This window comes from Channa argus, chromosome 11, assembly GCF_033026475.1.
Source record: "Channa argus isolate prfri chromosome 11, Channa argus male v1.0, whole genome shotgun sequence".
Taxonomy (NCBI): Eukaryota; Metazoa; Chordata; class Actinopteri; order Anabantiformes; family Channidae; genus Channa; species Channa argus.
Window position 1 is genome coordinate 3185061 of NC_090207.1, and position 133293 is coordinate 3318353.

The 133293-nt window shown below is 42.6% G+C and overlaps 9 protein-coding genes and 1 long non-coding RNA gene across 12 annotated transcripts; 3 read left to right on the forward strand and 7 right to left on the reverse strand.

Moving 5' to 3' along the window:
- Positions 1 to 4001: 4001 nt before the first annotated feature.
- On the reverse strand, positions 4002 to 5117 carry LOC137136479 (uncharacterized). Its single transcript, XR_010915594.1, has 2 exons — positions 4838 to 5117; positions 4002 to 4757 (listed from the first exon to the last, which is right to left on the reverse strand). It is a non-coding gene; the product is annotated as an uncharacterized lncRNA (long non-coding RNA).
- Positions 5118 to 6599: 1482 nt separating this feature from the next.
- On the reverse strand, positions 6600 to 14058 carry ptrh1 (peptidyl-tRNA hydrolase 1 homolog). The gene is made up of 5 exons (XM_067521870.1): positions 13335 to 14058; positions 11538 to 11757; positions 10616 to 10715; positions 10313 to 10358; positions 6600 to 10105 (listed from the first exon to the last, which is right to left on the reverse strand). Exons 1-5 carry the CDS (start codon positions 13518 to 13520, stop codon positions 9839 to 9841), a joined length of 819 nt encoding a protein of 272 aa, XP_067377971.1. The 5' UTR covers positions 13521 to 14058; the 3' UTR covers positions 6600 to 9838.
- Positions 14059 to 15699: 1641 nt separating this feature from the next.
- Positions 15700 to 19017, reverse strand: LOC137136477 (natterin-3-like). 2 transcript variants are annotated; one of them, XM_067521869.1, is made up of 3 exons: positions 18872 to 19017; positions 17429 to 17543; positions 15700 to 16879 (listed from the first exon to the last, which is right to left on the reverse strand). In XM_067521869.1, exons 2-3 carry the CDS (start codon positions 17541 to 17543, stop codon positions 15786 to 15788), a joined length of 1209 nt encoding a protein of 402 aa, XP_067377970.1. In that variant the 5' UTR covers positions 18872 to 19017; the 3' UTR covers positions 15700 to 15785. The 2 variants fall into 2 exon arrangements, with proteins under 2 accessions (XP_067377970.1, XP_067377969.1); XM_067521868.1 differs by having other exon boundaries at positions 17417 to 17543.
- A 2260-nt stretch (positions 19018 to 21277) lies between these two features.
- On the reverse strand, positions 21278 to 23968 carry LOC137136806 (natterin-3-like). The gene is made up of 3 exons (XM_067522525.1): positions 23825 to 23968; positions 22988 to 23081; positions 21278 to 22506 (listed from the first exon to the last, which is right to left on the reverse strand). The coding sequence occupies exons 1-3, from the start codon at positions 23951 to 23953 to the stop codon at positions 21419 to 21421; spliced, it is 1311 nt and encodes a 436-aa protein (XP_067378626.1). The 5' UTR covers positions 23954 to 23968; the 3' UTR covers positions 21278 to 21418.
- Positions 23969 to 28360: 4392 nt separating this feature from the next.
- Positions 28361 to 30157, forward strand: LOC137136241 (natterin-3-like). The gene is made up of 3 exons (XM_067521429.1): positions 28361 to 28466; positions 28556 to 28646; positions 28929 to 30157. The coding sequence occupies exons 2-3, from the start codon at positions 28556 to 28558 to the stop codon at positions 29972 to 29974; spliced, it is 1137 nt and encodes a 378-aa protein (XP_067377530.1). The 5' UTR covers positions 28361 to 28466; the 3' UTR covers positions 29975 to 30157.
- A 2205-nt stretch (positions 30158 to 32362) lies between these two features.
- On the reverse strand, positions 32363 to 39979 carry LOC137136172 (natterin-3-like). The gene is made up of 2 exons (XM_067521306.1): positions 39871 to 39979; positions 32363 to 33879 (listed from the first exon to the last, which is right to left on the reverse strand). Exons 1-2 carry the CDS (start codon positions 39977 to 39979, stop codon positions 33065 to 33067), a joined length of 924 nt encoding a protein of 307 aa, XP_067377407.1. The 3' UTR covers positions 32363 to 33064.
- A 1783-nt stretch (positions 39980 to 41762) lies between these two features.
- On the reverse strand, positions 41763 to 45380 carry LOC137136738 (natterin-3-like). Of its 2 annotated transcripts, none has more exons than XM_067522407.1 (3): positions 45362 to 45380; positions 44377 to 44461; positions 41763 to 43214 (listed from the first exon to the last, which is right to left on the reverse strand). In XM_067522407.1, the coding sequence occupies exons 2-3, from the start codon at positions 44459 to 44461 to the stop codon at positions 42124 to 42126; spliced, it is 1176 nt and encodes a 391-aa protein (XP_067378508.1). In that variant the 5' UTR covers positions 45362 to 45380; the 3' UTR covers positions 41763 to 42123. The 2 variants fall into 2 exon arrangements, with proteins under 2 accessions (XP_067378508.1, XP_067378507.1); XM_067522406.1 differs by lacking the exon at positions 45362 to 45380 and adding an exon at positions 45079 to 45220.
- Positions 45381 to 46340: 960 nt separating this feature from the next.
- Positions 46341 to 61618, forward strand: sncaip (synuclein, alpha interacting protein). The gene is made up of 12 exons (XM_067521913.1): positions 46341 to 46783; positions 49964 to 50051; positions 50565 to 50637; positions 50780 to 51336; positions 51866 to 52034; positions 52108 to 52382; positions 52655 to 52834; positions 53375 to 53488; positions 54437 to 54562; positions 54869 to 55038; positions 55465 to 55542; positions 56207 to 61618. The coding sequence occupies exons 2-12, from the start codon at positions 49995 to 49997 to the stop codon at positions 57201 to 57203; spliced, it is 2796 nt and encodes a 931-aa protein (XP_067378014.1). The 5' UTR covers positions 46341 to 46783; positions 49964 to 49994; the 3' UTR covers positions 57204 to 61618.
- A 7656-nt stretch (positions 61619 to 69274) lies between these two features.
- Positions 69275 to 74379, reverse strand: rnf214 (ring finger protein 214). Its single transcript, XM_067520767.1, has 6 exons — positions 73386 to 74379; positions 72382 to 72611; positions 72171 to 72304; positions 71841 to 72069; positions 71072 to 71281; positions 69275 to 70430 (listed from the first exon to the last, which is right to left on the reverse strand). The coding sequence occupies exons 1-6, from the start codon at positions 73477 to 73479 to the stop codon at positions 69579 to 69581; spliced, it is 1749 nt and encodes a 582-aa protein (XP_067376868.1). The 5' UTR covers positions 73480 to 74379; the 3' UTR covers positions 69275 to 69578.
- An 11-nt stretch (positions 74380 to 74390) lies between these two features.
- Positions 74391 to 97749, forward strand: snx2 (sorting nexin 2). Its single transcript, XM_067520768.1, has 15 exons — positions 74391 to 74608; positions 81662 to 81761; positions 82317 to 82477; positions 82934 to 83006; positions 83684 to 83727; positions 84448 to 84589; positions 84690 to 84768; positions 86146 to 86221; positions 89916 to 90029; positions 90169 to 90262; positions 90859 to 91064; positions 91214 to 91357; positions 95330 to 95410; positions 95549 to 95620; positions 96131 to 97749. The coding sequence occupies exons 1-15, from the start codon at positions 74510 to 74512 to the stop codon at positions 96179 to 96181; spliced, it is 1536 nt and encodes a 511-aa protein (XP_067376869.1). The 5' UTR covers positions 74391 to 74509; the 3' UTR covers positions 96182 to 97749.
- The last annotated feature ends 35544 nt before the right edge of the window (positions 97750 to 133293 follow it).

A 133293-nucleotide genomic window follows, 5' to 3' on the forward strand; every position in this document is an offset into this window, starting at 1 on the left:
GTTTGTCCTGATCACTTTTTGTCTGTTTCTTTGTGTAAAAGAGAAAGAAACGCGAAAAAATGTTGAGCAAAGAGTTGGACTCCAAACTGAGATGAATCGATTTCTTTTAAACTTTCTGAACATTTTCTTAACAACAGAGTCACATTCATTATTTTTATTAAGCCACTTCCCCACAAATGTAATGGATTTTTTTTTATTAAATTTACCAAATTTCCTTAATTATTATTTTGTTTTGTAGTTTTTTTTTCTCACCGATTAAAAAGCAAACGCATCTTTTGATTTTATCCTGATATGATATGAGGCCTGCTGGAGCACACGAACGTTTCGCTGTGATTATTCGTTTCGTTCCCAAGCTTCAAGCTGCTAAACGTTCACTTTTAACGTAATTCTAAAGAATAAATGACATGTGGATCATGCGTGAGATGAGACACATTGGAAAAAAACAAAACAGCAGATTAAAACACCGAACAACAACAACAACAAAAAAAAGATGTGATGCTTCTCATTAATTCTTTATTCTTCACCAACAGTGGAGTCAGTACAAACGAATTCTGTCTTCATTGCCTTGTAATGGCATCTTTTATCAAAAGGATAAAGGGCTTGGAAAAGGTCACGGTTTGTTAAACAAAATTAAAATGATACATTCCTGAAGAATTATGCAAATGATAATCCCCCAAAAACGGCAACAAAAGGCGGCAACAAAAGCTCAGCAGTGGAGCGACAATAAACCTGCTCTGCGAGGTTTGCAGCAGGAGAAAAGGGGGAAGCCGAGGAGCTGGGCCTGTGGGACAAGTCTCCCTTTAATGTCCCAGCTCGTGAACGACTGCTTTATTTTGATTATTGCTATTATTATTTGGTGGCCTCCTCCTCCTCCTCCTCCTCCTCCTCCTCCTCGTGATCATCCAAATCTGCAAAACACTTCTTTGCAGAAACTTTTTTTCCGCTTTAGCTCAACAACAAAATGAGCCCTTTTATTAAAGTTAATTAAAATAGAACACACACCCTTAGATTACGGTGCACGGAGCTGAGTTTGCCCTGTGAAGGCCCAGGAACACACGCACTGAACAGCCAAAGAAGCGCTGGAAAGGACACAGGAGTCAGTGAACTCAATCATGCAAAGAAGAAAACGCTCCAGTTCGAAGTGCAGGAGCGTCCAGCAACAGATGTCCAGGCACAATTCTCGGGTTGGGTTTGAAATTTCACAAGAATTGCGTTTGGACAATCAGCAGCTGGAGCTCAGAGGACACAAATAACCCGAGCGTAAAACCCGCGGGATCAATGTTTTGCGCTTAAAAAAGCGGATGTTCGCACCTTCTCCATCTGAAGCTCCACATCGGCCATATTATCCAATTACAGCCGCCAATTAGCGCCTCTGCAATTTACCGGCATCACACACAGACAGTAACTCTGAGTTCACACGAGCACGAGCGGAGAGAAAAGGACGAATCCCGCAGATTTCAGATTTCAAACTCCTCTCCGCCATATCTGCACCTGTTAAGACGCGTCTCTCTCCTCTGTCCTTCCTTCTTCCCTTCATGTAGTTTAAATGAAAAAAAAAAGGCTCCAAAAGCACGAAACTACCACGTACAGCTCTTTGCAGCTGCACAGATTGTCCTAGAACCTAAAGGGGAATAAAGATGCGCACAGGTTGCACGATGCACCTGCTCCTGCGCGTGTAGCTCCAGCAGACAAACTGGGCTCGTTACTCCACGAAACAGGCTGCTGATGGAGACCGAGAGGCGGGCGGAGACGCTCGATGCTCCCCAGGATGATCGCAGGAAGGACGTAGTGCGAGGGGGACGCTTAGACCACCAACACCCCCATCACCAGCAGCAGGGCTCCGTGTGTCGCTCCTCCTCCTCCTCCTCATCCTCCTCCTCTGCCGGCCGAGCGGAGGGGGCTTTTTCTGGGGATCCTCCAACAATAAGCCCCGGTGCGTCCGTGTCACCGAGAGAGAGCTCCGGACTGGGGCCGGTCCGCTCTTGGTACTGAGATTTGAATAAACACACACACACACACACACACACACACCGCGGGTGTTGATGATAAATGCCCATTGTGCCCAGAGGAGGAGAAGAAGAAGAAGAAGTAATGAATCTGCACAGAGAGAGAGACACACACAGAGACAGAGAGAGAGAGAGAGAGAGCAGCTGCAAACCTTAAAGACACAACAGTCTAATTTTCTTCTCTGTCCCGCCTGTCCCTGTCCCCCTGATATCACCTCCGACATCAGCTCTGTGTTGTCCTCCCACACAGAAAACACCACAGGAGACGAGCTCCTCTTCGCTGCAGCCCACAGGACAGTGGAGGCAAGAAACACAGTGATGCCAAGTGCAACTCTGTGCATCGAATTCATCACATGTTGAATGTGTCGGATTATTTTCCTCAGCTCCAGCAACAGCAAGACATAATTCAGTTGTAGCTTCAAGTTCTTTCTTTCTAGGAAATGGTTCAAATTAGACCTTGAAAAAATGTTTGAAAGTGAAATGGGAAAATTGAAACTTAATTTTAAACAGACAATTATTTGCATCATTCACATCACAAGTTCATGCGAAATGATCAAAAGTTTCCAGAAGCAACAATTAGCTCAACAACGACTTCATCTTATTTATTGTTGTCTGTCCAGAATAATATATATATAACTATATATATATATATAACTATATATATATATATATATATATAACTATATATATATAACTATATATATATAACTATATATATATATATATATATATATATATATATATATATATATATATATATATATATTTAGTTTAAATCCTTTTAAAAAAAATCAATACAACTCTTCAGAAAAATCTGATTTATTTCTGAAAACTGAGGAAAAACACAGATCATCAAGAAGTAAACAAAACTTAATGAATTTTAATCTGCAATTTAAGTTAATATTAATTTTCTTTTTGCATATTTAAAAATGTCATTATGCTGTAAAATGATTTGCTGTCTCTCATTTACATTTTGGGCGATTTTCAGATGCTGGGCTCACAGCTGCCTCCAGGCTTTGTGCAGCTGCTGGACACTCAAGAGGTGAAACAACCAGGACATTTAATATTTCATAAACTGTTTCACAGCATCTATGCAACACATTCAGAAGATAGAATGGAAGAAAACATAAACCAAAAAAAACAAACAAACAAACTCAAACAACGTTTTTTAAGCTAAATAAATGATAAAACTAAAACACACTGACTCCAGTTAACAATAATTTCTCTGAACAAATAAAAACAAAAAAATATTTTCAGCATAAAATAATTTGAAAAAAGAACCCACAGGTTTGTCAGATTGCCGAGAACAGCACCTCTTCAGCAGAGACTTGAAGACCTGAGACCCATAACGTGTGAAAATAAGGTTTTCTGACTCGGATCTGTTCGTCTGGAGCAGAACCTCCTGCACGTGGTCGGCCCGTTAAAGCAGATCGCCTGAGTAAATGTTGGGAGGAAAATCCATGAGCTGTAATAAATTAATACATTTCACTGCCACAAATGTCCCATTGGTCTCTGTGAAAACCCGTCTGCACAAAGAAGCGTAAGAACCTGACTGGCCTCCGTTCAGCTCGTTCAACACGATGATGGAGACAGACAGGACCGGAATGGAGAAGCCGTGTCTCATTTTATAGGCTGAATCCTTCAAAGGTTGTATTTGGAGACAAGTGTGGACACGACATTGTCCCATGCTAAAAAAAAAGAAGAAACAAACAGAGAAACAAGAGAAACTAAAACTGCAGGGTTTGTTTTTAAGCCACCAGCTCACACGCTCAGCTGACCAGAGCATCTCATTTCCGTTCGGCCTTTACGACCCATGTGGTCTACAGAGACTGTGGCGAACCTAGAACGGAGCCACAGACCTTTGCACCCAACTGTACGCCAACAGCTCTCAGCACCCGAGTCCTCAACATCTTAGTCATCCTCCGTCCGCCGTCTGCAGGGTGGAATGACAAAAAAAAGCTTCTTCGTAATGAAGGACACGTGCTTCAGGCATCATCACGTAAAATATTTTTTATGAATATATTAGATGAATTATCCCAAACTTTAGTCAGGCATTGCCCCAAAAAGCTGCATTTTAACAATTTCTTTAAGTACATATGAAGTTGTGGAACATTTCCATCTTTTACAACGTTTATTGAACAATCGGAGGCAGGCGGCAGATTCTGGTTTCATACAACCATTGTGGGCCACTGAGCTGAAGACTTGTGCTTGGAATCTTTGGCTGTGTGGTGATGAAAGAGTTCAGGTAGGCAGGTGTTGGTGAGTTGACCAATCAGCTGGGCAGCTACAGGAAGCCAGCGCAGAGATGTGGGGATTGCTGTGACGTCAAACCCCAAACGTGCTGCTGCATTTTGGATCATCTGAAGGCTTTTGGATGTGTTGCTGGGAGTTTGTCAATAGAAACATGACCCGTGCCTGAACGAGGAGTTGGGCTACAAGTTCAGAAAGGTAGATCGGTGAATCTGAAGGAGATGTGGCCGGTAAAGCTCAGTTGCTCGTCAGTGACGACTCTCAGACTCCCGGCAAACTGAGGATCCTAAGTTGATGCTGGTACTGGGTTGTAATGAAGGTCTGGCTGGGAAGACTGGGACTTCAATCTTAGAGTTGGAGATGTCATGTGTTCATCTTTTTCACATTCGGGGGCGACTGTGGTGCAGGAAGGTGGAGGTGGTTGTCCACCAATCTCACAGGGGTTGGTTCAATTCCCGGCTCCTCCGGTCACATATCCTTGAGCAAGACACTGTGTGAACGCTGTGTAAGTGCAGAACATTTACATCAATATATGGACAATAAGTCTGAAAAAACTTTGTAAATGCTTATGATCCTCTAACCTGCAGGTTTGAGCGCGTTAACCTCGTCAGCTGCAGGTTAGAGCGTCATGCTTGCAGTTTGTGTCAGTTCTCCCACGTGAAGGCTTAAGACGTACAGTAACGTCACGTGCACATCACTCCAACTCCGACCACACCGCTGTTCGTTGCCAACAAGGAACCGTATCAGTTTTTACAAGTTATCGCACTGGTTCAAATTGAGGAATGACGTTTTCATTTTCAAATCATGGACGCAGTTAATATCTTTATTAGCCCAAAACCTCCATGTTGCACAGGACCAAACCTTCAGTTCACTGTCAAGTTGAACGTAATCAGTGAGACAAATTACCCAGCAGGCTTTGCCTTCAGGGCGGTGGTCGACCCTTCCTTCCGCTCTCATCAGCACCGCCCTGCTCTGTGCGGCGGGGCAACGTTTCCGTTGCTGGGAACGTCTTTGCACGTCGGAGGCTCATTTGCCTCTTAAAGGTCCCCGCTGGTGCCTTTTCACGGACCTGTAAGAATAATTTAGTGCAGGAGGCCCGAGATGACTGGAGATTATGGCGATGAAAGGGGAAAAGGACGCGTTATTAATGCTGGCTCATCGGAAAGGCCTGAATGAGAGAAGGATCCCTAATGGGCCTGGACTCACTGTAACACCGGGCTCTGCCATGGGAAACCAGGACCACAAGGAAAAACCACACAAGCCTCACGAAAGAGGACAGAGCAGTGATGATGAAGAACACTATGGGTCCCTGCTGGAACATTAGAGTAATTCATGAAGAGATCAAAGACATTGAGGTCACCGTCATCATGAGTCCCCGCAGAATATTCTAGAAGCATTTAAAGGATAAAACTATTGTGGAGATACAGTATGTCGATATCACATCCTTTCTTAAGATAATGTTGCCATAAAGAAACAGATTTCACGGCAATTGTTTATTGTTTGCTTGTAAATGTATATAAAAACACACTATCACACCTTGAGAAATAACGTAAAACCATCATTTGAAGATGTGGTCATCACGAGAAGAGGTTCATGCTCCTGACCTGCAGATCCGGTATCAGGGCAACAAAGCAGTAACAAACACATTTGTACAAAAAAAAAGAATGAAAGTTGATTCAAGTTGACGTCACACGTGTCCAACGCCTCACAATATTTTAATCAATTTTTTAAGACGCTGCCACATTGTTTCCCATCTGAGCGGAGCAAAACCTGCCCCACAATGTACTACACTACAAGTACAAGTACTGCTGCACATTATTTTATTATTATTAAATATATTATTCATTAGTCAAGATAAAGAACTAAGTATGATCCCTGAAATGTAAAGTACAAAAGTAAAGTTACTCCACTAAGAAAACAATGTTTTGCTGATGTTGTTGATGATACGTTGGCATTTATCTGCTGATTATGTTTTAAACCTGAGAATCTGCATCTGTAACGTAACTAGTAACTAAAACCCTTAAATATATACAGGACGCAAAAAGTACCACATGTCCCTCTGAATTATAGCAAAACATTATAGTAAAACAGAGGTGTACACAAACTAAACTCTCATGTAAAAGTACAAGCACTTAACCCTAAAAGTACTCTATTACAAGTAGGAATACAACTTGTGCTTGTCAATTCTTTGCTCAAGTTAAAGTACTAAGTACACGCTTGAAAACGTATAAAAAGATAAATACGTCACTAAGATGGCAAAGTATTTTAAACTCTATTACATAGGGAATTTCAAATACTAAGTACACGTTCTTAAACAGCTAAGACAAGTCAAATACTCCACTAAGATGATAAAGTACTTTGAATACTATTACATTTAAGGCTGTTGATAAGATAAATGTGCAAATATATGAAAGCAATAAATAAAATCCAATTATTATTTACAACAATCATAATCTATAAAAAGTAACTCATAACTAAAGCTGTCAAATCCATGTAGTGGAGTATAATGTTTTGCTCTCAAATGCAGTAGATAAAAAGTAGCATTACACAGAAATACTCAGTTACCATTTGCACATTCCAAGGCCTTTTTACGGGGATCAGTTCTACATGTGGGAGGTGAAGTTTTCCACTGCAGATAAGATTAAAGGGCTGTTTTCCACGGAGCTCACGTCCTTTCTGTCACAGTGCTGGTTCGGAACCTCAGAGAGCAACAATACACAACATCGACTGATTAAAGTGTGCAGTTAATAGTGGAGGATGCACATCAATAAATCACCACGTTCCACTGCACTTAGTCGACTCTGTTCATTGTTGCATAACTGAACAAAATACGCAAGTTTAATTTCTGGTCCTCAACACGTATCCTGAAGATAATTTATCCTGTTAACCACACACTGGATGTGACTCCCATCCAGTGTGGATAAGCTGAGAGCACGAGAAAGTTTAAGAAAACACAGAGCTTGACAAGATGTTGAAAAGAAACCAAATATGAACTAACTTCCGAAACACGATGACAGTGGATGTTTTACAAACGTATCATAACTTGAATTAAAGAGCGGCACTGCATGATACAACTATGCACCAGCATCAAAACACCAAATGAGGAAATATCATGGGCAAGAAATGTGGTCTGTCTTTGCTTTCTAGCTTTGTAAGAATTACCCAGTCTCACGCTTGTGATTTATGTACAAAAGCATTTAGCTTAGCTTAGCATAAAGATGTTACAGGGGGGACATGGCCAGCGTTGCCTAGTCCAAAGGTAAAACACGACGGCCCCTTAAAAACATATCAAAAGTTGAGAAATGTGAAATGGACAAATCCAGTTTTTTTAAGTTGAGTTGCTTGTTGCAGGGGCAGGGTGCAAAAAGTTAAACCCAAAGGTTGGAAGTAGCAAAGATAACTTGTTAAGCTCAGGGTTAAGTGAGTGGAAACCAGTCTCCCAAATACTGCGATCCAATGCCAGCACTTCACTCGAGTCACAACTCGACAACAAGTCTGTCCGTAATGTTAAAGAGGATCCACATTTTCAGAATTCTTCTTTTATGGAGCAAGAATGTCAGAACCCATCCAATCAATGTTAAGACTCTAAATATAATTCTTTAATGTAAAAGGCACATCATCCAAAAAAAACAAAAAAAAAAACAAACAGAATCTGTGCACTGGTTGCTAATCTATGAAGCAGATGTTGACATATGTCACAGAGTACGTGAAACCTGTGCAGAGGACCAACAGTCACAAGAATGGATTTTCTATAGAACTTGTAAGGATCAGTAGAAATCCGTCGGAAGACTTTTCACTCAAACACCAGTGGCAGCTTCATGGTGGCTCTAGAGCTAAAGCCCAGACTAACATTCAAAAAACATAATAATAAACAAAATCATGTATAATTTCACCTTAGCAGAGCAGGAACGTGTGTGTGCTTTATATCAGCATGTTGGTGCAGCACTTCTTCTTGTTCACAAGACGCCCCATCGGGCTGCTGTCCAGTTATGCCTGGCTGTAGAGCAACGGGGGACGAGGTTGGGGGGGGGGGTCTCATTCCTGAATATATTTAGGGTCTCTTCTAAAGGCCTGAGTGTCCGGCCTCACTGCTGACCTCTGACCCCTGCAGAAGAAAATTTACTGAAGCTGCTGCCAAAGCTGACCAGCGTGGAGGGTCTGGGAAAGTGGCCTGATGGAGGCGAAAGGAGGCTCAACGGGGTCACAGCAGAGAAAGCACGGTGTGGGAGGGGGTGGGGGTCACAGTTTTCTTTGAGCCCCCCCCCCCCCTCCCTCCTTCTCCTCATGTCCACAAGTGTGTCCCTGCAGCTATTGTGACTGTGAGCTACAGCAGGACAGAAGGCCTCAAACAAACCAGCTCCAAACAATGATTGGCCCCTTTTGTTTCTCGCCTTCCTTTCTTCTGCAGCTCTCCATCGCAATCTACTGGCCTCCTTTGTATTGATTCTCCTCATTCAGCTGCCTCTTTCCGCTGTTTTATATGCTCTTTTCTGGCTTTTTTTGTCCAGCTACCCCCACCTCCCTCCTCCCTGCTCAGCTCCCTTCTCTGGCATTCTCCGCAGTGTGAGAACCCTTGACTGGATGCAACTCATTAAAGACACCTAATTGATGAAGAGTGTAATTAGTGTGACAATCGGAAGAGGGTATCAATATGTTTTTAGACGCGAGGGTAAAGAGGAGCCTGTGAGGAGCAGCGTGTGTTTGGGCATCATCAGCACAAGCAGCATCGCTTTCGCTTTCTGACACAAAAGAGAAATTGAGCTGGAAGAAGAGATTTTCGTTTTCTTAACTCGTTAGAGCTGAATCACTCGTCAGAAAACTCGTTAGTCTATTGACTTAACACACACACACACACACACACACACACACACACAGGTTAACAAAAGCTGTTCTTTTACTACTAAATACCACTCTAGAGCTCATAAATTCATAAAAACACACCCAGACAGCCTCTTACATGATCCTGATCAAAATAAATAAACGAATAAAGACATTTCCAAGCTCTTCTATTGTACTGTACGAGCTGTACTGCAAAGTACTAAATGCATTTGGCTAAAACATATTTAAACATCTAAATTATTTTCTATCATTTATGAAGTGGATATTGAGGTCCAGCTGTTGTGAGAAACACAAAAAGACATTCATTTTGGATCAGATTGGTTTTTTTAGCTGTACATAGTGACAGGAACGCAGCCCAGTCGGCCCCTGGTAATGTTTCTTATTACCACGTCTTCTAACTCTTGTGAATATTGGGATTTGTCTTCTTTCACATAAATAGCTGTATTGATTTTGAAGTTTCACTTCACTGGACTGTGGGTGAAGAAACGTCACTCTCTACATAAACTGTTTTTTTAATACGTTTCTGCTGCTGTCCTTTGTGTACTGCTTCTCTTAATGATCTCATGTCGGCTACTGTTGCGTTACATTGAGTCTTTTCGCGCAGCCTCACAGGTTGGTTGAGTTTGGCTTCATTTAATTCAGACCCGAGAATAAAACGGTCTTAATGACAAATATTCTCCTCTTGTGTTTTATCTTCGGTTGATGCAGTTGTGTGTTTCGTTGCTTAGCTCAGAAACCGAGTTTCAGCCGTCAGCAGCAGCAGAGTCCTGAGCTGGAGGTGCGGAGCAATCCCTCTCCTTCCTCTTCTGTGCTGCTCGTCTGCCCCCCACTGGTGAGGTGGGGGACTGCGAGTCCTGGTGGGAGAGCTGGGAGAGGAGGAGGTCCACACTCTGGACCAGAACTGAGGTCAGGATCTTCTGTTCCTCGGAGGTGAACCGGCCCAAAACATGACGCTCCACTGATGTTTTCCCGGCCGGCCTGCCGATCCCGACCCGGAGTCGGGGCATCACCTGCAGGAGGAATGAGAGGACAGAAGATGATCCTGATGTTTACACGCATCTTCTATGTTCGGTCTGTCAATTATCTATTTGTCTATTTCATTTTTTTCAAAGCTTAAAGCTTAATGACTCCAAATTACTTCCAAATAGTACAGAAAGGCTTCAAAGTCACAGTGTAATGAACAGTTCCTGTATGTTGTTCCGTTACTTGACACTTACATCCGTCTGCAGACAGTCGACACAGGAGCGCACTCCGTTATGTCCTCTGTGAAGAATGATAAGTTTATTGAAGGTTGGTTTTCATTGTCAGTGAAACGTTTTAAAAACAGGTGGAGTTTTGTTTTCAGTTCAGTCTTTTATTTTCTTTAATCGTAAATGTTTAGTCTGGCACCACCACTGACATGTGTTATGTACTGAACATAAACAGCATAAAGTTTTATTGCAGTTATTTTTATTTAAGCATTTCCATGACACATTGAAAGTCTTCAGACTGCAGTATGGATCATGCTGAGTGAAACTGACCTGGCACTTCCTCCATGTTTGACAGCGATTTTCCCCAGAGGTTTGTCCAGGTCATCGTGGACTAGCAGGATGTCTTCAGACTTGATGCCATATTTTCCAGCTGGTAAAGAAGACAAACACACACACATACAATTTTTTAATTTTTATATTGTGACCCTTCCTGACGTACCCCTCCCCAATTTGTACCGGGCTTGGACCGGCACTGCACAGACTGGGGAGGGGAATGGGCTGTTAGGGGTTCAGTGTCTTCCCCAGAAACACTTCAACACACACACACACACACACATAGACTGTATTTGATGTGTGTGTGTATGTATACAGTGTGTATGTGTGTATATATATATATATATATATATATATATATATATATATATATATATATATATATATATAGGATTTGTGTCCTCAAATGCAAATAATATTAACTGCATTTGTGTGAACTCTAAAATATTAAACAGTGCCTTTAGAGATTCATAGAGAAACAGCAAATGTGTACATTTGAGCAGCTGTGACCAGTCAACACCAGACAGTTTTTAGCTCCATAACTACCTAAATGATTAAATTATTATGTAAATAGTTGCAGATTTTCTGTAGACTGCTGCAACAAAGGAAACACTTCTGTATTCCGTATTTTATTTTATCAACGTCCTAATTCATTTACTGTGACCAGCTTTGGTTAGGACTGAATTTCTGTTTAATTATTAATCTGATAGAAGCTATTCATCAAATGGCAAACAAAGAGACTGAAAGCGAAAGAGGAGTAAGAAAATAAAAGACAAACAATCGCTGACAAACGCCCAGGAAGGGATGTAAAGTCAAAAATAAGTCAAATCAAACTGAGTTTCAGGATGTTTACACGTTTTTACACATTTTTCACAAGACAAACACCGTGAGGTTATCAGGAGTCAAACAGTGACCTCACCTGCTTTGGCCACTGACACTCCATTGATGTTCATTAGCAGCTTGGGACGAAGCAGCACCACATGTGTGTGCTGGACCTCTGACACAATGACCTCACCAGACACGTGCTTGTCTCCGCGCCAACGGTCAGCCACACCAAGCCGGGCAGCAAGCGCCCCGAGCACGGCCATGCCAACACTGTGTCTAGTGGCCTCCATCCCCGGATTACCCAGCCCCACCACCTGACACAAAAGCACACACATGTTAATGACCATCGCTTCTATAATGGAGCATTTCCTGTTGTCTTGTTGCAGCGGGTGATATGTCACCGTCCATTCATACTTAACCAATCAAGTTGGTTTTAAAATATAAAGTGTGTACTGGATTATTGGGTTTAAGTATAAAATACCAGATATCAACATGGAGGCTGATACAGCGTCGTAGGCTTTTTAGATTCAGGCTTGATTCATATGCAATGAGTTGATAGTTTTATGCTTAATAATACATTTGTATAACTTTGTATAACTGTATTATCACATTTTGGGTTATTGGTACAACTAAGTGGCACTGAAGAAGCTTAAGATGTTGAGGTTCTCTTTGGGAGAGACAAGGATGGACAGGATCAGGAATGAGGACATCAGAGGGACAGCTCATGTTAGATGTGTTGGAGATAAAGTCAGAGAGGCCAGACTGAGGTGGTTTGGACATGTTCAGAGGAGAAACTGTGAATATATCGGTAGAAGGATGCTGAGGTTGGAGCTGCCAGGCAGGAGGTCTAGAGGAAGACCAAAGAGGAGATTTATGGATGTAGTGAGAGAGGACATGAAGTTAGTTGGTGTGAGTGAAGAGGATGCAGAGGACAGAGTTAGATGGAGGCACATGATTCGCTGTGGCGACTCCTGCAAGGGAACAGCTGAAAGGAAAAGAAGAAGAAGAAGAAGAAGAAGAAGAGTGGCCCACACTAAACTCTAACAAAGCAAACAAGTTAATGCAGTTTGTCCTCTAATAAGAGCATTCTGAGAAGTCCAGAGAGCTTTATGTCAGCTAAGTGATGCCGACACAAACACAAAACACATTCAGCGGCTGCCTTGCACTGATGGTACTGATCCACTGGCAGCAGCAACATCTCTGTTAACTCAAATACTATGGACTACATTGTATTACACTTAGGCTGTTTGGCTGCTTTCACACTGCAAACATTGTGTTCTGTCTCTACAAACTGTGAAAAGCTCTTTTACATCGTGGTTGTCAGCTTACCCAATACATTAAAGGTGACAAATGAATGCCACACCATTCATTCTAGTATCACAACAAATACAAACATATATTGTCGTATAATTACAATGTCTACTTTTTTCCCCGTCAGTCTTTAGTGTGGTTTAAACCTTGGACACACTGGGACTGATCATGACTAAATTAGTCAGTGCAATTACATCACTAATCTGGAAAACTGAATTCTATTCACAAATCTCCAAATTTAATGTAGATTTGTTCAGTCATAGTTAATTATACATTTTCTGAAAATTCACTTTGTTTATTTACACAAACTAACACCAATCTAATTGACCATTATGTCGAAGTCAAAAGTGTCTCGGATTATTACTTTTTAGTGAAATTATGGGATGGCTACCTTGGCTAAAAAAGCAAAACGATTCTAAATATTTAGTTTTTCCAATGGCGCCTGGGTCTGTTGCGTCAATGCTGCAACAGATGTTTATTAGGGCTTAATAACCTTGAAGTAAACGTTAGTAACCAAATTTAAACAACAGTCCATCAAGTGACAAGTCGCAGGTGATGTGGGGGTTTTTTTTCCACTTGCCAGTTTTCGTCGAGCTTGACTGTGTATTTCTGCTTCAGTGCCCATCACCGGTGCAAACTGCTCACTCAGCAAAACTCGGTTCACGATTCTTGTCACGAGTCGTCGCATTGTGACGAGGTTCAGCAGCTTTTTAAAAAAGCGCGACAAACAACGGCAGAAATTGCTTAACACGGGGACTTTGTTCATTCGGCCTCATAAATACACGCTCTGCTTCAGGCAGTAGGTCGAATTTCAGGCGTTTTCGGAACCACAGAGCAGATTTCGCTATGAGAAACTCTGCACGCTGAATCTGTCAGTGGGCGGATTTCTGAATGGGATTCAACGTGGCCGGACTGAGGCCTCAGCCACGTGTGTATCTGTATTTACCGGTAGTTTATCGCCTGCGGTGTAGAACAAAATTAACTTCTAAACGGACCTTTGAGTCCTAAAACTGTTAGCTCGCTACTGTTAGCAGAACAACAACGACACGCTAACCGAGAATAACAACACACACAGCCCGGGAACACCGGAAGCGACGAAGCTAAGAAATCACGTGGACCCAAACGCCGCTTCCCGGCAGTTTCTGAACTGTCCTCCTACTCCCACGAGCTGACTTTAGCTAGTCCTCCCGTCCTGCCTCTGTCTCTGAGCCAACGACAGCAAAAACCGGACCACGTTTCCCGGCCTGTGAGGCCACAGCACCACCTAGCGCGGAGACTGGGGAATGACGTTTATTACGACACACACACACACACACACACACACAACAGGCAACATGTCTGTTTTACAGGGACCGGAAAACACATCTTTGATCACTGAGTATTTTCACACTTTGAACATCAACAAGTGGGTTTAATATTAATATGCTGCTGTCTGTATAACCTAATACAGATAGATAGATCGATCGATCGCAGGGAGGTCTTGTATATAGATACATTTTTGCACATAATAATACAGTATATATACAAACACTATTAATACACTGTACACTGTGTAGTATCATACTGTGGATGTAGTAGTTATGTTGTGATGAAGTAGTGAACATCTGAATCATCATTTTCTTGGGCCTTAAATGACAAAAGTAGAGAACAAAACCAAATATGTATTTAAAGGTCAGACACATTCTGGTATAAAGATATAAAGTCTGTGTCGGTAGCTTGTAAAATGTGCACAGATTGCAAGTTTAAATGTTAAAGTGGACAAATATCTGTTTAATAAGACACTTTAAAAGAGTGACTGGAATGCACACGTGACCGTGTTTGATACGTTGTCATAGCATGAGTTTAAACTTCAGTTACTCAAGCACGAAAGTCCATACAACTATTTTACTTGAATTAGTCCAATAGAGAATCTTTGCAATTCCACTAGTTTGAAAAGACTTTCAGTGGATTGAATGAACATTGGTGAGTTGTCCCATTAGTTCTATGTTTGACCTTAGTGTTCCTTGTCTTTCTAATTGTTGTTACTGTTGTTATTGGTTTACGGTTTGCACTGTGTTTTATTTGTTACAAGTAGATGTAATTAATCTTCAGCTTTAAAGTGGTTCGATTATTTTGTTATTTCACTGTGAATTGGATCTAAAGTTTTTGTCTGCCCCTCTTTAGTGTATCATTTTAAGAACCAGTAGGAATTGGATTTTGATGTGATTGATAGAACTGCCAGTTCTAACCATGCCACTACGACTTCCATCTAAACCTGAAGGCGTCTTTCTTTATACCAGTAGTAATTAGACTAATAATCAACACAGATAAGCGGTCGTTGTGTGTGATGGAAAATCAAGTATGGTTGAATTATTGCATTTTACTCTTAGCATTTTACTTAGTTATACTGACAACTTGAACACAGTGTGCTTTTGAAGGATGTTTAAAATGTTGTTCAATCCTTGTCTCATATCCATGTTTTGTCTTGAAGTGTTTGCAGAACTGCTCCAAGGTCAGTTAGACCATCCTACACTGGCTCTGACCCGGAGTCACTCCATGCTCACATGTGCTTATCAAAGTGCTGAAAAGGGAAAAGGTTTCCATAAAGGGCTGGGAGCAGTAACCGGAGGGTGGAGAATGTTCTGCCCAGCAACAGAAGGTTAGAAAACTAATGTGTGATGTATGAAGTAGAACTGCATAGGATGGAGACTCGAAACTCTGTTGATGTTCTTCTGTCTTGCAAGATAATAAAACCCTAAAAGACGTCCTGGCTTCTTTACTGATTACACTTGAGGTGTCTAAGACCAGACATTTTCATTTTTGCCTTGACATTGTGTTAGTTCTATTCTATTTTGTGTAAAGAATGTAGTTTTAGATGTGGACAAGTACTAAGCTCATGTTAAATTCACGGGTTGAGTAAATGACAGTAACCGGACCCCCATGTAAAAGAAGACAAAAGACAAAAGTCTTTGTAAATGTATTTTATTCGTTAAACAGATTTTTTTTAAACATTTCTACAGTTTGACTTTGAATTTGGCCCTGAGCAGACTACTCATGGGTCGTGAGGTGGGGAGCAGGGGACGGCATCAGTCACTGGCTGACATCTCTCCACCACAGCGTTTATCTCGCCAACGTTTACACCGTCATAGGTGCCTGTGATGTACGTCCAGCGTGTCTCTCCGTTGCCATTGGTCCTGCTCAGTCTGCCTGTGAAGGGGATGTCGGCCTCCATCTTTCTACCTTCCATCCTCACGGAGCAGGAGTGGTTGGGTGGGACCAGAAGCTCCACGGACACGAAGTGACCGATGGACTCCACCGTCTTGGTTCCCTCTGAGAAGGTCACCGTCTGCTCCTTGGTGAAGTCTACATTCCCCGGGCCGAGGATGGGTACTTTGGCCTTCATGGTGGAGACAGAACCATTGCGGGTCTCCCTGCCTATGTCCCAGTTCTTCTCCACCGTGCTGGTCTTCTCCAGCTTCACGGTCTTCTGCACATCTTTGCATTCCAGGTTGGTGACCTTGGCGAGCTGCAGGGCCTCGGGGGGATGGTGGAACAGCTTCATCTCATCGATGGCATACTCGACGTGAGAGATGTGCTGGCTGTAGCTGTCTCTGTTGATAGCCAGGACCTGGTATGTCTTGTACCAGTACTCCTTGCCCTCCCACGGAAGGAAGAAGGCTTCGTGACGCGTCACTACTTTGCCAAGACCATACTTGTTTTTCCCCACGTAGATGTCTGAGTTGGGGCAGGTTTTGATGGCGTATTGAGGCGCCGACCCATACGAACCTTCAACCCACTCCAGAAATTCAAAGTGGTCCACGTTGACCAAGACATCAAACTTGGAGGATGCATACTCCTTGTCAGCATAAGGGTACAGACAGAAGTTCCCCTTGCTGGGAGTGTAGAAACCAGCCTCGCAGTTGACCTTGCACACATAGTCTGTGCGTTCCGCATAGCCATTGAAGATTGCGACGGCGCCGTCTGGGAGAGAGCCGTTCCACGTCACCCACTTCAGGTTGACGTATTCACCAAACATGGGGAGGGAGTCGGAGCTGGTCTCGGTTTTTGGGATGTCTCTAATTGCAGGAGGGTTGATGGCTTCTCGCGGAGGGAGGATGTCTTCCAGGGAGGGGTTCAGCACCAGCTCTACATGACAAGACAGAAAGAAAGTGGCATCAGGATTTTAGTAGAATGTTCCCCTCGCTCCTTAAAGGAGGCTTTCACTGATTTTGAACTTGCTTCTTTTGGAAAACATTTTTGCTTTTTTATCTCATCTTGTTGCTCACACAGTGGAGGTTGTGATCATGGCCAAAATGCTTTTCAGAAGCTCACATGAATTACATCATTTGAAAGATGAAAACCTCCTCCAGGTGATGTCATCTGGAGGAGTTTTTCAGCTAGAACCCGAGAAATATTTTAAAATAGCGAGTTCAGAGGGAAGTTTAAATTGGTGAAGCCGCCCTTCAAAGACTTTAAATTTTGTAAATTTTGTACTGACATACTACTACCTAGTTTCTGAACTTACTTACATCTTGCTGTATATTTCTAATGAGGAAAGTACACTAAATGTCATGACAATAACTATTTTTGTAATTTATGGATTCTCTTTAAATACTAGACTCTTATTTTGAAATTAAACTCTCCTGTAGCGTGTGTGAGCAGATTGGACTGCAGCACTCTTACGGCGCGACTCACTGCTGGGTTTTTGTGGCCCGTTCTCCATCTGGGACACGTAGATCTGCGGGTCAGACTGCAGCGCTGGGCTGCAGAGCTGCAGCACTGCCAGGACAACAGCGACGCCGCACCTCATCTGCACACACACAGGGAAAAGACAAGAGGCACGTCAGCATCAGAGGCCTCACGGTGCATGAAGTGGATGAAGACCACAGTGAGGAAGTCCTGGGAAACTGCGCTGAAAAAAATCTGAGCAGAAACACAAACTGCTTTTGTGTTTTCGTGCTTGTTGCCGATTTAAGATGCAAACTGACGATGACTATGTTTAGTTCAACATGTTGTTAGGTACGAGAAAACTGCAAGAATGATCAGTGGATGTTATTATCGAGAGCCCTGGAACCGTCTGGTTCTCAAGTCACAGTTAATGATATTTGACGATATAGATGACTTTGAAATTGTTCAGATATGATATAAAGCGGAGGAAAACATTGCTACCAAAGAATATACAAAATAGAATTTATGAGAGAGAGAGATTAAGTTGTCATGACGTTAAAGGAGCCTTTATGTGTAAGAAACTCAAAGCCAAATCAAAACATGTCAGCATGTTAAAAAATAATGTGTTGAATAAGAACAAGACTGTAATAAAACATGAATTTGTATTTAGGGGGAACGAATTGTTCAATTGTTCAACAAATTGTCTGTTAGTTTGTTTGACTTTGCTTTCATTGCTTTATTGCTACTAGATACTATTTATTGCTTAATTTATGTAAATATATAAAGAGGATTAGGACGACAAATGTGTAGGTGATTACGAAAGGGTAGGGTCATAAATAAGCTTTGGCTTCAACCTGCTGCCTTCACGTCTCATTCGAGAGGATATTAAGTGACACATCGTAAAACACTGATAGTAAAATGTACAAAAGATGCAATGAAATGAAATAGAGCCCGTTGTTAGAAAAACAGTGAAGGTTAATAAACGTAAAGTTTATAGACGTCTATAGAGGTCACGTAACCCTCCAGTTTAAATGTTTTGTGTGCGGAGAAAATCAGTGAAGATTCTTTCAAGATCTGCAGATGAAATTCATAACCTTCGAGTTCACAGCTGAGATAAACAGTATAGTCCAGTTTGGGTTCAATGTGTCTGTTTTACTTTAGAAATATTAAAATTAAAAACCCCTTCAATCGCCAAAAAGCAAAAATCACAATTGCGGCGCCCCAAATGAGCTTCATGTGAGCGAATAAGAGGAAAGAAAATCAGCTGCAGGCTCAGTGCCAACACAGATGTATAATCAAAGCAGCAGAGTTATTACCTGCATACACCTGATCGGATTATTATTTCACCAACATGAAAACAATAAAACACACATTTAAAATGATTTCAAATGCAAACAGAAAATCAGATTCATTTATTATCGTGTAAATCAGTGTAAACAGAGAACTCAGGTGTACAGGAGCAGCTTTTACCTTGACGGGTTCCTGTGCAGTGACGCTGGCGGCGGCTCTGTGCTCTGAGCTTTAAGACCTCCCTGCAGACCTATTGCCCCCCCCCCAATAAATGGGAGCTCAGTTTCCTCTCCTGCTGCTGACTGTGAGTCTGTGAACTGGAAGAGCTGAAATTATATATTCACAAATATCATGGAGTTGAAAGCTTTGGCTTTTAAGATGTTAAAGTCTTATTGATTTCACTCCTTTTATCTTCAATTTGATTCATTTATTGTCATGTTTTCATTTGTTCCGTTTCCTTTTGTGGCCTCATTTAAAACAATGATTACTTTGCTTTCCAAAAATATTCAGCCTTGTTTAGTTATGTAAACCACTTAACCACTTTGCAAGTGTTGATAAGAATTTTGTATTTTTAAATTTTTTGAATTTTAATAATCTGCACCTGCAACACCCTGTTTTGTTCAAGTTAAACACTCATTCCCAGTAAGACCCGACCAGTACAACCAGTGTCCTCCGGTGCAGCAGCAGGTGCCTTGCTCAAGAGCACGAGCCGTCTCAACGTGGTCTGAAATCAATTCTTATTAATGTTTTCCGATTCAATTCACGTCAACTTTATTTATAAAGCACCAATTTACCACAAGAATCAACCCTATGAGTTTTGCATAACAAGATAAGATTATTAGTTTTTTGACATTATTAGTCATTTGACAGTGTTAATACAAAAGAGATAATATAGAGATAATAACACAAACAATCATGTTCACGATTACAAAAAAGAGAAAGCAGTTGAAATTAAGACACACGTTTTTTTACACATCGGCAGTGTTTCTGTCCTTTTCAGCGGAGTCTAGCATTGGTGGACTCCTGACCCTTATCGTTTTTACTGGTTTCCTGCCTGATCAGACGCAGCTACAGCTCAGATACCTACTGTAGGCTGGGATCATCATGCGGATTGAACATGTGGCCTACTTTGAGGAGTGTAAAACCAGATGCCGATAAACTTTGATGACGCTGCCTCCTCCTCTTACAGTGAATTTACTCTTTGACCAGACTGTTAAAAGTGCTTCATAAATAAATTGGCCCTGATTTAACATCTCATATCTAGTTGGTGATAGAGGCATGGCATGATGTTCAAAGTGCTGTGGAGGCTCCTGCACTGAAGACAAGATACGGCATGTTTAGATAAGCTGTGGCTGGGAACACAGTGATTAGATCTCAAATAGTGGGCTATTGATTAAGATGGGCCGTGTTGCGTAATGTCGCCTGCCGCCAAGATTGAACCAGAGAAGAAGCAGCTCAACGCGGACACAGCTCTATCAGTGAAAATCGCTGATGTCAGGAGCATCTGCGAGTGTCCTTGAGACACTAACTTATTATAAATTTATTTCTAAAAGTCTGAGTGAGGAGGCTGTGTGAAACATGGCTGAGTGAAGGTCTTTGTCTCAGCTGCTTGACTTTAGTGTTTTATTCAGAGCGTGTGGATGATTCAGACGTACAGTTTACAGGGAGCTGATGTTCTTCTCTCGGACCATCGCCGTTTCACACAGTGGAAGTAAATTAGGCCAGGGCTGTTTCAGAGTGTCACACGTTGACGCTGGGGTCAGAATTTGTTTCTTTATTAATTTACCACTGGAGCAATCTGAAGCGTGGAGGCGTGTCTGCAGCTGTTTGTGGCTGCATGAGAACTGCTGCGTTTGGAGCTAAATCATGCCAAAGAGCTCAGATGGTCACAAATACAAACGCTAACATGCTGACGACGGCATATTTCAGTCTGGTGACTTTCAACATTAGGATTTTTACAAAATATTCATGAGACCAGAGCAAACTATTAATGTATTTTCAAGTTACACTAGCCAACTTTGAAAAACTCTTCCTAAAATCTTTTTCTTCAGAACGGCTCTTTATTGTCGTTTCAGCCTTTTTCCTGGTTGGTATTCACATGTTTGTGTATGTGCATATGAATAAATGTATGTTTTGCATGGAAACACGAGCCTGTGAGCCATATGTTCTACAGTATGCATGTATTGTGTATTTATGCAATGTGCATCTATTATCCTGCATCTGCAAAGTGCTTTGTAAGCCTGGTTTAGAGAAGTGCTTGATAAATAAAGTTTTCGGAAATATATTTTAAAGCCTATAAATGATTGAGGGTGTGACTCTGTCACTCATGAGCACTTTTTACCGAAGTAAAAACACTCTCTGTATGCAGGACTTTCATAGTCTTGTTAGTTTTACCAATTAAAAAACATCAGTACTGTACTTCCTCCACCGCTGTTTATTGTATTGTTTATTGCATTTGTGGGGGTTTTAGAATTTTAGAGAAGCTGTTTCTAGGCCCTTACATTTTGATTTGTAGGTTTGATGTTTAGTGTGTATTGAGGATGTACCAGCATTGATGGTTAATGAAGAAAATGAAAGTGAAGAACGTGAAAGTACCATATGACTTTATTTTTAAACACCAGTTGACGCAAAAGACATTTTACATTTGTCAGTGACACATTATTTGTTTCCATATTCACAAACTCCTGATGTTTAAAAGGTATCATAAAGTGTTTTTCCATTAGTCTCTCAGGGACAAGGCTTGGCATCAACTACAGGTTCACAGCGATCCACCACAGCTCGGACTTCTCCAATCTGGATGCCGTCGTATGTCCCGGAGATGGACGTCCACTGGGTCTCTCCGTTGCGGTAGGTGCGGCTCAGGCGAGCCGTGTAAGGAATGTCGGCTTTGACTTTGCGTCCCTCCATACGGACTCTGCAGGAGTGGTTCGGTGGGACGGTCAGCTCGATGGACACCGAGTGGCCGATCGACTCCACCACAGTGGTTCCCCTGGAGAACTGCAGGGTCTTCTCACCGGTAAGCTCAATGCCGCCAGAGCCCACGAGAGGGATCTTGGCGGTGATGCTTCCTGTGATACCCAGCATGGTGCCTCGGCCAATGTTCCACGTTTTCTCGACATCTGTGGTCTTTGAGATTGTGACTGTCTTCACCACTGACTGGCATTCGTTGTTAGTGACCCCAGAGATGCGCATGGTCTCAGGAGGATACTGGAATATTTCGACCTCATTGATGCCGTACTTGACATCAGTGACATGCTGGCTGTAAACATCCCTGTTGATGGAGAGGACCTCGTACTTCTTGTACCAGTACTCGTCACCTTCCCAAGGCAAGAAGAAGGCTTCATGCTGAGGAACAACCTTTCCAAGACCGTACTTGTTCTTTCCAACGTAGATGCCAACACCTGGGCAGGTACGGACTGCATGTTGAGGCACAGAACCGTAGGAGCCTTCCTTCCACTCCAAGAACTCAAAGTTGTCTTTGTTGGCCAGGATCTCAAACTCAGAGGCATAGTACTCACGGTTTCCATATGGGTAGCGACAGTATGGGCCTAGGTCAGGGTTGTAGAAGCCAGCCTCACACTTAAACTTGCAGACATAGTCAGTGCGTTTAGTGTAACCGTTGTAGATGGAAACAGCACCGTTGGGCAGAGAGCCATTCCAGCTCAGCCACTCCAGGTTAACGTTATCACCGAACATGAAGGAGGTGGGCAGATCCTGCTGGTGCTCCAGGTCAGGGGGGGTCAGAGGACTTGACACCACTGCGTTACCAGTGGGTTCAGGGACCTGGTCCTCCAGCTCTGGGTTCAGTAAGGACACTGAGTAAAAGAGACCGACAAAAATATTACAAATTAAACATATCAAACTACTGTCCAAACTCCTCTCAATGCTGGACCATCCTTCCCACCCACTGCACTGCTGGCTGCACAGAGGAGCACTTGGAGAGCAGCTGTAACAAGGCAACAGCGTTTCCCTATGGGATCAATAAAGTTGTTTGAATCTTTGAATCTTGAATCTACACTTTTTCACTTTTCAGTACAATAATAAGGAATCAAACAAGAGACTCCTCAGGTAAAAAAAAGCAACATAGAAAACAAAAGTTCAATAGGATAATACGTTCACTCAAATACTTTCGAGGTAAATCATAAAATCAAAAAGACATTATGAAACAAATTTTCCAGAAAGTCTGACTGGAAGGAATCTGCAGCAGAATGAGGAGCTGGGCCAACATAGTTAACTACAGTATGTTTACTGTGTTACAGTAGAAAAAGAACAACATGGCAAGATGCCCAACCTCACCTGTCCGGAGCTGTGAGCTCTTCTTAATGATGTCCTGTAGACTGGCTGAGGACAGGGCCAGCAGACCCAGCAGCACCAACACTGACAGCTTCATCTGGAGATGATGCACAAAGTGATTATTATGTCCCTTTATGTCAACTCTTTGTTAAGACCTGGTCTCAACACATTTAAGTAAGAACACTTAAAAGCGTCTCCTCCATTTTATCCTGATCCAGGACCCGAAGGTTCTGCATTACAGTGGATTATTCCATCTTGTGGTCTGGGCCCAAATGGGCCTAAAACCGTTTGTGTAACTTAAAGTATGATCTGTGCCGTTTAGAATGATACAATCATCTACATCCACACAACAAATCACACATCAGTGTATTCCTGACATTTGACTTTATTTTTCTCATAATTTATATGTTTTCTTTATAAGTCTCCTTTTAATCTTTATTTTTCACACTAATTATGAGCCTGCACCACACTGTCTTTGACTTGTATGAGAGAAACAAACCTTTAAATACTTGCTATTGACGTGTTAACAATATCTCAAAGGAGGAGGAGGTGCTGTTTTTTTTTTCCCACAAACTGTTTTCCTGACAATAATCATTTATTATTGGTTTTATTTATTCATCAAATTTAAAATTCGGTTTGATTAGAGGAAGTCAGTAGCAAAGTCAGCGAGCATAAATAAAACTTAATTTCTGACTCTAACTGCAGCAGGAGACATTTGAGAAAGTCAAACGACCAAACCAAAAACATACTAGACACCAGAATAAAAAGATTTCCAAGATTTCTTCCACTTGAGCCCGAGTCCCATAAACTGAAGCTGATAAGAGACTGAACAGCACTCACCCTTACAGTCGCTCCCCACTGAGTCCTCCTCCTCTCACCTGAAGGTTTATATAGCTGCTTTGTGGCTGCATCATAAACCCGGCTGTGAACTTTCACTCTGTCTGGGATGTGACTTTGACCCGTAAACATAATGTTAAAAGCTAAGGACTCATGATTTTCATCCTTGTTCCCCTGTGTTTTTGTCACCAAGACACTTCCAATATTTAGCAATTGATCTCCTTTCGGTTTAATTCATAATTGTTCTACTTGTGAAGATGATTTGTCTATTTCTACAATTGTGTGTGTCATTTTACTTTTTTTAACTTGAGAGATACTTTTTTCTAAATAGGGTCACAATAAGTATATTTAAGAATCACAGGATCTGATTTTATGTTCAATTCAATTCATTCAATGCAACTTTATTTATATAGCTCCATTCATAACTACGTCAGCTCAAGGCAGTTTACAGAATAAAGTCAAGACTGTACAGATATGTAGAGAGAACCCAACAAATGCCCCTTGAGCAAGCTCTTGGCAAAGGTGGAGAGGAAAAACCCCTTAATGGAAGAAAACCTCCAGCACAACCTTTCCCTCGTGTTTTCGATCTTCCACAATCCACAATATTTGGGAAGAATTGTCACAGATGCACAAAACGTGCTAAATTGCTGCGGAGCTCCTCGTCTCTTCGTCTTTGGAACCCTTTGCTCCACCTCTGCCCACCAAGTAATCATGGATGTCACATCACATCATCCCACTGACTGACTGAGGATCCAAAACACCGGCTGTGTCATCTCCGACCGGCGGATCTGTAACATGTCAGACGCAGAGAGAATGACTACATTTGGACATCAGTGAACAACTGATGTGAATCCAAACAAGCAATGTTACTACTCGGCTTTCATGTCAGCAGTACTAATGCTGAGGCTGAATGGACAAAAATTCTCTCACCGTGTCCCTGCTGCTCTCTTGACCCATTCTAAAGGCAGCTCAGATAAATCCAGGATAAGATTCAGGATTATTAACACAAGAACCACCACAGACTGATAAGACTGGGACTTATCAGTGGGCTCTGTCCTCCAAACTATCAAACTGTATCAGTGACCTTCAGCGGATCAGCCACTCGCTGCTGTGATTGTCAAATGTCATGTGTCCTTCAAAATATCATCTGAGAGATCCTACACTGTTGATCGTGAGAAGTGCTCTATAACCTGAGCATCACGTGCCACCTGCTGAATATCACTGAATCACTGCAAATTCTAATTAGTTAACTGTGAAAAAATGCAGGTGGACCAGGAATTGTACTTTTTAATAACAGTGAAATACTAATTTGTTAGTACAAACAACAATTTCCTAATCTGCTTGAGTTTTATTGAACATAATCAGCAAACATTAGTTAACTGATGTGAATTTGCTGCATGTAGAGAAACTGAAATCGAACTGTGTTTAATTCAGCACAGCTGTCATTCGAGGAGAAGGGATCTGAATTCACTGCAGTATAAATACAGTATACTGTGTCCAAACTACATGATCTCGAATGTGATCTCCTCTCAGGTGCAGGGATTTTCGAACTATGTCAGGGGCTCAGGCGATGTTAGTGACAGGCATTAAAAACAGATTAGGAACAATTTCAGAACACACAATATGTTTAATTTCTCTCTCTCTCTCTCTCTCTCTCTCTCTCTCTCTCTCACACACACACACGCACACACACACACACACACACACACACACACACACACACACACACACACACACACACACACACACACACACACACACGGCACAGAGTAGAAACTGATCAGTGTTGGAGGTTGAATACTTCCCAATACTGATCACACACAGAGCACTGAAAGGTTTAAATATGTACTGTGTCTGTTATTAGATTGTTTTATGATTAAAACTCAGTCTGTTGTGCAGTGTTGTACGTAACGATCTGCCAGCGCCGCCTGCTGGATAAAGACGATGCTGCAGCTCAGGACTTACTGACAACTGATAGATAAATGTTTTCTTCTTTTAAAAGTTGATTTTCTCTAGTGTGTTGCTTCAATTTTTTTTATATAAATACAATAAGTGTTGGTGACTTTTCACAGCAAAAGTTTGAAAAATGTGTTCATTAAACTAAAAAAACTGAACATTTTAGTTTTCTGTTGAAGGCAAGAATCTTGGTACAGACATTCATTGTCTGTCATAATCAATTCGAATAATTTTGGTGATGTCAGGTTTGTACAATAGTGGACCCAGAAAGTGAGTGGAAGTATGAGTACAAATATAGGCTTTATTAGAGGTCACAACGAGAAAAGAGAAAACTGAAAAGTACTACTGACCAAGGACAGGAATAGCATGATGCTGAGAGGGTGAGCCAGCCAACTAATCTGAATACACAAGTACACATACACTAATTAAGTGAACTATATTAGTCTAGGTTGGATGAGGAAAATGAAAGGGAACGAAGAGTAGAAGACGTGACTGGTGTGGAGCAGGAAGTAGCAAAGATTAGTAAGAGTGAAGTGAGGAGGACGATGAAGAGGATGAAGAGTGGAAAGGCAGTTGGTCCTGATGACAAACCTGTGGAGGTATGGAAGTGTCTAGGAGAGGTGACAGTAGAGTTTCTGACTAGTTTGTTTAACAAGATCTTGGAGAGTGAGAGGATAGAGGAGAAGTGTACTGGTGCCCATTTTTAAGAACAAGGGAGATGAGCAGAGCTGTGGCAACTACAGAGGAATAAAGCTGATGAGCCAAACAATGAAGTTGTGGGAAAGAGTAGTGGAAGCTCGGCTAAGGGCAGAGGTGAACATTTGTGAGCAGCAATATGGTTTTGATGGACAGGATCAGGAATGAGGACATCAGAGGGACAGCTCATGTTAGATGTGTTGGAGATAAACTCAGAGAGGACAGATTGAGGTGGTTTGGACATGTTCAGAGGAGAAACTGTGAATATATTAGTAGAAGGATGCTGAGGTTGGAGCTGCCAGGCAGGAGGTCTAGAGGAAGAACAAAGGAGATTTCTGGATGTAGTGAGAGAGGACATGAAGTTAGTTGGTGTGAGAGAAAAGGATGCAGAGGACAGGGTTAGATGGAGGCACATGATTCGCTGTGGCGACACCTGAAAGGGAACAGCTGAAAGGCGAAGAACCATATAGGACAGGACTAGTAATCAAATAGGCTGCAAATAATCAAGAGACTAGAAATCAGAGGAAAAGTACCATAACTGACACAGGTAACAACTGTGAATACAAAAACCAAGGTAATTGGAAAAGATCAGGACAAATGAAAATAGAAATCAGAATGAGAACAGAAATACAGGATTAGCAAAACAAAAAGACAGACGAGTAGTAAACCAAGGAAAATAAGGTCTATACTGCAAAGGTAAAGAAAACACAACAAAAAAAATACAAGAGGACACAATCCAGCAGGGAACAGTGGCGAGAGCTGGGTTTAAATACACAGAGGCCCAGGTGAGAATAAGGACTAATGGTTTGTGTAAAGTGACCAAATGACCATAAACAGGAAGTGGGACTGAGGGACAGCACAACAAGAGTCCGGAAACAGGAAGTAATGCTGGGGTACCAAAGACAAAATGAACAAAAAGTTAATTCTGTTATGACAAGTGATCCCCCAACTTTCATTTCATCAGCTCAAGCTTTCAATGTGTCATTGGTTTGCAGTAAAACCAATACTGATCTCTACAACAATAGGTTTCACCAGAAAAGAACCAAAACGAAAGCAAAAGTCCGACTGAAACAAAAGCCGGCAGCTTTATCAGACACGTCTGTTGATAAATGGTTGCGCTGAACGGGCTTCTTCTGTGGCTGCTCTGTCCACCAAAGGCGGTGTCCTCTGGGTATTTATTCCCGTTACGTCCTGTGATTTCTGTGATAAGTTAACAATCAACAGTATTTATTTTAGCTGGCTAAATGCCATCATATATGACAGAGAAGAACGCCATGTGTTTGAGCAATCAAAACATTAAATTCAAGTTTGAAACGCAAAAAATATAGAAAAGACTAAAGGAACTCATAAAGCAGCCTACACAAAGTAAAACTATTAAATAAGAAATATTGCAGGTGAAAATCTGGTTTTTCGTATGGTTTAAAAAGTGTAAAAAAAAAAAAACCCATTGCATTTCAAAGAGAAATAAGTCCTCCAACCTTAACACCCATAAATGTTGTTTGTCTGTCCCATGTGACCCATGGGACCATTTGTTGATCCCACCACCACCTTTTTGCCACAGGTACCATCGTCCAAAGGCACCAAAATGGTGGCAGGTTTTTTAAACTTCTGGAAAACTGTGCAGTGTTCTGGTTTGGGGTTAGGCACTAAATAAACATGGTTATGTGCTGGTCCATCGCACATTGTTTCACACTGGACGTAAACTTCCTTGAGTTGGTGACCCGTCCATCCACCAGACATTAATACAAGATGCCTGATGAAGCGGGAAAAAAAGATAAGAGAGAAATCTTATCTTACCCAAAGAAAACCACCACTCTCACAATGTGTCAAGTCAAAGTGAAAGTTAACCTGCAGTGTTTGTCTCAATGACTCAGCTCCCGAATATAAATCTGCTGGAGACTGAATGTGCATCGACTGATGAAGACTGAGCAACTTTGACTTTCTGGGTTTTCATCTCAAAGTGTGAAGTAGTCGATTTGTCAATTTGTATCGAGTGAGTCACTGCAAACTTTTGTGCATTTATGTTTATTTTGTTCCATGTAGTCAGTTTTATAAAGTTTTTGCTCTGTGTTTTATGTCCAGATGAAGCTGTCACTGCTGTTGCCGTTGACCCTGTCGGCTCTGTCCTCAGTCAGTCTGCAGGGGGTCCAGAGCGACACACGGCAGGGAAATGGTAACCTCAACGTAGCTTTATGAATTTGGGGGACGGGTAAAACACTTTTAGGATACGATGATCGACATCATAATATATTGCACAGATCTTCACCCGTCAAAGCAGTTTTCAAACGTTATAGATGGGAAAAGAGTTTTGATCCTGACATTTTATTCCACATTTTCATCAAATGATGTGCGTTTAAACTCAGTTTTTGATCTAAAAGCTTTATTTAAAAGGTACAGAAATCCCTCAGCTTCTGTTATGTGTATTTGTCTTTTCCATTACTTTTTTTTTATCCAGCCTCCTTGAGGAACTCTCTCCCACTTCTGACTGTTGCTAAGCTAAGGGAGAGGAGGCAGGTCCAGTCGTCCACCTTTGTGTCTGACGGAGGCTCCACCCTGGAGTGGGTGACCTGGAACAACTCCCTCCCCAACGATGCTGTTTCCATTTACAACGCATACGTCGATCGCATCGATTACGTCTGCAAGCACACGTGTGCTGCTGGGTTCTACACCCCCAGCAAAGGTCCCTATTGCCACTATGTCACAGAAGGAAAAGCGTACAGTGGTTCCCCGTTCGAGATCCTGGTGAACAAAGACAACTTTGAGATGCTGGAGTGGAAGGAAGATTCGTACGGCTCGGTTCCCCCGAATTCAATCAGAACCTGCCCCGGGGAGAACGTATTTGTAGGCAAGAACAAATATGGACTCGGGAAGGTGTCTGCACCAGATAAGGCCTTCTACCTGCCCTGGGATGGTTCTGAGTACTGGTACAACTACTACCAGGTCCTGACCAATGATGAGGATATAAGCAGCCAGAAGATCTATGATGTTAAGTACAACACAGATGACTCCAGCATCTTCCACTTTCCACCTGAGGTCATGCGTGAAACAGCCATCAGTAACCATGAGTGCCGCTCGGTGTTGAAAAGAGACGAGCTCTCCAAGACGTATCAGGTGGAGCAGAGGTGGGACTTCACTTCTTCCATCGCACTTCGTGTGGAGACGAGCATCAGTGCCGAAATCCCCCTCATCAGCTCTGTCGGTATTCAGTTCAGCACTGAGGTGATGCTCCAGTTCACCCGGGGGAGCACGGTGCAGGACACCGTCACTGATTCCATGTCCGTGGAGTTCACCGCCCCGCCAAACCACTCCTGCGTGGTTAAGATGGTGCGCTACAAGTACAAAGTTAACATCCCGTTCACGGCGCGGCTCAGCCGCACCTACGCTGATGGAGAGGTCCGCTCGACGTCCATCGCGGGGACGTATGACAGCGTTCAGGTCGGAGAAGTCCAGGCTGTGGTGGACCGATGTCAAGCTCTAGACAACTCCAAAGCGTGCACATGAAATGTCTCGTGTGTGTGCTGGGTGTAGGGACGCATGTCCAGTTTTTGACCGTGTCTATTATTGCTGTTAAATGTGGACAAAAGATGAATCAGTGTAATGGATTTAATATGAATATAAACATGACTCCTGAAGATTTTGTACCTTAATGAATTATTCCATAATAAAATCGGTGTCGTTTGTTCATTCTTTGTTTCACTGTGTATTATGATGTAAGTGCAGATTTCGAGTTCAGCTCACTTTTAGATCTCAGACTAACACCTGGGTTCATTGTAAGACCGGGATTTGTGATGTTAAAACTGCATAAAGCATAAATGTTCCAGGTTAAAGACAATGAATGGACTTTTTAGGGATGACATCCTGTTTTGAAATTAAACATTTGCATAATCATACAGTTTGTCTCAGTGTCATACTGCAGTACATACCACTTGGATACATCATACTGAATACTGTATTGTGGAATATTTTATTATTATTAAATAAATAAATAAGTCCTCCAACCTTAACACCCATAGATGTTATTTGTCTGTCCCATGTGATCCATGGGACCATTTGTTGATCCCACCAGCACCTTTTTGCAACAGGCACCAACAAGGACGCTATATCGTCCAATGGCACCAAAATGGTGGCAGGTTTTTTAAGCTTCTGGAAAACTGTGCAGTGTTCTGGTTTGGGGTTAGGCACTAAATAAACATGGTTATGTGCTGGTTAAATGTTCACACTGGACGTAAAGTGAAAGTAAACCTGCAGTGTTTGTCCAATGACTCAGCTCCAGAATATAAATCTGCAGGAGACTGAATGTTTTTGACTGATGGACACTGTGATGTGAGCAACTTTGACTTTGTTTTCTGGGTTTTCATCTCAAAGTGTAAAGTAGTCGATTTGTCAGTTTGCATCACATAAACCTTTTCATTATATGTAATTTCATCATATTGTCCACAATCATCATTCAGACACTAAAACCGACACTGAATCTTATTTAGTCATAGTTGGTCACCTGGGTTGTTTGTTTGTGCCATAAACCTCCATGTTGTTCTCCAAAACCTATTTCGAAACTTAGCAACCAGACGCACTGATCCACTGAATAACAAAATGTGACTCTCATGATTAATTCATATCCTTTACTTGAACTGGTTTTACAAAACTAGTGACGCTGCATCAAAGCAACTCAATTTAAATCCAGCCTTTAATTTAACCCAGTACAAACCAACATTTTACTGTAATCACAATTTTTATTGCTTATTTATTAGCTGGATTAGGTTAGCTTTACTAGTAGAACACATGGATGACATATATAGTGCTACTGCACAACAAAGTGATCTTAAGGAACTTAACATCAGTCTTCGTTAGCAGGTTAATTAGATTCATGTCGCACACTGTGACTTTTAATAAACATGAAAACTTTGTAGCTTGGCTTTCATCCTAACATGCAACATGAGTTTTGGGACATATATAGCACAACAATAACACCACCTTGTGGTTTTAAGAAAATATTACATCTTTCTTTTTGAATAATATGATGAACTTATACATGCTGATGTATCATTATGTGCTAGCCACCTGTTTTAATCACAGCTCCATCTTTATCAACAGTGACCTTTGACCCTTAGTTTTTATTAGAACTCACTACAACTCAGAATTGTTTGTAAGCATTGTTTCATAAGTGGAGTCCTTTTACTTTGGTACTTAAATGAAATGTAAATCTGCTTAGTACTTTTACATAATAAAATTTTTAAATAGTACTTGCAGTGGAGAATGTTTTAGGTTTGCACTTTTACTTATGTATCTTTTTTATTTTTTTGTCTCTTTTCTGTTCGGGCTGACTGTATGTTAGCTAATGCTTTTAGATTACAGCCCACGACTTACAGAGTAAGTAGAGTGAACTTACTGTGTACTTGTTAGTAACAACAGTGTAACCCCACATTACCTAACAAAAGCATGATTTCTATTTATTTTTCAAAATCAATATCTAAATGCCTTTGTTACTTGTTATCCAGCCTTCAACTTAACACAGTACAAAGTAACATTTTACTGTAATCACATTTGTTGCTTAGTTGCTTTATTTTCAGTAGATACAACAAATGAGGGCTATAATTGAAAGTGGAGCCTCTTGAAATACATACTTTTACTATTTCACTAGCAAAAGTCATAAAGTGTTGCTCTGGGCCCCTAAACTACTTGTTTTATGCCGTAGCAAGCTGCTAAATGCAAATATTTCATAACTTTCACATGTTGCTTGGAAAAAACTGAAGACATATGTAATTCTATGTCTTCAGTTTTTTTATTTTGAAGCACATAAAATATAAAAGAAAATTTGTTTTTTTTAGAGAAAGCAACCTTTTTTTATTATAGGTATCAAACACACAACATCAGATACCACTGTGTGTCAGTTTTGTAGCACAAGCGTTTCCATCAGGTAAAGGTTCGCAGCGTTCCACAACAACCCTCACATCTCCAACTTGGACACTGTTGTATATCCCAGAGATGGACGTCCACGTGGTCTCTTTGTTGCTGTAGGTGCGGCTGAGCCGTGCTGTAAAAGGGACATTTGCTTTGTACTTGTACGCCACCATTTTCACAGTGCAGGAGTGGTTTGGTGGGACTGCGTACTGGACAGAATCAGAGTATGTGGTCTACTCAGTGTAAGTGGTCCCATTGCTGGACTGGTGGGTGACCTGTCCACTAAACTCAAATCCTATGGAGCCAATTTTGAGGGTTTCAGCGGTGATGCTAAACTTGACTCCTGCTGTACTCTGTGTGTTCTCTCCCGTAGTTGTCTTTGTCCTCCTCTGTCCCCCTCTCTCTGTCCCTTTCTGCAGGTGTCCCCCGGCTTTGAAGCTGTGTGTCTTCCAGCGTGCAGCTACTGGTCCTACCAATCTGCCCGATGTTTTGTTGTTGCTTTTTGTTGCTCTGTTCTTTTCTCTCTCCCCTTTCCACTCACCCCAACCGGTCGAGGCAGATGGCCGTCCACCCTGAGCCTGGTTCTGCTGGAGGTTTCTTCCGTTAAAGGGAGTTTTTCCTCTCCACTGTTGCCTATGGCTTGCTCCAGGGGGAATTGTTGGGTTCTCTTTATATATCTTTATAATCTTGACTTTATTCTGTAAAGTGCCCTGAGATGACTTTGTTGTGAATTGGCGCTATATAAATAAAGTTGAATTGAATTGAAAATTGAACTGTAAAGGAAAAGCTAGTGTCCCATCTTTGCTCCGTTCTAATTTCTTTTGTGAGGGTGGCTGTCCTTGTTACTTCTCTGCACTCATAGTTAATGAGCGAAGACGTTTTCACGATCTCTGGAGGATACTTAATGTTTTCAGCCCCGTCGATCTTGTACTTAACATCAGTAATTTGCTCACTGAATATATCTCGGTTAACCGTCAGGACCTGGTACGTCTTGTACCAATACTCTTTATCAACCCAAGGAAGGAAGAATGCCTCGTGCATAACTTGCATCTTCCCAAGACCATACTGGTTCTTTGCCACATATTTGTCTCTGTCGGAGCAGGTCTTGACTGAATATGGAGGCACTGATCCATAAGAGCCCTCCTTCCATTCCGTAAACTCAAAGTTGTCTTTGTTCACCAAGATGTCAAATTGGGAGTCAAGATGCTCCTTGTCTGCGTAGGGGTAATGGCAGTAATTACCCATGTAGGGGTTGTAGAAGCCGGCCTCACATTTGTATTTGCAGACAAAGTAATAGCGTTTAACATATCCATTGTAGATTGAGACGGCTCCATTGGGGAGAGAGCCAGTCCAGGTCTGCCATTCTAGTGTGAATTCATTTAAAGAGGGAGACAAACTTCTCTTGTTCCTGTTCTTTGGACCAGTCAAAAGGGCTTCATCTCTTTCTGTCCATTCGACACTGGTGATTTCAGGAACCCTGTGCCCTAGGCTTGGGTTCAGTACCTGGTCTGTAGTGAAGGAAGGAGAAGGACAAGTCAGACTGAAACAATTACTTTATTAACCAATGACTGGGTTAAAAAAAAGATGAGAGTGCTCTTCATACCCCATGTGAAGACCACCTAAAGGTCAGTGACATAGTGTTTAGGCAAATGTAATTGTCCAATTATTTACCACCTTACTAATTTTGGAACATATCCAATATTTGTCTTTGCTGGGAAAAAGGCATTTTGTGTGACGTTATTAATGATGACGTTTTTTAAAATCCTGGCTTTGCTTGTGTAGTTTTAGCGTAACAGCTCTGTCTATTATCATCCCTTAAATGCAGACCTGGTTTACCTGGTTCGGTGTTGTCCGTAGAGCTGCAAAGACTCGCTGAGGACAGAGTCAACAACAGCAACAGCAATAGCTTCATCTGTAGATATAACACAAATCTAAATCACTTTATGGGCTAAAACCAACCCTGAATTTAAATTTTCAATAAAAAAGTTAAGATTGAAGAGAGGCCATCCGCTAATTAGTTTGGTGGATTTAGTCCTGACATGTCTGTAGAGTAGTCCTCATTTATTTTTCCTGTATCACTCCTACAGATGGAACTGGAACTGTTAATTTGTCTTGAACTAATGTTGCTACCATTCTGAAAAAAAGTCTTACCTCGGCAAGTTGAGTGGAGATTCAGTGAGAACACTTCACAACTGATCTCTTTCTTCTATTTACATGAACATTTTATAGTATTTTCCCAGGACGTAATAGTGACTAGTAAATGTGTAATTATTTTAAGTAAGATTTTCTCCAATCAGCAGCAAATCGGTACATATATGGTTATAGCACAAAGCATGTTTGAAAAAGTGGGCGTCTTTAACTTCATGTCTTTGAGTGTCAGTGGGCATGAGGTGTTTGCGTGTGTGTGAGTGTCAGAAGTAATCTCTGATTAATTTATTCTACACAGGCAATAAGTAATAAATTCTTCCCAACTTCTACTCCTTTTAATGCACAACATGACAAAATGACCCACAATTATTTTCAATCAATTATTTTCATTGTTATTAACAATGCCATGTTGTTACATAGGAATTTAGGAACTTTAGGAAATTAATTTCTTTTGATTTTATTATGATGAACTTTAAATGTATGTATTTACCTTTATACCTTTTATATTTGCACACTTTGGGTTTTCACATTACACAGCTGATCTGGATTGCAATTATTTGTACCATGCAATGACACCATGTACAATCAGATTAAATAAGCACAGTGTGTTTGTCACTGTGGGTTGCTCGGGTCTGTCGTACTGAAAACACCAACTGATGACTTTTCATTTTCATTGGATCAAAGCTGATCTAAACTCAACCGTTTCAACATCCACTTGCATTCCTTTGTATTTTTCAGAACGAAGGGCCAGTTTGTTGCTGTACACTGCCTTGCAAAAGTATTCATACCCCCTTGAACCTTTTTACGTTTTGTCACATTACAACCAGACACGTAAATGTATTTTATTGGGATTTTTTGGGACAGACCAACACAAAGTAGCACATAATTGTGAAGTGAAAGAAAAATGATAAATGGTTATCAAAATGTTTTACAAATAAATATTGGGCTAAATTCTGCTGGAGGTTTATTATGTTAAACAGAGTTTTTCCTTCCTGCTCTGGTGGAATTGTATTCTTACTGCTTTATAGTCTTCTTCTTTTCCTTTCGGCTGCTCCCTTTCAGGGGTCGCCACAGCGAATCATGTGCCTCCATCTAACTCTATCCTCTGCATCCTCTTCACTCACACCAACTAACTTCATGTCCTCCCTCACTACATCCATAAATCTCCTCTTTGGTCTTCCAATAGACCTCCTGCCTGGCAGCTCCAACCTCAGCATCCTTCTACCGATATATTCACAGTTTCTCCTCTGAACATGTCCAAACCACCTCAATCTGGCCTCTCTGACTTTATCTCCAAAACATCTAACATGAGCTGTCCCTCTGATGTCCTCATTCCTGATCCTGTCCATCCTCGTCACTCCCAAAGAGAACCTCAACATCTTAAGCTCTGCTACCTCCAGCTCTGCCTCCTGTCTTTTCTTCAGTGCCACCGTCTCTAAGCCGAACAACATCTCTGGTCTCACCCCCGTCTTGAACATCTTTCCTTTCATTCTCGCTGATACTCTTTTATCACACAACACACCTGACACTTTTCTCCACCCGTTCCAACCTGCCTGCACTCGACTCTTCACCTCTTTTCCACACTCACCGTTGCTCTGAACCGTTGACCCTAAGTACTTAAAGTCCTGCACCTTCTTCACCTCTGCTCCCTGTAACCTCACCATTCCACCTGGGTCCCTCTCATTGACACACATGTATTCTGTCTTGCTGCGGCTAAGCTTCATTCCTCTGTTTTCCAGAGCAAACCTCCACCTCTCTAGATTTTCCTCCACCTGCTCCCTGCTCTCACTACAAATAACAATGTCATCTGCAAACATCATAGTCCAGGGAGATTGTTGTCTAACCTCATCTGTCAGTCTGTCCATCACCAGAGCAAACAAGAAGGGGCTCAAAGCCGATCCTTGATGCAGACCCACCTCCACCTTAAACTCCTCTGTCACACCTACAGCACACCTCACCACGGTCTTACAGCTCTCATAAATATCCTACACCACTCTAACATACTTCTCTGCCACTCCAGACGTCCTCATACAATACCACAGCTCCTCTCTCGGCACCCTGTCATACGCTTTTTCTAAATCTACGAAGACACAATGCAACTCCCTATGACCCTCTCTGTACTTCTCCATCAGCGTCCTCAAAGCAAATACTGCATCTGTTGTACTCTTTCTAGGCATGAAACCATATTGCTGCTCACAAATGTTCACCTCTGCCCTTAGCCGAGCTTCCACTACTCTTTCCCACAACTTCATTGTGTGACTCATCAGCTTTATTCCTCTGTAGTTGCCACAGCTCTGCACATCTCCCTTGTTCTTAAAAATTGGTACCAGTACACTTTTCCTCCATTCCTCTGGCATCCTCTCACTCTCCAAGATCTTGTTAAACAAACTAGTCAAAAACTCTACTGCCACCTCTCCTAGACACTTCCATACCTCCACAGGTATGTCATCAGGACCAACTGCCTTTCCGCTCTTCATCCTCTTCAATGTCCTCCTCACTTCACTCTTACTAATCTTTGCTACTTCCTGCTCCACACCAGTCACCTCTTCTACTCTTCGTTCCCTTTCATTTTCTCGTTCATCAACTCTTCAAAGTACTCCTTCCATCTTCCCATCACACTCCTGGCACCTGTCAATACATTTCCATCCTTATCTTTAATCACACTAACCTGCTGCACATCCTTTCTATCTCTATCTCTTTGTCTGGCCAACCTGTACAAATCCACCTCTCCCTCTTTAGTGTCCAACCTAGCATACAAGTCCTCATATGCTCTTTGTTTGGCCTTTGCCACCTCTATCTTCACCTTACGCTGTATCTCCCTGTACTCCTGTCTACTCTCTTCAGTCCTCTCAGTGTCCCACTTCTTCTTAGCTAACCTCTTTCTCTGTATACACTCCTGAACTTCCTCGTTCCACCACCAAGTCTCCTTGTCCGCTTTCCTCTTTCCAGATGACACACCGAGTACCCTCCTACCTGTCTCCCTGATCAAATTAGCTGTAGTAGTCCAGTCATCTGGAAGCACCTCCAAACCACCCAGAGTCTGTCTCAGCAAATCCCTGAAAACTAAACGACATTCTTCCTTTTTCAACTTCCACCACTTCGTCCTCTGCTCTGCCTTAGTCCTCCTTATCTTCCTCACCACCAGCATCATTTTACACACCACCATCCTGTGTTGTCTGGCTACACTCTCCCCTACCAATGCTTTACAGTCACTGATCTCTTTCAGATTACAACGTCTACACAAGATGTAGTCTACCTGAGTGCTTCTCCCTCCGCTCTTGTATGTCACCCTATGTTCCTGCCTCTTCTGAAAGAAAGTGTTTACTACAGCCATTTCCATCCTCTTTGCAAAGTCAACCACCATCTGACCTTCTGCGTTCCTGTCCTGAACAGCAAACCTGCCCATAACAGTCTCATCACCTCTGTTCCCTTCACCTACATGCCCATTGAAATCTGCACCAATGACAACTCTCTCACCTCTGGAGATGCTCTGCATCACTTCATCTAACTCACTCCAGAATTTCTCCTTCTCTTCTAACTCACCTCCTACCTGTGGGGCATAACCACTCACAACATTGAACATCACCCCTTCAACTTCCAGCTTCAGACTCATCAACCTGTCTGATACTCTTTTCACCTCTAGAACATTCCTCACAAAATCCTCTTTCAATATAACTCCTACTCCATTTCTCTTCCTATCTGACCCATGGTAAAACAACTTAAACCCTGCTCCTAAGCTTCTAGCCTTGCTGCCTTTCCACCTGGTCTCCTGGACACACAGTATGTCCACCTTCCTTCTCTGCATCATGTCGATCAACTCCCTAGCCTTCCCTGTCATAGTACCAACATTCAAAGTCCCTACTGTCAGTCCTACATTCTTAGCTTTCCTCTTCTCTCTCTGCCTACGAACACACCTTCCTCCTCTTCTTCTTCGTCTTCGACCAACAGTAGTCCAATTTCCACCGGTACCCTGTAGGTCAACAGCACCGGTGGCGGTCGTTGTTAACCCGGGCCCCGACCGATCCGGTATGGAAGTCTTTGTCACGATTCGCATGTTTGATTTGGCATGTGTTTTACGTCGGATGCCCTTCCTGCCACAACCCTCTGCATTTATCCAGACTTGGGACTGGCACAAGAAGACACTGGCTTGTGCCCCCTTGCGGTTGCATTCTTACTGCTTTATAGTCTATTATTGTAAATTCAAATGTTATTAGAAAATGGTCAGACAAAAGAGAATTATGAGGAAATACTAGTAAAATATCAGTTTCAATGCCATACGTAAGAACAAGAGCTAAGGTGTGATTAAACAGTGAGTGGGTTTATTCCTTCATTGAATCTAAAAATGAATTAAACGCAGTGTGAGGCAGTTACTGTCAGCATCTACATGAATTTTAAAGTCACCCACTATAATGACTTTATCTGTACTAAGCACTAAATCCGATCAAAAACTCTGAATAAGGGACTGGAGGACGGTACACGATAACAAATAATAGTGGTTTTTGAGTTTTCCAGTTTGGGTGTGAAAGGCTAAGAGTCAGGCTCTCAAATGAGTTATAACTATGTTTAGGTCTAGGGTTTATTTGTGAGCTAGAGCTACTTTATTTAACTTTTATTTTACCAGGAAAAACCTTCATTGACATCAAAAATCTATTTTCACGAGTGTCCAGTTCCCGACATACAATACAACAGTATTCAAACATTAAGTACAAAACTTTAAAACAAGAAAACCAGCCATTAATATATACGCTCAAATCCTAAAACTCCTAAGGGTCAGTGAGGCAATGCATCTGCATTCAGATGATGCGTCTGGAGCTCAGACCAAACTGGACGTTGAAGGTTTGGACTTTCTGACTAATCATCTTTAAACCTGTGCTGTGGAAAAAGACAAGTGACGAGACAAAGAGCATTTCTTATTATCTTTTATAGACGTGGTTAGAGAGACACTTCATCATACTGTCCCAGTTTTTAGCACATTCATTGGGCCCCCACCAGCATAAAACAACCGTGTATGTTTGATAACTGCATCCCAAAAGATGATTGTTCCAAGAAGGAAACCTGCTGCTTAGCTCCAGACATCTGCTCAGGGTGTTATTGGAGCTGCACATGATTTTATCCCAAACCTGCAGGAATAAACTGTTGCTGTAAATGCTGATTTGGATGATGGACTTTCAGAACATATATTGTAGTTTAGAGCAGGATGTGGGACATTCACACCGGCCGAACCCAGAATGGACGTCTCCAACATGTCCACCTTCATACAGTACATCCCAGAGATGGAGGTCCATGTGGGCACTACATTCGCTTAGGTGCATCTGAGGTCTGAGGACGTTTACCTTGTGCTTATGTCCCACTATGAAGGCTCTGCAGCTGTAGCTCAGGGGGAACAGTGAGCTCCACAGTCATGGAGTGGGTGTCGTTCTCTGTGCTGTCCTGTGCATGTCCTCCCGAGAACAGAAACATCGCCTCGGCATCACAATGCTTCCAGACACAATGCTGGGAACTCGTCCAGTGAAGGTCCTGGGGATGCAAGATGTGATGGGACCACTGACGGACCACCACTCAGAGTTGGTCATTATATTGCTACGCACATATTGGTTTATGTGGCAATAAACACATCCAACCCTGAGTTGGTGTTGATAATAAGATACAGTGTAATACCTTCAGTACATTTCAGAAAAGAAATGAAAATTTTCATCATGGGAGAAGATTTAGCTTTTAAAACTGATACATATGTGTTAAATATGACATAAGTCCATTTATTTGTTTGCTTAAACTTCACATCAGATCACATGTCAGTGTTAATTTTAAAAAGGAATAAAACACTCACTGTGAGTTAGTACCACAAAAAGCATCTCTCTATAAGTCACAAAGTCATATAGTTAGTTCTCATGGAGCCGCTTCATACCGGACAGAAAAAAAAGAATCTCCAGTTTTTTCTGGACTCTGACCAATCAACAGCACAAATTCACTAACTGCTGTAACAGTTTCTGACTAGTTTTCTTCCTGTTTATCAAGTTAACACTCACTTGGCTCTGAAGATGAACTTTAAACTGCAGACAAATATTTGCCAAAGTTATTCTTTGCTTGAGCTTTTTTTTCATCCATTTAGGAAACAGCAGTGGGGGGGACAGGTGCACTTCACTCAGTTAATTGGCCTCAAATTTGCACAACTGGTTCTTTTACACAAAAAGCTTGAGAGCTTGATTTTCATATTTGTACATTTTAACATGAATTAAGTTGGTTCAAAAGGTGGTTTCTTTGTAAAATCCCACACAGGTAAACTTATTTTCGTGGGCACATTATCACGTTGCCACGGTGCCACATTTTCTGTTCATACTAGTTCTATTTGTGTTCTCTATAACTCTATGTCCTTTTTGGACTTTTCACTCATATATAAATGTAAAAAGCCAGAGCATAGACTTTGTCATGTCTACAACATAACTAGGTATGTGGGTTTACACACGATTATGTTTTGTTTTTCTGAAGGAGAATGTTTTTTGTGAATTATAGAGATTTATTTCTTTATTAACTCATTCATTCCACCTTTTTATGTGGACGCTTCCACAAAGGGGTTGAGAGAATGTAAATGAGAGAAACCCTATGAATGTCTCATGTCAACAGAATTACAGTTGGTAAACACTGTAAACATGACGTCCGTCTGAAGAACAAGGTGGACATGAACTGGAGCAGATATGTAGTATAACATAAAAGGAAACCTGTCATATTATTTATGTACAATATATCTACATGACTTTGATAGTTTTGCTGACATGGATATTGTTTTTGCAGAGCACCTCAATCCGAATGACAGATGCTAATCAGTCAGCTAACCGCACAGCTGATGCAACATTTCTCTTTACTGTTATCATTGTGGTTGATAATTGTTAAAATATAAATAAAAAATGTATCATGTACAAGAATAACATCTTTTTTAGTTTAGAAATTAGTTGCTCACATTCCCACATGGGCGGGGCGCCTACTGACTTATGAGGTTACGAACGTCTGAAAAGCGAATAAAAACTGGATGTGCACATGTGAAACATTAAAAATAATATTTAACATAATTTCTAAGTTGAACCTTTACTGATGTTGCTGGACACACAGACACACACACACACACACACATTTTTAACATTTGTGTCAAAACATGGCTTCTGTTTCAAGTTTCAAGTCCAGTTATTAGGACACAGTTCTCTATTTACAACACAGATGCAGCAGATTGACAGTGAAATGAAAACAGCCATTGTGTTTTTTGGGACATAAATTTTAATTCATTCTTTGGCAGACATTTAAAATATTTGTTTCATCCAGAAGGGGTGTGTATTCAAATTTCACCCTTTATCAAAAATTTTAAAAACCAAAATAAGTAGCACTTGGTTAAAGCTACAGAATGCTTTTTTTAAAGTTTGCATTTGTCGGGCAGGGTTGGTTTGTAATTGAGGATTGTCTCTTAGCAGAGTCAAGCAGATGGTAGCTGAACACAAAGAAGTAGGGAGAGGGGTGACTGGGTGGGGCAGAGTGGCCTATTTGTGGGCAAGCAGCCTGAGAAATACTCTGAAATGTATATTTGTTGCAATTTGTCGTTTAGCATCCGATTACTTGTTTTACAATTTCACTTCAGGGCAAGGTTTGGCATTAGGTACAGGTGTACACCGGTCCACCTCGGAATGGACTTCTCCAAACTGGACACCTTTGTACATCCCAGAGATGGGGGTCCATGTGGTCACTCCGTTCCTGTAGGTGCGGCTGAGCCGTGCAGTGAAAGGAACGTTTATCTCAAACTTGTATCCCACCATACGGGCTCTACAGCTGTGGTTTGGTGGAACAGTAACCTCCACAGATGAAGAGAAGTTAAGTTCCTCTGTATTGGTATGTCCTCCTGAAAACTGGAATGATATCTCAGTGCTTATCTCAGTGTTTCCAGATGCGATTAAGGGGATTCCTCCAGAAAAGGTCGTTTTAACACCAATCGTGATGGAGCTGCTGATGTCCCACCTTTTCTCCACACTAATCGTCTTTGAGAGAGTAACTGTTTTCTGCACTGGATTGCACTCATTGTTGTTCATAACAGAGACGTGCATGTTCTCTGGAGGATGCGAGATGATTTCACCCAAATTTGTGTTGTACTTGACGTTGGAGATGTGCTCGCTCTGAACGTCCATATTTATGGTCAGGACCTGATAGTACTTGTAAAAATATTCTAACCCTGTCCAGGGGAGAAAGAAGGCCGCATGCCTAACATGCACCTTTCCAAGACCGTACTTGTTTTTTCCTACATAGATGTCACTAATACGACAGGTTTTTATGGCATTTAGAGGCACTGAACCATATGAACCATCCTTCCACTCCAGATTTTCAAAGGCATCTTCATTCACTAGAATATGGAAGGAGGAGGCTTGATATTCTTTGTCTGCATAGGGGTAATTGCAGTGAGAACCCATCTCAGGGTTGTAAAAACCTGCCTGGCAATTATATTGACAGACAAAGTCGACACGTTTGGCATATTCATTGTAAATCGAAACAGTTCCGTTGGGAAGAACCCCATTCCATTTCTGCCATTTCAGTTTGCCCTCATATGAAGATGAAGAAGGCTCAGCCTGTCTTTTCTGTTTAAACTTAGCAGGAGACAGAATACGTTGGTGTGTTATTGTTGGTCTTTCAGCTGTTTCCTCCAGATCTGGGTTCAGCAGGGGGACTAAAAGAAAAGGGGGAATTCTTAAAGAGTGTACAGACCCCAATCAATCATCACTTTTTACAGAGCGAAAAGATGAACAACAAAAATATTCAGCATCAAATGCAGATCAAAACTGTCACGATCTGGCCCGTTAGTTAATTTTCTGTCCTGGACTTTTATTTTGTAACCTTTTTTTTTTCTCCTTCTTCCTGTCCCGGTCCTTTTCACCAGCTTTACCTTTTGTTATCAGTCATTATTGGTTACACCTGTTCCTTTCACTATTTAGGTCCAGTTCTCCTCACAGTTCCCTGCCAGATCCTTGGGTCTCTTCCCGTGTACACAGCCTGACCTGTGTAGTCCTGTCTCCTTTAATTGGACTCATTTTCCCTACTTTCGTTATTTTTGTAGTGCTCATTTTGGTTCGTGCCTCATGTTTAATAACCTTGTTTCCGTGTGGCCCAGTGTGTATTGTTACCCCGTGTTTTACCTTGCACCCTCCTGTTAAGCGCATTCTTCATTTTTTATTTTTTTTTTAATTTCTTTGCAATAAACTGTTCATTAGTTTACTCGCTCTCACTGTCTCTTCACTTGGGTCCTCCTTAATACAAAGCTTGACAAAAACTTTGGCTTTGCTTTACTGTCAGTTTACTTTCAAATATACTATCTAGAAGTCTTCGTAATGTAATTACTGCATCTACCATATTTGCCTATTTCCTTTTGTTAAATTCACATTTAGAATTTTATACACAATAAATTTATTTGATGGTGGTTGAAAAAAAAAAATAGAATCTAAAATAGGTTCCCACCTCCCCATCACAGGAAATATCAACATTTTGTGGGCATTAACTTTTTGTGTCCCCATGGTTCTTTCACTGCTACAGGTATGGTTAGGTACTGTAGATTAGAACTTTGAACTTTTTTATGAAGATTTTAAAATTGCATGTTAGGTATCATCCTAAACAACCAAAACAAATATTGATACTTGTGTATGTACAGTGGAAACAGCCTGAGGTCAAAAAATAATAATAAATATGAAGCCAAATAAATTATGTCAACCATTCCCTTAAATAAAACATTGAATTAGTTCAAACCGACCAAAAGGATTATGGGAGGTTTAAGAGAAGCACAAATGATGGTTCTTCTGTTTACAGTGAAGTAACATTAAAGAAAAGTCACTTTATACCATGTTTGTGCTGGGAGCTGCTCTCCAGAACTTCCTGAAGACTGGCCGAAGACAGGACCAGCAGCAGCAACAAGGACAGCGTCATCTGGAGACGAAATACAAATAAAAACCATTACATGAAATCATTACATTTATATAATTAAGGGGCAGGAAAACAATCAACTAATCAAGCCACTGAGACAGATATGAGTTTTTATTGAACATCAACACCACAGGAAAACGTGTAAAAATTAAAATTTAGGGGAAAAGAAAAGTACCAGAAGGAGGGTACAGTGCCTCCTTCAGTTTGAGCATTATCCTCTGTTTAGATTGATGATTAAGAAATTAGGATGCGAAGATCCTCGTTAGTACCAAAGGCTGTGGAATATTTAAATAAAAAAACTTGATGCACGTAATCGTAATTTTTCTAAATCTAATTTCTCTAATCTAATTTTTCTAATCGTTTTCTTTTTCTTCACATGGTTTGATTATGACTAGATTTGTATTTAAGCAGCTCTTGACCTCATGTTTACATTTATATACATATAATTTTTTTTCTGGACTAAAACTTGCTCCAGATCGTATTAAAATCTGGTGACTTCTGAACGTAAACCAGGTCTTTGAACAGAGTTCAAAATCCACCCCTCTATTTAAGTTATTAGCATAGTCTGACCTGTTTACGGCTCCACAATTTTGATAAATATTTAAAAACTGAATACTCACTGTTAGTTGAGGCCACAAACAAAAGTACTGATTAACACAACGCTTGTCCACACAAATTAAATATGTGCTTCCATCTGGACTTTGACCAATCAATAGTACAACTTCACTAACTACCATTAGTTCGTGACTATGTTCAGGATTGTGGCCTTTTTCTGGTTCTGTCCACATCAAGCAATGTAACAGAGACGTGGCCCCGAACAAAAGCTTAACTGCAGATAAATACACATAAAAACAAGTTATTTTCTGCTTTGCGCAGTAACTGATGAAACCTGTGAACTCTTACCTTACGTCACTTTACCTTCTGGCTGGTTTTTCACTTGGGGAAAAGGCAGCGTAAAGAACAGGTGCACTCCAGTCTGGGGTTTATCAGGAAAACTTAGGTAGGTTTCCTGACATGAAAAAGAAACAAAAAACATTATTTCTTATACTTTATTATTTGTGGTTTACTTTCAATCATATTTGTAGATATTTAAAGCATTCAAATCCAGTCTACACCGAGCTTTTCAAATGGTGTGGCCACAAGGTGAGAGGCAGAAACATACTTTTCTCTCACACCAACTAACTTCATGTCCTCCCTCACTACATCCATAAATCTCCTCTTTGGTCTTCCTCTAGAACCGCTCTGAACCGTTGACCCTAAGTAATTAAAGTCCTGCACCTGGCTCCCTCTCATTGACACACATGTATTCTGTCTTGCTGCGGCTAAGCTTCATTCCTCTGTTTTCCAGAGCAGACCTCCACCTCTCTAGATTTTCCTCCACCTGCTCCCTGCTCTCACTACAAATCACAATGTCATCTGCAAACATTATAGTCCAAGGTGATTCCTGTCTAACCTCATCTGTCAGTCTGTCCATCACCAGAGCAAACAAGAAGGGGCTCAGAGCTGATCCTCCATCTGTACCTTCGGTACCAGAGTTATTGTACTTACTGAACGTATAATAATAATACATTTTGTTTAGCCTATGTTTTATAACTAGACCAGGTATTGGTTCAAAGCTATTTAAAATATCACAAAACACATAGAATTCAACTATTCAGTCACACAAATGTTCAAGTAAGAAATAAATAGTAGTTTGTATCGTAGTTTTTATTATAAGGAATAACGGACCGAGGTTACGGGTCCTTTTCAGAGATAATCAATTTACAGGAGTTCTCATCCGTTTAAAGAAATAGAACCGCTTAGAGTTGGAGACGCTTTAGAAATTAGTTTAATAAAAAAGTTAAATTGGCATAAGTACATACAATACATACTTATAAAAATGCAAACATTTAAATAAATGTTTGAGATGGTTGAGATGTTTTAAGACGTCTTCGTCTTCGGTAACTTGCCTGTCAGGTGTTGTAAGGAGTGGAGTTTGACTCCTCGTTTATTTTGGATCTTATTTATCTTATGTCATTTTGCAATAAGGAAGCATGGTGTATCTCTGCAAGGTAGTAAACTGTCTATAACGCAGTATATTCATAATTTAATAGCAAATCTGCAGTTGCCCTAAGAAGCGTGGTACTCGGAAACGTGATGAGAGTGAGCCCTCTTGTCACCGCTCCTCTCTGTGCTGCCCATATGTCAAAGTCTTTGTGCTTTTCAAGACTCGGAGGCGACAGAAGGAAAAAAACAGCTGGATCCAGAGATTCCAGCTAGCGGCTCGGCTATCTGTGGCAGCTCCTCGAAGCAGTTACACCTCCTCGTCCGTCTCACTTCGATAAGGTACCGTATCATAAAAGTGCCCGTTAACCGCTCCGCGTTCTCGGCTGTGGGCTTTGTGTTTTAAGCCGAGCTTCATCAGTTCTGGGCTAATTTTCCAACTGGCTGCCCGGCTAGTCGGTTAGCTTCCACATTAGCCTGTGTGGATGCTGATTAGCTTAGCTAGCTTAGCTGTAATTAATTAGCCTCCTGCTGTCAAACGAGCAGGTATCAGCGGCTTAAACGAGCTGTCGACAGGAGTGAGGAGAGGACAGATCCCCTAAACTCTCTCCACATTCCCTGTTGTTAGCTGGAAAACACCAGTAATGCAGCTTTTCTTCTTCCCCCTTTTTTTTTTTTTTTTTTTTTTTTTTTTTTTTTTTGAGCTCCTTCAGGTCTGTTTGCTACTAATTATGACTGGTAGCATCAAGCATTCGTTTTCAGTGAAAGAAGATCGAAGCAGAAGCCACATCCCTGTTGATTTGTCTTTCAGCGCTTTGCTGCAAAAAGTTATCATCTCAATATTTAATTAAATCGGCCATAATCGGTAGGTATTCAGCTAAATTCAGCTTTAGGTACCAACTTGGAACGAGATGCAGTGGTTTTCTTTTGCTTTCAGCAGCCTGTGGTTTGTTTTTCTGCTAGTGCTTCATCGCCAAATATGATATTTAACTTTATATTTATTTAATTTTGTTATTATGACATAAATTTGTACTAGATATTCAGTGAATTAACATTATTAGACATAGACTAAGATTCAACCCAGCGTTGGTAGAAATGTATCAGAATATATTTGCTCATGCAAAGACACTGTTTGTATGTTCTCAAAAAAAAAGAAAAAGAAAAATACACAGTTAAAGTTCATTAAGATCCTGTTGATCACAGTGACTCCAAAAGTGTGGTGTTAACACATCTGCCGTTTTTTCACTTGTGATGTTTTCTTAAATAATAATAATCACCCATTCTAAATTTGGTTGTGAAGAATATTTTCCGAGTTTACTTTGAAACAAAAAGCCTTTGTAACCACAGCATCTAGCTCTGTGGTTACTCTTTTTTTGATGCTAGCACCTTGACCTCGCAGGAAAAAGATGATTTTCTAAGGACACTGTATAGAGTCAGTAATCAAATCTCTTTCATATTCCTGCTGAAAACTCCCGTCCTTGTGTCTTGACTTTGCTCCAAAACAACTTTTCATCGCTCCTATTGTTTGTCTGCCTCGCTGCCTGGAAGGATTTGGGTTCGTCAGCTGTTCACGTAAACAGCGAGTGCAGGCAGACGTGCTTCTTTCCTTTTGATTCGGTCCTATTTTTGATGCTGGGCATTCAGGCCTAAACTGTTGTTATCAAGGATGTTAGACTCAACTGTTTCTCAAAGCTGCAATCAGAGGTTTTTATTTTGACCCGCTGAATTCTGTGGTCGCTCCCACACAGTCTGAAAACTGCTCTGCCTTTACACGAAGGCTTTCTGAACACCCTGTGCTCATACATGGGACTTGATTCATTTCTAAACACAATGAAATCTCTTAAAATGTATTTAATTTACAGAGAGGCCTAAAGGTCAGCTCGAAACATTCAATCGACGCATGACAATCTTGACTGTGACATCTGAAAATCTTAGTTGCTACTTTTAGAACTTCCCATCATCCTGCAGAGAAATTCTCCTTACTTAGATGTCTTTTACAAAGTCATTGATCTGCATCAACCCCTGACTCACACTGTTGAGGCAAAACTGTTTTAGTTAGAAATTTCAAACACAGAAGCAATTCCAAACCCTTTACACAGACAGTTACTTGGATTTGTGTGACCAGCAGCCCCCAAACCCAAGATATTCAGTTTATAATGATCTAAAATCACCTCTTCTTATAATGCACTCCAGTATGACTCCACACCCGCCTTTGACCTCTATAATACACACTTAGTAGAATTATCACCTTTCTGACAGTTGCAGGAATTCATGGCATTAAATTGCACAGCTGTGCTTAATGTTGTGGCTAATCAGTGTTTTATTTTAAAAATGCCACAATTTAGATAGTTCCAGTTTCAGTCTGATCAAGCTAAGCTTATCACACCTTAGTTCTTCAGAAATACAATGACTAAACACTATATTAGGTAGTAGTATGATTACAAAAAGGTCAGTTGTAAAATGGTAAATGCCTCAACACCAAAAAATTTTATTTGTCTAATTAAAGCAAAGATCTGTGAAATCATTTAAATCTGGTGATAGTTTTAATGAAGAAAAATAGGAACTGAGATGCAAAACCTGACGAGAAATCTGACGTCAACTTGCAGACACATTTCAATTTGGATCAAACAATATTGAGATTTGAGTTATAGCTTCTTTTACGGGTTTGAGTTTCCTTTGTTTAGTCTTGTAAAAAGGGGTCAGTGGGTTGAAAACGGCCCCTTTTTTTGGACCTGTAATGGTTCTTTGCCATTGTTATTTTATACACTAGATAGCTAAGCTATAAAGTCATCATCTCTAAAGAGTCCTGAGCTGCTTTTGATAACTTTAGGGGGGAGGGGGTTACCTTAATGTACCAGATTAAAAGATTAATATTGGACCATTCGTGTGATTTGATTACACTGGCATGATCGTGGATTAAAAGGCAAACTACAAGGATTATTTATAGAAATACTATACTCATTTTATAATAAAGAAAACTCGAACAGGCTTTGTGTCTCGTGCTCTGTGACAGTTTGTTCTGAGCTGAGGTTTTTGATCAGCAGGGTGAGTTCTTGCTCAGGTTTGCGTGCCACGTTTAAATGTTGTGAGTCATGCTGATGATTGGTCTGATTAGTCCTAATTATCCTGCAAGTTTGTTGCCTTTGATCAAAACAGCACAAGGATTTTGTGCAGTTGACAGTTTGAGCTTTTAACACTTTAAAACCTCCAGTAATTCCTGAGTATAATACATGTTTTACATTTACCTTTTTGTTGCTTGGTGAGCAGGAAAATCCAGCTTAAAATAGAAGTGACTGTGTTATTTCCACAGTTTCCTCTTTATTCACTGGTCAGCAATTTGTCATCTCATTTAAAAAAAGATTAAAAAAAAAAAAACAGAAAACTCTCTGACACCAGCTTTTAACATGTCTTTTCTCAGTTACTCTCAGTTGCTTCCTGCTATAAATATGTTTTCCCCCGTCTATTCTAAGAGTTATTTTTATGTATGATTTTACAGTATGACCTGTGGTTATCTGTCCGCAGCTGGTTGTGAGGCTGATGATGTGGTGTGAAGATGGAGGCTCCTGAATACCTGGACCTGGATGAGATCGACTTCTCTGATGATTCAGTGGTCAGTATTAAAAAAAGGGGGAAAAAAATAAAAAAGAAGTGAGAATTGTATTCACAGGATTTGGAGGATTTTGCTCGAATTTACTCACTGCTTCTGATAGCAACACAAAAGGAAAATCCAAAAAGTCACATACACTGTGCAGTTTATTAGGTACACACAGCTCCAATGAATTGTTGCAAGCACTGCAGTAAATAAAATACAATAAACCTCCCCAAAAGGTATATTGATATTGTTCATTTATTTCCGTATAATACAATACAGTTTAGCAGCATCACAAACCTTGATGAAGGGAGGGACTGAGAGAGCATTAGTTTGAGCTCTGTGTATAAACCTGGCATCTCTTTAATTACACAGCTGTAACCTACAGTGGCCTCACTGCTTCATGCTACAATCTGTGCTTAAAGCAATTAACTTTTCTCTAAAAATAACTGCTGGGCACAGCTGCAGAACTGCTGTGTACAATTTTCCAACCTCCCTCTCATTCTTTCTTTTTGTCTGTCCACCTCATCGCAGTATTCTGTGACGTCTCTGAAGAGCATCCCAGAGCTGTCCAGGAGGAGTGATGGCCAGGCCGAGGAGAGACCAGGTAACTCATATGAAAATGTAGCTTAGCTGAAATTTGTATTCTGGTTTCAGCTAAAACTAAAATAGAATAGTGTTTTTATTTTTTTTGGTAAGACTTGATGTCTTAACTATGCTGTTTATGTTTATCTGTCTTACTCATGCAGCTCCAGCCATCAACTGGAGTCGTGGGGTTTCCTCCCACAGCACTGGGGGAATCAAACCCACAGGGCTCGCTGAGGTCCACAGTAAATTCAGACCAGTGAAGAGAGTCTCCCCTCTCAAACACCAACCAGAAACCACTGACTGTGACTCTGACAGTAAAGTCCAGAGCCAGGGGCTGGGCTTAGGAGAGCCAGGGGATGGCAGTAAGGAAGACCTCAGCTCCGACAAACCAGCAAGTACCTCCAGCTCTGATGGGCTGGGAGAGAAAGCAAAAGGCCTGGGAAGTAGCGTTGGTCTTGTTGGAGGTAACAACCCTCAGGTTCTGCTTGGGGAGCTGGAGCACTATGATCTGGACATGGACGAGATCCTGGACGTGCCTTATATCAAGTCCAGTCAGCAAATGTCCACGCTGCCTCGCGTTCCCCATGACAAGCGCTCCGTGACAGGGAGCAACTTGGGTGGAGGCACCCTGGAGAGGAACCGGGGAGGAGGGCTAAAGAGCTCAGGATTATCCCACAATGAGCCTCTGAGCCTGGGCAGCACCAGTTCTCAGACGCAGGTACAAACTGACCACCTGTAAAACAAATTCTTTGATTTTTATTTCAGGATCCATTTACAAACTCCCTGGAGGAACATTGGCACACAATTTAATAAAAGTGGAAAGGGAAGACAAAAATACACCAGAATAGAGAACTCTCAACAACACTTAACACACACGTCCTTCTGCTAAAGATTGATCAATGCAGAAACCATAGTCCTGACTATACTTTAGAAATGCTGTGGACCTGAAGCAGGCAGTTTACACATTAACCACCACCAATGGGTGGAATTTGTCCTTTGAGGAGGAAAGGACTGAAATGTTGAAATTTCTGCTGTGATCGTTTTCCCTTGATTGCAAACCTTTTTCCAGTTTGCTTAACAAAAAAAAAACATCCTCATGATTTTCATTGTTTAAGTCTAACGCATTTCAACAGCTAATGTGTTTAACAGCAGTAACATTTAGTTTAATACTGACGTATTTAATCACCTGTAGTGTCGGGCTTTTATTTGAAAAGTCTACACAGTTGTCGCTCATGTGTTTCCTCCAGTACTGTGTTCTGTCTCCGGTGAAATGGTCAGACCTGAGGAAGTCAAAGTCAATGGATCCAGACCTCCATCACCTCCACCGCTCCCCAGCTGGAGGGGGTTACCAAACGGAGATGCTCTCCTCCGGGCACCTTAGTTGCTCTTCCTCCCTCTCTTCCTTCACTGATGCAGGTACGGTGTGAAGTCACCATTTTTTTTCTTCTCGCCTTGACATTGTATCAAATGTTTGAATATTGACTTCCAGACAAGCTGCTGTCAGCGCGTGTCTACCCAGACTCCCAGAGCCAGAGGCTGGGCGTGGAGCCTCCAGGGGGCCAGGGGCTAATGTTCCCACTGCCAGGGTGCAGCGTGGGAAGGCAGGATGGCTCTAAGCCCTGGACTTCTGGACCAGGAGGAGGCAGCAGTGGTGGTCAGAGGGGGTTTGGAGGAGGTGGAGGAGCAGGAGCGGAGGTGGATGAGGAGACCAAGAAGAACCAGAACATCATCAACATCGTGAGAGAGGGACAGATCTCACTGTTGGTGAGTGGGAAGTCGTCAACTGCTGAAAGGCTTCAAACAATCAGAAAGCGACAGGCAAACCACCTCTTCTGATTTCCCCTTCTTCTTCTCTCCTCTGGGACCACCTAACATCTCTTTTATCATATTCCCCTGTTTTGCCCACCTCCTTCACTCCCTCCTTTCTTAACACATCTCTTTCGTCTTCTAACCTATGACTCAATGTGATCCACCTTCATTCCTCTCCTGCCTCTAACTGGCCTTCCTTTGCTACTCCTCCTCCTCTCCTTCTGCAGCCTCACCTAGCAGCAGATAACCTGGAGCTTATCAGGGACGAGGATGGGAACAACCTGCTGCACATCTCAGCCTCGCAGGGTCACGCTGACTGTCTGCAGCATCTCACTTCTCTAATGGGTGAGGACGGCCTCAACGAACGCAACAACCAGCAGCTCACCCCTGCTGGCCTGGGGGTCAAGGTCAGTCTGTGTTTACAGGTTTCCTTGCAGTGCTGTGGCTTTCATTTGGAAATGCTTCTAAAATAAGTCTTCTTTTCACTCCGATCTCTGTTTTTGAACTTGCCCATTAGCATGCAGCGTTTGCTCTTGGTCAAAGTGTGAGTCATGTCTGTGTTGTCATCAGCTGGCTAAAATTTCCATAGATTAAACAAGGCTGTGAGACAGACTTAGAATGGAAGTTTACTGACTGCAGACAAAAACTGGGAAGCCTATTATAGGTCTGCATAGCTGATGAATCCATAATTCATTTTAAATGCTAATAAGAAATAATAAGAAAAAAACTCATTGTTACTGTGCTGCTTCTCGTCAACCTTGTTCTAATTGAATTCAACCTACCTGAGTCTTTCAATTCACTAGTTTATTTGTCTGCAAAGATTCTATGGAATCAAATGGAAGAAAGTGAAACTTGCAAATACTGAGCAGATCCTGTTTTGTCTGTTGCAAGATGGAAACCAAGTTCTTGATTGCGTGTGTTCGTGCTTGTTGGTGTCTCTGTTGCAGAATGGCCATCTGGAGTGTGTGAGGTGGATGGTGAGTGAAACCGAGGCCATTGCAGAGCTGAGCTGCACCAGAGAACATCCCAGTCTGATCCACTACGCTGCTCGCTATGGACAGGTAATACACAGAATCACACACCACACTCATACACACACATTTATAAATACTAATCCACAAGCTACAAAAGAATGACAGCATCAGCATAACACAACCATAATATACATGGATTGAATTTTATTACTGACCGTGACCGTCCTTTTTTTTTTTTCTGTGTTTTCTGTCTTGCCTTTCACTACTGCCTAACAGTTGAAACATTGTTAAAATCAAAAAAATGATCTATGTGCAACGAAGAAAGAGGAATGTGAGCATTGTTAACACGTGAGGGGAAAATGCTTTGTTTACCTGACATGTGTCCCTACACTCTCCAGTCAGCCAACAGCTCTCTAGTTAGCTGAGAAGCAGGATTCCATTAGCCATAAAACCACCATGGCAAAAATAAGTTAGCAAATGTGTTGTACAAATTATTGTCTCTCAGTCATTGACATAGTAACATGTCAACAATTTTATAAACTGTTCATGAAGAGCATTTGCCGTAGGTTGGGTTCAGCTTTACTAAATTATGAATTATAATTTAGTTATGTAACAAGTCATTTGCTGTACAGGGTATCACTGTTATTGCAGCTGTACACTGTAGGTGACACGTATTATAATTTTTGGGTGAAAACAGTAAAAGGCTAAATAAGCAGTCATTAAACATTTTATTTTCACTTTTTATGGTATATCAAGCGATGCTGATCAGGATGCTGGTACATTGTGAAAAGCAATATTAATCCACACATTAGAGACTGTGAGCAATTTAGATCTACATCAGATTAAAATCTTTTCCTTCTTTATTTATTTATTTATTTATTTATTTTGGCTAGACAACAAGACATATAGCATGTTGCTCCTCGTAGCTCCTTTTGAGCTTTATTGGTGTCTAATCTTCAGGTAGGACAGTATATGTGTGACTTGTTCTAAAGAAGCGTAAAACATCTCTCTTTTGCTCTTTGGTTGTCTCTGCAGGAAAAGGTTTTGCTGTGGTTGCTTCAGTTCATGCAGGAACAGGCGATCTCTCTGGATGAAGTCGACCAGAATGGAAACACTGCCGTCCATGTGGCAGCTCAGTATGGACACCTTACCTGTATACAGGTGTGCACAGCTGAAACGCTACTACTGCCAAGTACCAGCTCAAGTATTACTGCTGCATCTGTTTCCTCACAGCCTGTTGTGGTCTGTCGCCAACGCACAAACAGGAATTTTCAGATAAATGACCTGCCTTTTCTCAGCAGAGGAAAGCAGATCTGGACTGTAGGAGTTTAACAAAATGGCTAACACTGTAAATAAGAATGTTTTCTGCTTTGAATTCTGTCTCACAAATGAGCATCGACATGTACTGAGTCTTGCTAAGAGCCAGAACTGAGCAGTGATAGTTTAGGTGTCTGTGCGTGTTTCCAGACTCTGGTGGAGTACGGCTCTAACGTGACGGTCCAGAACCAGCAGGGGGAGCGACCCTCCCAGAGTGCTGAGCGCCAGGGACACACCACCTGTGCTCGATACCTGGTTGTCGTGGAAACCTGTATGTCACTGGCCTCACAGGTTGTTAAACTCACCAAACAACTGAACGAGTAAGTTACAATTTGTTTTTTTGTTTTTTAATCTTAAAGAGTTGGTGTCTCAGTTACTGGACCAGATACTTCAGGTTCTGTAACTATTGTAAGCTGTAGATTTAACACAGAGCTTTAATTAAAATGCTTGCTCTATATTTTTAGGCATCGTTGGATGTATGCACGACAGTTTATCTAAGTATTAAGTTTGCTTTTGTTACCAAAAATAACTACATTGTAACAAAGTGTGATCCTCAATTGTTTTCAGCTGTCTGTCTTCTTCTGGGCTCTGGTTCTGTGTGTTGCAGGCAGTGTAAACATGGTGCTGCAGCTTGTCCCTCCCAGCACCACGATAGCATTGTTCTAGTCCTCAGAGCTGTATCTTTTGAGATAGTTGTTGCCAGTCATTCCGTATTTATCCTGTCATCTGTGTGTTTTGTCATTAAGACAGGCCACAGAGAGGATAGCTCTACAGAAACAGCTGCAAAGATTGATGGACCCCAACAAAACGGAGGGATCACCCAGGTAAAACACACGCAAACACAGTTGCTCTGCTTAATCCCGAGAAACTCCTCTCTAGCTCCCATCCGTCTTGAATTACATTATTATTATGATGTTTGGACTGTAGATATTATAACACCCCACTAACAGTGTTCACCAATCTTGGTACTGCCGAGATTGGAAAGGGACAATAATATCCCAGTGATGATTCCTGGAAAGGAGAACTTAAACTCAGAGCTATTGGTGGGACGTTTAAAATGAGAAATAAGGAGCCATCACTGCCACAGCGGCAGTAGTGACCGTTGCAGTTTTCAGGTCAAAAATACACTGTTTAAAGATGCTCTCAGGCTTTGTCGCTGTGTGGAGCAGGTGAATAATAAGCACATCCAGAAGCACAGGGGATCTTTAAGTCTTCTTTTTATAATTGTTTGTATCATAGTTACAGCAACTGTCACAAAAAAGTGATTTTAGTATCAGTGTTTGATAAAGTGAGATAGTGGCAATGTGGTAAAAATAATAATAGAACACAAACTATTGCTGTTAGTATTATTTGCATGCAGTAACTGTGGTAGAAGCAGGAGTGTGTGTGTCTGTGTGTTAGTTTTTGTAGTGATATTGTTACATTACCCTGCACTATAAATATAAGTGGAGGTAGAAGACACTTCCTTTCTCCCTCTCTGATCTCCAGCTCCCATCAGCCATCAGTGGAGGCGTGGCCAGAGATGATGTTGACAGCAGAGGGGACTCCAGGTGACGGTCAGTGGTTGGTTCGTCAGGGAGGGATAGGACCCGACTCAGTGCTGCGGCAGCTGCTGGGGAAGGACACGACTGACACGCTGTGTTCAAGGGAGAGGCTTCCTCCCCCAAGTGGCCTGGGCAGAGAGGCCCCCGGTGGGCCTGGGGCGCCTGGGGGTCGCCGGACAGGGCTGGTGGAGAGGAGAGAGCTCAAACTAGCCAGACTGAAACAGATCATGCAGCGCTCTCTCAGTGAATCGGATTCGGACGGTTATCCACCTGAGGAAGGTAAGAATCCTGGAGGGTCCTCACACACACTGCGACCCGATAGGCCATCCCACCTGCCTATTGCAGAGGAAGAACCAGTGTCCAACCACCTTCATCAGATGATGAAGAAGCACCTCCCTTGCTCCTCCTCGGCTGAGAGGAAACTGGCATTCTCTGTCAACGGTTCAAAGTCTGTGGACAGTGTTGGTTACAACCCCTCTCCAACCTCCAGTGACCCCGAAGCTGCAGATGGCAAAACGCCAGATGCTTCTGGCGACTTCCAGGACCCTCCCAACGGCCAAAAGGTCGCGACCAGTCCCAAGAGTGCTCTAAAGTCTCCTTCATCTCGCAGGAAGACATCCCAGAACCTCAAACTGAGGGTTACCTTTGATGAGCAGGTTCACAAGAGCTCCAATCAGGAGGCAGAGGTGTCCAAAGGGCATCATGGGAAGGAGAGGACTTCAACAGGAAGCTCTGAAAGCAAACGGCCTTTTGGGACGTTCCGCTCCATCATGGAGACGTTGAGTGGAAATACAAACCACAACAACAACAGCAGCAGTAGCAGTCAGTCCGGCTCTGCCGTTAAACAGCCCACCTGTCAGAACTCACCTGGCAGGAAGTCGGACCGTAAGAACAGCCCAGCAAGTGGAAGCAAGAACAAGAGCAAAAGCAGTAATGTTTAATCCACTATTGTGGATATGGTGCCTACTGGGAGGCAGCGAGCACATACCAGACCACAACCAAGAGCAAACACTAAGATGTGGTTTCCCTGAAAGATCAGTTTCATGACTGCTCCAAACTAAATGCTGGTATAGTACTGAGTAAAAGTGGGGATATTTTCAAAAATAGTGCTGTTTTTTTTTTTTTTTTTATTGGTTAACTTTAGACAAAGTACTGTAAACAGAAAAAAACCCACAAACCCCATTTCCAGAAAAGTTAAGACACTGTGTAAAATGTAATGAGAACACAATGATTTGCAGAACATTTAAACCGTTTTTTTAATCGCAGTAGCACAAAGTAAACACACCAGAATGTTGTCTCAACATGTCTTAAAAAGTTAGAACAGCGATTACAAAAGCTGCGTAATGCAAAAAAACCCCAATCTGGATCATCATTTCAGAAGTAAGGATGGTGTGAGGTTCACATGATGATGTGTTCATTAGTAGAATAATGACTGTCAGCGTAGCATTTGCGGATTTCATCATGTGTGTATCATTAAAAGTTCTGAGAATCTTTATATCTGTATAAAAAGAAGAATTTAAAAACCCAATTTTGAACGATTGACACGACCCTCAGGCTGCCACTCAAACTAAAACCAGATGTTCACCATCATGAGCTGAAGAACACCTCTGAAAACCACTGCTAGCAAACACCGTGTCTCTGCAGTCACTAATGTACATTTTTCAGGGAAAGTCTTGCCTCTTTCAGTAAGACGATGCCAAAACCACTACATATGTGGTCTTTGACCTTTATACAATCACAAATAAGGGTTGACTCCTCTTGTTATTTGGCAAATCAATGCACTGGGGGTTTTATTTACATTTTTCTGGAAGTGGGGTTCACATTTACTGAAAACCTGTGAACATGGGTTGAGACGGTTTTGTCGAAGAAAGGCAACCACCACTTTTATGCTCTAAATAATTTGTTTCATACCAGACAATTACAATTCAGTGTTAACTTTTAAAAATAACCATGACATTTCTCATGTTCTCAAGGTTCATCTTTGACATTTTCGTGTAGTTTAGAGACAAAAAAAACCAAAACAAACTCCATCTGATTTAATGTAAATGTGCTTGTTCCACAGAGAAGGTGTCACTACAAGTTGAATCGTAGGAAACCGAGCAATTAACAAAACCGAATTTAGCTTATTAATCGGTGTCATACGGAAACTTCTCATTTCCAGAATCCATCTCATCACACTTTGTTAGTCTTTTAAAGGATTCTGTTACTGTACTCTGAACTACACTAAAGATAAAATATTTGTATTTATGTTTATGCACACATTTATATAATTTGATTTTTTAATTTTTTATTTTTTTTTACTGTGGTTATAAACATGCACATGGTTAACGTGCACCAGCACAACAGTTTGACAACCACTGTGTACATATATTAGTATTTTTTAACTATATTCCACTTTAATTTCCATGAATATCTATGCAGTATTTTTGGCATGAAGTAGATGTTAGTTTTGTGATGTGTTTCTGAGACGGGGAGGTTTAGGATTGCACCTTCTACAGCGGCTGACAAACTGCCAGAGTGTTTGTACTTTTGAGAGAGAAGGGTTTGAAATTGAGGTTTTGACCTTTTTATTTTTGTATTTTTTTTTTGCTTTTCGTTTCATAGGTTTTATACGGAGTTCATCTTAAAGCTTGAAACATGTGAGACCAAGGCTGTAATCTGATGCTGTTATCTAGTGTTTAAATTTCACTGTGGCCACATGTGAATCAAGTATCAAGTATCAACAATATTAATTGAGTTTCATGATAATGTTAGAAAGACAAACAGAATCAACTGACACTTCAGTTCCTAATGAGACCTGAGGAACGAGGCTGAGGAATTTTGGCTTGTTATCTGATCAGCCCATGTTCCACATCATCGGCAAAAAGCCAGTTTTCACTGTGACCCTGTGATGTGACGGAAGAAAAGCATTCATGCAGACGTCCCTGTTCCCCAGCAGCCTTATTAACTGTTACTGAGAAATTTGATTTCCTTCCCCTTGTAAGATTAATTTTTAAGTTCAGCAAATCTGAGTAGTTTAAAGTTGTTGGAGAGTGTGTGTGAGCCCTGCACCGCTGTCATTCAAATACTTGTTTCGCCAGTATTTTGACCATTGATGGACAGTGTAAGCCTCACTACTGACCCCAGGTGGCTGCTTAGTGTATTACACCCTCCATAGGTTTTTAATCAGTGTTGGAGATCGTGTGCAATATTTGTTTTTGTGAGGCTGTTGCAGGAGTCATCGAACACCAGATGCCGCTGCCTCTGTTTAAGTAACTCAACATTTTTTTTATTATTTTTATTAATTTGCTGTCACAGATCAGGAGACGGACTTAGGCTGTTTCAAACATGTTTGGCCTTTGGGTTTATTGTATTTTTATGGTGTAAAACGCAGATTACAGCCTCGGCTCTGTAGTTTATAGCTTTGGCAGAAACTGGATCATGTGGTTTTTTTTGTTTTGTTTTTTATTTTTGATGCATGTTTACATTTATACAAACACTCCTGTTACTGGTTCAGATGCAGCAGAGTATTTCTGATCCAAATTCGTGTTCCTGTACGTGTTGAGTTCATACGTTCATTAGTTTGGATCGGTGCAGTAATCTTCCAGTCTTCTGGTTTGGGTTTACACATGTTAGGATATTTGTGAGGCAGTGGAGCTGTGATGCATTTACCTGTTGATTCTGACTTGTTAAAGGAACACTTCAACTTTTTTTATGTCTTCTCCAGGGTCGGATGAGAAGAGGAATATCAGTTTCCATTTGTGTTAAACCAAACCTGCTTAAAAGTTTGTAGACACTTATATTCTGCACTTTTGTTTTATAGTCGCACATGTGATTGTGACACCATGTGCATCTAAATAAAATTCTGTAAATCCTCATCATATTCAGTAACATTAAGATTTGTCTTTTATCTCCTGATTAAACCTGATTTCATCCCAAAATTAGGCACAATTGACTTTTGGAATCATGCCACATTCCTTCTGGTTCTGTTGTCTACTTGCTGTAACATCTGGTTGTTCCCCTGAATTGATGAATTACCATCTGGCTCTTAGATGATCAGCTGTGTGTCAGAGCCGTTTCTCCCATATGGTTGTTGCGGAAGAATCTGTTTTCGACTGACTGATAATTTTTTTTATTTTTTTTTTTGTGCCGTGGCACTTTGTAATTTGGATTTAGTCCTTCAGCCTAAATCTGCAGCTCCCTTGTATTATTCTTGTTACTGTACAGAAAGTGATGAGGCCCCTCCTCTTTGACAGAATGTGGACGGCCCTGTTTCACTGCATCTTGTTATTTTGACTTCAATGCAAGTTGCAAATAGTTGGATCAACATAGCAATAAAATGTTCCCATAGAAGACATTTTTTGTCTGCAGCAAAACATCCTTTCTGCCAAAGAATCCAATACTTGTCTGACTGCAGCATTACTAAGATGCTTTGTATGGTTGTATTTCAGCACTTGTTTCAGGTTAAGGATTTATTGGGGAGAAAACTCAATGTCACTGCGCACACAATTAAACCACAACCTTTAAATAACCCATGACCTTGACATTTCCTATAAAAACATAATTGTGTTTGCAGGTTAGTGGCATTTGAGTGGATTTTTCAACAGACTAAATGTGCACAATAGTATGTGGGTAGAGTTGCCCATATACATGTTGCCATGCTGTGTATCTGTGGTGGATTGTACGGAAATGACACTGATACCAGCTGCCTTCTCTGAAAGTAGCTTTTTTTGGTTTTATATGCGCCTAAAAAAGAAACCAGAGAGCTGAGAGGAAACTGGTTGTGTAAACATGGTTAGCAATTAAAAGCTCCCAGCTGATCTAATGGACCAAGTTAAATTCCAGTGGAAAATGCATTTTGTTAGTGTTGTTATTTCTCTGTGCTTAAAAGCAAACTGGTTAAAGACGCTCACCGTCCATCCTGCAGGAGAAAGTTTGGTCTGTTTCTCGCCTCATTTCCTTCCTTTATATTCGGATGTGAAGAAGTTTCCCGTCTGCACAGCCTCAGTATTTCTCATTTTATTTCTTTATTTTTTTATCTCGGTTTATTTCTCATTGCTGAAACAATCGTCGTTGGTCGTGTGGATGAGTTGTCATTGTAACTGCTTCAGGACAAGGGACACGTCTTGTTACGGAGTTGAGATTATGTTTGTTGTATTTTTAATGACCTGTTTGGATCCACAGGTTTTGGTTTGTTGTTTTTTTTTACTCTCAATGCAAAAAAGTTTTTTTTTTTTTTTTTTTTTTTTAAATAATGAAAATGAATGTTGGACCAGACGTTTTACTGAGCAGTGTGAACAGAGAACAATGCTCTTCTTACCTGTTCTTTCAACTGGTGTGAAGACAAACTGAAATAAACTGTTACCTTATGATGTCAGGTTGTATTTATTTTTTTTTTCAGGCTCAGTGTGAACAAATAAATGTTATTTAATTGTTTTTATTCACCTTTTAATCACCTAAACCAAGTCCTCATGCCGGAGTACTGGTGAAGTGTTTAAGTTAAAATTCCTGCATTGTAGCTTAGCACTGACGTGATGAGGTTACTGCCCATGTTTCCATGACTCTTTCCACCTATGTTTACGTCCTGCGTTTTCCTCATAGCATTTTAGATAATTTTTTTAGATCAAGCGTGATTTTCTGTCCCCACACTGTTACCGTTAAGGGAAATCTTCACGTTACTACATGTGCCTTTAAAACAACAGTCAGCCGCCCGTTTGAACACTGAAAGACGTTTCGGGTGCTATAACTATTCCTCTAAGGAAAAAAGATTCAGAAATGGAAGGAGATGCCTCATAAATATGCTTCTTATACCAGCGATCGGGGCCAAACTCGTATTTGTTCTCTCGTGCAAAGTGTAATAAAACGGACACCACAGTGTTCTGAAGGTTGATTTGCCATGAGTTTTTATGCCAGATGCCCCTGCTGCTGCAACCCCCACCCCCCATTTTGTCTGGGTTTGGTACTGGCACCCGGGTGGCCCTTGCTGGCTGGACGGGGCCACACCTGGTACGGTGGGATCCCAATGCTCTAACACTGAGCCACCAGCCCCCCCCCTAATTTCATTTCTTCAAGTAATGTCCCTTTTCATCCTCTCTATCTCTATCAGAGTTGAACAATTTAACAAAAGACAAGCAGGTCGGCCATTTTAAGCTTTGCAGCAGGCACTGGTAAACCGACTGCTTAGATCTTAATATGGCGTGAGCTCCCATTCTCTATAGTGCTGTGGATCCTGGGTCACGTGGAGCCACCACTTAAGGCTGCTTTTACTCTTCCATATGAGACGTCTGCAGGAGACAAACAGCCACAACGTGGCCACTGTGCAAAGAAATCTGTGGATTTACCACATGGCAAATGACGTTACAATGATCGACCGAGACAAGTCGGAATAATCCATTGGGTTTGAGATACTTGATTGATTGTGAAGTTAAAAGGCCAAGTTTTGTGAACTTAGAGCTTCTTGAATAATAAAACGAAGGTGCCTTTATTTTGCTGAGTCCTCCTCCAACACTGTCGGAGGCCTTCTGTGGGCCCACAGGCCCCACTTTTGACCACTGCTGATCAAGATGGATGCTGTGTGTGAATTGTGCTCTCTGGTAATTTAATGGACAATACATAACAGGGACTGTGTATTTATTTCCGTGCGCTTCAGCGGCATCAAAAACAGTCACTTAACGGGGCAGGATTTATGGTGTTTGGGTAGCAAATTGGCCTTTGATGGTTCCCACGCAGGCTGCGGCTGCATCCCCACGGAGCCTAATGGGCTTTGCTCTAATAGCGTCCCTCAATCATCGCCACGAATCTGAAACATGAGCTCTTCGGCTGACAATTAGCAAAGCAACGTGGGGGCGAGACGAGGCCGTGATGGGTGAGGAACGCAGGATTCATCGGGGTTTTCCAAACGCTCCTCAGCAGCTCATGAAATAAGGAAAAACAAGCTATTCTTTTTGGCTCCCCCACCCCCCCCTCCCCCCCCCCTCCCCCTCCCTCTTTTCCTCCCTTTCTTTCAGGGGGTTGGGGCGGGTGAAGTTAAACTGATAAATTAGACCTCATTTATTGGACAACAGTTGGAGTCGATACCCAGGGGCCTCTGCTGCACGGTGTGGTCTGGGCTCCATAGCCGCTAATTGGTTCACTCTGTGTGGATGAAGGGGGTGTTTGGCGGTGGTGGTGGTGGTGGTGGAGAAGAGATGTTTAAGGGGGTGGGCGGGGCAGTCAGGATGAGTAGTGCTCTCTCTCACCACACACACACACACAGGAGCAGTTGCCTTGCGGCGAACGTCCACGGCACACGCCGCGAAAACGGACGAGACGAGCGCTTGATTTGACAGCTGGGGTGGAGAGGCGGGTGGAGGAGTCATGTATAGATTTTTGTGTCTGTTGTTTTGGCTTATTTGTGTGCTTCTTTTACTCAGTCAATCAAATTTAATTGACACCGCTGGGCTGGGGCCAGGGGCCACGCAACACGCTGGGATGACAGGCCTTTAATGCCAGAGAGAGGAGAAGAGGTTCTTTTGCCTGTGAAGGATGGAGGGTGGGTGTGGGCGGGGTGGGGGTTGGGGGTGGGGCTGAGGGTGACAGTTCCTCGCTCCGTCAACAGCATTAATTGATGCGAGGACAGTGATGATGGATACTAATAAATACAACCTTTAATAAAAAAGGTAATTAGATGGCGTCCTGTGATCAACACCATTCGTCTTCCGCCGAGGCCTTCGCTCTGACACCGGGCCCCATTTACATGCAGCTCGGGTTCATCATTTGCATTTTGGCCACAGCGAGAACACAACGCAGAGATCACAGCAACAACGGGTCAGTCGGTCTGTTGTCTCACAAAGAGTCAAAACCCAGCTGCTGATGCTACGTAGCAGTTCTCTTGCGTCCTTGATTCGTCCAAAGACATGAACCTGAGCAGCTTGGCCTGGGTGGGGAAGTGAGATGGCAGGACTCCATAACTCCATTTGGCTCTCAGGTTCCCTTGAAGGGCGACTTCACCAGTTTCCAACTTTAACTTGAAAATGTACATTAGTGCGTTTAAACCTTCCTCTTACTTCTCTACATTAAAATAGTCCCTGTTTCTAGCTGCAAAACTCCTCCAGATGACATCACCCAGAGGAGTCATTCATCAATAGGTGTTCAGATGATGTCATCTGGACGAGCTCCGGAAAAAGCTTTTGACCGTGATTACAAACTCATTTTAATATACACAAGTCAGAGCGATGTTTAATGACATTCGTTTACATGTTCTACCCAAACCACAACCAGAAGAACCAACTTAAAAATCAGTGAAGGCGTCCTATAAGAAAAACCCTGCGCTGGAGCTCTGCACAGGCCTAAAACCAAGATCCAGCCTGGACCCACATGTTTACCACTAATCCTTTATCGCTGCAGGTCCACGCAGAGAAAGGTGATAAAGGAAATAGTGGGCTGACCAAAGTTTGACGGTGTGTCGTGCAAACCTGAACCTTAAACCAACTGGCTGATCCAACTCCGGCTCAGACGTGAGACAAGCCAAACTGTCGTTTTAAAAGAATGGAAGAAACAGAGAGAGACAACTGCTCCAGCCTGAATGTGACACATTTCTTCTCTAAAAATTCATATTTAACACTTAGAGAAGTGTGGATGGGAAAAGTGAAAAAGCAGCACTGCCCCTCCCTCATCAACTGCTGCAGTGTGTGAGTGTGGACTCGCCACAATTTCTGACTGGTCCTCCATCAGTTTTTATTTTCATCTTCTCAAGTGGACTAAAGATCTGTTCCTCAGGCCTCACAATGAAGCCTGGAGAAATGCGGTGTGTGTTTTTCGGCACAACGGTGACCCGGAGATTCTCCTCTTCACTGTTGCCCATGGTTTGCTCCAGGGGGATTTGTGGGTTTGCCTCTACGTACTTGTATATTCTGGACTTTGTTATGTAAAGTGCCTTGAGATGATTTGGTTGTGAATTGGCGCTATATAAAAAAAGTTGAATTGAATTGACTTGAATTGAATAACATCAGAAGCTCTGGTTCCTGGTCCTCTGACCTCTCAGGCCTCTGTGTCTGTGCCCGGTAGCCCCCATTCACAAATGCCTACATGCTAACTATTCGTTAAGCTTTATTTAATCGGGAAAATATGAGATTAGGATGTCTGAGGCAGCAGTTCTAGATTTCAGCAGCCATGTGGAATTTCAATTCTGTTAAAATCATACAATGAAAGCATGAGCGAGGATGAATGCATTAAGGAATTAGTGTTAGGAAACCACATTTAAAAATATCAAACGCAATCATTTTGCTTCATTTTCAAATCTGGTTTATTCATTGAAATATTTTCATGTTGAATTTTTGATTTTCTTTCATATTGCTGTAATTCAGTAATTCTGTGTTTCACCTTTCATTCAAAAGGATGTAACAGAAGTTCACCTTTTCACTTTTTATGTTTTTATTGATCCCACAGTGGAAACATGAATCCAAACTGTAAAAACATATCAAATTCATTTATATTCAATTGATCGTCTTCACATTTAAAGAGCCTCTTTGCCGCACTGCGCTTTATTCTGAAAACTTTTTTGTTTTTATTGATTTTTAAGTAGGATTTAAATTTGCTGCTTCTTGTAGTCCCTCTTCATTCCTTCTTCTGCTCTTGACGTGTTATGATTTGTCTTAAATGCAGCTGTTATTAATTTAGTCACCTGTGTTTGTTGTCGCGTGGCCAGTTTAAAGTAACTTCCCAACATTCATCGTTTATTAATCATCGTTTATTAAAATCCGTGTTTATTTTACCATGTGGCTAATCTGTGCAGTGCGACTACGCTGATGTCTGCTGGTCTGTAGTTCCGCCGCAGGGTCATCGGGGGGCAGCATTGCCGTTTTGAACCTGCAGCAGCAGCAGTAACAATCAAGAGTCCAGCAGCAGAAGCAGCAGCAGCAGTTTTGCTCTTTAGCGCCGCTTTGGCATTTAGCTCCTCTGTCACGCAGTCGATTTTGTTGATTCTGGGCATGAAAACAGCAGCGGTACCTTGTTAAAGTGTTTGTTCAGCCTTCAGACTGTTTGTCCCCCGAGGACCCACTCACTCAGAGCACGTATCATGAATAACCTGCAGTTAACTGGTGTCTTATTTTAATTTTCCTGCCTCTGTAATTGACAGTGGGCTCAGTTTCCTTTGGAGTGGAGAAACCGTTTGTGACCCCGGAGACGATGCCGATCGTTGATGATGTTCTGTAAAATGTCAGAAATACACGAGTGTTACACTCAAGGAGATGATTGATTTTTTTATTTTCTGCCCCAATTTCTCCAAAGTTGTCTTGTGTGGAGGCAGGAGGTTTTCAGCAGAGATGTTCTTTAATAAACGGCTGCTTCTTCCTCCTCATACAGAGCTGAAAGAACAACAGAGAACATTAACATGAGAGGAAACATTTCACTGGCACCATCAGGCTCCGAAGGTGTCTGTGAACTGAACGCCGGCCTTCGGCTGTGTGGACCATCAGATGTCCAGTGAGAGGTCGACTAGTCTGAAAGCAAAATGTGTTAACAGCTGACCTGATGATGGAGCTAAATGAAACATCATATGATTGATGTACAATATACATCATATGTTCTGCACAGTGCATCCATCCATTATGAGAGGTGAGAGGTAGAGTCCAGGTCTCCAGTCAATCTCAGGACCAACACAGAGAGACATACACAGACAGACAACCATTCTGCCTACAGACGATGCATGTTTGTGGGAGGAAACCCACGTTCTAGCTGTGAGGCCGTAGCACAACACTTGACACTTAAACCTGAAGTTTATTATTAATTCAATGAATTAAACTACTATGACAGACAAATGTCCACATCCACCCAGAACTGAATGAGAAATAGATTTTAAAAAAACGAAAACAGCGTGAAAGCACTGGTTTGCAGAATTCACTGAATTTACAGCGGAGTGTGTGTTTGGAGACCTGGAAGACTAATGCACACGTGCTGCAATGGGCTGCAAGTTTACTTAAAACTGAGTTGGAATAATCTAACTGTTCCTGGGAAAGGTTTTTCACTTGTTTACAGACAACGAGGCTCCAAGGACTCAATTACACAACACATATCTTTATAACAATAACTTAATATGATTGTTCCTTCACACGTGTGGTGTGGTGTGTGTGTGTGTGTGTGTGTGTGTGTGAACGGGCTTCGTCTGTCAGTTATTGCTCAGCGTAAAGACGACAGTGGAGCCTCAAACCTCTGATCGCTCGTTCTCACTCACTCCGTTACCTCCTTCTGAATGACATAATAGTCAAATAAAACTCTCATTTTGCTGAGGGGTCCTCTGGGAGCCTCTTAGGGGGCCCCTGAGGGTCCCCAGACCCCACTTTGGGAGCGGACGGTCGGGCCCAAGTTTACAGGCTGCGGTAATGATGCTTGTTTGTCTGGCGCTCTGTAAATCAAGCCGACATTAGAGCTGTCACAGGATCCACTGGAGTAACAGCAGACCATCACTAATGCCCCCAAACCCCAGAGACCCCCACCTCCACCCTCCATCCTTCTCCTGGATCTATAACCCCACAACCAGCCTGCAGAGGACATAAAAGTACTTTTAAAGCCAAACACACCATTTAACAGGAACCTCTGAAGGACACAAAAAGATCCTTTTACTGAAAGTTTTTTAATTAATGTGGAAGGTAGAAGACCAACTGGAAATGAGAACTTTAGGACCACCTGCCTAACATTTACTGGGTCCCCCATTTACTGCTTAACCCGCCCTGACCCATCAACATCTCACGTGGTCACCAATCATGTTTGTGGGGGTTGGTATGTGTGAAAGTGACATCCACCGGAATGACAGCTCACCTGCTTCCCATAGTGCATCCTGGTGCCATCTCTTTGCCAGCTGAGTGACACACATGCACTTGTCCATCTACATTATGAAAAAGAAAATTCATCAGCCCAGCCCACCTTCCTCCATTGTTCATGTTCTGATGCTCACTGTTGGCGCTAATAGCTTCCTGTTTTCCTGTTCCAACGTGCAACGTCGGCGTCTGTTTCTTCCGAGAGAAACTCGTCTCTCTCAGGACTTGAATCCTGCTGCAGGGCCTCTCCTCACCCTCCAACAATCTCTCCACCCTCAGCAGCATTTTGTCTTTATTTTCTGCAGAGTCCTTCATTCATTAAAGCAGCTTTACTGGTGCGACGAGCGGCTCTTATTGGCACTGCTGCCTGGAAAATCGGTCAGAGTCGGCAGAGAGACTAACCTTTACACTGAGAGAGAGAGAGAGAGAGTTTGTTAGAGGACAGATGGATGTGCAGGCAGTAAACAGGAAGGCAACACACACACACACACACACACAGGCTACATATAGACACAGTGTGTGTTGTGATATTTATTGGGAAGCGACAGCTGCTTTAACCCAGCACATCGACCGCCCAGCGCTCCCATTAAGGCTGACTGGGAAGCCCACAGGGAGAGAGAATCTGAGTGTTTGTCTCTGGTCTTTAAAGAAAGAGGTTGTTGAGTGATATCACACTGTGTGTGTGTGTGTTTTTATAGAGAGGTGTGTGCTGTAAGTTTTATAATGAGCATCCATCATCAAATGGAAAACCAGTCTGTATTTATAAGTCTGTTATTAGACACATGTCAAATTTCAATGTGTTTTATTTTGTTTATAGTTGACGTTTTAGTAAGATTTGTGTTTTCTGATGTACAGCACCATTTTGAGGTACGTCTGCTGTACTGGATTACTTCCATGTTAGGTTGTCTTTACTCCATGCTCTGCATTTACTAGTCATTTTGCAGTTGTAGATTCTCAACACTGATGTATTATTTTGGAAGACGTTTTGTTGTTAAATGCATCAAGTTCAAAAGTGTTGTTGGCATAAATTGAAGTGGTGCTTTTACTTAAGTGTTGAGTTTTGTGTACTGTGTTTTAGCACAAAGACTTTGTATTAAAATTCATTTCATTGTCTCATCCTACAGCCGCAGGACTAAATCAAATTTATTTGTGTGGATGTTTCCTTTCATACAATATTGTTTAATTTAGAGGTGACTGATAAGACAGTATAAGCTCATGCACAAACATGCCGAAGAAACTTTTCTCTAACACGTTTTATTGCGTTACCATGGTTACCAGGTTTCGCAGTAGGTGATCTAACGTTATATAATAATATAAAAATAATATTATCTGCTTCAAAAAACAAAAAACAAAAACAAAAAAACCCTTTATTACAGGTGGTATTTAACAAACATGTAGAAAAGTTTTTCTGGTTGTGCCAGCAGGGGGAGCCAGCTCTAACTTCAACCCTTCATAATTCCAGAACATTTAGAAATCAAATAAGAGTCAGGCAGTGGTAAAGTGGTATCTGGACGAGCACTGATTACAGTGCTGTGGCCCTCTTCACTTTCCTGGGCAGAAGGGGCAGGAGTTGTTCTTGCTGGCCTGTAGCCACACTCGAATGCAGTCTTTGTGGATGATGTGGGAGCAGCTCAGTGGGTGGCGGCTCTCTGGATCCACGTGGTTCTGGCACATCAGGCAGAGTTTACGGGCCCCGGCAGACTGACCTCCACCTGCTGCTGCTGCTGCTGCTGCTCCTGCTCTCTGAGGGGGAGGAGTCGGTCTCTGGATGGGGGCGGGGGGCATGGGTCGGCTGATAGGCCCCGGGGCGGCCTTCTCGTTCTGTGCCAGCTTGAAGCCGACCTGCTCGATGACCTCCTCCATGGTCATGCCAGCTAATGTTCCCCGGGAACTCTTCACTTGCTGCAGCAGGGACGTCAGCTGACTCCTGTCGCACTGTGGGAACTTCATCTTGAGCTTTTCCAGGACTTTGTCCAGTTTCCCGGCAGGGGCTGACGGGGGTGCAGGGGCAGCACTAGCGGGGGCAGCAGGTGGAGGGGGGGAAGGAACTACTGGGTGTACAGGTTGAAAAGGAGGGGATGGGGAGAGGCTGGGAGTAGGAGTTACCCTGACTGGAGGTCTGAGGTGGGTAGGGGGTGGGTGCAGAGGCCTGAAATGGTGTGGGGGGTGGTGCTTTGGTGTTGGGCGGGGTTGGTAGTAGTGGTCAGGATGTGGGGGGTGGTGAGGGTTGGGGTAGTGGTGACGGTATGGGGGCCGGTGAGGGGGGTGGAACGGCTCCTGATAGTTTGGGTGTTTGTGGGGAGGGAGGTGCTGGTGCATTGGGTTAGGAGGAGGTGGGGGCATGAACTGAGGGGACGCTTGGTTCTGCATCAGCTGATTGAATGTCAGATCAGCCTGCGGGAGGAAAGAAGCGCGACTGTTAGTGAAGATAAGAGCGTGTTTTACAACCAAACCCTTCACTTCCTCAGCAGAGACGTGATTATTTCCAGGTTTTCAGGATGTTTGGAGTCTCCTGCCTGCAGAAGCTGACTAAAAACCGTTTCTGATGTTTTCACAACTTAATAAAAATCTCAGCTTAAAAAAAAAAAAAATGCAAAGAGAAACAGCAGTAATTTTGCTGATAGTTACAGCTGTTTTTTTCTTTAATTAAATTACTTTATTGATGTTCCATTGATGAACAGGACACTGCTGTTTGCAGTGTCAGGATGACCTACTCTAACTTCTTGTAAATGTATCCTACATTTGCGGAAGTTATTACAGGCTATTTTTTGTCATCTAAGAATATTCAAAGAATCTGTTCCTCAGACTTGATCATCTGGATTGTATTTCATGCCTCATCTGCACCTGTTTTCGGTCTGAGCGCCTGCCAATTCCTAGAGTTCAGGTAATTAATGGTCCAGTGTAAGTGGGAGTTGGCGAATTGAGAAAACAGGAGTCAGAATCGTTTTTCACTGATTACATGCTTTTCAGTCAACCGTATAATTAAGCATCGTCAGTCAGTTATGAAATCCTTTAATACATCACTAATGTCTTACCATGGGGACCTGTGGCAGAGATGGTACGTTAATCCTGGGGAGAGACTTTAACTCATGACCCTGCTGGAGCTGCTGAAGAACCTCCTGAAAGCGGCTCTGGAGCTCAGCCTGGTTCCTCCGGACCAGACTTTCCTTCTTCTCCCACTCCCGCCTCTCATGTGGATACTGCTGTGGGAACTCTGCCCTGAGAGCATTCAGGTACTGCTGCACCTATGAGAGGAGATCGTTATCAGAGTGTCCCTAAGCTTCACCCACACGTTCAGATTTTCCCAGCTTTGCTATCAAGTAGCTTCGAATGGAAACCAACAAATAAGAGTCAGCAGTTCAGTAACTAGTCAGACATTTATGGGTTGTTCACACATGCAGCCACAAAAGTCAGGCTGCGCTATGACAACCTATATTTTGTTGTTGAATGCCAATGGAGGAACAGATGTGCTACTGAGTACCAACCTCTGTGCGCGGCAGATGCAACAAGTGAAAAGATGAACATTAGGAAAATCCGCTCTCGGATGCAGTTCAGCTAGAGTCAGGTTGGAGCTAATCCAGAGCATTTCTGATTCCAGCAGAAACCCAATCAGAAAGTCGGTTTCCTACTAACTCTGTGTTTAATAAGTTATGTATCAAAACAGGAAAAACCAAACAAAATAAAAAAAACAAAAGGAGCAAGTGTGCTGTAAATAATGTGCTCAGCTTCACCAGAGTGGAGCTACAGGGAAATACATGAGATCTGTACGTGTGAACACGTGGTTGCAGCTCTGATGACGGATACCTCTCTTAGCCAGCCCTCGATGCGAGTCATGGCTACGTCTCTCTGCTTTTCCACTGCAGCGATCTCATCCTGTAAGGCCCTCAGCTCGGCTTCCTGGGCCTCCTTCGTCATTCGCTCCATTTCCTGCCTCAGGTCCTCCAGCTCCTCCTGCCACCTCCGCTGCTCCTCGCTCTGTTCTTGTGTGAGCGCCGTCAGCTTCTTCTCACTCTCCTCCAGCTCCTTGGCCAGCCTGATCAGAGACAGAACTGTGCTGAATTGTCAGACAACAATCATACATTGACACAGATATACTGCGCATCATCCCGGCCGATTTACGTTACTAGCTTTTACCGGTTTCTTTCCTCCTCAGCTTTGTTCTTCTCCGTGGTCATTTCCTGGTTTTTAGATAAAAAGTTCTTCCTCGTGGCCTTGGAGTTGTTCAGTTGCAGTTTAATTCGCACGGAATCAATTTTTTCTAAAAGAGCCTGAAAACACGAAAAGACATTTTGCTACAGTGGCCTTATTTCAACAGTGTGTGTGTGTGTTTATGTGCCAGTCTGACCTGGTGCTGGCGGGTGGTCTCCTCCTTCTTCCTCATGAGTTGTTGCATGCGTTTCTCGTGTTCCACCTCCTCTTCGCTCTGCTTCTTTATAAGACTGTCATACTGCTCTGTCAGGTTGGTGCCGTGGTCCAACATGGCCTCCACCTGACTTTCCCAGTCTGGTTCTGTGTTGATGCCCAGCTCTCCTGTGATGCTGTCCGTCTGCACGGCCTGGACCTTCTGCAGCACATCTGGGACCATGAAACACAAGGGCCAAAGGCTGAACTACAGGAAAAGATACTACTCGGAGTTGATAATTGGAAAAGTTAGTTATTTTAATTCTCTGGCTGCGTCAATTTCATTCGAACAGCAGCTGTCATGGAAATTGTAGTTTTTGAAGAGAAGATCATTATGTAAAACTGCTTGATTTATCTCGGATTTCCATGTAAATTCTAGATGTTTATTTTGACTTATATATTATTTCTTTATGTATACAGGTAAGTCTCACTGGGACACAAGGTCTCATGATCAAGAAAGGCCCGTTTTGTTCTTGTGATTTTGATTTTATTTATTGATATTTCCATTCTATTTTTTACTATTTATTTATAAATAATTTTTATTCCATCTTTTAATTTTCCATCTTATTTGTTATGATTGTCTTTTTTTTTAAAAACTCGTTTAATATCATTCATTACCATTTTATTTATAATAATAAAATGTAGATGATGAATTTAGTTAATCATAACTTTGTTTTTCTAATGCATTTACATTATATTTGCATTTTGAACCTACAATATCTCATGTGCTTTAATTGTGTTGAAACGAATGTATTTTATTTTAGTTTCATACTTTTTACATTATGTATTTATCCTCCAATAATCCTAACTTTAAAACACTAACTTTACTTATTAGGTTCTAACACTTTGTCCATGTGTCATCAGAAAAGCCCCAGACACACAAACTAAAATTCGGAGTCAAATTATTTGTATATATTTTGAAGCCAATAAACGAGATTCTGACTTTACCTTCCACTGTCCTGTCAGCCACGTCCAGCTGGAGTTTGTCCACCTGCTCCTGAATCATTTGTTGGAGCTGAAGCTCGTCTGCTCTGGAAGCCATGTTAGCTGTGCCCCCGCTAACGGCCGAGCTAAAGCTAAATGTTCCGCAGAGACAGAGAGCGGGCTCAGCCAAACAGCGGATCGGCTCAGTGCCACAAAACTGCCGTTGAGATAGCAAAACAATAACTTAATTAGATGCTGTTATCAAACTAAACTACCAGCTCACCACAGCTATATCTCAAACCGGAAATGAGAATGTGTGTCGGTGAACAAGATCCGACTGAAAATCGGCAGGATTATCAGGGGTTCCTAGAACGCATGTATGTCGGCCGTCACACAAAGATCGTCTATAGAAAAGCAAAATCAAATTCACACAAACGACAGATTTAATCCCTGAACAGGCAAATATGCACAGAACAACTCAGCAAATCTAATCATGTAGCTTATCAAATGTATAAATTCTCCAAAATTACCAAAGCATAAATCGTAAAAAGAAAACTTTATAAATAAATATAAGGGTTAGCCAGAATGTATGACAACTTGAGATCAACAGCTCTCAAGTTGTCCCTTCAGGGGTCGCCACAGCAGAACGCGTTCCGCCCTACCACTGCCCCCCGAATGCATTATTATACATCGTATCCTGTTATTGTATTCTATTAATGTGTCGTTTAGTTTTATTTTCCACTGCGTTTACTTGTTGAATTATTTCACAATTTTCAAAATATATACGTTTATAGTCTTTGGAGGATTTGGTTTTTTTTTTAAATTTGATTATTTGTAGTATTTTGGGGTTTTTATTTATTTATTAGATTTGTTTAATGATCCTAAATCTAAAACCAATAGCGAAACGGTGAAACGGCTGGCTGCACACAAACGGCGGCGGAGTGAGGCCTCTTCAGGTCCTTCTGCTCTCCGGCTCCCATCAGGACTCCCGCTCAGTCACATGACAGAGCTGGGAAAACCTCCTGACTCCCCGCTCCTCTGCTCCACCTCCCCTCGCTGTCACTCGACTGTTTTCTTGCTGTGTGTCTGTGTGTGTCGTTAGCTAGCTGTTAGCCTCCATCACAATCAAGCGCAGGAACAACGCGAACATGGCGGACACAGCCAGGGACCCTCCACCGTTGCACACCGACTTCCAGGAGCTGGAGGACGGGGAGGACCTGTTCCCGGAGCCGACCCCCCCACAGGAGGTGAGGAGGAGGTTGTGGAGGGAGGCCGAGGGGAGCATTGGCGGGCAGGGCGTGATGCCACCAGCTGACAACAGATGAAAACTTAGCGTAGGGGAGAACAGGGAGGAGACCTTTAAAACGGTGACATTTTGAATGGGATTTGGTGAGCGAGGAGCCGATCGCGTTAGTCACTTTTGCATTGACGCCATTCTGCAAACACTCAAGTAAAAATGCCCAAAAAACGCTGAAGGTAACATCACTGACGGTGGCCTTACATGACAGTTACATGAACCGAGGAGGGTCAGATTTGCGGAGGAAAAACGCGGAATGGATGCGTGGAGCTCGGAGTCAGGTGACAGTCACACAGGTGTACGTGACACGTTCAGGGTGCTCCGGAAAAACGGATGAAACAAAGAAACAAACAAAACAAAAACGTCCAGATTAAAAAGTGCTACTCTGTTGTGTTGATGCTCCTGTTGCTGCTATTTACTAAATGAAAGCGGTGCAGGCAGTTTTAGAGTTTAACTGTTTAGGGGTCATAGCTTTTAGGATTTCAATTTTTTATTATAACTATCACTATATTCTATAAGAAACGTAGTTATTTACTAATAAAACAAGTGCAGACTCAGTTTGGCTCTTGCAACTTTATGAAACAGTCTTAATAAAACGAGAGGTTATAGGCTTGACAACTGTAGCTTTTCTTGCAAAGGTGTTTCCCTGGTTTGAATTTAGATTGTGCAGGCGTTCATTGTATTTTAATCTTCCCAAAGTTTGTTAAGTTCTCTAACTTTTCCTGTGTGATGAATGTGGTATTCACCCATACGCAACAAAAAGCAGTATCCTTGTACGTCGTGTTGTATTTGCAATGCTGAAGCTGACGTGATGAGAAGGTCGGGATGCTTTTTGTGCTGCTTTCATTTTGACTGCACATATTCGTTGTTAATGTAACTCAATGTCAACTCATTTTTTGAGCATGTAATTTTAAGTCTGCACATTTTATTTTATGATTGTGGTGCTGACTTTGCCCTTTGTAGTCACAGAGCACATGCAAATGTCACATTTTACAGTTGGGGCTTTGTGACTTCAATGAGACTGTCAAGTAGGAATGTGTGGATAAAATCATTGCCACAGTTTCTTCAGGTTTTGTCTTTGAACATCACTTTCACATGGAGCTTGGTTGATTTAGGAATTTCAGACTTTGTCCCTCGTGCCTGAAGCTCACCATTGTTTTCATTATTAACGAATTTAGTCCGTGAAACATCAAAAAGCTGTCAGTCTTTTTTGTGTCTTTTTTTTTTCTTTAAAAAATAACTGAAACCATTAATCAGTGACTTACATGGTAACATTAAACGTAACTCAAACCCAGTCGGTTGGGGCCCTGATTTGAATCACGCAAACAGAAGAGAGGAGGACTGAGACATGTTTTCAAGGAAATGTCACTGATTGTCAAAATTTAAGTTTTTTTTTTGTTATTTTTTTTTGAATTGCAAAACTTTCAACTGTGTCGAAACAAAACCTGACAGACCGCTACACACACTTACACTATACACACACAGGCCTGTTTTTCTCTGTTTGCCATGTCAGCACTCTGCATTTCATTCTTCCTTGAGTGTCACAACAACTCTTCAGTGACCTGTGTGTGTGTGTGTGTGTCAGTCATTCATTTCCCTTGTGAGCAGCACATTCAGCCTGTTTTCATGGCCAACTTTCTGCCTCACAAGCACCAATAAACAAATGAGAGATGAAACACACACACACACACAGTCACTGCACTTTAAGGTGGACTGGGATTCAATGCATTGTTTAACAACTTCTGACTCCTGATATTTTCCCCCTTTTGAAGTGTCTCAGTTATCAGATTCTCTCCTGTGTCTATCATTTTACACTCAGCTGCCAGTTTATTAGAAACACCTACTGTATTGAGCAACTCTTGCTTTTACAAGCAGGAGCCCGTGAAAAGCCCTTAAACCATCAGGATCCTCTAGACATGAAGTTCCACTGTAGTTTCCTTCATTTCCTGCAAATATTTTTCTTTTTAGCCACGTTTTACATTTACAAAAGGAGTCTGAAATGATGATTACAGTTCTATATGAGCATTTTCACATAAGAGATTTCTGTGTAATTGATGTATTATTATTTTTATTAAATACTAGTAGTAAAATGTCTTATTTTCTAAACTTTTACTGGGACATTTTCTTAGTCCTGAATACTTGTTACAGAGAATGATAAAAAAAATTGACAGTTAATATTAAAGGGCTTTATTGAATTGAAACTCCATGAACTGTTGTCATATAAAGACACATTGTGTCTCTCTCAAACTGTGAAACCAAGTGTTTTGGTTATAGATGTGATAATGGAACAAACAGGGATGTTGTCAGACAAAGCAGAGCTGGACAGAGGTTCATACTCTCACTCCTTTCTTACCTCACCCTGTAGCGGGTTTTCATGTGGAACACTAGGGTCATATACTTGGGAAGCATGGGGAGGGTCTCTACAGAGCTTCCGATGTGTAGACCTGAACATATAAGTTTTTCCAAATCAATATCACAATTTAACAGAATGCAAGTGTTCACTGACCGTCGCTACCATCGCTTGGAAAGTACTTTGATGATAGTAGGGAAAGACATGAATCAAAAGTTGGTTATCTTATCCATGCATCTTCGAAGGAGGCAGAGAGGGAAGTGAGTCAGTGAACCAGACGCTGCACTTGATACCAGACCTTTTGTGTAGGGTTGTTCCGATCCCATACCACTTTTTTTCCAGACTGAGTACAAGTACTTACATTTGAGTACTCGCCAATACAAGTACTAAACAGTCTTTCTTGTATTATGAGTTGGTGATCCACATTAATCCATAGCGAAACTCTCACGTGTTCTTCTGCCGAAACAAATGTGGTGGCGCATTGTGTTTAATAAACAGAGAAACTTTCGCCCAAAAGAACAAAAAGAACAACTGAAAGATTTACGTTCTGTAAGGAGCTTGAATTGCTCCTTAGTAGTGTGGCTACTCGTTCTACTCGTTCAACACCCTGATGACATTTGTACCGTTTGATGCTTCAGTGGCCATGAAATCAAAGGTTTTTGTGGGTGTGTAAAGTAGATTTGATGCTTTTGTGAGGCAAAATCTACTAAAGTTTCAGATTGAGCCTCATCAAATAAATGTTTTCTGTGTCAGTGTTGCAGCATCTATGAAATAACAAAAAAATAGTATTTATTGTTCCTGTTGGGGTTCCGGGCTTTTTCGGACCTCCAGGGTTTTACCTTCTGAACCTCTGTCCAGCTGTTATGGATGCAACAGGGGGCACAAAAAATAGCCCTGACTTAACTTTAGGTGTAGAGGTGGAGTCACAAATGTCCCGCAGGGGGGTGGTGATGGTAGCTGCTTCAGTGTCCACACACCCGGATAACAATGCTTTAGACTTGGTCTTTAATATGCCTTTTGTTTCCGTTTTTGTATTTTGTCATTTCTGATTTCTTACTTACTGCAAGAGTTTATTATTCCGCACTTGCGATCTGGGCTTTGATCTGAGTGGTTGGTCAAACTCTTTTCAGCCGTTCTTAGCTTCAGTGTGCGATTCAGACACTCAGGCTCAGTAACAGATGAATGTGTTGGTCCTAGTTAATTTGGAAGCATCTAAATGCAGATGTTACAGATGTGACTTTTTTTAGGTAGTTCGTTCTGTGTTGAATCCAGGTCAGTTTTAGTTTGTTGTGGATTTTCAGCAACTCTGTCCTGTTTCACGTCTGAATTTTGATGTTTGCAAGAGTGTGAAACTGCTTCATGCTGACTGGATGCAGCGGCGTGTGTGTGTGTGTGTGTGTGTGTGTGTGTGTGTGTGTGTGTGTGTGTGTGTGTGTGTGTGGTATTTCCTCTGACCCCTCACTGTGTTTTTGCTGACGAAGGAGGGAGGAAGCTGCTTGTTATCATCACTCATTTCCTCTTCTGTCCCTCCACACACACACACACACACACACACACACACACACACACACACACACACACACACACACACACACACACACTCCTCTTTCTGTCCTCTCAGCTAAAATCTCTCCATCTTACTGCTCCTTCGTCTTCTCCTCCTAAGCTCCAGCTGTTAGCAGGGCTCTCAAGTTTGTCTTCAGGTGTATGTGTGCGTGTGTGTGTGTGTGTGTGTGTGTGTGTGTGTGTTTGCCTACATCTTCTTCTCACTCGACATAAATAGTTTAGAAATCAAACTGAAAAAAGCCTCAGATCTTTAACCAATCATCTATGTCTATTACCATTAATTAGTTAATGTCAGAAAAATAGTCTAATAGTTTTATTTTTATTACTTTTAAGTAAAATATAATGTACTTACTTACTCAGCGGGTACTTTTACTAGAGTACATTATTGTTTGTTTGTTTGTTTTTCATACTAAATGTGAAAACTTTCTCATTTTGAAATAACCGGTCAGAGTGGTCAGACTCATTGACCGTGCTGCTACTTGCAGGGCTCCAACGTGTGTGTGTGTGTGTGTGTGATAAAGTTGTGACACACCCTGATTCACTAACTGTCATCTCCTCATGCAGAGGCGCAGCACAGAATGACATTTCGTGTGGCTCTTATCACTTAGTCTGTGGTTAAATGCTTTGCTGAGTGGGATCATTATTGAACTTATCCCAATACGAGTTTCACGTGATGCATTTATCTCAGATCTGTTCGACACCCATTCACGTTTATTTTGTGAAATGGAAGCCAAATTTCAACTGGGGAATCTGAAAGAAACAGAAACTGTCAGAAAGGTGATAATTCTACTCTTTTTTTTTTTTTTTTTTATTTAATTAAAGGTCATAGTGGGTAGTGGAGCCACGCTGGAGTGAATTATAAGAGGTGGTTCTAATGTTTTGGCCACCTCATTTATTTTAAATACGGTGGCCTAAAGTAAATTTATCACCTTTCTGACAGCTAAACCTTAGATTGTACAGGTGGTCAGGATGTTATGCCTGATCCGTGTAAACCAGCAGTTAGAACAAAGTCAGTTTTGATAAAACCGTTGCATTGTCACCAAAGGATGAAACCTAATGGTTCACAAAGCTTAATTTCGGCAGATAATTGTGTGTCTTAGTTTTAATTAATGTTCATCATCAACATCAAATTCGCTGCATTAATGAAGGGTGGAGAAAAAAAAATAGTCCGAATGGGCTGATTGTGTTTGGTTTGTTGGACACGATTTGGATAATCTACCCATAGTGTAAAAACACTGTAGTCTGCAGCTTTAAACACACTTCAGTGGAACAGAAACTCTGGTGCAACCTGCTGTAACGTTTCTGCGTTTGTCTGGAGCTTTTGCAGCTGAACGGATTGACTCCAGCACGTGTTACTCATCGCTGCTGTGAAGTGAGGCTCCGTGTTTCTGTGGAAGGAGCCGTGGCTGCTGCTGTGACGTCACATGCTGATTGATCAGCAGCTGGCAGGAAGCTTGGAGGTGCAGCAGGATGGATCTCTCACACACACGCACACACAAGTTTTTCTTCTTTTGTAGAATATGTTGAGTCTGCACAGATGTGGCTCCTCTGGCTGCAGGTTTTTGTTGGGAGTGTGAGGGGGAAATGGTGTTTGACTATGGCTGCTTCAAGCCAACCTTTTACTATTTCTCTGTTGTTTTTTGTAATGCTGCTTAGACTTTAAGTCAAATATTGGAAAATCTCTTTGCATGACAACATAACAGTTATTCAACAGTCAAACATTTCAACGTGAGCACTTCATAAACCACAGGTGAAGCACAGACTCTTAGGAGATATTATTAAAGCGCAGGGCAACAACGTCTAGATTCCAGTCTGTAGATTTGATAGCAGCTGCAAATACATATATTTATAACACAACACAACTTTTAAAATCTATTTCTCTAGTCTTGCTTTTTGATTAGAACATTTTGCAGCAATTATTTAGTCTTTTTGATCATTTATTATGTACTTACTTTTCAACCTGTATGTGTGTATTCCCTCTTTATTCCCTCTTTAGATTTCTGTGTTTATTGCAGTTGGAGTAATTTAAAAAAAATGTAGCTATATATTTTTTTTAAATTCATTTTTGTGTGCATTAATCAGTTTTTCCTTGTCTTACCTCGTCAGTCATTAGTAAGGCGCTTGAAGTCAAATGAAACATGCTACACAACTTTCAGCTTTCACAACTACTGACACAGTGTTGACACGTGTCGGTGTATCGCGTAATAGCGACATCTGCTGGATTCCAAAAAGTCAGGCAAAGTGGATAAAGTGTGTGGAGACATGTGGATGAATTCTTACATAAACAGCTGATAATAAAGTGCTAACTGAATGAAGGAGAAGTGTACATATTCCAATTAGTTTGAATATAACCAAAATAGAATGACTAAGTGAAAAATGTGAACTCAAAGGGACATTTTTGTTAATGTCATTTATGAAAAATAAGTGCTTGTGAGGGGAAAAGTCAGGGTTTACATGTTTTTATTAAGAAAGAGCATGTCGTCGGGGCCAAGGCGACATTTCACCTGCAAATAAAATTGAAAATTAATTCATGTGAAAGACAATGAACTGAACAGTCCTTCAGAAAGGAATTTAAACGTAATGAACTGAAATGAAAACTGAGCAAAGGTGAAAACGCTAAAGGAAAACATTTGCCTTATTTAGAGTTTTTAAGATCAAAATGATCCCGGGCTGGAGAAAATCTCCTTTTTCTCCATGGTTCCATAAATATCAGTGGATAACTAACACAAAAACTCTTCCCTCCTCCTTTCAGCTTCCTGATTAAAGACAATATGGCGCTTCACTTCCTTACGACAGCACGGCCACGTGATTTGTCTCAAAGCGATTCACACATCGATACGCTGTTTCGCTCTTTGTGCTCGATACGCGCACCGGAGCTTTGGTATTGTTTGAGCCATCACTAGTTAACACAGAGGGATGTAGTGGGTTTAAGATTAGTACAGCGAGATGGAATATACTGTTTTTATAGTCACCTGTGCAGCATATAAACACGTTTCCTTTTGGACATGTGTACTGAGTAAATGATGATGTGTCTCAATGTGTAAAGTTTCATAGCGTGTGTGTGTGTGTGTGTGTGTGTGTACACAGTCAGGACCAGCCAGTCTTCCTGCTGAAGACATCAGCACCAACTCAAATGGACCCAGACAGGATTCACTATTTGATGATGACCCTGAGGACCTGTTTGCAGGTGATCACACCGATACACACATTAAAAACATCGCTGTTTGTACGTGAATACATGAGGGAGATACTATGATGGCGTCCCAGTGGCGTCATGAGGCTTCTGTCTTCCGTCTGAGCGAGACACGCCCTGCTCATACTGAATTTGCCAGTAGATCAGAGGCGACCGAACATGCACCATTCATGCTCGAATTGGTTGGAAATAAACTAGAGAAACCTTAAACAGCTGGTGGAACAGCTGCAAATGCACCATCACTGCCATCACTTGGTACAACATGCAACAAGGCCTTGAAAAGATGCTTCCACTGTAAGTGATACGGCCTGTTACTCTGCTGCTGCAACTTCACATACTAACGACTTGAACCGCACACCTGATTTAGTTAACTCATAGATGTTCGCCTCATGTTAGCTCAGGATAAACTTTTGAATAAGGTCTTTCACGGAGCAGAGCCCCTCTCTTTATCCCTTCACCTCAGACCGGTACGCGACTGTAAGCAGAACTGTGAACCTGTGTTTGTCACCACCTTCAGACACACTCTGCCCCTCTGTGTTTGTGTTGTAGAGGCCACAGAGGAGGTTTCGTTGGACAGTCCAGAGAGAGACATCCTGCTGTCTGACGGCCCGTCGCCTGCCATCACCCCCATCACCCCTCCCACCTCCGTCATCACCCCTCACATCGGTCACACTCACAACGACATGTTCACACACTCTTCATTTGACGAGGTGACCGCTCTCACACACACACACACACACACACCATTTTATTTTAACAAGAGGAAAGTCATTGAGTGTTTTTGATTAAATTTAAACAATTATCACCTAACAAGCGTAACTGTCGGTGTGTGATCCCTATGCAGAGTGTTGTCAGGTTAATTTAGACTGGAACTTTCCTTCTGTGCTTGCTGCTTCATCACCTCCACACAAAACCACTCTGTTATGTAGTGACCTAAAACGTAAAAATAGAGAACCTAAAATGAGACATAAGACCTTCCCTGGGGGGCAATTCACAGTTCTAGTCTTTTACATTTATCACTTTGAAGGAGAGAAGAATTAAAGGGAAACTACTTATCAGCTGCCATCTTCAAACACTAACCCTCCACCCCCCCCGTGGGAATAAAGTCCGGAAACAGTGGCAAACACGTGGCTGTTCTTTCACAAAAGTTTCTCTGTTTTATGCAGATCGAGGAGGAGGAAGAGGAGGGCGGTGATTCCTTCGACATAAACATATCAGTGTCTGACCCTGAGAAAGTTGGTACGTACACACTAATGTCCCTGTGGTCCTGGAGTGACATGAACTGAAAGTGAAGACGATCCAGTGACGTTCGCATTAGCATAAGGTGTTTTTCCTGTTTATTTCTCCAGCTTGTTTGCTCATGTCTAGTCCTCCCTCCCCCTTCACTGAGGAGAATAAATATGTTGAAGTGAGATTTGGTTTCCCTCATTGTGCTGTCAGCACAAACTCTGAGGCCGAGAAGTAAATTGCAGAGTCGACACAGCCCAGGCCAGCAGTCCGCTCAGTCACCCTGTTAGTCATCGCGCTGCCAAATTATTGTGCTAATGTTTTCACTGATGCTTTGCGGCGGCTCTGCTGGTGCCCCCCACAGGCCCCAGTGTGCCTTTACAACCACAACTCAGAATGACATAGTGAGGATTTAGGGATTTGGAGTCTGTCCTGGCGTCAGAGCAGAAGTTAAATGTTTAACAGCTGCATTCACTTGTTTCTATGTAAATATGAACAAGGTCACAACGAGGCAGTAAATAAAGCTGGTAACACATGGGAAGCCAGTCACACCAGTTTGACATCTGAGCTGAGTCTGCTACTGTTTCATCCAACTCTGAAAATATTTCTGTGTTTAGAGCATTAACAGTGTTTAAATCGTGTCCGTGTATGTTGATGTGTTGCGTAAACACTGTGTGGGTGTGTTCCAGGTGATGGGATGAATGCGTACATGGCCTACAAAGTTACCACCAAGGTGAGACTGTTTTTACACTTTTTATTTCCATGTCTCATTGTCCAAGTGCACAGTAGATACGTGCTCATTAACATTTTTAGGTGGCAAACAAATTAACATATTTGTAGTCAAGTCAGCACATGTTAAACTATAATCGTTGGCCATAAAGTGATGTAATGCACTTGAAAATACTGTCGAGTAATGCACCTTAATGTAACACAGATATACACCAATCAGGCAAAGTCATTCATTTACAATATGGAGGCCAAAACACTGGAACCACCTCTTCTTATAATTGACTCCAGTACGACTCCACTACCCACTATGACCTCAGTAATAAACAGAGAGCAGAGTTTCTGATAGATTTCAATTTAAAAACTGAGGAATTATAACATTGGCAGAGCTGCTGTACTGGATATGATTAAATTGCACAGGTGGTCATACTGTTATGTCTGATCGGTGTCATGAAATATAATGTAATAAAATATGTAATATTATGCATGTCATGATATGTGTGTGTGTCTAATAATTTAGTAACATTAAGAAAGTCATAATGTAAATGATGTCATGAATACTGATATTAGTACACTGTTAAAACGAATAGGGGTGTGTGTGTGTGTGTTTTCTTTTGCCGCCATCTTGGAGCATTCACTCTCGTCCTCAGCCCACCCAACTTCTGCACGATCTCATTCTTATTTACACGCTCTCTTCTTGTCTTTCTCCCCTATGTCTCTCGCCCAGACCTCCATCTCTTTGTTCAAGCAGAACGAGTTTTCGGTAAAGAGGCGCTTCAGCGATTTCCTGGGTCTGCACAGTAAACTGGCCTCTAAGTACCTGCACATAGGCTACATCGTCCCCCCGGCACCAGAGAAAAGCATTGTGGGTAAGAGTCATGCTTCAGTCAGTATATATCCACGTGTGTTAGTGATAATTAGTCATCGTCGCCATGTCTGTTCTGTGAACGAGTCTCTTTTGCTCTGTAGGGATGACCAAGGTCAAGGTGGGGAAGGAGGATCAGTCGTCCAACGAGTTTGTGGAAAAGAGGCGGTCGGCACTGGAGAGGTAGGATGAACGCAAAGTCCTAAATGCCCCGAAATTCTGTTTTAGATTAGAAGCAATGGATGTGGCTTGTTTCATTCCTGCTAATCACCTTCCATAATTTCATAGAGCCGTCCTTTTTGCACCTTATCTTACAGTTTAACGATACAAATGTACTTTTACATACAAATATGTGAGAATAAAGCCGCGCTGACATCTGAATTTAACTGGTATATGCACAGAGAACAAGTTACATCAGCTCCGGCACCACTTGTCCCTTAACAGGATAATGCAGTTAATATGATGAGTGTGTGTGTGTGTGTGTGTGTGTGTGTGTAATTGTAGCAAAGACCAACCTGGTCAGATCTTTTAGAGGCTGAAAGGTTAAACTACAAATATTAGCTACATCATTATCACAGCACGTGTTGCAGGAACTGTGTTGAATACTGAGCAGCGTGGAGGGTGGAGGGTGGTGGCGGGCAGTGCTGACATTCCGCTGCCCTTTTATTGATGGTGTTTGATTGACGGGAAGGTCAGCCAGTGACAGCTGATGGAGCTCAGGGCTGCAGAACTCCACACTGATGGACGGACACACACACACACACACACACACACACACATAAATGAGCAAGTGTCCGGTTAATCGGGACAAACATTTACATTTATGAAAAATGTAGAAAGTTAACAGAAAAACCTTGATGTTAACAAGCCAGAGCATCTGTTTCCACAAACGCTGGGACACTGCGTGAAAATGATTGTTTCTGTCGATAGTAGACTTTATTTTACTTGTGCATGTTCTATCATGCAGCGAGTCTACAACACAATCGTGTCAAGCCCTTGTTCCCTTTTAGCCTTGTCGATTTCTCAAGTCCCCAAATCCTTTGCTGTTTTACATTGAGAAACATTATTTGTGTCGAAGTGTAATTGCTGAACTGTTTGCTCACACACTCTTTGCCCTTCCTGACTTCTATAAAACTCCCTTTATACCCAGTCATGATTCCGACCTGTTGCCAGTTAACGTCATTAGCTGTCGATGTTTCTTCAGGTGTTTTCAAATTTAAAATCACCTTTTTTTTTTTTTACTTTCAACATTCGTTTTCTGTTTTGAATTTTTTGCAAATGAATGAGTTCTGTTTTTATTTATGTTTGAAGCAACGGCCCAACTTTTACAGCTCAAAATTATTCAAATCCTTGATCTCCAGCTCTTCTTTTTTAGGTTTTGGTGATCTAGACCCTCTGCTTTAATACCATGTAAAGATTAAAGAATAGTTACTTTAGGCTACATTTTGGACACCAACCAATGAAGACGTAGCTGGTTTCACACAGAAACTAGAGGAGGACACATCACTGTCCATAAGAAGAGATGGTTTCTTTCAGTCAGTTTGTTTTGTCCGGTTTCAGGTATCTGATGAGAACGGTGACGCATCCCATCCTGCTGAAAGATCCAGACGTCCTGCAGTTTCTGGAGAGCTCAGATGTAAATAACGAAATTTCCTATCTTTCCTATCGATCATGTTTAAACTTCATCACCAACAGTCGGCTCTCTGTGCAAACTTAAACCTCGTCAGTCCAGCACAGTAGTGGTGGACTAAAGCCAGTGTGAGTCAGAAACTTCTCCTGCTTCAGTGCTTCACCGCAGAAAATCAACAAAACGTGAAAGCTACAGTATGACTCTGCTCACCCACTCACCCACTTTTGTCTGTTCAGTTTGTGCAGCAGGTAGGCGTTAAAACACAGGCCAGGTGAGCTGAGTATTAAGGTTTTTTTAATTTCCACACTTAGTTAAACTGTATGTAGACTCTGTACTAGATCCTGTAAGGAGGAGATATGTTGCTGCATTGATGAAGGATCAGTAGGTATTTATATGCTGTAGCATCTTGTAAAATGTTTGTCCTGTGGGAAACCGGGTGTCTAACAACTACAAGATGGACAGACGGGGAAAAAAAGGACTCTTCTCTCTCTTTAGAGGACAAAAGGTGAAGCTGCAGGAGTCACCTGAACAGTTTGCAGATTAGTGTCCAGCTGCCAGGTGGGAAATACGAGCACACAGCTTTCTGCAAATATCAGGGTAGCGTCAGGAAAAACAAACGGCGCCAACGAATCAATGCCTTTCATCTCGCATGTGTCTCATTAGAGCAAAAGAAAATGTCTCTCCGTAGACGTCAGAGCTCACTTATGAGGTCACGTAGTCGAAGCTCAAGATTTTCCTTCTGCACGGTGCAAGTACAGTCGTATCGGAATTACTTTTGTTTCCCAGTCTGCTTTTAAGTGAGAACTGCAATCACAGGGTGAGACAAAAACAATAACGCACAAACAAAGCATTTTATTAAAGTGAAACAAATTTCTATAAATATGTATCATAAGTAAAAAGTAAGAAAAAAGTAACATTGCATATTACACTTACGGTGGATACTGTTATTGCACAAAACAATAATTGCATGTTTTCCAGTTTAAGAAAAGCAAAAGATTGTCCATCCTGAGTTCTGCCTTTTTATCATCGACTTAATGCCTAATGAAACGTCTTAAGCTGCTAATCGCACCTGGAAAGAAGCAGTCGCGAAGCAATGAGCTGAAATTCACTGTAGAGCTCCGTAAAATGAGGGAAGCTGCAGATTCAGCTGCTGATTCTCTGAAGGTTCGTTCACAGACATCTTCCACGTCGTCACATTTTTTTACATTGATCGTTGTTCGTCAATTGATTAGGTCATCTCGTCGCTCACACTTGTAATCATGGTCAACCTGCTGTTCCACAGCTCCTCCGGATGATATCATCTGAACTCCTTATGATGAAAAACTCCTCCAGGTGATTTCATCGATAAGCTGTGGAAATATTTTAATATAGGAATATAATATAATATAGGCATTTGTGTACATTTACACCCTAAACTAAAGCCATAGGGAGCAAGTTTAAAGTCGCCTTTTAAATGTCCATCAGTCAGAAACTTGGGTTAGCTTGTTCATCTGTGCCTTGTACCTCTATTGTCCAAAACGTGTGACGTGCACAGCACTCTGAGGTGAACCACTCAGCTGCATATACTGCAAAATTATGGCAATGTGCTTTAGAGAAGTAAAGAAAGGTGTGACCCAATGGAGTGGTGTGTCTGGCTCTCGTGTTTTTAATTCTTTTGGATAATAACAGAGAAATATGTTAATCCACACTGTTCGCCTTACTTCCCTTAAGTCCCACCATAGTGTAAAATGTATTTCACACTGTACTGCATTAACTGTGCTCTTTTGCAAAATCTCAGCAGCAGAGGGTTCAAATGCAAATGGTTCAAATGGGTTGATGAATTGCACTGCGATGCTTTGACCCCATTATTACCTGCCTAGAAGTTCTTCCAGCACCGTTTTGTAAATGTCTCCCACTGTTGCAGTAGTGTCATTGCCTCGTTTGTTTTACGTTAGCGTCACTCAAAAACAATGAAATGACCTCTGACTTGATTTATTTATTTTTTTAAATAGTCAGAAGTTCATGTTAACCGTGAAGATATTGGACACACAGCAGATCATTTCTTTTTAAGTCTCACCTCTCGCCAACTTTCGGCTTGTCCCTTCCGGGGTCGCCACAGCTGAACGTGTCCCGCACTTTGATTTGGCCCTTCCTGCCTCAACCCTCCCAGTTCATCCGTGCTCGGGTGACCGGCACCAGAACGTCGTGGCTGGGCGGGGCCACACCTGGTGGGGTGGGATTCGGTCCTGGAGCCTTCTGCATCCCAAACCAATGCCCTACCCATTGAGCCACGAGGAGCCAAAACAAATAACCAGCCTCAAAAAAAAGCCAAAAAACTCCAGTTGTTCAGTCTCTTTTGTCCAGCGAGCAGCGAAACGCCCACCAAGGTCGAACCGATGAGTCTCCCCCTGTGAGCGGAGCCTCTAAAAACTGCCTCAGGGTTTAAGGGTTTGCGGCGTTCCCTGTTTCCTTGCCTTATTGTCCAGTCCCACTAAATCCTCTGTAACATTTTGTCCTGTCGCCTCAAACTCTCCGACTCCCCTCCACCTCTTTAACCCCACCCCCCCTTCACTGCCAAACACCTAACTGTTAGCGGGATTGTGTTGTGAAGGAGCCGGCAGTCGTTCGGTACAGAATAAATGGCCCCGTGTCACAGATTTAACAGATGAATCGCTCGGACGCTTGACCGAGCGTGTCGGTCCATCCGGCCCACTTAATGAAACACAACCAGAGGAAGGGGGCTCAGGGGTTGAGGGGGACTAATGGGACCGAGCTGCAATTGAAAGCTATTTTTACCCCCCGCCTCTGCTCATTTACCCTTGTCCCTCCATCAGCAGGGGCCCCAGGGACTGAAGTGTCCCCTGACTGCTGCCGCTCCTGTTAAATGAGATTAGAGAAGAAAGGGGAGGGGGGTGGGAGGCAAATGTGTTCCACCTTCAGAGGAAAACCTCGTATGTGCGGGGGAAAAAAGTAAACTTTCCCAAAATGAAGAAAAATGAGCCTATTTTCAGACGGACGTCCAGGAGTTTTCGGACGTGGCGGGTTGCGAGTCGGAGTTTTGAGGCTGTTTAAAGTTCCTCTGTGCACACGTTTGATTGGAACTGAAACACGGGAGACATTACAAATCAGAGAGTAGGAGGGAAAAGCCGAAAGCTGTATTAGTGTAGAGAAGAGAGAAAACACTAAGAAAGTGAAGGAGAAACACAACGGGAACAGACAAAAGTGACAAACGGCAAATCAACGAAATAAATACAATGGCAATCTGAAGAGTTGATTGGAAATTAAGAGCCAAACTTAAAAAAAGGGGAAAAAAAAAAAAACAAACGTGATGGAAATTTTCTCAGAAACTGTAAATCAAGACACGGTCGGTACCAAAAACGTGAGACAAATGGAAAATGTCTCCACAGCGAACCGACACGAATGAACCCGACCTAAAAACAAGTAACTGACAGAAAGAAATTGAGAAATGAGCCTGTTTGTAGCCGTGGTAGCGATGAACACATGTCGCAGAGTCTGTGTACTAATGTTTACCACTTCCTGCGGATGTATCAAATTAAAAGTCCAGCAGAAACTGTAAGGATTTAACAAGTCACTGGGAAATCAGTGAAAATAAGGGACGCGAGACAACGATTGAATGAATGACAGGCGACGATTATAGAATATATATAAAAGCCTGTGTGTTGCCCACTTTCACCACCTGTCCTCTCTGCTCGTTCTCCAGCTACCGCGGGCAGTCAGCACTCAGGCTCTGAGCAGCGCCGGACTGCTCCGAATGGTCAACAAGGCGGCGGACGCTGTCAACAAGATGACCATCAAGATGAACGAATCGGACGCTGTGAGTGATTTATCCTGGGGGGGGGGGGGGATTGAGGAAGGAAAGGTTAAACAACGAAAGGGTGTAAGAAGAAGAATAGTGATTATAGTATAAAGATGTTTTGCCGAATGTGACTGAGCTGATCTCATGTGTCTGTCAGTGGTTCGAGGAGAAGCAGCAGCATTTTGAGAATCTGGACGTTCAGCTGAGAAAACTTCATGCCAGCGTGGAGTCTCTGGTCTGTCACAGGAAAGGTGTGTGTGTGTGTGTCCACCATGCTGTACAATGATCAGATAACGGCACTGTTTTTATTTTGATCAATTTTTCAAAATCAAATGGGCAAAGCAAATGTATTTATACCGCACAAAACGAACCAGCATTTGCCATAGAATAACATAGTTTTAAGAAAAGTTTTAAACCTGGATTTAAACACGTCCACAGACAATAAATTCCAAAGGCAACGGCCGTTGGAGCTTGAAAACTAAAGGCTGCTCCTTTGTGCTTTGGGCAAACGTGGGAGAGTCAGTAGATCCGTCCCAGATGTTTTCAAGGTTCATCAGGAAATAATTCAGTAATTCAGAAATGTCTTTAGGGCCAAAGCCATTCATTGATTTAAACAAGAATCTGAAAAGTCATTTTAAAACTTACTTACTTACCACTTTTAAATATTTCAGATGATGCATTGTGACATTCTGGTCTGAGCAGTTTTTGCAAAGTGAATGTGTGACATGGCCACTGAGTCTGACCTCAGCAGCCACGATCTCACTTGAAATAGTTTTGATCAGCATCAATTGCTCACGTACACATTTCCACGGCACATTCTGAGTTTCTCTCCTCACCTCCTTCTCAGAGCTGTCGGTGAACACGGCGCAGTTCGCCAAGTCGGCGGCCATGTTGGGGAACAGCGAGGACCACACGGCTCTGTCGCGTGCTCTGTCCCAGCTGGCCGAGGTGGAGGAGAAGATCGACCAGCTGCACCAGGACCAGGCCAACGCAGACTTCTACCTCTTCTCCGAGCTACTGGGAGACTACGTCCGCCTCATCACCGCCGTCAAGGTACGAGCGGGACTGTTGCTACTTCCTGTTTTTTGAAAATATACTGTTCAAAAAAGGGTGTTTTATGCTCTTTGAAGTGCACAATTATTCATGCAGTTAGTATTTCTGATACATTTGCTGTGTGTTAAACTGTGTGTGTGTGTGTTCAGGGCGTGTTTGACCACCGTATGAAGACGTGGCAGAAGTGGCAGGATGCTCAGATGCTCCTGCAGAAGAAAAGAGAAGCTGAAGCCAAACTGCAGTTCACCAACAAACCAGACAAACTTCAACAGGCCAAAGATGAGATCAAGGAGGTGAGACGGACAGAGAAATGGGGCGATTGAAATTAAGGCGGTTTGTTATGTCCTTCTGCTCTGACATCCGATCATCTTAACTTTTAAACTAATATAGTATGAATATGATGATAATAGCTTTAGTTCTGCTGAATCGGGTTCAAATCGCTTTTCCTCTCTCTCAGGCTGTGGGTGTGTCCACTCAGACAAAACAAGCGCACCTTCACAGTTCAGTCATGTGAAAACTTTCTCGCTGTATATAAACGTTGTTTTTTTTTTTCCAGTTTGCAGACTTCACACGAACGACAAACGAGCAGGAGAGAGCAGAAAAGTACTTTATTAGAGCGTCTGTTGAAGCTGTCACCACACAAATTCATCCTCTGTGCTGTCTGTCAGGATGCAACACACACACACACACTCGCACACCGCCGGCCTGGTCGGGGGTCTGTGTATTAGAGCAGACGAGCTGTCAGATGTGGGGTTTTAGGGGGTGGGGTGGGGGGTCGGTGGGGGGGGGGCTGTCAGAAGCTGCAGACGAGGACAGATCGCAGTAGAGTTACAACCAACATTTATTTGGAGCCGACGAGAGTTTTGCCGCCTGTCAGGACTCAGGTTCTGGTTCACGCTTTGACAACAAAACCGAGAAAAGAGTTTTTTTACTCCACGCCGCTGCTTCTGGAAACCTGCTCCAACAGAGTGGCTCCCGAGAAAACACCGCTTTATATACACCCACACACACACACACACACACACATTTCAGATCGACTTATTGTTCTTGTAAACAAATGATTTTGTGAACATAAACTTAAAGGAGGAAGGAAGGTTGGAAACCAGAACCTCCTTCATTTTCTGATTCTTAACACAAAATATGACCAACTAGTATGTGATGATGTACTTAATACTGCAGAAAACCCATTTCTGAAGCACATGCACTCACTGGCCACTTTATTAAGTTCACCTGTGCAAAGTGGGTGCAGGAGCCTATTACATTAAGAGGTGGTTCTAAAGTCGATCATTTTAAATAGTCTGGCCAAAACATTAGAACCATCTCTCCTTTTAATGTAACATTGTAAAAGTAGAATTCATGTCAGAGCTGCTTAATGTACATACTAGTACTAGTACCTGTGTGGTACTGCTTCTTTTTGTGGAGTACTCTTTTATGAAGTACTTTCACTTTTACTGAAGTATTCAGTTTGTGTATCATGCAGGAATATTCCTTTGGAGCTGAAATAATATACACGCATTTGACAAACAAAGTTGAATATTGCGTGTAAATTATTAGATTAAGTCCAAATACTACACTATTATGTCTCCGGTATAAACCAGTAGACAGATCGGGTCTTTATTTAGTTGGTGACAGATCTCATTAATTTGATATTCTTTTATCTGAGCTTTAGTTAAAAGTACATTAGCTGTTAGATGAATCTAGTCAGCGTTTAGTAGTGAAAGTCTGCATGGAGATTCACTGAATATCTGCTTTTTTTACACACTTGGGCTTTTGATGCAGAGATCAAATGAAGTTGTTTTGGTTTTTTTAATGCTGGAATTGACAAATGTAAAGTTCATTTGAGTTCACCGTCATGTCAGTGTGACTCAGTGACCTGAGCTGAACACAGAAAAACGAGAATAATTCGCTCCATTTGTGGCCATTTGTTTGTGCTCTAATTCACATTAATGCTGGTGTGTGACTGTGATTAGAATGAAGCCACACTGCCTCCTGTGGGCGTCAAACGGACACAACAGCCAGAGACTGAAACACAGAAATCGGTCGGCAGAACCACAGATTTCTGAGAAAGCTTGGATTGAACTACTTTTTCGTCAAACACACATCGAGCTTTTAAACCATCACATAAAACTCTGTGATACTTACAAATGCTTTGAAGGAAATAGAAGTTTAAACAACTCATCCACTGCTGTTCTCAATTCCCTGTTTAAAGGAGAATGTGTGTGTTGGACACCCAGTCACCCAGTTCTGTCGTCTTCAGCTTCAGCTTCACATCTGTGTGTTCAGGTTTTCACCGCCCCGATGGTTTTCTGCTGAAGGGAAAACCTGTTAATCACATGACGAAGTGTTGAACATATACATGTGGTAATTGGCTATTTTCTTCAGTTTCCATTAAACTCCAGATTTCAGAATGTCCTGGAGCATCTTTGTCTGTCTTCAGTGGCTCCGGAATTAAGACCTCTTTCCATCGACATCAAAACCCGGTGTTTACTCCGAATGGAGCCATTCGTTGGCTTGACGATTAAAGAAAAGCACATGGAAATGCTGTCAGAAGAGACAGGACTCTATTTTATGCACGTGGTGAAGGCAAATAATTAGTGTGGAAGTGAAGATGTGCAAAGGACCATTTAATCGTAGGTTTATGTTTCTGAAACCAACAAGTTACTGAATGTTAGAGTCCTGCTTCCTGGCACATCCCAACAGATACTAATTCAGGAACTCTCCAAAGTTTCGATTGGTGTTTACCATAGGACACACACTATCTGAGCGATTAGAACGTAGCCTCAAAGAAGCCCAGTGAATCAGGGATTAACGGAACACCGAAGATGTACACACACAAAATCTGAGTAGAGATCTGCTACAATCACAAATGTTTGTTTTTCACAGGGTTTTGAGTTGTTCTCATCATCTTAGTGGCTATGAATTCAAAGGTTCCTCGTACTGGAGCAAAGTTTGAGCCATAAATGAATCGGTTTGACTTTAACCAGAGTGTGGAGGGATTTTCTGTCCTCTCAGTGGTTTTGTTTTTTCCTCAGTGTTTGCTCATGTCTTTTGGATCTTCCTCTATGATTTTGGAAGCTCTGACCATTTGTTTTCCCAGCCTCTTAAATTTTGTTGCATTTCCCCTGCCATGCCTTCCTGCAACCAGGAGATTGAGGAGGTAGGACGTGCCATGTCTGTCTGTCCCGCTGTCTGTCTGTCTGTCTGTCTGTCTGCAGCTCTGTGTCCACCTGCCTGCTTCAAAACCTTTTCAGTTGCCTCATTGTTCCATTCTGTTGTCACCGTTTAGTTATTTAGTTTAGTTGTTTAGTTCATGTCCACGTGAAACTAGCTTTTCTTTGGTTGTTTTTAGTGTTTGTGTTGCTTTCCTGCTGCCAAACTGTTGAGATTCACATGAATTAGTTTGTCAATGTAGATCAGGTTTCATCTCCATGATAACGTCCTAAAACAAAAAAATTCTCCTTGGATAAACAATTTTGACTTGAATCTTAAACTCATCTTAGAACCAGACAAACCCTTTCATGTGACAACATAGATCATCTAGTGAAACTAAGTGGTTTTTTTGCATCACCAACATCTTTATCCCTGACAGTTTTATGGGACGAGCTAATGAGACTCGTTGAATTCCTTTTCACAAGGTGCTTCTTTAAAAATCAATAACTTTAATTAATAAACTAAATCTAAACTGCAACAATCATCGCTGTTCAGCTTATTAAAGACTAATGAGGGTTAGTGGCAAAATAAAAGCTCAGTTTCATAATTATTTCTGCAAACCGTGTAAACTGATCCAGTGAAAAGTTGAACTCTAAACCCACAGCAGTTTGAAATCTGACCCCCTGGTTTGTACAACACGTGAAGCCATTTTTAAAGTTTGCCTGATGTTAAAATAATGTTCCTAGACCCTCCCAGTGGACCAAGTGTGAATGGGCCGAGTGATTCGCAGTCCCCCGCTCTGCTTTTCATTCAGCTAAGTTTCTAAGCAGCGTATTGTTAAACTTTCTTTACGGACGTTAGCTGATCCGACGTTGGTTTGGGTGGAAGGAGCAAGAACAAACTGCAGTGCAAAAAAGCCAGTTCAGCTTTAAAGTCTTTCAGAAACGCTGTTTGTCTACTAAAAAGAAGATTTAGCAACTTTTGAGGGCGCTGTGGTAGAGCAGTAGTGTTGGTGGTTCGATTCCTGGTTCCTGGGCATAGACGGTGCAGATTCGAATGCAAACTCTTAAAGTCATCTTCCTTTTTTTTTGTGTGTGTGTGTGTTTGTGTTTCAGCTGGAGGGAAAAGTCCAGCAGGGAGAGAGGGACTTTGAACAAATCTCAAAAACCATCCGCAAAGAGGTCGGCAGGTTTGAGGTGAGGATGGATGGAGAGGGGGATGAGCTGATGAATGGTTTGTTCGGTGATGGTTACATCACTGTTCTGTCGTGTTCCGTTGTGAAGGTTCTAATGTGTTTTGAAAATAAAAATGTATGTTCTGTCATTGTTCAACAGAAAGAGAGAGTGAAGGACTTTAAAACGATCATTATCAAATACCTGGAGTCACTGGTTCAGACTCAACAGCAGGTAAAAATGAGATTGTTATTGTTGTATATCAACTTACATGTTTTAGTTTTTTTTATTATTATTTAAATCACACAATGGAGGACAAAATAAAAAGTACAGTAATGGAATTTAATAAATATTAAAAATGTTTATACTGGCAGGATTCTTGAGGTCTCTCTAACCTTTTTAAGGTTAATGAAAAATTGCATGTAATTAGGACAAATTATAGCTAAAACAAAATAATACACCAGACATAACACAGAGCAGGTTGCTTGTCATGTCAGAAAGTAATTTTCAAAAACTTCATATTTAAATGTGAATGTGTGTTAATGTGCCAAAAGAGGGATTGAAAAATATTTTGTCAGTGGAGGTTTTATGTTTTAGTTTTGTACATTTTAGAAGTTACAAGGAAAAAAAAAAATTCTGTGAGAATTTTTAAATTTGCTTCTAAAATTTTGTCACCCAATAAAATGTTTATAGAACCAAATTAAACAATGCGGCGAATGAATCCTTTTTCTTTCTCTTCTGCAGCTGATAAAATACTGGGAGGCTTTCTTACCTGAGGCCAAGGCCATCTCCTAGTGTCCACACTTACACAACAGACCGTTCTGGCTGGCTCTGGTCAAACTACACTACCCACAATGCACCCGTCACCCCCCCGTCTCCCTCCTCTTCCTGTTTACGCCCAGGCTGAAGGAAAGCGGCGCGGCAGCGCATCGGCTCACAGTGACTTCTTCTGCAGTTTAAGAAAACACAAAACTTTTCATTTTCAGTTGAACTTTTTAGTTTTTCTTTTGCTGCTGCTCAGTGCTCAGTTCAAACTATCATTTCAGTTATTAGAACACAATAACGAAAGGCCGAGAGAGAAGTTTGTTGTTGTTGTGTTTTTTTTGTTTGTTTTTTTTTTTTAATCCGTTTGGTCTCGGGAGTTTTTTGGAAGTACATTTCTGCCATTAAAACAAAAAAAAAAAGAAGTTAGGAATAATAAATGAAATAAATGTAAAAATTTGGAGTTTTAAATGAATAGAGCTGTGGGATAAGGTAAAAAAAAAAAAGCTAGCAGGCCAAGCACTCATTTAGCATTTGAAGGCAACATATAAGCATCTATCACATTATAAATAATACACTGATTTATTTGAAAGTACTTAGAAGTGTACACATTTATTATTTGCTGACCGCTGTAAATCCTCCTGTGGACATGCACAACTGGAAAGCTGTAAACCATAGCTTTAGCTAAAGGAAACACGTTGATCATTATCATTCATATTAATGCATTAAAATGTCAAACTGTTTATTAAGTATCTGTGTACTTATAAATACAAAATAGGGATATGAAAGGTATCATGTGTTATCCGTGTGTGTGTGTTATCACAAAAATATTTATTATTCCTGACTTCTGCTCCATATATATTGTCCCTACATTAAATACTACATTACCCACGAGGATTGGAAAAGGTTAGTGTCAGAAGTAAATAGATTTTAAACTCCCCGAGACCTCTGACTTCCCCGTGGCCTTTCCTGCCCAGCAACCGAACCCGAAGCTCTATGATGGGATGCTGTGGCTTTGTTGTTTCTCCCACTAGTTGTCTCTTGGTCTCAAACCAAAAATGTGAAAATATTTTCAAAACCACCAATGGCTTCAGTCCACAGTCCATTGTCGTTTATTAGCTGGTGAATGTTTTTTACATTTTGTGATTTTTCTCTCCTACCCAGAACAGTCTGTTGCTTTCCCTGGGGCCATGCTGACGGTGGTAATGGCTGCCCCAAGTATCTAGGAAAAACCTTTGAAGAATATCTTTTAGAATCTCAATGTTGAGCTGTGAAACTGATCCAGAGTCAGTGACGAAAGACGTCTGACTGCATCCTCCCTTGTTCTGTGTCTTGTACTTCCTGTCACCTGTTCAGTCCCTTCGCTTTGCGCCTTTCAAAACAAGAGTCCCTGCTTTTGTTGCTGTATGATCGTAAGTGAAGGCAACGTTTTGTGTTTCCGGTTCTTTGAGCCAATGAACTCAGAAAAGAAAGAAACTCACCTTTCGGTTCACTTCACTGCTGCTGACTGAGAAATTGTTTTTCTTTTAACCTGTAATCACTGAAGTCACATGGATTTTTTTCATATGGATAATAAAACTGCTAAGCAGCAGTTGACAGAAGCGTGGTGTCTTTCTGTCCTGGTGTTCATTGCCATCAAAGGGAAACTTTTTTTTAAAAAAATTGAGTTTAGTCAATTTTACGAGGACATGAAGAAATTAAACCATTTGTTAAGCATAGTTAGCATTTGTGATGCTGACGCCGTTTTTGCTTGAGGTGAAGGTTGAACTGAAGCTGAAGTGTGTGTGTGTGTGTGTGTGTGTGTGTGTGTGTGTGTGTGTGTGTGTGTGTGTGTGTGTGTGTGTGTGTGTGTCCGTCCTGAGAGCAGCCTCACACTGTGAGGATTTATTTTTACCGGCTGCTTCTCCTCCCGCTGATCCGAATGAGGGCTGCAGTTGCAAGTACGCAACTGCAATTTTTACCGAATCGCTCTTAGATTTTATTTTTGTTGAATTCGAAGCACATTTCACTATGAGAATAAAATGCAAACATCTCGAATGGATCAGAGAAACTACACATCTGCCATTTTCATCTCTTATTAAAGTGAGTCTAATTAAAACTGGAAATATTTTAAAAATATTTTGTTTTTTTTTTTAGTGCTCATCCCTTATTCACACCACCCCACAATCTGAAATCATGGAACCTTGTTGATTTTCTTTTTTTAATATATTTTGTTTCCAATTTTATGCCACGTGTTTGCCACCTGAAGATGTGCAATACATTTTTTGTTGATTCAGGTTTTTTTCCACGGATGATGAAATGCTTTGTCTGAGCAGATTTTTAAAAAAATTCTTTTGGTTTTGATGTGACATTCCTGCAGTGCAGCAGAGCAGACGTTTGAGTACTTTAATTACAATAAATGAATGTATGCCATCCACAGTTGGTCTGGGTTTGTTATTCTACAGTGACTTAATCCTTTGACCTACAGTAGGAGCTGAACTCCGTGTTCTACCATATTAACATATTTCCCTTTTTAAAATATTATAATTACACAAGATCATACATGTAGATTATAATCATACAAAGCTTTCAGTAGAATATTGATTATTCCAGGAACACTGTAAAGGGGTCAATGAGATGAGGTTTGCACATATATTTGATGATGTGAAACAAATCGTAAATGTGTTAGAGGGCGACTTCCTGCACTACACATGTGAATCATGTTAAGCTTGTCTCTGCCTAACTTGGATTAAAAGATCCAGATTGACATATCCTGAAAGAGTTTATCATTTTACATAATGTCACCTGCAGGAGCTCTGGAGAAGCAGCTGGACCAAGACTACACCATCTGTGATATGAGCAACCAGAGGAAGGAAACCTCCTCCAGGTGATGTCAGTAATGTTGTATTTCCTTCAGGTTGAGAGCGAGAATCTTTATTCTGTGCACAAGAGGGAAGCGGTAGTTAATTTGAGCTCAAAAGGTTCAACTCTGCCCATATTTAAAGGCCAAATTATAGCAGCTGTTCATCCAATTCCAGGTTTGTTTGATTGTGATACTCTGGACAGTTACAGTACTTCATCTATTGATATTGAGGTGAATATATCATATTAGTTCAAATGCATTTTTAATGCAACACGACATCCCCAGTTGCCTTTTGCTGTAACCTGTAGTTCACCCTCGGCTTTCAGTCCACGAACTCCAGAGACTCCACTTCCAGTCTTCCTGTCTGCGGCAGCTTGAGAGTAATGTAGGTAAACCTGCATCCTTAACCTCCCACCAGCACTTTAGCTGAAGAGTAATGATGCATCCACTTCTCCAGCTTCACCTCCACCTCCAACATTCTCACTCTTGACTCCACAGTAGCGCGTCCGCATCTGTTTTCCTTGCTAACCTCTCGCTCTCACATGACTGCACAATAATGTAGATGTATTTATTTTTACACCCTCCGCCTCGACCCCGGTCGCTATCAATCTGGCTTTAGAATAATGTAGGCGCATCTGTTCCGCTCACCCTCCTAACCTCTCAATTTCCCCGCCACTTCAGGATAATGTAGGTGCATCTATTATCTCCGCTCGCACCGGCGCTGCCGCTGCTGTCTCGGGCCTGTTTTCACAATAATGTGGCAGCATTTACAACCCCACCCACCCACCCACCCACCCTCTCATTCTGTGGTCACTGAGCATGTGAGTTTTGGGTGCTGCGTCTTTGCTTAAAACTTCAAAATTGTGCCGAGGTATTTATTATTTCAGCTCATCAATTACACTACATCAGCAGGCGCTCGCAGGCTTCCATTGTCTTTAACTTTCTCCCCTTTTTCTCCAGAGACATAAAGCCAGACGAGGTGTGAGAGGGAAAGGGAATGAACCAACAAGCAGATAACAGTGTTGTTGCAGCATAACCCTCGGTTTTTATTTATCATATCTCCAAATGGCGATGTAGCTGTTGTGCTGTGGTCAGGATACAGTGACCTTAGTTGATCAACTACCCCCCTCAGCAGCCTGATAAGAGGGCTAATATAGGAGCGAGCGAGGGGGGAAGCCTGTACTGTAATTATTTCTGTGCTGTCAGAGGGGGAACGAACCACAGCCCCCCTGCCGATTCAAATCTGAGGCCAAGCGAATACGAGGAGGAAGGAACAACAACAACGACGCTAGTGAGACAAATATCAGCTGCTGCTGCGACATGGCTGAAATTGGGCCGGTTTGTCATGCACAGGGCTGACACACACACACACACATCTGAGAGGCCGCACAGGACTTAATTCAAACTTTACTGCTTTCACACAGACGTGAAATACTAGCAGGTACATGTGTGAAAAGCGTGTTCAGGTCAGCTTCCTGTGTTCACTTATTTACTGAATTACACAGAAATATGTGAATAAATACTTGAATGCAAATGTTTTGCTGAAATGCAGCCAAAGCCACACACACACACACACACACACACACACACACTACAGACATTTGTTACTGTGTTTTTGTGTCCAACACGCTCTGATTATAAGAAAACTATACAAACGTATAGTTTTCGTAAACGTTCGCATACATAATGTCAAATACACCATGGAATGTGAATAAGCTGTTAATCTACCTTCCACACACAACACAAAATACACTTTATCTAAAAACATTCACTGATATTATGTGGGTCCCCCTCAAACTAAAGTATGTGTGTTTTAGAATAGTTGTAATAGTACAAGGTTCTTATTTTCTCCTGCAAATATTAATATCAATGCAACATCAGGAACATGTTGAACTCCTCCTTCAGAGTTTGGGTTTCAAGGGTGGAGTCGTGGTGCAACGTGCTGTAATTGTCTCAACTGGGCTCTGGATGTCTGGTTTACATCCTTCGATGAAGTGGTGCTTCAGCCCCAATTCGTTCGTTTGATATTGATGTGACTTGGATGTTGAGGAGCACGTCGGTAACGACACCACACGGACGTGACATTTTCGTCATTTCTCTCTTCGTTTTCGGACCTAATCAGCTGGATTGCATCCGCATCACGTGGCTCCATGTCCTCCGTCTTTTTTCTCCTGCACAGCTTGAGCCTTCTGTCGTTTTTACTTCTCTGGATGCATCAGAAACAATCACAGTCCGACTTTTTATCCAAAAAAAAAAAAACAAAACACGCGCACTAACACACTGTCGGGTGATTTACGAGTTTCCTCTGGGAGAGGTTTGAAATCTGCCTGGACCTGAAACTCTTGAATTAAAACCCAAGTTTGTTTGACCTTGAAAACGAGAAGCTGCTGCAGCAAAAAAAAAAAAAAAAATTGTTAAGAAACAAAAAAAAAAGAAAAAAAAGTGTCAATTGTGGCTTTTATTGTGAAGCTGGGAGGATGTATGGGCCGGTGTCGCCCGGTGATCGATGACACGATACGCAGCTTTCCTGATTTCACAAATTTCTATGAAATGTGTCCTGAGTTCATGAAGGCGTGGAGATAAGCAGCTGGAAGAGGCTCGCCGGCCAATAGGATTCATCCATTTCTGTCTCTTATCTGCTGATAGAGAAGGACCCCCACCCCCCTCCCCCTTCTCCACTCGTCCACTGCATCCTTTCTTCTCCTTCTCTCGTCTCCTTCCTGCTCCTTTCCTTAGCCTTGTCATCCATCTTGTCTCCTTCTCACTCCTTTCCGTCTCAGCTCTTCTTTCATCTTCCTTTTTCTCTTTTCATCTCTCTCACTGATCCATTGTTCTCCTCCTCCTCTTTCTTTCTCCTCTTTACTCCTGACTCCGAGCTGGAAATACCAAGCTTTTTGAACACACACACACTCTTAGCACGCGAGAGGCTTTAGGCAACAAGACGCTTTGATTTGGCTGATTTGAGTCATTTTAATTTTACATGGAAAAAGTCCAAAACAAGCAACACCAACACAGTTTGACTGGTTGTGACACGTCTTTTGTCCCCCTCTAAATACTCATTCCTCTTCTCTCTTTCGGCTCCTTTCCCGTCTCTCCATCACTTGAACCACAGACGTCAGCAGACGTAACAGTGAAGCTCATCTCCTGCTCAGCCTGCGGTTCTTCTCCGCACTCGGGTCTTTGATTTCTCTCACATTTAGCCAATTACTGTGGGACTTCTTGCTCCGCGTGGACAAGTGCCGCAGAATTATTGCCCGGCAACCAGACGTGATGGTGGGACTTTGCAAAGCTGGTTTCTATCCTTTCCTTCTAGAACTGGCTGTTACTGTGCAGTTTGGCACATTTTATTTTTACGTCCGGCAACAAAGGAACTGCTTTGATTTAAAGTCTGTGCTCAGTTTATCCATAAAAGGCCTAATTAAAAAAAAAAAGTCCAGCTGCAGAGATGTCTCCAAGTTAACATGCATTGTCATCCCAAAGAGAATAATCATATCTCAGCACGACTGGCTCGTGTGAGATAAACTGTGATCTATGAGCTGGATGCAGCGGAGCCGGAGGGGAGGCCTGGGGTGACACTGACTCAAAATCTGGTTGGCTCCTTCCGCACAAGGAGAACTGATCAAATGTGGAGCTGAAATAAATCCCTAATAATTATAAATAAGTCAAATGCTATTATGAACATTTAAGGTGGGAGATTATTCCTGCATTATTCCTCATATCTCTCCCCAGCTGTTTATTATTACTTAACCTGAACAAACGCACTGTTAGCCAAGTTTTTTTTTACATTTGAGTAAAAGCTTTAAAATCTATCTTCTTTTAAACCCAAAAACTGACGGAAATGAATTGAGCTTTGCATAAATAAGACGAGCTTAAAACTATTTCCAATACAATGATTCATTTAAACGTAACATCCGAGCTGAGCAGAGTTGATTCTCAGTGGGTTCTGCCATATTTTGACACCATGTGCGGATATTATAGCTTTTCTGTCCGGCACGATTCAAACTTCACTGACTCTGCGGGCGGAGAAGTCAAGTCTTTCAGTGTTTGCGATCACTCGGCTGTGATGCAGAGCATCGTGTTGATGAGGGGGTCGAATAGAGCCGCACACGCTCCCATTTGTGCTGCAGTGTTTGGCAGAGCTCTCTAACGGGTTCTCTGTAAAACTGGCTCCAAGTCTTTGTCTCTAAAGCACCTGGGAGGACCTGCCTGTCCCGTAAAACTGCCAGCACTGCCGTTCATCCAGCCAAGACACTAGATCTTCTTTAGGACACTTCAAGCCTTTTTTTCTGTCTTTTTTTTTTTTTTTTTTTCCGGACTCTTTAAAACAACATTGATTGTTTCCCACAATGACTTCCTGTCACCGTGGTAATGATTATGCAGATGCGGCACAACCTTTCTGTTTGACGGGCGGTTCCCACGGGGGGAGGCGGTGACACAGCCGCTGCTGCTACGGCGACAGGCAACCGACATGTCCCCGCCCCCCCCCCTTCTCCAGCCGACCCGACCTCTGTCCTTGTGCTTCGTGTGCCCTTTGATTGGAAGGTGAGGGGCTGATGAGGAGTGGGATGCTCCCTTTAGATCAACACTGTTAAAAGCAATAAGTAGTTGATGAAATGTAACCTGAGATGCAACGGAGCCTCAAAATGACAAATGACTTCTTATCACCTGATTGACTGAACTTCAATTCATATATATTCAAACATTCATCCAATGAAAAATAACATTTATGTTTATTGTTTACAAATCTTAACCATCATTGTCCCGTCGTGGCTGCTGGCTGCGACCACAGGGCCACAGTAACAGGAAGTAGCAGGCTGTGTGTGACATCCGATCTCACTCCTGTGATGAGAACAATCTTGTTTGAAAACCATTCTGACGTGTATGAAATATGTTTGGAGTCCTCTTCTTGCCTCCGTCCCCTGCGCTGTCCGCCTCTCCTCCAACGACAGGCCCCGGGCTGATTTATTCTCTCTGTTGATTGGCCGCCTGCCGTCTCGCTGACACTGAGCCTCCTTCATCATATCTTCACTTTTCCTCTCCTCCTCTTCTTCTCCAATTCATTTTTCCTTTCATAACAAGTTTTTTTTTTCCCCCCCTCGCCTCCCTCTGCTTTGCCACTGGGTTTTATTTGACAGGAAATATTCCAGCCGATGTGGTGTGGTTGTAGATCCCGGGCTGTGGCAGACGGCATCGATCGGGCTCATTTGCATACATAAATCTATTGGCTATCTGACACTTGCCAATATTCTGGGCAGCAGGGAGCGGCGGTGCTGAGTCGGCCAGGTCACATTATCATTGGTGATGGAGCTTTGATGAAGTGTGACAGTGCTGCACAGCTGCTGACTGACTGGCTGAAAGGCTGCACTGTAAAAATGGCAAATTTAACCAGTTTGTGCCAGGATGGAAACCAGGCTGCGGACAAGATAGTCGACTTTGACTATTTGGTCAGTTGGTCTTTGTGGGGCTCATGTCTGAAAACCCATCTTCTGCCCAGATGAACATCTTCCAGCTAAGACCTACACTTCCAGAACACAGCCACAAATTGAGAAAAGTGCCGCTGAAATCCAACACACCACCAAAGGAAGAGAGACGCTGCAAAAAGCAACAAAACAATGAAACTAAAAATACCTGTACAAATCTAAAAGTCCATCAGATTTGGTGCCCCCTGGAAACGTTGCAATGACAGTTGACAGTGCTTCCAGAGGGGGGACACTAAAAAGTGACGGACACAACTGGGACATACTTGTTGCCATAGTTTCTGATACCAAAAATGTGTTGGAGCTGACTCTTCCTCAGTGTGTTGGGAAATAAGCTGGGGAAAACATACATTTTCAGATTTTTAAATTTATTTATTTTTATATAGCGTTTCGCTAATTATTATCTGGCTTACGAAATGTAAAAGCAAATAGTTGAAGGGGGCTTTTTAGATGCTCCCAGAGACATTTCTGTTGTCGTCTGTGCTTCTTGCAGCGCATCTCTCTGTGTGGTTGTGTTCTGGCTTTTCGCAGCATGTTTCTTAAAAGTGGGCCTTTTTTTCCTTTCTGCTGTTTCCTTTCAGGAGTCGCCACAGTGAATCATGCGTCTCCATCTAACCCTGTCCTCTGCATCCTCTTCTCTCACACCAACTAACTTCATGTCCTCTCTCACTACATCCATAAATCTCCTCTTTGCTCTTCCTCTAGACCTCCTGCCTGGCAGCTCCAACCTCAGCATCCTTCTACCGATATATTCCTTCTCTTCTCTCTACTGCCACCTCTCCTAGACACTTCCATACCTCCACAGGTTTGTCATCAGGACCAACTGCCTTTCCGCTCTTCATCCTCTTCAATGCCCTCCTCACTTCACTCTTACTAATCTTTGCTACTTCCTGCTCCACACCAGTCACCTCTTCTACTCTTCGTTCCCTTTCATTTTCCTCATTCATCAACTCTTCAAAGTTCTCCTTCCATCTTCCCATCACACTCCTGGCACCTGTCAATACATTTCCATCCTTATCTTTAATCACACTAACCTGCTGCACATCCTTTCCATCTCTCTCTCTTTGTCTGGCCAACCTGTAAAAATCCACCTCTCCCTCTTTAGTGTCCAACCTAACATACAAGTCCTCATATGCTCTTTGTTTGGCCTTTGCCACCTCTACCTTCACCTTACGCTGTATCTCCCTGTACTCCTGTCTACTCTCTTCAGTCCTCTCAGTGTCCCACTTCTTCTTAGCTAACCTCTTTCTCTGTATACACTCCTGAACTTCCTCGTTCCACACCAAGTCTCCTTGTCCGCTTTCCTCTTTCCAGATGACACACCGAGTCCCCTCCTACCTGTCTCCCTCCTGATCACATTAGCTGTAGTAGTCCAGTCATCTGGAAGCACCTCCAGACCACCCAGAGTCTGTCTCAGCTCCTCCCTGAAAACTACACAACTCCTACTCTATTTCTCTCCCTAACTGACCCATGGTAGAACAACTTCAACCCTGCTCCTAAGCTTTGAGCCTTGCTACCTTTCCACCTGGTCTCCTGGACACACAGTATAAGAAGACGGGACAAGACAAGAAGCTGTTTAGTGCATGATACACTGTATCGTTTTATTCGTCATTATTATTTTTTATAATACACTGTAATGTTTTTGAATACGCTGGTTCCATTTTGTAGCTGGATACAAAAAGAACAATTTTCAATGTCAACATAAATGAAAGAACAGTCAAAATGTCATAATTCTCCTTTTAATGTATAAATATTGTTTAGCGACATGAAAATGTCAAAATCTCTCAGGAAAAACAAGAAATACATCAGTGTTTGTTCCACAGTGTTCATTTTCTGCACCTTGTTCTTTCTCTGTATACGTCCATGTTTGCACCTTTGCGTGTGTTTCTATTTCTATCTTTCTGTAAGCGTGTGTGTGTGTGTGTGTGTGTGTGTGTGTGTGTAAAGCAGTAACAGTTTCTTTGTTTCTGTCAGAGGAAAAGGTCAAAGCAGCAGTGAGAATTAATTGAGGAGTGAGAGCGCACAGCTGGTTCTGTCAGTGTGTGTGTGTGTGTGTGTGTGTGTGTGTGTGTGTAGGGTTTTATGAGCTGCAGTTCTCAGATAACCATGTAAAAAGATGTTTTGCGATATTCACACAAAACATGTGCTCAGCAACAGTTAAACCATGAAAATGCTGTGCATCCTTTGATGCAGCGGTAAGAATAATCCTATGATTAAGTACATTTACGTTCTCATAGTTTACTTCAATATAACTTTAACCTGTAATGAATTCTTTTTTTTCCAAGGGACTATTACTGAAAAGAACACACACGCCTCAGCTTTTTACAGTATTTTCTGTGCGTTGTGTGTGATGTCTGAGTGTGTGTTTGTTCGTGTGTGTGCTGTTAATTGTGTGTGTGTGTGTGTGTGTGTGTGTGTGTGTGTGCGCGCACCACCTCATTACCTGGCAGTGTTCCTGGTGCTGTGTCATGGGAACACACCGTGACAACTGCTGCTTTCGTATGCAGGAGAACAACACTGATGGTGGAGCAGAGTTAATAGCTCTTCTGTGGCGAAGCTCTGATCCTTCGACACACACACACACACACACAGACACACACGCACCCTCCTCCACATTGTGATACAAACACCAAGTGGCACAATTTAATGAAGTTCTGTTCTTTAGAGCAAGTGGCGGCTTGCGGGGACGGAGGGATGGAGGGGAGGTATGAGAACCCCTCTGCTCCTTCAGCTCATCTGTTTCTTTGAATAGTTTCCACGGGCCGATCGATGCGTCGGTTTTCTCCTGGCCTTTCAGTGCTGTCACCCATCATTGAGGGGATGCAAATTCACGTCAGAAACTGGCCTGACACTTTTCCTGTCGGGGCCCGGCTCTCCAAAACGCCGCAGCTCAGCAATAAATGGGGTGAAGGCCTCGTTCTCTCCGAAGAGAGAGAGGGAGACCTTTTCCATCAAAGTTTTCTCTCCATGCTGACAAGATGAGGATGTGAAAGGACACTTGGTAAAGTTCATCCCTTTCTAAATGGAGAAGCAACAGAGTCAGAAAAGAAGAAATAAGTGAGGCTGGATAGTTGGCTGTTGAGAAAGAATTTCTGATGCTGCCGAACGATAAAGTTTAGCGATAACAGAACTGAGCAAAGAAAACTCAGCTGAAAACAGGCTCTTAAATTATCTTCCAGATGTTTGTGGGCTTGTGGGTTTGTGAACCATGTGATTTTATTATTCATCTTCTCTGCTCACACTGTACAGCTCAGTCTGCGTTCTCATCCTTAATTGTTGTGATAAATGCTCTTACTGCACATGAAACAAAATTACCTTCTTAATAATAATAATGTATAATGTTTGCAATGTACACTAACAATACAACAATAACAACACAAAAATGCATCTCGTTAACAGTCCAAAGCTGAAAGACAATAAAAGGCAGAAAACCAAGGTCGATGGACGATTCAAGTAAAAGACATGTTTAAAATATTAATAATAATAATAATACAATTCTATTTATAGGCCCCTGTCATGACACTCAGGTTCAGTGCGCAGATAAAAGCTAAATAAAAGATTGGTGTTGCCTGCTGTTTTGAGGATGAGTCTCTCCAGTTGTCCACCATTTTCCGTATATCAACAGAAAACAATTCATTTCTCTACAAAAACGTGTTTGTTGCTGTAACGCAGTTGTACAGGAACCTTTTAAAAGCCAGCGCTGCTAAATGTAGCTTAACACGACACCGTCACGGGATCGGATGCGTATTTGTTTATCAGATCAGCTCCACGCACAATTTTCAGGTTTCCAGGTTGAGAAAGCAGTTGATGTCACAGTTCTGTTCTGAGTATGTGAAATATGTGGATTTCTGTTGATCGGTTTGCTCCAAACCGCACAGACCAACACGTTCCTTTTGTTGACGCTCTTTTTGTCAGTGACAAACTTCCTTACTTGATGGTTTTGTTGCGTATGAGCTACTTTCTGTGGACACTACAGTCTGTTTCACGCCTTTCATTTAAATCGGCTCAGGTCTTGAATTAGTGGCCTTTATCTGGTATTAAGGGCTTTTGCGTGGACCACCGTCCCATCATTTCTCTGACTTTTAACCAGTTTCTTAAACACTTAATTTGAGCCCGACCTCTCCAAACCATAACCATACTGTAGTTGTCATGTGCAGATTATTGTACAAAGGGAGAAAAACAACTTTGCATTGGACATGAAAAGACGTTGTCTTTCAGGGCTTTGCAGAATGGTCCAATATTGACGTTCTGGTCTGCTGATGGGGAGGTGCAGATTGCAATGCACAGCGCTTTAATCGGGAGTTTCCAGCAGCACTGCTGTAATGTGCTGCCGCTGCTGCTGCTCAGCTCTGCAGAGGAAAGAGAGAGAGAGAGTCCGAGACTGCAGACACCGTGCGAGAGAGAAAGACCTTTTCTAGGTGCCGCGGTCAGTTCATCCCGGCAGCAGGAGAATGTGAAACAGCCATCGGTAAAGTTCACCGCCGTCTGCTTTCGAGGAAAAAACACCGAAACAACAAATTAGGGAAAGTGCAAAGAGCACAAGAGGAAGAGTAAAGACCCCATAGTCCAGGTGGGAGATGTAGGGACACAGCTCAGGTACTCTGAGAAATATAATGTGATGAAATTGAAGAGCTTTAACATTAAAGTATCGCTGGTAAGTTTCCACTGCTTTGCTGCTCACTTTTGTCTGTGTGTTTGAAGGTGCAAAAATGAAAACCATTTCAGATTCAAAAACACTGCCTGCTCCTGACTCAGATAAGATCAGAGTCAGTGAAGAGCAGCGTTGACATCAGGTGGATAAAAACCACCACGGTTTACTTCCTCATGCTGACACTGATCCTGAATGACTTTACTCGAGCAGCTTTGTCCCTTCTCTTCCTAATGTGACACTTTGTTGTGTTTTCTTTTAGTTGTAGCGTTTTGCACAGAGCCACCGTACAGGAGAACCCGCAAATCCACCAACATGGGAGGAAAACAACGAGCCGGATCACACACACACACACACAAACACACACAAACACACGGCTGCAATAGTTGAGTAACAGGTCAATATCAATTACTTAATTTGTTCTTATTCAACAGAAAAACTTTGGACTCCCCTGAAGATCTTGTCCTACAAAACAACGCGTTAGGGAACATTCATAAAAACGTGGCGTTTCTCAAAGATGCTGTTGCTGCACGCAGCCTCATACCTTCCTGTATCCTACCGGCATTATCCTGCAGGATAATGGGATTTTCCTCCTGTTTGCGATTCACCTGTAAGTCGTTCACTGAAGTGAAGTGAAGCTCTGTACCAAAAAGGTGCTGAGTCAACAGTCTTCTCTGAAGTGAAGACTGTTGACTCAGAGTGAGACGGCTGTCACCCATTTCCTGTTGGACATGTAATGGTCTGCACTTATACAGTGTTTCTAACGAGCGATTGACACTCAAAGCGCTTTACACTGCTTCCTATTCACCCATTCACACTCACAATCACACACACACACACTCACACACCGATGGGGGAGCTGCTATGCAGCTGGCCAACACTCACTGGGGTTCAGTGTCTTGCTCAAGGACAGGAGCCGGGATCGAACCAACAACCCCTGGGGTTGGTGCATGACCGCTCTACGTCCTGTGACATCATCAAGGAGCATCCCGAGAAAAACATCAGTTTATCCTCCCAACACGTATTTTACACCTGAGGAGGATGATGAACCTTTCAGACTGCCGGGTTTTGTTTTGCAAAGAGTAAATTTGGACAAATGGAAAAGGCACAGAAGTGATTGGGATTCGTCCTCTGGGGACCATGAACATCTGCAATTGTTTTTTGAGGACTGTCCTTCTCGTCTTCCTCTCTGTTCTTGTTCTGTATCATCTTCCTCCCTTTTCGATCCTCCTCCTCTTTGCTTTTCCTTTTTTCCTCCTCATCCGTCGTTCCACTTCTTGTCTCCCTTTTTCCTCCTGCCGTCCTTCTCGTTCCCCCCCCACCCCCCCACCCCCCCACCTCCCCTCTCTCCCTTTGGCTTATTAAGATTTCTAAGATACAGATGGCGGCGGGCGGATTGCTTTCAGGGAATCTGCCTTTAATAATTACAGCTGGAGAAGCTCAGGGTTTTGTTGACGGGGCAGAGACTAATGGAAAACTAGATTTTTTTCACTGAATCAGAGCGATGGGGTGGGGGGTGGGGGTGTGGGTGGGAGGGATCTATATATTGATGAGCCATCAGTGCGCCCCAGATCAGAAGAAGTGCTTCGGACTCGACGGAGAGGACGACAGCAAACTGGCTCTGATGCTCCATGGCACCTCGATATGCTTCCTGCAGCCGCCGTCGGCCTGCAAGCAAGAATCAAACCCACCTTCATCTCCAGCTCCGGACTGAGGAGGAGGAGGAGGTAAAGGTCATAGAGTTACCCTTTGTTTTCTGATCGCTCCCTCCTCCTCTTCTCATCGAGGACCTGAATCAAAATGTAAATGTTGGAGCCTCTGAGGGGAGCAGGGCTCCGGGATCTGCTCTTATTGATTATATGAAGTGAGTCTGAGTCGCTCTGTTCAACGACCAAATGTGTTTTCCCCAGACGCTCTGTGACAGGAATTACCCAGAGTTCAGCGGGCTTTGGGTTGTGCTGCTAACAACATTTCACACACACACACACACAGTCGGGCATTAAAATGAAGGACCTGTAATGGTTTTCAAGAGCCGACTCACTTCCAAATTAACATTTGATATAACATGATGTGACATCTTGTGAATATTTCAACACAAAAAGTCATGTTCAGTGCTTAAAGGTATCTGATATTGAACTTGCTTCTTTTGGGTCTAGTGTGAGTCTCTAGTGCATGAAGCCAACTGAAAGCCTCCAGATGATGTCACTTCAGTTCAGATTATGTCGTCTTGTTGCTCACCACTAAGGAGTTTCTAATCATTGTCAACCTGCTTTTCCAGAGCTCCGCCAGATTACATCATCTGAACTCCGAACGATGAAAAACCCGATGATGTCACCTGGAGGAGTTTTCAGCTAGAAGCAGGGAAATTTTTTCATACATCTGGGAAGTCGGACGGATGTTTAAAAGCATCAATGTACATTCACACCCTAAACTAAATCCACAGAGAGCGAGTTAAAAATTGGTGAAGTCTTTAATATGGTTTGAGAAGCCAAAAGACACATTTTCCTCCTAATTCAGAGAGAAATCTTAGACCAAAGAAAGAAGTATTGGAAACAGAAAACTAGTCCCCATGATACTGTAAAGCTCTTTAGTTTGTCCTGATGGGACATTTCTTTCTGGGCTGCACACGAACGTCTGTGTAGAGTCTGTCCCGACTCGTGGACCGTCCAGTTGAGGAGGAGGCGGTGACACACCTGAATCTGTTTAGCATCCGACGTCAGTGAATTCATGCACATGGCTGGAGCTATTTAATGGAACCACAGTCGGTGTCAAATTCGGTCAATCACCGTGAATCTCCACCTTTAAATGAGTTTGTCGGGTCCAGGTCAAGGGTCTAAGAACAGGTGTCAGCACTGTAAAAGTGTTATATCATGTGATGCTGATTTGAGTCTACTTGACTTTTAATATTGATCAGTTTTATTCTATGCTTATGTAAAGCACCATAAATGGAACCTTTCCACATATTTGACCCACACTCTGTACTGTCCCTGAACGCTACCTGAGTCAAACCCTAAAACCACTTTAGTGAATTTGGACACCAAATCATTAGAGTAGTGCTTTAGTCCGGGTTCACACACATTCTGCACCTCATTTTCGATACATAAAGAAAACGTTAGTGAAGTGATGCATCTGCACAATAAAACACAACGATTGCTTTTTAAATAACACTCTCACATCTCACATCATTTGTTACAGCTCCCACGAAGAACCTTCACACCCAAATTAGCTACATTTATAGCTAAAGAATATGTGGAGCTTTGCTTTAAAGTAACAAATGTTGTTTCTAGGACCTGAAACCTTGTGCGTGTGTCCGTCAGCCTGCAGTGTAGCTGCTGTAAAAACCCTGGGTTTTCCGAGCAGCAGACGGTCTGACCTGCTCAGGAGTTCATATATTTTACTGTGAACAGTGATGGTAAAGCTCAACTTCAGCACTTTTTTGGTTTCTGTCCCCAAAGCGGAAATGAAGTGTTCACGGTTGAAGCTGCACAGTAAACACTCGAAGTACAGGACTCGGAGCTTGTGTATTTTAAAAAGTCCATATGAGGTCATTTTGTCTTCTCGTGTGTGTGTGTGTCTGCGTGCGTGTTTGTGGTGCTGCCAAAACTCTTGATCCCCCCCCCCCCATTTTTTGGGTGGTATGATGTGTTGTGATGTGAACGAGGCGATGCAGCTGACTGACCCATCCATCATCGGCCCGTAGTCTCCCTGCTGCTCGCTTCTCAAACTCTGTTTTTGTTTGGAAACCATCCATCATCTTCCTGCGCACGAAACACTGGCCAGAAGACATCGGAGCAATGGCTGTGTGTGTGTGTGTGTTTTCTGGTATGCAGTCACGTACGTGTGCTTTGCATTACCACGACTTCATAAAAAGCTCTCAGGATATTTTCACACAGCCGAACCCATCAGGGTGAAGTTCAACATTCTTGAACGTGATCCTTAGGCTATAGAACACTTGCAGCTGCTAATAAAACTCTTTTATTGTCAATTATCGTGCATTTAACATTTAATTGTAGCGGAGCTTCTGGAGTTTTTACGTGCAAAAATGTAACGACGTGCATTAGGTCAAGAAATCTTAAATTAGAGAAACAATATTGTCAGTTCACAGTGAAGTTTAGCAGCAGGCGTGTTCACAACACAATTTAATTTCCTGACATCAACCCGACAACTTTTATGACGAGGGTAGTGGGTCCTGTTAAAGTGGAAAGTGTTTAGACATATACAAAGGAAGTTTAAAACGCTTTATGTTAAAATTACAGCGTTTGCAATGTGAACTCACCGGAAAACAAGAATCGGCGCATTTTCTTTAGCTTAGCTCCACGGGAAGCAGGTCCCACAACAGACAGACCAAACACTTGCTTCACAGGGACTAATGTTTTTTTTATAGGCCAAACCCAGAAGTTGGCATCTCCCTCGTGCCCTCGGTGGAAATTTCAAAGTATGTAGTTATGTAAAGTAACATGACACTCAGTAAGGGAGGAAGCAAACAAACCTCACACAGTCGCTTTAGATAATAAAACGGCATTAACCTGCAAATTAAAAGGAGTTTAGATTGAAGACATATGAGTTCAGTCTAACACAGTGTAGAAAATTAAACCAAATTTGTTCTCCGTGAAAACCTTAACTGGTCTTTATCTAAAAGAATAAATACAAATCAAATCAAATCAAATACCGAACCATCTACCTGCTTCTTAAAGTTTCTGGCTGATGAGCTGGACGTTAAAGAAAAACTGGATTTTAAAAGTTCAGCCAGAGTAATGAAGCAGTAATTCAGAATCAGATGCTGTGATTATTTTTTCTTTAAAGCTGGAGACAGGACAGACCTCTGTATCTAGGTCTGTGTCTGAACCTCTTTATCACCGACCTGCTTCCACTACATCTGTGCACTCAAAGCTACAAATGATGTGATTATGATATATCATGGAACACAGAAAGTCTCTTTGTTTCTGCTGTAAAAGAGAGAAATCAATATCAGGGCGGTGCAGAGCCTTGAGGGGCTGCAGCGTCTCCTCTGGACCGACCAGGTAAGGGTTAGGCCCGGCCGGGGGTTTGGTGGGCTCAGAAATGCTGATTCTACATTTAGCCTGACAGTGATGCATGCATCGGCCTCGGTGTCCGGTTAGCGCGGTACCTGAGGGTCCGGCCGAGGAAGATCAGCTGCAGACCAGGACGAGGTTAAGGATGGAGGGGAACTAGGGGGGGAAGCCAGAAAGCCGGTGCTTATTTTTAGAACCGGCAAAGTCTGGGAGGGAGGAAAGATGGAGGAGACAGAGTCATTTTTATGAGGGTGGGAGACGAGGGAGTTGAAGAGAGAGAGGAGGAAGTGAAAGAACTCGTGGAGAGACAAAGAAAAAAAGAATTTTACAGTAACAAAGAGCCCAGATTTCAAATGTATGGGCGAGAATTTTAGTTTGGACCATGTCTTCAGTAAACTGTGGTCCATATGTGGTGAGGAAGTAACAAACACACACTTCAAGTCCAGATTTGATTCTAAAGGGTTGAAGCTTGTTTCCTCTTCACCATCACTTCACACAATCCCTTCTCCCTGCATATGATGTTGACCTTTGACCCGTGACCTCTCAGTGGAGCGTGTCCGGGGTCATCATTAGTCCGGTCTGGAGCCCGTTCGAGACGTCCACCACCCACCGCTCTCACTCTCGAGATACAAAGGTTTGATACTATCCACGGTCGATGTATTGAATTAACATTACTGTCGGATCTGTAATTCACTGGCCGTTTGTCCACGTTTACAGTGAAATCTGACGTTAGCGAGTCCACCAGGGGTTTAACTGGGTTCCTTCAATCAGGATGAGATGTGGTTTCTAACCACACGCTCTCTTTCCACAGCGTCAGATTACGGCGCCTCCCAAGGCGCCAAATTGTGCCGCTTTTTACGCCCTTTAGCATCCGATGCTGACGCCGTAGGCGCACTTAGGCTCCACCCCTGGACGCCTCAACGTGCACGCAAACCCTGCGTTAGGGTTAGAGAAAACAACTGCACGGTGAGGTTACGTCCAGGGACAACATGGGTTAGAGTTACGGGATCAATTGCATAAAAACAGAAACCCTAGTTTCGGACTATGATCTGTGGATTGTCCCGAGAGCAGGACAGAATTCCGGTGGCCAAGCTCCTGTTGATACGGAAGATTTGAATAAGTCGTCTGAAACCCACAGTGTTGAGGACAAAAGCGTCTAAACTGTTTGTATTTGATCCTAGACCCGGTGCCAACACTGGGAATTGGAGACAGTGCTGAAGTCTGTTGGAATTTGTGTGTTTTTGGTCGTTTTCATGCGTGTGATGTCATAACTTAGCATCTGTTTTGGCTGCTTTGGTTCTTTTTTGATCATTTTGCACCTTTAGGATCATTTTATGTTGTTCACCCCTTTCGTGGCCACTTCGTGTTGGTGTCAGTGTGAGCACCAAACAAAGTGCTTTACTCCACTGTGACTGCTGGTTTGCTCCCGCTTTAGTGTCACAAGGACGACATTTTGTGCCAACGGCAGATAATGATCCTGCAAATAAAAGTTTTCCTAGTGTGCCTATAGGCGGGAGTGACACAGACAGATGTGAAGTGCCAGGAGTGTGTTTACAAAAGATAACAGCTGCGGCAGCACACAGTAGGACTTTAAAACAAAAAGCTAAGATGGTGTCAGACGGTGCAGCTGGCCCGAAGTTAAAAATAAGTCAGGGTCCTAACAGAGAGTGTGTAAATCCTCCGGCAGGATGGATGCAGCTGCCGTTATTGCTGTTGTTGTTGTGTCCACCATTCCTTATAGAGACAATGGTGTTAATGAGCCTCACATATCAACCACAGCACACTCCATTGTGTGTTGGTCAGGAGTTGTATATCTCAGTGTGAAGGCTTCCTTCTGCTCATATTTGTCTTCGGATGCTGCTCAGTGTTCAGTCTGACAGCACACAGCTTAGCGCCGACCGGACCTGTCAGCTCAGCATCATCAACACAAGCAGGAGTGATAACTGTCCACCTCTGTCTTTACCAAGCCCAGTTTATCTGACTGTAACTCAATGAATAAGAGTGTGATGGAGAGCACTGGGGCTGTTACTGGACATGATGGGACAGGACACCACCCTGCACTGCTGAGCACATGAGACACTTTAACGACCGTGTTTATTTTGCACGTAACAATCTTTGCTTTTAGCTGAGGTGGAAAAATTGGGGCACTGATAAAATCCAAATGTCTGTGCAGCAAACGTCAGCGAAGCTTCCAGGACTCAGACGACAACATCGGGTCAGTGCGGAGCAATGACGAGACGTTAATGCGCTGGACAGAATAGTGCTTTGAGCCTCGGCTGCAGCTCTTTGATCACCTTTTACCTGGCCGTGTGTTTGTCTTCAGGTTTCACAGATCCAAATGGAGAATTAGCACCAGCTGTTTACTGCAAACCGGCGTTAATTTCTCTTTTTGATGAACCACTTACGGGTCTGAAGCTTTCAACTCAACTGGTCTGACATCAGCATCAATGGGACTTCCTGCTCACCTGTCCTCTCCGTCCGTCACTCCGGCAGGTGCGCTGCTGGAGGTGGACGGGGTGGCGTGGCGTGTTTGCTGTCAGTCAGCAGCAGGATGTGCTAAAAAGTCTCTGTTGGAGAGTCGGACTCAGGCTCACCGTCTGTCAGCTCCGATCGCCCCGTCTATCGATTCCACGCTGGGGTCACATCGGAACCCTGACCCCTCCCCCCACACACGCACACATATCACTACCTGACACGTACACGCACAGAGGCAGGTTTAGGTATGTGACAGTCATTTTCCCGGTGTGATGGCTGTCAGTGGCAGCCCGCTGAGCAGCAACACAGCAGTCACTCTTCACCTTTAATCCCCACAGAGGCCGGATCAGAGCCCTGCACCACATGCTGAGAGATACTGTATGTGTGTGTGTGTGTGTGTGTGTGTGTGTGTGTGCATTTCCGTCGAACTTCAGGCTGGAAAAAGATCAGATGTAGGTTTCAAACATGACAAAAACATTATTAAGTAGTGTTTAGCACCAGAGAAGCATTTCAGCGTTTCTGTCTGGCATATTTATAAAGTGTTGTACATGGAGTCGTGTATTATTCAGGAACTGAAAGGTGCCTCTGAGGTTTTCTCTCTGTTTATGTTGAGCTGAGGAGATAAAATATTATTATTAATAACTTGTTTGTCCGCTCACGCCTCCAGAACAACTCCAACCTCCCTTCGATCCAGACGTCCCCTCCTGCAGCCGGGACGTCCAGCAGCAGATGAACCGATGATGCTCTGGTGAAGTGATGCTCTGTTAGGATTCCCCCCCGTTTAAAGAGCAGAAAATCTGTTTACCTTCAGTAGCAGCTCATCTGTTCAGATTAAAGAGGGTCCACACAGAGAAGGTCCACATCAATCCTAATCTCCAAGCAGGAAGGTGACGCTCAACCCTGTTGGATGGACCAAGGCTCCTGTCTGACCTTTGACCTCTGATGGGATAACTACATGTGTAAGGTACACTTTGTTTCCCGTGTGTAGAACACAAACTCTGCCCCAGTGTCATAGGGAAACGTGTCAACCTCCTCCACACTCTAATGCTGCCGCTGTCAGATTGATCATTTTCTCTGACAGCGTGTGTGTAACATCTGTAGCTCTTTGACAGATGTGCTCCCTTTCTGCAGCAGGGAGTCCAGGAGATGCTCGAGAACGTTAAACCCGTCGCTAATAGGACCCTTTCCCAGCGGACTAACAACATAACCCATCTTCAACGGCCGAACCGGCAGTTGGGTTCTGAGCCGAAGGGTTTTCACTGAAACAGGTGTTAATCGGTAATCGTGTGTGTGTACAAGTTTTGTAACGGAATCAAATGGAACCAACACAAACCCGCAGCACATGATAAAACCACAAATCAAACAAAAAAACTCAATCCATGGCCACTGATACATATACGCTGTGGAAGATGTCGAACACAAATATTCTGAAGTCAAACTTAACGTGATGTCCAAATTGGATACAGTACTTTATTTTCCCCAGGATGCATGGATGATGAAAACATTAAGGAAGAGAAAAAGAAAAAAGGGAACATTGAACATAATGTCTTACGGCCCAACTTCTTCGGAATTGGGGTTGTGAACAGGAAAGCTGGTTCCTGAAATAGTGCTGGTGGATTTAGGGAAACCTGGTTTCTCCAGGTAAATTTGTGTCGGAGAAATCTTCCAGGTTTCTAATCGGCTTTTTCTAACTGAGCGTGTTCAGAACCAAAGGCTGCAGGCAGAAACACACAGCTGAGTGAATGGAAGGACACATCGTTAACGGGGTGATGATGCCTCGTTTCTAAGACAAAGTGGGACTAAAGTCTAAAAAGGTCACTTTGCTTAATGGATTTTTAAAATTCAGACATTTCAGAACCTTTCTTCTCTTTTTTTCCCTCGCTCTCCCTCTGTGCTTCAACACACACACACACACACATTCAGACCTGTGGTAAACACGTTTGCTTAGACTAGTAGAACTTGAACATAGAGGAATGATCTGCATCCAAACAATGGATTAAAAGCACGGAAAAACATTTAGATTCAAAATATTCCCTGTAGAAAGTGCAAGTACAAGACTCACAACCCCACACCCACAATACTGGAGTGTGTCTTCTGTGTGTAAAGCATAAAACCTAACACACACACATTCTCTTTCCAAAGAGGCAGCAGGAAGCAGGCGGTCCAGTTTTTCTTCTTCATTAGTGTTTGTGCCTGCAGGTGTTAAATAATATTAATGACCTCCAGCGTCATTACTTACCTCTGCACTCAGCCTCTCCTCAAGCGATTTTATCGACGGCTGAGCACTCAGCCAGTGTGTGTGTGTGTGTGTGAGGGAGAGAGAGCTTATTCTGCGCTGATATTATCAGGAACTTTAATAAGTTGATTAGCGGCGAGGTGCTATCTGCTAAGTGGATCTAGATGATGATGTTGATTGGACAGAGCGCGGCGTCATCCATCTTTCTGATTGGCTAATAACTGAAATCCATCACTGTTTGGCCAGCTGGTGTGTGTGTGTGTGTGTGTGTGTGTGTGAACCAGCTGCTCTGGCTCATTTTATTCGTCTTGTTTCTACTTCTGTTCATTTCACCTTTCTCCTCCTTCCTTCTACTTCACTTTCATTCCGTTTCTACTTTAAAAAGTATTTTTGCTTTTTACCACTTTCCTCTTTTTTTTGGTTTTTCTCTGGAGAGCCAGGTGTTTTAAAATAACACACACACACACACACACACACACAGCTACTGTACTGTAGCTACTGTAAGAGCCAAACTTCTCTTTGCAGCTTTGAACTATAAGCAGACGCAGAGACGTGTTAGAAGGTGGGATTAAAGAAGCGATAGGATGAAAATTAGGGAGTTTGGGAAGTTACGGGAAGAGAATGAAAGGATGGAAGGAGGAGCAGGAGAAGAAGAAGCCATATGACGTTTAGTATGAAGTCAAGTGCACAATAGAGTTAAGGATGTAGGGAAGAAAGAAAAAAGCCAAGAGAAGGTTTGTTTGTTGAAGGAAGAAACATTAAAATGACGGAAATGTGTAAAAGCAGAACTGTGTCTCCGAGTGTGTATCGATCTGTAGCAGCACATGTTCATCCTGTACTGAGCTCTTTGGAGCACAAACTGTGGAACGTGCACTAATAAATCACACAGCAGAGACAGTGGGAAAAAGACCAATTTACCTGCAGTTTGCTTCGCTGACAAGCGGCATGTTGTGCAGATAACAGAGATGTGGTGATGCCAAAGAGGAACCGCGTCGTTCAGCCCTGCTCCCTCTCCGTCCGTCTGTGCCGGGTGGAGATGTAAAGCAGAGCAGAGTAACTGCACTGATAACTGGGACAGACCTCGTCCCTGCTGATTCACACACACACACACACACAGCATTTTTTTTATTCTTCGGCCACATGCACCAGTGCTCAGGTGGGTTACAAGCATCTACTGTGTTTACTTGGATTAAAGACTGGAGCACAGACCTTTACGCTCATGGTTCCTCCTTGTGAAAGGATTTCTGCGGCTCTTTAATTCTGGGCCGTGTCTGTTATTTACGCTGTCCATCCGTCCATGTGTCCATTTGTCTTATTGTTGTCAACACTATATCTCAGAAACATCGGAATTATTATTTCAAGTTGAGTGTATTGTGTGCTGTCTTTCAAATAAGCCACTAACTTATGTTCGGCCAACTAACGTGAAATATGTGTATGACAAACATAGTTTGTCAAACATAACTTTCTACTTTGGTCACATCGCCGTCAGTCACGGTTCGTTAACCCCCCACAAGATTAATGAACGTGCACTTGTATTGTAACAATACCACAATATTATATTATATTACACTATTACAGACCCCCACCCTCACAGCTGTTCCACCTAAGAACGCTTCTTTTGCCAATTAGCTGTAAATGTCTGGAGCTCAGATCAGTGCCGCCATAGTGTAAACGTCCTTAGCAAATGTCAGCAGCGGATTTTCCAAAAGCAGAAAAGGGTCAATGGTCAGTTGCACTGGGTTTATGAAGTGCACCAGGATGCTTGGACCCCATTAACACACACCTTTGCTTAAGCAGTGTAATGGCCTCTGTTGTTGCTACTGTACTTGATTGTTTTAAGTTAGGTTCACTCGAAAACATAGAGTATGGGAATTTTTTCCAGCCTGCAATTAGCTCCGACTTGAAGAAAACTAGTGAGAAGTCAGTTTGCTGAAAACTGAGTAAAGTTAACTAGAAGAAGTTAGGATTTCTATTGGAGATAGAACCAGATGGACATGTCTAACATGTTAGCACCAAAGTTTTAACACTTTTACATGCTACAGTGCACACACACACACACACACACACACACACACACACACACACACACACACTCACTCTAATTCCTGGCTACCTTTCTCTGCTGTAATGTTTCCAAAGCCTGCTGTCTAATGCACCTGTTGATTGGCTAAGGTGTGGGTGTGTGTGTAAGTGTATTTGTGTGTGTGTGTGTGTGTGTGTGTGTGAAGCCACGTCACTCTGAGTAATTAGTCTTTGGGCAAATACACTGTTTCTACAGCAGCTGAAACTCCTGAGACTTAACGGCTCACACACACACACACGCACACACACACAGATGCAGCAGTAGCAGGTTAGATTAATGTGTGTGGTGTTTGTTGTCCCGAAGGAAAGCAGCTCACTTAATAAAGAAAAATAATTCCTCTCCTCTTTCTCTGGATTCCCCTGTTTTTCTGTGTGTGTGTGTGTGTGCGTGTGTGAAAAATGTCTCTCCTGTTAATAATTTTGGATCAACGTGTATTACTTGAGTTTTACTCCGAGTGCAGAGGAGATAATAGTAGATGTGATTCACTCCTCTTTTCTTCATTTTCACGTTTTGTTTGGGACCAGAAGAAAAAAGACATAATGTATTCAGTGAATGTTCACATCCTGTAAGTGACCAAAAATGAGGCATTACAGCCTAATGTTTGTGTGTGACAAGTCTCCAACCGTGTGTCCATGAGAAACGTTAGCAGCACCTGTGTCAATGCAACCACGGACATGAAAATGTTACTTCGGTTCGTAAAGTTCTTTCATTTTGCCGTGTGGAGGCCACGATTTCGAAATTGTAAGGTGCTGGAGGGTGATTGGATTTTAAATGACCTGTTTAAATTTCTCACAAATGATCAGAAATCTGCTGTGAGCATCAAAAAACACAAAACTGCACATCAGCGTGGAGTGCTCCCCACACACACCCCACACACACACAGCCCAGTTGAAGGAGAGTTGTATCATCATTTAGCCTCGTTTTATTTCCTCTGTTTCCTCATTAGAAGCAGCAGATTAAAGCTGCCTGGCCATTGGTCTTCATTTGGAACAATACACACTGCTAATGGACCCGAGCGTGTGTGTGTGTGTGTTTGTGTCTGTGTGTGTGTGTGTGTGTGTGTGTGTCCCCAGACACGTGTGTTTTCGTGCTGGGTAAATTGTGCAAACCTTGTATGGACAATTTGTTATTACATGTTCACGTGTGTGTGTGTGTGTGTGTGTGTGTGTGTGTGAGACGTGGCTAGCTGCGTAATTAGCTGGGTCAGTCCAATTGACCTTGTGCTGTGAGGACGCATTAGCCACAGATTGCTAACGTTAGCCGGCCAGTGACTGAAGCAGTGATGGATGTGTGTGAGAGCTCGTTTCACACACCGACAGAAAAACCAACAAAACCCCGGGATGAACAGCGAAGCTGCGGGACCTCACTGCTTTTTATTTGTCTGTGATTTGTCCGGGTCAGACCAGAAAAACTGTTTTACACCTGTTTCCTGTCTCTGTGCTTTGACTCAACCACAAATGATTTTGTCCCGTATATAAAAAACAGTGGTTACAAAGAAGGCGCTTAAAGGCTTTAGAATCAATAGTTTTGCCATTAATCACTTCTTCTTTCACTCAGAATTTTGCCGACATGTGCACATTTGCAAGACAACACCGACAAGAGACATTTAAAAATGAACAGAAAACGTCTGGTTGCATAGACAAAGATGGCAGACAAACAACCTCAGCAGGAAGTAGCAGGCTTTAGTTGAGAGTTGCTGGACAGAAAGATGGTTTGTGTTTAGGCTTCGGAATCGTCTCTGGTCGAATGTCTCTTGAGTCCTGAGGACCAAGTCTAACAACTTGAGGAAAAAGTTGACAACTTCCAACCAAGATTGAACGTCGCCCATCTTGTCGGCAATCCCTGATCTCCGTCTGCATTTTGTGGTGAAAGTCTACAGAAGGTTTAACTGGACGTCAGTGAGCTGGACGTGAGACGTTTAGTTATTTATATCAGTCTGTCTTTTGTGCATGTGAAGTATGAATGTGTGTCTTTACATTCTTTGCTCGGCGTCTGTGGAGAATCTCAGTCACTGATTTCTTAAAAATCAGTCCTGGTTTCTTTCCGTGTTTCTGGTGTCGCCCGCTAAAGGTCAGCTACAGGACTTTTGCATGTTTACAGTACTTTGAAGTATTGCTTCTTTCACATACGTCTTCCCACTGTCTCCGTTACCATGACAGAAGCACCAACTTGTGGGATTTCAGCGTTGATGGGAAGAGTAAATGTAAAGTAGTGGGTTTTGTATAGAGCACGTGAATGCATGTGATATCCACCATCCATCCAAGTGTGGAAAGTTTTTTTGGGCTCGAACATCGAACCCAGCAGAGAGTCCTTCAGCTAACAAGCAGGATGGATTAGTTGTTCAGATCCACTTCTGACCTGTGATTGGCCCTTCCCACTCGTACAGATCCTCTGTGCGGCGGCGGGTTATCGACGCATCCTGGCCCGTTGTGATTTATACAAAGAGAACCATCCGGTCGGTCGGTCCGCCACCGGCGAGCCTTTTTACAAATGATGACATGATAAAAATAGGAAGTCATATTTCCTCACAAAGGCTTTTTTTTGGGGGGGGGGGGGGGGGGGGGGGTGAAAAATGAAGGTGGAGCTGTGGAGATGGATGAGGCTTTAAACTGACGGCGGTGGTCTATGACTGCTATTGAAGAGGCCACATCCTTAACAAATGTCCCCATCACTCCTGCATGTGTAGTAAAGCTTGATCGCCCCCCCCCTCTCTCTCACACACACACACACACACACACACACACACACACACACATCCCTCTCGCTCTCTCTCTCTCTCTCTCTCTCTCTCTCTCTCTCTCTCCCTCTGCAGAAGATGGATGTGTGTGTGTATGGCCTATGACAGAGCAATGTGTCCTGGCATGCTAGTTGGGTTTATTAGCAGAAACTAGTTATTTCTGGGCCCCCCTGTGTGTGTGTGTGTGTGTGTGTGTGTGTGTGTGTGTGTGTGTGAATGTGTGTTTGTGTGTGCTAAAGCAGTGATAGATGCAGTGTGGCTCCTGTTGATTTTGTTCATTTGTCAGACGGCTGTAGAAAGGGTTAATCAGCTCTTTCTGCCATTTTCTATTTTTCATCTCTCGTCTCTCTCTCGCAGCTCCTTTCTTTTCTTTATCAATTTGTGTCTTTGTTCTCGTTGAAAGTGTCAATTCCCTCCTCTAGACTTCCCCTTTGCACAATTACTGGTCTATTTCACCATCTGTAAATGTTTGTCTTTGACTCCCTGACCCTCCTCTGACTGTAATCACCAGGGAGTTTATTCGCCGTTTGAATTTTTGGTGCGTGGCATCACAGAATCCTCCACACTCAGACACGGTCACGGGTGAAAACTTCGGCACATGACGTGACCTGTAGCAAAAACCACATAAAAATAAAATAGAAAACGAAGTCGAATGAGTCAATAACAGTTATTATCAAATATGTCCATTTGTACACAAAGTAACTGGCTACGTGCAACACAAATCACTTTGGACACTTTAATATTCTTCGTTCGCTTTAGACTCTACTTTGCATTAAAAGCTGAGGACAATAGGCAAAGATTTAAAAGCTGCCATGTCTGTGGCGGATCCAACGTTCAGGGTGAACTGTCCCATTGCTCGACCTCCTCTAAAATAAACGGACGCGATGATCGGAGTACGATTCTTTAATAGATGTGTTAAATCTCTCCACACAGTCTGATGTGTTGCAGAAATAACCGTCCTATCATATTAAAAGCATCTGAAGAAGCACAAAGAGAAAAAAGACCAAATACTTTTATTTATCCAGAATAACCCCCTTTACCATCATGGACGCATATAAAGCCCAGTCTCACTTCTTTGTTGTCCATTTCTACTGCATTTCTGTCATTTTATGCGTATTTTAATTCATCATGGTCCAAGCTTCCTTTCAACATCCTTTTCTTCTTCTCTGGTATTTTTGCCAACAAGCCAGGAAGTTGTTCCCCTAAACTGCACAATAATCAGACGCTGTTTCGGAGACACTGTTAGTAGAAATGTAGAAATAGGAATAAGAAGAACGAGCAGGAGGACGAAAAGGGAGGAGACAGATTTAAACGGCGTGGAATTTTTTTGGTTTGCGATGAAACAAACGACAATCAGGACAAAAGTGATGAAGAGGGGAGAGACTGAAGATGGACGGATAAAATGGAAGAAGGAAGAGAAATGGAAAAGGCGACGAGGGAACAAACTGAAAAAAGAGAAAAAGACAGAAACACACTCGTCCCCCTGCTGTCCGTCCATCTCAGCTTGTGGAAATAAGGGCCTTCTCGTTGTCAGCTTGTTATTTTTCCCTCCTCCTCCCTGGCTCGCGCGCTCTCTCTCCCTGTCCTGTCATCCGCCGGCGTTCTGTCATGTGTGAAGGTATCGATTTGCCAGCGTTTTAACCATCAAACTGCAGCTCAGCTTTTTAAACAAAATCTGACGGAGCGAGGAGGAAGAGGAGGAGGAGGGGAACATAAGGGACAGAAAAAAGGAGGAGGATGTGTGAACTGCACTTAAGAGGAAGAGAGTCTGGATAAAAGAGATGGAAGAAAGAAAGAGAACAGGGACAATAAGTAAGAGGAGGACAAAAGTGGACATGATATAAGAAAGAAGGAGGTCAGGACATGAGGACAAAAATGAAACATTAGTAAGAGAAAGGAAAAGTGGGCAGTGACAAGAGCGGATGAAAGAGGGAGAGAGGAAAAGTGGAGGAAAGGATGGAGAATGTGGACGAGATGGGACAACATATGATAGGACGTCAGGAAGGAGAAATGAGGACAAGGAAAGGAAGATGAGAAAATGACAAGAGGTGGACAAGGTGAGGACATGATGAGACAGAGAGGAAAGATTAGAGAATGGGAGAAATAAATTAGAAGAAAACGAAGTATAGTAAAGCATTAAGGGGACGTGAGGACAGGAGGGGACAGAATGAAAAGAAAATGATAGGAGAAGATCAAACAAAAGACATAAAGGGAAGTAAAGAAGATGGAAGGAAGACAGAGAGTAAGGAAGGAAAAGTGTAGGACATGAAGATGGAGTGAGCAAAAGAGAAGAACTGTGGACAATAAAGGAGGGGGGTTTGGACAGGAAGAGAGGAGACAGAAAATCGGATAATGGACGGATTCATCAAAGACTAATAAAAAGATTTAAAAGTTTAAAAAAAGATTTAAACAGACGGAAGTAAACGCACCAGAAAAAAGAGGAAAAGATTAAAAATAGAGAGAATAAATCAGCAAAAAATAAAAACAAGACGAGCGACAGACAGGAAGAGGACAGATAAGAAGATGGAGGGACTGAAGATAGAAAAACAAAAGAGAAAGATGGTGAAATTTCACAAATGTGAGAGGAAAGAGCGACGTGGAGCGACAGTCTGAGGCCGAGTGGGAGAAAAACGAGGGTTGGTCTTTTTTATGGATCGTTGTTCACTCAAGCAAAGTTTGGCAGCATTGATCTGCAGCCAGCACTGCATTTATCACTGAGTGTGTGTGTGTGTGTGTGTGTGTGAGGTTAAGGTTAGAATTAGGTTAGCGTTAGGTTAGGGATCCACACCAGAGAAGGCATTATGTCAATGAATGTCCTCGCAAAGATAGCTGTGCGTGTGTGTTTGTGTGTGTGGGACATCATGCTGTGAGCAAAGATCACACACACACACACACACACGCGTGTCTGCGGGGTGTTAAGGCCGTTCAGTGGAGCATCTCGTCCTACTGGTGTGTGAAAACAATAAGAGAGATGGAGGAGGACGAAAAATCCATCCGTCCCACTGTGAGGGAGGGACGGACGGAGGGAGGGAGTTCCATCATGTGAGAAAACCCTGCTCCGTCTCCGTAGGTGGTCTCAGCTTTAACAAGCGCGTGTCCACTGTGAGACAAACAGCTGGGCCGACGTGAAGAGTTCATTGAAACACGAAAAGGACCTGCAGGCTTGATAATAAGCGCCGCAGTCCAGGTCCAGTGACCTTCAGGGGTCCACTGAAATTTTGGAGACCACATCGTGGAACCACAGCCGTCGTGGTTCAAAAACACACAAATCACACGGACATTTCGAGTTCATACGCTTCGTGCATTGATTTCCTCTGACTGGCTCCTCGTCCTCCAACATTCCTCTTTATATATTTTTTTCTAGTTTTGCATAATCGATCGTCTGTTTACCCACAGAAAAATACGCTTTCAGGAGGAGGAGGAGGAGGAGGAGGAGGAGGAGGAGGAAGAGACGCACAGAGGCCAGTAGGTCGGCTGCAGTCCTTTTTCTGCTGGTGTGGGAGGTGGGAAACACCCACCACCAGATGTGGAGAAGCCATTTGTCATCGGCCTGCAGTGCACTGAGTCTCTCTGATACCTGCAGACACAGGTGAGGGACGGACTTTACTCCGCAGCATGAAGTAAAGACCCACCACCCACAGTCAGTGGGTCAGGCGACACTTCTCATTCATTTGGGTCCTTTGTACCCACCCTCTATTAGTTTGCCACAAACAGTTGTTTCCCACTCGACTCCAACACAGAGGAACGAGTTAGTCCGGGCACTAAACACGAGTGGAGGAGAAAATGTCCTTCAAAGTGTGTGTTTACAGGTCAGTACAGGTTAAATGTACAGGTACGCGTCCAGAGGGAGAAATCTGAAAAACTGCAACGCAGCCACATGTTGGCAGCCCCGCTGCATTGTGGGTGATGTATGCGGCAGGTTTTCGTAATCGTGTTTAGTGAAACTTGAATCCACCTGATCTCCATCATCACCTTCAACACAGCACAGCAGAAGTTCTCTCTTGTTAATGTGTGAAGTCTTTTCTACGCAGTTGTTTCCAGGTAACACACACACACACACACACACACACACACACACACACACACACACGTCATTCATATTTTGTTGAATCAATCATAATGTAAATGTGTGCAACCTGCAAACGTCTCCAGGCAGCGATCAGTTTCTCGTCATCTATAGCAGATGTTCCTCTCTGCTGCTGAAACAGTCAGCGTGATGTTGAAGAGGACCTGAAGACTAATGGACCAAATGTCAAATTCACGGGCTTCTTTTGGATGTTTTGGGGTTTAAATGGTTTAAGTTTAATTTGGTTTCTTTTTCTTTTTCTGTAATTTCACTTGCTGTGTTTGAACAAAGTGGGAAAACAATGAGATGTGATGCAGTTCAGGGGTTTTAGTTGCTACTTAGTCTTGCGTGAGCGTGTCGATCGGTCCAGTCTCGTATTTCAACGGGTCACCTCCGAAAAGTGCAGCAGGGACTTTGGGATATCGATCGGCTTATTTTGCGCTTTCGTCGTCTACTGTGTAGCGACTGAGGTTTGACCACAAGCTGTTGTGTTGTTGCATGTTTTTAATGTTTTGTCAGTGTGAGAGCGGATGTCGTCGGCCAGTCCCTCGGTTGTTGGTCCGATCCCCGGCTCCTCCGGTCACAAAGCGCCATATGAGTGCAGACCATTTACCATTTGATTAGTAAAGGTGGCTTCCGAGTGGACACGGTGGGGGATGGGAGGAACTAATAGGACGTGTTTCACAGGGTTAACCAGGGCTCAAACTATCTAATATGGATCTTTTTTTCTTTCCATTTTTTTTTTTCTGTCTTCCTCCCTCCTCTGGTTTCTCGGCCCTCCTCTCGTCCTTCATGTCTCCCTCTCTCTCAGCCTACCTCCCTCTGCTCCGGCTCTCACTGCTAATTAGTTTCAGAGGGAGAAGGGGTGAGGAGGAGAGGAGAAAAAGGACAGATGAGGAGGAGAGAGAGAATAATAAGAGCAGGAGAGAGAATGAGAGTAAAAATGAGACGACTGCAGTAAGTACAGTAACTACTACTATGGGGACTCGGACCATTGCTGCTCCGACTCCGAGTTGCCGTGTTGCGTTGTGTCCGCAAACAATATGTGATATTTGATCTTAGTTGTAGGGCAGCACGGTGGTGGAGTGGGTAGAGCGGCCGCCTCACGGCTCGAAAGTCCCCGCAGTGGCCTTTCCGCGTGGACTTCACGTGTTCTTCCCCTGGGTTTCCTCCCACAGTCCAAGCCGTGCGTGTCAGGTTAAGTGGTGACTCTAAACTGCCTGTAGGTGTGAATGGTCGTCCTCCTGTGTGTCTGTCTGTGTTGGCCCTGAGACAGACCTGTCTTCAAACCCACCTCCTTCGCCTGATTTTTGATATCTCACGTGTGTTATTTGTTAACTCTATTTATTTACATCTTTTTTTTTTGACACGTTTACATTTTAATTATCGTTGCTTTTATTTGTTTGTGGATATGTTTATCTAGATTAATTTAATTTTATTGGGGTATCATTTGCTAATTGCTATCTATTTTTTATCTTTCATCTTTTATTTGTGTCCATTGATCCCAAACTGCTCTTATGTCTTATTGCTTATTGTCAACTTCTCTATTATTATTATTATTATTATTATTATTATTATAGTCTTGTTTATTGGCTATTATTTGAACTGTTTTTATCTTTTTTTGTCTTTACTTGGCTCATTTTTATCATCAACTTTCACCGTTCAACATTTATCTATAAAGCACTTTGAATCCCCTTCTTCTGTACCATAGGTGCTATATGAATAAAGTTTGAGTTTATTTTTTTATTTGATTGAAGATCAGTCCCACTGATGTTTGTGACTTTTCTTCCAGCTCCAGCAGCAGGTTGACCTGGACTGTCCATCATCTTTTTGCTGACCTAACACAGTGCATTCATAGAGCTAGTGAGGATCTTTTTGTTATTTATAAAACCATTTAAAATCTCATTAACTGATAAATGGCAGAACTTCTTACTCCACTACAGCTATTAGCTAAAGCCTTTTTTTATAAAACAATAAAAAAAAGTATTTAAAACAATAGTCAGACACAGGCACCTCTTTCCTCTACTCCCAGTTCGGACTCTAATTGGATGATGAGAGGTGTCTGAGGGGCCGCTGAGGGTGTGTGTGTGTGTGTGTGTGTGTGTGTGTGTCAGCATTTCGATTTTTCTCGTAGCATCCCTCTTTCTTTTCTCTCTCACTGGGAGGAGGAGGAGGTGTCACCGTGGTTACAGTTGCCGGCGGTGACAGGACAGCAGCTGCTCTCTCTCCTTTCTCCCCCTTTTTCTCTCTCTGTGTGTCGCTCGCTCTCCTCATCGGTCCGGATGAGTGAAACTCAGGGGAAATCATCACTATGTTTACTCCAGCCCTCCTCCTACGCCACCCACCATCTCTGTCCCATAACCCCCCTGCTGCCCCCCACCACCACCCCACCCCCCACCCCAATATCTCTGTTTTCTGCGCCATGATGGTGGTTGTTAGACAGATAGACAACGACACCACCTCCTCCCCTCCACTCTCTCTTGTAAATTTGTGACCTCCACTAGTGTTTGAAGAAAAGAAGAAGGAAGAGGTGCGGGGGGGAAAAATGGCTGGCAATTGGCGGTGATGTGTTGAGGGAGGGGGGTGGGGGGCAGGGGGGAGTAAAGGCCAGACAATTGGTGGTGAGGGATGCGAGAGACAGGGGATGGAGGGGGAGAAAGAGGCCTTGAGAGGGCGATCAATGGGATGTTCACCTGCCGTCCACCTCCCCAATTTAAAGAGAAGGAGCGCTAACGATTTCCCTGGTCGGCTCCTCCCGACTGATGGAGCCCGAGAGGGGAGGAGGCGCAGAGAAAGTAGAAAAATTAGGCTTCGGCGTGGCAATGTAAACAGATGGGAGCGAGGCAGCCTGAAAATTGGCCTTTAATGGTGGAATGCATGTAGTTAAGACAGAAACAACAGTGGAAAATGGCTTTTAATATGTGTGGGTGTGAGGAGGGGTGGGGGGCAGAATGAGGCCTTTAATGCAGCGATGCATACAGATGGGAGAAAATGAGGTGTTAATGGTGAGGCGCCTACAGAGGGAGGCATTTAGATTAATGCATGGGATGTATGGAAGAAAAAAAAAAACGGTGTTAAGTGAAAATAAATGGGATGAAGATTGCTAGAAATGAATGCGCAGAGGTAAACAATGAGAGAAGTGTTTTACTGTAATTAACCCAAATTTAACAGTGGGTTTGTAATGCATGAATGCACACGCAGAATCCCACCATGCACCACCACGTTCCTCCACTTCCAGCCATAAAAAGGTGCAAAAGCAGCATCGTTGACCCTCCTTCAGTAACGTCTTTCTGGGATCGACACTCCGAGCTTTCAAAGTAGAACAATAGAAACCACGATGCTTCAATACATGACGCAGTAAGTGAAAACGTCTCGTAGGGAGGCGGACGTTAGGACAAGACACAGGGCTCAGGGTTCGAGTCCAGTGCGAGACGTCGTGCGCTTTTTTTGAGGATCCAGATGTGGTTATTACAGTTAGGATCTTTTGTTTCTATGTAATTAGTTTTTTAACTTAACGTTACCCTGAGGTTTGTGTGTCTGACTCTAACCCATGTTGTTTCCTAATGTAACCTTGCCGTGAAGTTGCGTTGCCTAAACCTAACTTTCATGTGTATAGGAAGTCGTTCCCGTGGCATCAAATGATAGCAAAGGGTACCTGCGGTGTCAGTGTACACTGGTGGAAGCAGACAGGATCCAGGAGAGAGTGCGGCTGCTGCATCCGCAAAGTTCCGGAAGCCTGAATCAAACCCAGGACGCTGCGGCTATATGTGGCAACCGTGGCAACCATCTCCACCATCACAGCAAACATTGTATTTGTAAGACCAGCCAGCGGGGATGTTTCTGCTGACTGAGTCTGACGTGCACTGGAGGAGAAAACACATTTAGGACCTTCACTTGAGGAGGTCATCACCGATCACAACAACACAACACGTGTTCGCGTAGAAACGACACCTACACCGTGTTGTCCTACATTCCCGGCCTCTGACGCTGTGATGCACACCATCCCGTGGCCTTGCTCCACATGCAGCATGTCGATGTCTAATTTAGTGCAGCGGTAGACGTTTAGTCCCAGTCTGCGCTGTTCTGCAGTCTTAGATGTCAATATGCTCACACAGAAATGTCAGCGGACTAATTTCTGGGCATTTACAGGAGCCGGTGGCCTCAGTGATTCTGAATTTGAATTGACTGTGTGTCATTGTCATAATATCAAAGCTACAATAAGACACACTGATGCATCCGACCGCCCCTTCTCCTCCTCCCTCTGCTGTTGACACGTGTGAGTATTCACTTTCCCGCTGTCCTGCCCCGACCTGTCAGCCCTGTCGATATGATTATCCCTCTCTCTAATTGCAGCCAGAGAGGAGGAGGAGGAAGTGGCTGTAGAGGAAGGGGAGGCTCCTCGTCTTTACCGCTGGGTCAATATGGCCGACGACAGGGGTGATGAGCGCAGTTGTTTGCATGATGGGAGAGTGGGGCCTAAACTCGTTCCTATACCTGCCTACTGTGTGTGTGTGTGTGTGTGTGTGTGTGAGACACCCTCGTCGAGGATCACAGGCCGAGATGTTCTTGCACTGATTGGTCTGGCTTCCAGTCTTGAGAATCAGTTCAGTCGTCCTTGTGCTCCACCTGCCTCACCTGTTGTGTAGCTTGGAGGACTGTCGTACTACTCTGCACGTGTCCGAGCATTTGTTTGTTGTCTTTATTGAGACCTCTGTTGTCCTAGTTTGGACAGTGTGGGTCCTACTGCCCAGCTCTTAGTCCTCCCATGGTTATGTACTAGAATATGACTGACAGTTGTATGCGACTCCTCTCTTTCCTTTTTTTCTTTCCTGGTTCGGTCTTAGTTACCAACTAATGTTATTATTGGTTATTTATGTTGCTTCCCTTACTCCAACTTAGGATGTAACACCCGCTCGAACGCTCTCCTGCTGTGTTGTTTGGCAGGTTTTACATCTTTTTGACAAATCATTTATTTTTCAAATTTAAATGAGGGAAACAGTTTGATGTTAAAGGGCAACTTGACCAAATTTCAACTTGCTTTCTATGTGTGTAAATGTACATTAATGCTTTTGAACTTCCCTCTGACTTCCCTGTATCCAACTATTTCTCTGCTACGTGCTGACAAACTCCTCCAGATGACATCACCTGGAGGAGTTTTTCATCATTAGCAGTTCAGATGCTGTCACCTGGAAGAGCATGATTGCAAACTATATAGTGCAAGCAACAAGATGAAATAAGAATCAAATGTTCCTAAATGTTCAGGGATCGTTCAGCTAGAAGTAGAGACATATTTGAATGTAGGGAAGTTTCATGCCATTCAATTACATGTACTACTTAAACTAGAACCGAAAGAAGCGAGTTCAACATCAGTGATGGCTAACATGACTCTGACGTGATTCGATTTACTAGACACCTGGAAACAACCTTTACTGAATATTTAATTCAGAGACACGCTGCTCAGAAATGAGCTGGTTTTAGCTACATAAAAGCTACAAAAGCTTTTGAGACTTTATTTCTCACCATTCACAGCAAACATTTGCTGCCACAC

Bases quoted from the DNA above. Each gene is read 5' to 3' on its own strand.
- rnf214 (XM_067520767.1), bottom strand. From the start codon at position 73,479: ATGGCTTCCAGAGCAGACGAGCTTCAGCTCCAACAAATGATTCAGGAG. The intron at 72,612-73,385 runs GTAAAGTCAGAA...TCATGGTCCCAG, and splicing joins GGCTGACAGGACAGTGGAAG to ATGTGCTGCAGAAGGTCCAG. The intron at 72,305-72,381 runs GTCAGACTGGCA...TCGTGTTTTCAG, and splicing joins AGACCACCCGCCAGCACCAG to GCTCTTTTAGAAAAAATTGA.
- snx2 (XM_067520768.1), top strand. From the start codon at position 74,510: ATGGCGGACACAGCCAGGGACCCTCCACCGTTGCACACCGACTTCCAG. The intron at 81,762-82,316 runs GTGATCACACCG...TTTGTGTTGTAG, and splicing joins CCCTGAGGACCTGTTTGCAG to AGGCCACAGAGGAGGTTTCG. The intron at 86,222-89,915 runs GTAAATAACGAA...CTCGTTCTCCAG, and splicing joins AGTTTCTGGAGAGCTCAGAT to CTACCGCGGGCAGTCAGCAC.
- LOC137136172 (XM_067521306.1), bottom strand. From the start codon at position 39,979: ATGTTTCTGTTCTCGGGAGGACATGCACAGGACAGCACAGAGAACGAC. The intron at 33,880-39,870 runs GTGGGACATAAG...CCTTCACTACAG, and splicing joins ACAGCTGCAGAGCCTTCATA to ACCAGGTACTGAACCCAAGC.
- ptrh1 (XM_067521870.1), bottom strand. From the start codon at position 13,520: ATGAACAAAGTCCCCGTGTTAAGCAATTTCTGCCGTTGTTTGTCGCGC. The intron at 11,758-13,334 runs GCAAGTGGAAAA...CTTTTGTGTCAG, and splicing joins GTCAAGCTCGACGAAAACTG to GTGGTGGGGCTGGGTAATCC. The intron at 10,359-10,615 runs GTCAGTTTCACT...CATTCTTCACAG, and splicing joins AAACATGGAGGAAGTGCCAG to AGGACATAACGGAGTGCGCT.
- LOC137136806 (XM_067522525.1), bottom strand. From the start codon at position 23,953: ATGTTTACGGGTCAAAGTCACATCCCAGACAGAGTGAAAGTTCACAGC. The intron at 23,082-23,824 runs GTGAGTGCTGTT...CATCATCTCCAG, and splicing joins AGTGGGGAGCGACTGTAAGG to ATGAAGCTGTCAGTGTTGGT. The intron at 22,507-22,987 runs GTGAGGTTGGGC...TCTTTTACTCAG, and splicing joins GAGCTCACAGCTCCGGACAG to TGTCCTTACTGAACCCAGAG.
- LOC137136241 (XM_067521429.1), top strand. From the start codon at position 28,556: ATGAAGCTGTCACTGCTGTTGCCGTTGACCCTGTCGGCTCTGTCCTCA. The intron at 28,647-28,928 runs GTAACCTCAACG...TTTTTTATCCAG, and splicing joins CGACACACGGCAGGGAAATG to CCTCCTTGAGGAACTCTCTC.
- LOC137136738 (XM_067522406.1), bottom strand. From the start codon at position 45,195: ATGGTAGTTAGTGAAGTTGTACTATTGATTGGTCAAAGTCCAGATGGA. The intron at 44,462-45,078 runs GTGAGTATTCAG...TTTCGTCTCCAG, and splicing joins GTTTGTGGCCTCAACTAACA to ATGACGCTGTCCTTGTTGCT. The intron at 43,215-44,376 runs GTATAAAGTGAC...CTTTTCTTTTAG, and splicing joins CAGCTCCCAGCACAAACATG to TCCCCCTGCTGAACCCAGAT.
- sncaip (XM_067521913.1), top strand. From the start codon at position 49,995: ATGGAGGCTCCTGAATACCTGGACCTGGATGAGATCGACTTCTCTGAT. The intron at 51,337-51,865 runs GTACAAACTGAC...TGTTTCCTCCAG, and splicing joins GCACCAGTTCTCAGACGCAG to TACTGTGTTCTGTCTCCGGT. The intron at 52,035-52,107 runs GTACGGTGTGAA...ATTGACTTCCAG, and splicing joins CTCTTCCTTCACTGATGCAG to ACAAGCTGCTGTCAGCGCGT.
- LOC137136477 (XM_067521868.1), bottom strand. From the start codon at position 17,543: ATGAGGTGCGGCGTCGCTGTTGTCCTGGCAGTGCTGCAGCTCTGCAGC. The intron at 16,880-17,416 runs GTAAGAGTGCTG...CTTGTCATGTAG, and splicing joins ACCCAGCAGTGAGTCGCGCC to AGCTGGTGCTGAACCCCTCC.